General features: G+C 42.8%; 5 protein-coding genes across 14 annotated transcripts; 3 read left to right on the top strand and 2 right to left on the bottom strand.

Annotated features, from left to right (window-relative positions):
* Nucleotides 1-51097: 51097 nt before the first annotated feature.
* Nucleotides 51098-54741, bottom strand: LOC107077779 (uncharacterized). 7 transcript variants are annotated; one of them, XR_011190219.1, is made up of 5 exons: nt 54642-54741; nt 53335-54033; nt 52775-52934; nt 51883-52099; nt 51098-51555 (listed from the first exon to the last, which is right to left on the bottom strand). XR_011190219.1 is itself a non-coding variant. In XM_069193201.1 (5 exons), the coding sequence occupies exons 2-5, from the start codon at nt 53999-54001 to the stop codon at nt 51348-51350; spliced, it is 1185 nt and encodes a 394-aa protein (XP_069049302.1). In that variant the 5' UTR covers nt 54002-54033; nt 54642-54741; the 3' UTR covers nt 51098-51347. The 7 variants fall into 7 exon arrangements, 6 of the variants coding, with proteins under 6 accessions (XP_069049302.1, XP_015206061.2, XP_069049301.1 ...); XM_069193201.1 differs by having other exon boundaries at nt 51883-52032; XM_015350575.2 differs by having other exon boundaries at nt 52731-52934; nt 54642-54740.
* Nucleotides 54624-68054, top strand: mis18bp1 (MIS18 binding protein 1). Of its 3 annotated transcripts, none has more exons than XM_015350574.2 (17): nt 54624-54787; nt 55233-56086; nt 57082-57252; nt 58313-58656; nt 59276-59349; nt 59749-59879; nt 60058-60148; nt 60318-60469; nt 60701-60873; nt 61401-61479; nt 61971-63255; nt 63998-64167; nt 64647-64786; nt 64937-65079; nt 65391-65478; nt 66212-66266; nt 66404-68054. In XM_015350574.2, the coding sequence occupies exons 2-17, from the start codon at nt 55315-55317 to the stop codon at nt 66505-66507; spliced, it is 3972 nt and encodes a 1323-aa protein (XP_015206060.2). In that variant the 5' UTR covers nt 54624-54787; nt 55233-55314; the 3' UTR covers nt 66508-68054. The 3 variants fall into 3 exon arrangements, with proteins under 3 accessions (XP_015206060.2, XP_015206059.2, XP_015206058.2); XM_015350573.2 differs by having other exon boundaries at nt 61698-63255; XM_015350572.2 differs by lacking the exon at nt 54624-54787 and having other exon boundaries at nt 54892-56086; nt 61698-63255.
* Nucleotides 68055-68739: 685 nt separating this feature from the next.
* On the top strand, nt 68740-79303 carry tpp1 (tripeptidyl peptidase I). Its single transcript, XM_069193199.1, has 13 exons — nt 68740-68880; nt 69616-69687; nt 70240-70379; nt 71337-71487; nt 71699-71820; nt 72162-72340; nt 72680-72878; nt 73369-73557; nt 74437-74509; nt 74833-74953; nt 76044-76202; nt 76299-76424; nt 77257-79303. The coding sequence occupies exons 1-13, from the start codon at nt 68870-68872 to the stop codon at nt 77395-77397; spliced, it is 1683 nt and encodes a 560-aa protein (XP_069049300.1). The 5' UTR covers nt 68740-68869; the 3' UTR covers nt 77398-79303.
* On the bottom strand, nt 79230-142115 carry fancm (FA complementation group M). Of its 2 annotated transcripts, none has more exons than XM_069193198.1 (23): nt 141031-142115; nt 140488-140660; nt 140306-140383; nt 139463-139621; nt 105703-105834; nt 105350-105482; nt 104593-104697; nt 103875-103967; nt 103058-103251; nt 100353-100559; nt 99340-99580; nt 97984-98135; nt 97361-97519; nt 88096-90091; nt 85785-85870; nt 85357-85416; nt 84738-84851; nt 83996-84158; nt 83471-83577; nt 82753-83259; nt 82073-82388; nt 80631-80922; nt 79230-80138 (listed from the first exon to the last, which is right to left on the bottom strand). In XM_069193198.1, the coding sequence occupies exons 1-23, from the start codon at nt 141689-141691 to the stop codon at nt 79820-79822; spliced, it is 6447 nt and encodes a 2148-aa protein (XP_069049299.1). In that variant the 5' UTR covers nt 141692-142115; the 3' UTR covers nt 79230-79819. The 2 variants fall into 2 exon arrangements, with proteins under 2 accessions (XP_069049299.1, XP_015205749.2); XM_015350263.2 differs by having other exon boundaries at nt 79860-80092.
* soul3 (heme-binding protein soul3) lies at nt 122776-135490 on the top strand. The gene is made up of 5 exons (XM_015350265.2): nt 122776-123427; nt 130165-130259; nt 132073-132214; nt 132782-132965; nt 133717-135490. Exons 1-5 carry the CDS (start codon nt 123163-123165, stop codon nt 133886-133888), a joined length of 858 nt encoding a protein of 285 aa, XP_015205751.1. The 5' UTR covers nt 122776-123162; the 3' UTR covers nt 133889-135490.
* Nucleotides 142116-144179: the final 2064 nt, after the last annotated feature.

Genomic DNA, 144179 nt, shown 5'->3' with positions numbered 1-144179 from the left:
GCCTTGCTGTAATAAATGTATGTGTATTAGTTATCACCCCAGGGAAAGGCACCGCTTTTGCCAGCTTGTTGGAAGAACAGACCTCCTGTCAAATTAAAACACACCTGCTCTAAGCTGGCTGATATCTGGGCTTTCAGACTTGTTCGTGAGTAATAACAATATGGTGATGGATACTTTGTATTTGTGTTTTATATTTCCTCACAGTTGGAAATTAAGGTGACAATCTTCCAGCACAGGGTCGCTGCCCAAAGCTTATTCTCTTACCTCTATATTATTAACCAAGATTCTATCTGCTTCCTGTGTGGCTTCAGCAGGGGCTTGCAGAGTAAGGATTGTAATATAATCCTCTACTAGCATCACCAGTTAAGACCGCCAGCTCAGTCAGGATGTCTTCTGAACCTTGTTGAGATGCTCACCACAGCCTGGGGTGGCACACTGAGGAAGTGGTATAAAATTGTTTCTTGCTGAGGAATAATACATGTTATGAAAGCACTTTAGTGGTTTGGCTACAGAGAGAAAGGGCTCTATTACTTTGTCTTTGCTGTTCTTTGCGTATAAGAGTTTGTGTATTTGTTGTTTTATTTTACCTTCCCTGAGGGGGTTAACCTTTCAATCGACACTTCAGCTTTGACTTGCATAAAAATGTATGTTTTAGTGGCATTCTGGCTCAGCAGAGCTAAGGAAGACCCACAGTTTAATTTTTCAGTTTGCTCCTAACGAGTATACCCCAAGCCAGAGAAAAGCAAACAAGATCTATGAATATTTATCGTTAATAATATGCACTTGCTCTCTATCTGTAGCATTCATACAAATAGCCCTGACGATAATATGGTTAACACTGACATGCTTTGTGGTTTAACTCAAGTCGCAATGGATACAAATCTAAAGACACTTTACAGTATATCATAATATTGGTTCAGTAAAACTTAAAGAGCACATTTTAAAGTCTATTTATTTTGTATTCTGACAATGCTATACAGTATGTGTTGACTCAAGGTCTGTGCTCCTAATAGGATCTGGATTCACTTGGCTCTGTGTTTTGCATTTTTCTTCTTTTTCTTTTTCTGTTGATTGCCTTTTTATAGCCCATTAGTTCAGTCCATCCAATTGAAATGGATTAATAGTTTGATAGTCGATGAGACTATATTGTGAAATAAACCAGCAATAACAGTGAAAAACTTTAGCATAATCTTTTCCATGCGACAGATTAATCCAACATGATGCACGCAGAAAATAAAGGCACCCTTTATTAATTTAATTAATTTCATGAATTATTTCAAACAATCTCTTGTTTAATTTAGTCTCTAATATGCTGTTTTTTGAAGTAGTCATGTTCGGGAGCTCTAATAGATACATCATTTCCACACTCTTTCCAAGCATGCCCCATTTCAGCAAAGAAATCCATCCTTTTCCCATGCCAGAAGATGCTTATCTGGTTCGTGTGTACATCACCTGATAACAGCAGCTGAGCCTGAGGCAAATCAGTCTCTATCACCTCGAGTTCATCTGCATTCACTGCACCAAGCAATGAATCCACTGACTAGATTTCATATTCTGTCAAATCAGTTCATCGCCCATTTCTTATTTAATAATTGGATTTTCTTCAAAGGTGTTGTGTTGCAATACAGCTTGCTATACTTTATCACATTTTAAAAGCAGTTCAGCACAATCACAATAGACACTGTCTTTTCTTATATGCATTAGTGCGCCATTTTCTTGCATTTTGTTACGGGCTTGGTAGTAGAAGGAGCAGAATGGTGTACGAGATTATTACTCTTGCAGTCTGCACTTGGAGGAACTAGCAAGGCAAAGTGTTAATGAAGGCAAATGATGAAATACTGAACTCTGACATGCATAAACCTGTGCACAAATTGTTTGTCCAAGATGTCACGTATACAACTAGTGTGACCGCACATCAGCATGAGACTTATGTGGGTGGCGTTCGTGACTGAGCACTGGATGTTTCCGAGTGCTGCAAACATACAGTACCTACTTCACCCACCCAGAGGTCTCCTGTAGCTTCTAAAGCACAGCACCTGACTCCTGGAGGGAACACATCAGCTCCCAACAAGAGAAGTGAAAAGCTAGGGCTTTGAAATCCGAAATGACTGTCTTTTTGTAAAAGCTTCCTTTTAATAAAGAAAGAATCCCCATCTAAATAGGGTAACATTCATTTAAAAAGAGCGAGCGTACATCTCATGGACAGTTCAAGTAACGGCACAAGGATATATTGTATGCAGATACAACAAGGTTTCATATTTTGGTCCTTGTTTATTTTAACTAAAGAATTGCTTGTTTAACAGCTTTAGCATGCTGTACTTATATATTTTTTCTGCTTTTTTTGAAAAGTAAGAGACAGTAATAAGGAAGAGTGGAGGTCTTATTTAGGGGCCAAAGTAGATAGAGATCTATTCAATTCGATTGGCAGACCACACTAGGGCTTATTTGTAGATGCAGTTTGTACGCAAATGAAGAGAAAGCAGCCTGATGGAGTGCTTCATTAGCACAAAGTGTCAGCTCTACATTATCTAAATTACACCCAGCTCCATGCTCTCTGACAGAGGGTGAGCTCCACGCACTTTCAGACTCAAAATTAACGAGTTACTTCCTAAAAAACAGGAGACGACACTTCTCATGCTGCACTCATTAGTGAAGTGCAGGTTGCCGTGATGCCTGGGGAATGAACATTTTGTTCTAAGAGCAGGGAGATGAGGGTCAGCGATGGAGCCTCACCTTTCTCATGCTCTCTGATGTAGAGCCCACGGAATCCTACTTTCCAAAGAGCAGTGAGGGAGACAATCCTGCCATCTGAGAAAACCTCTATCTGTCTAATACAGCAATCGAACACAAACCTGTGTACCAATTCCAACTCCAGATGTAGGGTGGCTAATAGCTTCTTAAATCTTCTGAGACAAGTTAGTTAAGTGTAGGAAATAATTTAACTTTCCCCCAATTTACAGCCACCAGATACTGGACAGTTAAGGTCCATTGATCTTAATTGTCTTGAGAAGTCGCTCAATAGAGCATTGCCCTTTTCCCTTCAGTCAAATTACTCCAATTGCTTTAATTAAAAAACACGTTAGGAGTCATGCAACTTGAATTAGCAAAAGACCTGCTAATAATTATAGTTCAGCTTGGATTCCTTAATAAATGATTTTTTCATGTAGAGGTTAGAGCAATTAAAGTTAGCTGTGTAGGCATCACTAGAAGATGATCTTTTATGGCAACACCTCTGTTACCATTTCAGCAAAGTTTTTTCATTATCACAAAAGTTTCACATGAGCTTCTGCAGAGGGGCAGGGGGCTACCCACCAGTGGTGTTCACGATACAGCACCTTCAACTGTTATAAGTGTTACTTGATGTTATGGCGATTACTGGTCACATGCCAAAAAGTCACGGCACTTGTCACATGGCAAAAAGTATTACCTTGTGTGCACAATTGAGTCCAAGCAAGAGGTCAGGTGGTTCTTGAGCAGGAGCAGCAAGTTGGATTCTTGAGTTGTCCTCATAGTGACTCCTCTTGCTGCAGTAAACTGATTGAAAAGGAACGGGACAAGGTGAGCTAAAGGGTTGGATAACCCTCATTATATCACCCCCTGAGCTGTCAACAAATTAGCTTCTCAGATAGACCCCGATTGTGTTGAACTGAGTTGAGTCATGACTGCACTATTCCCCAATCTACAGATCAATATCATATCCTAACACACAGGGAAATCACAAAGGGATTTGCGTTTTTTATGTACCTGCAGAGCTATCCAGTTGAAAAAATAAATTTAACATATAAAATATCAAATTCTTTACCTTGTCCACAGAAAACTAAAGGGCATCACCTACATATCTCCCTCCAATATGTTATTCCCGCTACCTTTTTAAAGTGCATGAAAAGGCATGAAACAGAAGTCAAAGACATACATTTGATGTACACTTCACAACTAACTGACGAAATACAGAGGCAGGCACAGAAAGCAGACTGAGAGAGTTAGAATGCAGACATGTCTAATAATGTAGAGCTTCCTCTGTGACATCCATTCTGCTGAATTTTCCTGTTCTGAAACGGTATCGGGATCCTTATATTAGTCTTGTAAATCACTTAAGTATATTTAGCCTTCTGTCATTTAATGTAGCAAAGAAAAGACATGGAACTTAAATGTCATTCAAAAATCTAAAATACAACTGTTCATCAACCCTCTCTTGGGCTTTTCAGCGAGCTGTGGATTCAATGGAAATGTGAAAACAGCTTGTTAACAAAATTAAACACAATGTAGTCATAAAACAGAAAAGAAACATCTAACAATTTCGAATTTCTTTTTAAAACACATCCATCCGATGTACGGCCTTTTGGTTCATCTGTTCATCAAGGAGACCTGGTTGCAGAATGAGACAGAAGAGAAAATACTGATCATCTTCCCCTTGTCATTTCTGTGTGAGCAGCAGAATTCACAGGATTCAGGATATTTGAACTGCGCAGTCCTAATTGGCTAGAAAGACGAGGACGATATAAAATGGCGTATGAACGAAAGCAGTCTGACAAGCATCAAACATGCTGTAGTAGCTTCTCACAATGAAACGGATTGAAATACTTATTTTTGACACTGACCTGAGCAAGGAATATGAGAAACTATCATTTCTTTGTAAATTATTTGTGTCTTGTCTATTCCCTACCTAAGCGTTACCACAGATGGCTGCAGTGTTTCCTGTATAACTTAAATTATGTGATTATGTTGATGTTGTGAGATTGTGACTTAAAGAGGGGTCTTGTTTATTTATTTATTTTACAGGAACAGCATTTCACGTGTTTCATCACTTCAGGAAATAATGAACTCATACATACAGTACAGATCTGTAATGACAATGAGTTCTTTGTGTATTCATCACAACCATTACCACGCAGGTCAGAAGAATCCAGATGGAATGCAGCATATGGAAAATGTTAGTTGTCAGTCTTTCAGAGCCATCAATATATATCTTAATTGCTGTCAGACTGTGACAAAAATAATTTCTGAGAACCTTCTAACAAAATGATGAATTTTCAAAAATCCACAATGCAACAAGTCCCAAACAAAATAAATTAAAAGCTCCTTGTTACATCTAAATTCTTTATTGCCAAAGTGATAGTTAAAATAAAACTTTGTTGAATGGAATAGTGATAACCAGCTATTACAATTAACAGCTGTTTTGCAGTGCAGACATTAAATACATAGTTTTTAACTCGGGTCATCATCTCTTTTTTGTGTCCTGCTGTATCATTATATCATTATATTACATTTCAACAACATGCTGCCTTTACTGAGAAACGGCTTGGGGAAATTATATTTTTAGTAGATAGTCTACATGAGAATAGATGTTTATATAAGCTCGCTTTGACTCATTTTTGCATTGCAAAAAATGAATACTGAAAGTGCTCTTTTAACGTAGTGCACAAATGCAAACTAGTAATTATGTTTAATGTAAAATTACTTTGCATGTCAAAACAATCTTGCACCAATACTCATGAATACCCTTTTAATTATGAAGTAAGGAGTTCATTTTTCTGCAAAACAACGCAAACTTTCCGAGATGTTTTCATCAAATGCAGACTCCCCAGTCCTCAAATTCCCTTTGTACCAGGTTTCGTTTCTCGAGACGAGACAGGTACAGTGAAGTTAACTAACAAGTACTGTTAACATTGTCCCTAGGGTTTCTTCTCTCCCTTTCACACGTCCTTTACTCTCCATTTCTTTGGCTTGATGGATGGCCCTATCAGTTAAAAATAATTAAGAAACGGTCAGGAACAGGCATGGGTGTAGATAGCATCTCCCTGGGTCACAGTTACAGTTTTAAGCAAAATCTTCTTAAGTTCTACAGGAGATGGAAACTGACCTCCATCGGCTTCTTTGCAGCACACAGCCATTACCACAGAGGGACATCTGAGCCCATCCTCTGAGTGCTTTGTCACACAGTGCATTCTACTGAAGGCTGCTGAAAGGGATACAGATTGTTACAGATTAAGCACTGTGATATTGTTTCTTATTTCTGTCCCTTTTATTGCTGCAGACCGTACTGATGACCATTTCAGGGCATCCTCAGAAGCATAACGTACCATTACGGTGCCTTGCGAAACATCCAGACCCTTCTTATGGCATTCTGTTCTGTGAAATTATAAAATTATGCCAAACCGTTTTGTAATGTTTAATTCAAAGCCGGAATGGTCAGGCTGAAGGCTTCTAAGGGTGAGATAAGGTACAGTAATTGTCAGCAGAAAATAAACAGAGAAGACTTAAATATGTTCATATCTGGTGGAAGCACTTTTGACACCAATTACAGCTGCATGTCCTCCACCAACTTTACATGCCTGCTTGATCCAATTTATGCCCATTTGTTTTGGCATATTTACTCAAGGTCTCATAATTTGCTTGGGGTCTGCCTATGGATAACAGTTGGACTATGGTCAACAAGTGTTCCCATTTTGACTGGGCCACTGAAGGACATTTACTTTGTTATTCTTAAGCCATTCCAGGATAGCTTCGGCTTCCTGAAAGTCCCGCTGAAAGTTGAATTTTTACCCTCATTTTAAAGACTTAAACAGGTTTGCCTCTTTCATCACCAAGGTATCGCCTGACTGCAGGGAAGGGTTTTGACTGAGAGGTGTAGTGTGTTGGGTCTCCACCAAACACAACACTTGGCATTTAGACCAAAAAGTTCCAATGTGCTTTCTTCTGTTGACAACACCTTTTGCCAGTGTTTTTGCAGGATCACTCAGGTGATTTGTTGCAAACTTCATGAAGGCTGCTACAGTAGATATCATATCTGTAGCAATGGCTTTTTTGTAATCAGCCTACCACACAGTTAATTTTTCTGAAGTGTTCTGTGTATTTTTTCCACATTGCCATTTTCTCCCATCTCCTCCACTGAATTGTGTTGCTTGTCAAAGTTGCTAGAAACTGGCATCACTAACCAGTTTCCTTCTTGCCCAGATGCTCGGTTTGGTGGGACATCCTGATCCACAGTAGTGCCAAAGTGGTGTGATGCACCTTTTATTATTATGAAAGCCCCATAGTCTTAATGGTAAAATCTCTGCTTGCACTTCATTACCTGACCAAGGAACGTCGCAGTGACAGATGTTTTTATTCTGAAATAAAAAATTCATTGAGGTGATGTTGTGCACCTAAATTAATTAAGGTTTGCAACAGTAAAGTGTTTGAATACATATGCAATCATGATTTTCCATTTTTCTTTCTGGTTAATTATGTGTTTACTTCTTTTATTTTTTGCTGTGAACATGTGTAAAACATCGTATACTGTATCTAAAAAGGTTTCTGAATACTTTTGTGAATTAATGTATGTGTACGCTGAGATAGCATTCTTATCTTTGTTAGTTCTAGAATGTGCATCTTAAAGGATCAAAGTAAGGTTAGGGACAAAGGACGCACCGCAGAATTAGACTCACACTTTAATATTGGCATGATTATAAGCATTGCTTAATGCTTCTTTGATGTTTTATGAAAGGATTGCAGAAATCTGTTACAAACTACCTAGCCATCTTGTTGATTCTGATATCTTGGTTTCTTTCATGAAATGGTTGAAATCCTTGGGATAACTAGCAATCAAACAAGCTAAATGGGATGAATGACCCCCTCTCATTTCTAACCTGTCTTGTGTTCTTATCTCGTAGCATTTCTTATGTTCTTTTCTTGGTAGTATTATAAGCTTCTAAGCAACAGCGACACATTTGCCTGTCAGCTGACCTACTGAAGAGTAAAAACATTTTCCCAGCCAAAATAATAACATGACTGTAACTTGAGAATATCTTTTCAAGTAGAACAGATCCACTTAAGGATGGCATCTTGAAAATATTAACTGACAAATCCAGTAACAATTCCCAAATAGACATATTGCTTGACAGGTTTTCATAGTCTTTGCAATTTAGCAGATCTGCTTTTAAATCCATTATTACACTAGGGGACTGGCTGGCAAATTGAGAAGATAAGGTACTGTTTAGATTTGCATAACAGAGTCCAATTCCTGCCCAGGGAAGAACCAGTCAGGATTCTGTTATGTAAACAGCTCTGCTTGTGTGCTCTTTGCACAGTTTTCATCCTCCTGGCAGGTGGAGTTGTCAGCTCTGAGGATAAAACATTTGTAAGATCAAAAGCCCTGTCCATCAAATGACCTGATGACATTTCAGAAATGATGCCAGCAAGACAAAGGAGAGGAAGTGTTTTGGATGAAGTGGAAATGCTTAGACAAGGTCACGAGTCCTTTCAAAAATAGTGCATTGAGGCAATAGTAGATATTATTTAGGTTCAGAGACTTTTCTGTCTTGGGGCTTTGCCTGACTACTGGGTTAGGCAGTTTTTAAAATGTAGCTGAGAAAATCCTAATTGGATTTTCTAGTATAACCGCACAACTCAAAATTAATTTTGCTTTTTTTATTAAAAAAGAGGACCTGAACTATTCATAAATTAGATCCCCTTAATTCTATTTATTTATTTCAACTTGGAATTATAAGAAATATACTATACATTAAATACTTTCCCATCAGATTAAATAGGTTCTTTATTCTTTATTTCCATGCACTATGTTTTCCAGGAATTAATTATCAAAGGCAAAAAGAAATCCTACTGCCCTTTTAGAAGGCAAAATAATATGCTTTAAAGTGTGCTTTGCTGTATTTCACAGTGCAGCATAAACTATTTTCAATTCAAGAAATCAAATTTGATCACGTTTTGTATAAAAAAAAATTTAAAACGGCTTGTTTGTGTTGAGTTCAGTAAGAAATTACCATATCTTGGAAAATCTAAAGGCAATGTTCTATTTGAAAGATTAAGCACCTTCATACAGTATAACAATGTTGGCCCTAAATACTATATTCTTCATACCACTTTCTAGTGTGTGTCCCTGTCATACTTTATAAGTTGCTAATTTAATACTTGAAGTCGAGAGTTTCCTTACATGCCTATGCTTAACAGCTAGCCTTTTGTCCTTATGACAAAATATCTTTACAGTCACACTGGCTGTAGGCAGGAGTGAATGATGAATGGTGTCCTGTTCCACTAGGTTTTATGTGGAGCCCAGCGATATCAAAACAAATTTTAATTCAGCAAATTGGCTAGAAATGTTTTCTAACATTTTTTTGCAAGAAGGAGAGTTGTTCCATTTCTTCCTGTAGAGGCTCTGTCATTTCAGCACCACGTCCTTGGTGGAGAGCTCCCATGAGCAGAAGAGCAGAGTCTTGGAAAACAAGGCATTAGAATTCTGTTTCGCATGATTCCCTTAAAGCCAAAGTTTTCACTGCAAGGCTGAAAACCCCACCACCAGCCCCACTGAGTGCTCCAGTGGTTCCAGGCATTCTTGGAAGCCTCCTGTTTCAGGTCCAGGAATCTCTCTGGCACCTCTGGGTGGTATTCCTTCCAGTCATACAAGGCTTTGTCCACTTCTTCTGAGTCAAAATAGACCTTGAGCATTTTATCTGGTCAGTGCAACAAAAGGGTGTCTTGTTCTTTCCTGAGGCACCTGAGATCTATAGAAAATGTCTTCCACAAGTATCGTGTATTTCGCAGTTGATAGGCTTTCCGATGTCATTTTTTTCTACGTTTTCTTAGAAGGCAGCTCCTTCTTCATTGCAGGATTAATTTGGAGCTAGGTGCACTCCTTTTCTGAGCCCCTGGTTCAACAGCATTCAGATTGCAGCAGCTACTGCACTGACCAGAAGGAAAATTTACAAATAAACTCTTCAGTGTTACTGCAGCATCTACTTTTATGCCATCTCTACACTTATGTGTTGGTGGTCCCATGGAGCATAAAAATATTGTTCTTACAGTGTGTAATAAATGAATTGAGGTTTAATAGACCCCTTCCACTGCTAATGCTAAGTTAGATCCATGTACCTTTAATAACTCAGGAATTGAGCTGTGAAATGTACATTGTCTCAGACTACTTTGAATGCGTAGCCATCTGGTAACCCTTCATCCTGGTATTTTATTTTAATGAATCGTGTGATTGTCAGCAAAGAGCAGTCAGTGAGTCAGCCAAATAAAACCATGACTGAATACAGAAGCAGCTCAGTGTCAGTCATTTTATGCCTTGCTTTCATATTCGAATGACATTAAGTTGAATAATTTGATTTCAAAGCTCACTGAGGTCACACTCTGTGCCTTTATTTCCTTTGGCTCAGTAGAAGTTTCTTTTTTGTTAGATATGATATTGAAATAAACCTATATATGTCTCTTCAAGCATTAAACATACTGTAATGTTACATCCATATTATATATGAACAATAAATAGATTTTCTTATACATATGCACAGACCTCTACTTTACAGAAATCGGATTGTGTTTCATTATTTCCTCTCTGACTGGGTAACCATAATCTCACTTATTCAATAATTCACACTGTGTCATTAGACTGTCAATATTAGCTTCTAACTCTGAATTTGAAAGGGTTATCAGCTCATTCAGGTTGACAGCCCTAAAGAAATCTTTAGAGTGGATCTTCTGAATCATGATGTAAAATGACATGTTTGTCAATAGTTCTTTTTTTTTTACAGAGGCACCAAACAAAATATGAGACCCAATGAATGAGAGAAAAAAGGACAATTTTTTACCTTGAAATAAGACGATTCTCTATCTTCAAGTGCACTATCTGATCCAAGAGTCCAGCAAATAGAAGATGAGTGTCAGTTCAACAAATGCATTGCTCTTCACTTCATCAACTGGATAGGCACCGTGCCAAAAACACAAGCAAACAGACAAATTGAAAAGAGTGCAGAACAAGATAATTAAGAGACAGGCATAACAAATACAGTTCCCTTCCCTTATGAAATGGTTTGTTAAATGCAAAGGGAAAGCATTTGACATTAGAGGTTGTCCACATTGTATTGTTAGCCCACTTTTAAAATAGACGTCCAGCTACTTAAACTACAGAAGGAGGAATTTGCCTGAAACAGCAAAATAATTCTTGTTCTAAAAGAATTTAGAAAAGAAAACATTATTCACTACACTTCTATTTTTTTATTCTGTTCTACAAATCCTAGGTTATTCTCTGATTGCAATGCCTACAAGAATGAGTATATATTTGTATGAGAAAAAATCTTTTGGGAGAATATTAATACATCCATCCATTTTCTAACAGCTCTTAACAATTCAAGGTCGAGGGAGAGCTGGAGCCTATCCCGGCAAGTATTATCAATAAATTATATTTGTAAATTCATAAAAAGAATTGAAAATAGGTTAGGCATGTTTGGACACCCATTGCAGTATCGTGTTTTCTTATTTTAAAGGCACATAAAGGTAGAAACGCTACAGAGAGACAATACTTCACCTGTTGACTGTTCATAGACTGTAATATCATACCTAGGTAATTCTTAAAGCATCTCAATGAACTCCAAGTCATGCCTTGACTTAGAAAGCTATTTCACAGAGTCAACAGCCTAGAAACAGTACTGTTAGCATATGTTCATTTCCTGAGTTTGTGAAAAAGTTCACAGTGAGAACCCCAGAAATGCGACCTTCAGAAGCGTAAATAAAACTCTTCTCTGTCCTGTAATGAGAAGCAAGTGTAGAGATGATGGAGTTTTACTAAGAAACCTGTGTGTGAATAAGAATAAGAATAAGAATTATAATTGCTTACACTTATATAGAGCTTCTCTGGACACTCCACTCAAAGCACTTTACAGGTAATGGGGACTCCCCCCCACCACCACCAGTGTGCAGCATCCACCTGGATGATGCAACGGCAGCCATAGTGCGCCAGAACGCTCACCACACACCAGCTCTCAGTGGGGAGGAGAGCAGAGTAATGATACCAATGCATAGATTCAAGAAGTACTGAAGTTCAGAATGAAGTCTCATCTTTGAATATTGTAGAGTCAGAAACCTCATTCTTGGGAGATCCATCAGCATTTACAAGAGGAACGAGACCCCTCAACAGACTTTCAATGGAGCTCGCCATTCTGTTTTTTGTTTCTTGTTAATATTCTCGTTAATATTAACGCATTGTCCTGTACTTATCTCTGTTGCTGCTATTGTTTCACCAGTAGCCAGGTCTGCCAGGCATCCAGTCAGCCAATGCCCATAAATCTTGCAAGAATTAATGCAAATGTAAGACATGGTCATTACAGCCCTGCACTTCGCTAAAGGATGGCTGGCAACAATGTTATTATAGAAACGCAATTTATTCTGATTGCCAGAAAAGATGAAATGCCCAGAAAGTGAGTAATATGTAGTGGGAGAAGAAATACATTTTGTTGACATTGCCCACACAGGCTTGGCGCACTGGGCTGTGCTTGCTGCTGACAGTCAGCTGCCTGAGTGGCAGCTCCTGATTGATGCACTGCTGCAGAAACACAGGAAGGTTCATTTGTTTTCCGTTTGATTCCGATCACGCATTTCCGAAGCCCAGGGATCCGGGAGCTCGTGGAAGCTGATTAATTCGCACTTCTGTAATTTGCGATGTTCCCCTGCTGGTATTGTGCACCAAAGGAGAAATTATTTTTTTAAAAATCCAGATATTGCTCATCCTGTAACTACTGTACAGGCGGAGTTATTGAGATGTACTGCAAAACTCTTAAACAAACTAAATGTGTGCATAACTCTTTTTTCGTACCACACTGCTGTTTGAACTTGAGGTAAACTCCTCTCTGTGACATGCAAACTATCAGTCATGCTACTAACAATTATCCCCCCGTAGCCTAGGGAGTAATAACTCCATTTAGAAAGCAGAATACCAGAAAGGAAGGGGTTTAGGGCCTTGTGCCTAGTAACACTTTAGTTCAATTTATGATATCAGGGCAGAGACATAATCCCTCTGTACGTACTCCATTCAAATGACATTTTGCCCTTGCACATTTTTGATTTATGTGTGGACTACTGAATATTTCATATCAAGATAAATCTCTTTTAAGACACTTCACAGTCTTATGATTAAGGTAACTTCTCAACTCACCTGTTGTTTGACCTACAGCACAGTAGATTCTTATTTCTGACTACTTTATTTAGCTATAATATATATTTCAAATGATGCAGTAAAATCTCACAGCTTTAAATAAATCCCAAGGACTTCTGTTTTGTTATAGCTGTCTGGAGCACAAGATGGTTATAACAGTAAGGATTTCACCAGTTCAAATCTAGGCTGTGACACTAAATGACTGCAAGAAGGTGTTCCGAGAGTCACATAATTAACCAAGAACCTAAAAGAGGGTTTGGGTGGATCAGGGTGATACTGTGTAACAGGAAACCACGTGGCTGTATTTTCAAGAGAAATATTTAACATGATCACTGAGATCTTTATTTATCCTTTGGCTGGAGCCACTGTGCATTGTGGGATTTGTATTCTGGAGAGAATCTTTTTAGTTTCACTAAAGTCTCAGGTTAAAGAAAACCAACTCCACACTGGAACACACGCAATGAAAAAAACAGAAGATGAAATATGAAATGCAGTTATATCCTTAAATAAAATAAAACCTGCCAAGCTCTGTTATGAAATTTTACAAATGTACATTTACACATTGCATTTAGCACCATTTTCTGTAACTTGTGAAATGTATTGTGCTTTATCTTTCACCACAATTTCACCCGTAAGAATATAAGGCATGTGTAATCCGCATTGCTATATTTCAACGGTGACTTTTGGTGACAAAAGTCATAAAAACTGCACAGGATATTCAAATGCGGTGCAAAACAAACATGCATTTATTACAGAGCTCCAAAACAGAAAAATACTTACAAAAGGAAGGGAACAAAAAGCAAAACCATGGAACTTACCACAAACCATTTGGATCAGGCTAATGTTCAGATCTCAACAAAGACCGACTGCTTCACCATGAGTGCCAGGGTAAATGCCCTGAGTTCCGCCCCCAGCTCCCCCTGATAGACAGGCAAGACTCCATTTGAACCAGAGGTGTGTCTGTAACTTGTGACAAAATGACTTAACAAAAAAGGAGACAAGAGACACTTTCTACATGTTAATATCTCTTGTTTTTTTGCACTTCAACCCAAATTAAATGATAAATTTAGCCAAATTTCAGTGTTTTTTTTTAATCCTAACCTGTCGACAGCACAAAACATGCTTATTTTCGATGCCATTTCAGCAGCAGGTTACAAAAGAAATAAATATTGGTCATTTACAGCAGATAAACTTAAGATACTTTTGAAATAAATAAAACTGTTACTTTAAATGTTTCTGCCTAATTTGGAGTCATTTGGGTCGCTTTTTGAATGCAGGTGTTTTAGGCAGGATTTTTTATGTATATGTTCTAGAAGAGCCCAAACTAGGGTTAGGTTTGAACACCACCTAAAATTTTGTGACTTGTTTGTTGTGTTTTAGGATGCATTTAAAATGCAGGAGAAATGTTTCTTTGGTGTTTCGTTGAGAAAAAAAATTTGGCCCAATTTTTTTTTGCTAAGACATGCACCTGTCAAAAATGGTCAAAAATCAAAAGTTTGAAAAGACACTTTCTACATGCTAATATCTCTTGTTATTTGCATTTAAACCCAAATTAAGCCAAACCTCAGTACTATTTTTAATCCTAACTTGTCAATGACACAAAACATGCTTATTTTCTGTGCCATTTCAGCAGCAGGATGCAAAAGAAATAAATACTAGAAATTTAATGTAGATGCACAGTACAATAAATAATACTGAGCACAAAGATACAATAACAAATAATATGTAACTAAGAACAACGCCAGTGTGAGTGCGCTAAAGAATGTCCTTACTTTTATTTACGTGTTCAAGGATACCAGTGGCAATGCTGATCTTTGACATCGGTAATATGGAACAGGTACAAAGTAAGTAAACAACATATGTGTGAATTTCTGTGTGTCTGGGTGAAAAAGACCTCACAGGAGGTGTTCATGTGGTAAAAAAAATGAAACAGCCAGAAAAACAACCTGAAAAAGAGACCGGACAAATGTGAGACGTTAGGTACGTCTATACTTTTTGCTTCCTAATAGTTAATTGAACCAATCTAATACAGCAGTTTTTTTTAAGAAAGCTGAACAAAGGCTTTCACTATATAACAGGGCAGCTCGTACCCTACCCCCACAACTCTTTGTGTAAAAATATGTCTCCTGTTTTTATGCGTTCCACTTAGCTTCCAGTTGTGTCCTCTGGTTCCTGTTTTTTGCTCATTCTGCAGACGTTCAATCAATTGGCTTTGTCAAGGACAAATGTAGTAGCACACCTCACTCTGTTTTTACCATGGGGGCTGTGTAAAGGGACTGCATGTGGCACTGATTCATACTCTATACATGTAGTCTGTGCTGATGGAGGCTGAAGCCGCAGTGCTTGTCTCAGTCTGTGCTGCTGCATGTCTCTGTATCCGAGACAGCAGGTGAGTGCACTCCTGCTGTTTGTGCTCTCAGCTCCGGGTGTGAAATCAGGGGGAAAAACAGTGGGATCCGCCTCCACTGAAGCATGGTGAAGAAAAACAGACTTCTGACGGGCAGCTGTAACTTAAACTGCCACCTTCCTCCTGCCTTTTGATGTCTGACAGAGAAATGCATGTGTTCAGGTTCAGATGGAATCAGTCTGAAAGCGGCACAGAGCTGCCCTGCCTCTTTGGAACAGAAAGGTTTTATAGGCTTTTAAATACAGGAAATGTGATGTTCACTGTTCAGAGCACTTGCTCTGAGCTCAGAGCACAAGAAGCACTTGTACATCCTACATCATTCACAATGGTGTGAAAACAAAAACGATTCCATCATCATAATATTCTTGTAAGCTGACTGCATGTTTTTTGCATTGCTCCTTTTCTGAAAAAAACACCTCAATACATTTAACTATTGGATCTCAGTGGATTACACTGGGTTATCTATGAAGAGAGTGGCATCTACTGTACGTCAAACAACTGTTCCCACAATTCTACTTCAATACCTCTCCAGCAGTGAGTTTGACAAACGTCAATCTGATGTATTTGTAGAAGAAACTTGCTAACAAGCCAGTAAATAAGGCTGGCATCTCTACTCTCTTCCTCTGTAATGCAATGGATTCTTTGAGGGGGGTGTTTTCAGTGCGGCAGCTGCTCTGTAATTGTAAGATGCTCCTGTGGAGCTCCTTAATACCTTGCAGCCAGGGCTTCAGCACAACTACAGAATAAATCGAACATCTATTAGTCTTACACTGCTCACAAACAATACACAACCACACGCATAGATACAGGTGTGTTTTCTTCTAAATCTTCCTTTGTCTGGGCTGGGAATACTGTTCTCCTTCTGGCACCAACTAGTATAGCAAATCCCTTCCCAACCAGACCTACTCTATTGAATATTTTGTTCACCAATTAGTATCTACGTGTATGTCAGGAGTATCTGTAAACTCTTAGGTACAGGTCAGATAAATTCTAGGTGAAATGCTTGCATGCCAGCATATGGAGAGGTATGTGTTTGTGTATGTATGGGAATAACTTTTATCTGTCTGTCGACTTAGCAAATACCCTTTTCCACAGCTGAATCGATCACTGCGGCCTGCTCGGTTCTGGTGTGTGGTCCCCTGTTGTGATCCCAGAGAACAGAGCCTTTAATAAGCTTAAAAATGTGCTTCATTAAATGGAAAAAAAACATTGAACATTGAAGAAAAAGCTGAAACATAGAAGACATTGCAAATAAAAACATAAACTCCGTGAAAAGAGGGAATGAAACAACATCAGTCCGTGTCTGGTCTGAAGATGTTAATGCTAAGCCTTAATATAAAATATGAAGAAAAAACTTTAATCTGGAGTTTTATTGCGAAACAGTAAACTAAAATAATTCCTTTAATGAGCTCCTGTTCCTTCCTAATGTGTCCAAAATATTTTATTTAGAATAATTAGCAATCTTTTGTTTTGCGTGGGGTTTGTATCCCAATGAGTATAACTTCTGTGACATATTTTATTGATTAACCATGAATTAATGCAGATGAGAATGTGATTACACTGCTACCTTTAGTTAATTACCTAAACCAAGGGTACCAAGGGTGACATCTCTGGTGTGCTGTGGCACTTTTAATGGAGACAGTAGAGCAAAAGCCCCATACAGATGATCCCTTCATGGACAGAGAGACACTTATAGCAAACAAAATATCTCAAAACCTCTAATGAGCCCCTGAATTACATTAAATCTCATGCCAACCAAAGAAGTCTGTGGGGAAGCCTATTGATTCAGCTTTTCAACTGAATCATTATACACATACATGATTGTTTTTCACTCCAAATTGGCCTCTGCATTACCTGCAAAACTGATGGGCATGAATTGATTATACCCAACTGATATCCTTTCTTATATGAAAAGAATACTAAAGACCTGGGAGAAAGAACACTCCTTATGTATTTGTAAATATTTTATGATGCTTAGTTGTAATCCTGTCTTTCCAGTAGCTTGGAAGACTTAGCATAAATGACAAAAAACAAAAATGCCAAAAATGAAAATAATGATAAAAGTTCCTTAGAAGTTATAGATCCTGCGTCATACAATGAAGATCTGATTTTTAATAGCAAGTGAGTTTGTTATATTAAAGATGTGGAAGCACTTCAAACCTCTCACAACACTTATCATTTTCTGAAGGTTTGATGTATCCGCTTTTGATTAGTGTAGTCTTAAAAACATGTTGCTCTGCTTCTTCACTGGTTATTCACATAGAGCTGCAGAAGGACAGTTGTTGGTGAAATTAAGGAGCATAAGATCCACCCCAATTGCACATCATCTGTTTATTTGTCCTGAGCAATTAGCATAAAGCCAGCAGAACGCAACAAGCCCCCTCTTCTGGGTCAAGAAATCATCTGAATTCTCTTCTAGGCCAAAGCAAATATCTTCACTCCTTCTACTATAGCTGGGGGCTTCTTATAATCCGTTATTTGTCTGAACTCTATTATATGGTAATGTTTTTCCCTGCCTAAACACAGCCCAGGATGCAGATATTACTGAAACTTTCCATTGTATTTTAAAATTGTTTACCACCGCAGCAAAGCTGAAACCTGTTATTGGAACGAGCACATGTCACACATGAATGATTAGCCCCTCTGAGACTACCAGAAAGAGCTGCAGAGCAGGGCTCTGTTTGACACTCCACCCAACCCACAGAATTGAAACTGTTCCTCTGGTTTATACTATTGGTTAGGCATAGAAGGGCCTGTTCATCAAGAGCGTATTTTTGATTTCGGGCTTGATTTCAAAAGGAGACAAAGCAGCATTACTGTATGTCTGTAGCAATACATACTGAGAAGCACATTATTGGTTCCTAACGGTTCCAGTGCTCACTTGTTGTGCTTTTATTTCCTCTCAGTATACATCTACTCTTGTACATGAAGCATTTATGTAGGATGCGTCACAGCAGTTGATATTTTAACTTTTCTAGCCTCTGGTGCAGCCTTTCATCAGATCATTCTTCACAAAAAGTATTTCTCCTGATGTTTTGCACGAAAAGCAACAATTAATATAGCCTGATCTCTATAATAAAGTAGTTGAAGTGACTAGCAGCCTAGTCCCTGCTAGTCACTGAGACAGATAGATCTCAGTGTTGCTGTTGCAGGCTTTATGACCCTCGGGGTAGCATTTGGCCTTCGAGCTTCAATCTGAGTATTTCAGTTATGCAGGAAATGTTGGCCTTAAGAAGCTCATCTTTTCCATCTTAAATGAAGCAATCTTTCACGCTTGGGAAGATCTGGCTAATTCTTAATACTGCTCTAGAGAGACCAGGCCTGATCTGATGAGCTGCAGTGACCAAACGGCTTGCACTGGCCATCACCAAAGAGAACGCTCTGACGATTTAAGAGGCATCCGAACAAACAAAGCTGTCATGAGGAGGCAAGTGCCCCAGAGGCTCGTTTGTCAGCTAATCCTCTCCTTTAGGGGACTTCACACACAGTATGCCTTGGGCTAGGGAAAGAGCCACGCAGAAAATTGGGTAGTACAACAGCATATCACCTGTCTATAATTCCTAACAAAATCACAATAACTCCTGTTAGTGACTATTAGCTTCTGCTTTACAGCAGGGTTTTAATACACACACTGATTCACGTCACATTGGCTTCTGCATTTCTGCATAAACGGATGGTCACGAATTATAGGGTATTTTTTAAAAAATAAGTTCATCATTTTTTATCACTGCATTACCTTTGTGGTATAAGACCTGGAGTACACCCCAAGCATTGGCTGGAAAGATGATGATGAAGTGGTAAAAAAAAACAATTTAAATAAGAGTACACATACAGTAATAGCACATCCACAAACTGCTTCTCTGTTGTCACTTGTCAGTCAATTGGAAAGACTGCACTGTTCGAACCTTCCCAATTTTCTCAGTTATTATAACTTTTCCTGAGACAGAAACACAAAACTACTGCCTGTACCTCTACCAATACTCTGTGAATTAACCCCAAATGTTTTTTTTTCTGCCTGCATGTTTCACCTGTCATATTGCAGATTCACAGAACTTTTAAAGCTGTTACAATTTGCCCAGTTTCCCAACATTTCTGTATTTTGCAGGCTTTGCTAATGAGCATTTCTTTGTTCCACATAATCTACTGTGCTCCTCAAAACACAAATTAATAACGGTCCTCTTCCAACTGCCTGATTAATTGAACTTACTATTGTGAACGCAATAAAGCTCTCGGCGCTGTAATATGAAGTGCATAATACATCTTTTTCCTTAAGTACCCAATTAAAAACAAACACTCAACACATAAATGTGTATGATTTTTTTTTTAGTTTCCATCTTGTTGTCCCTCCAAGAGATTAGAGAAAATGTAGTATTGGTGTTCTCTAAAAAATATAACGGTACCGTATGAGCTGTTCCACCAGTTGTTAATATGGACAAAGTGGATCCATATTTGGGCAAAGCCTGTGTAGGGTCTCACTCAGGTGTCCTCTGTTCCAAAGTGCTACTCTCAAGATAAAAGCTTGTTTCCCGGCCTAGTGTCTGCTGAATTCTGCATTGGCCTTATGATTTATGAAAGCGTTTCATATTTTATGTTACTCCCCTGGCGCTGTGTCAAAATTCATTATTGCCTGCTTAAGAAATTCATAAACTCTTAGGCAGCTTCCTTTTCTATTAGGCTAATATATACTGTATATATATGTATTCCATGTGGTTTCTGTGCTCTGCTTCCATGTATATATTTTTCCCTTGTAAATTTACTACAAGATGTGGTTTTGCTTTCCAGTTCACCTTGGCCTTGGTACTGTAACTGTTCAAATTACATTGAATTGTAGTTAAAACAAGCAATGAGTAATGCAAGAATAAACATCATTATCTTGGTCTTCATCGTCCTAGTAAAACTTCATCATTTGCGATGTCTACATCCCTTTGCGCATTTTATCCACTAAAGGGATTTTTCTCAATATTTTTTTACCAAGACTATGACTGGTTTAAACAAACCAGTGCCTTCAAAAACTGGCAATGGCAGTTACCCATGATGTTTTGGGTGGGATATGCAAGTAGGAGAGTGCAAGTTGACACAACGTTGTTGATATCTCTTTTATACTTTGTATCTGTGACTCTCTTTTCTGTTATCAGCTTTTAACAAAACACAAGACAATGTCTTATTAGTAACACAATTTTTTCTTCCTCAGACCCTGCAGGCTTCGAAAGGAGCTTGATGAGAAAGTCTTTTTTTATAAATTCAAATGCGACGCTTTTCAGTTCCATATCATAAAATAAAACTTTTCTTTATCCTCAAAATATGGACAGTCCTCAGTGGACTGAGATCTCTTTCATGTCTTTTGTAGTTAAATTTGGGGCCTACACATATAGTCTTAACAGGAAGAGTCTGAAAACAGACAAACAGAATGTAAAATGGGCTGGTTATCCAAGCCCAGAGGGTCTGTCTTAATCAGCCACTCACAAAATCATGGCCTCTCAAACTAGAAAACCTAATACAATTTTTATCTTTTGTTTCTTTAATATTAACAAAGGATGTGAAGATGTGGGACTCAGTGGCTCTGGGGTCTCTCTACCCTGCATCATGAACAAGTACTGGGATGCTTAAGACATTAATTGGTAAAGAAATCCCTAGATGCTCTATTAGCTCAATTCACAATCAATGGCGTATTTAATAGAGGCTATTAAAAATACATTCTTTTGCAAATCTTCATGAGTCCACAGTAAAATTCCACCATAGGCAATGAGCAAAAAGATTGATTGGAGACTTTTCAAAACATGAAGTTTTTTTATTTACTTTAAAAAAAAAACGTATTTGCTCTTCATATTCAATTGCGACAGTATTCTTCCTGTTTCAAAGCTTTTCTCTTCCTCTTCAAGCATGACTACTTTTTGATTGCTAAAATATGGACGTGAGTATTAAAATGCTAGAGAACATTCGCATTTCTAAATTGGAGAAGGTTTAATTAGACTGAAACATCTGTTCCCCTGTTTGTTTTCCTTGTAATTTAGCTTTGTTTAGCTTCCCAGTTCTTCTGTTGTTTTTGCTTTCTATCCTAGTGTCTCCTTTTTGCTCCCTATGTGCGCGTTACTTATTATTACCGTTACAGTGACACCCACTGGAAAGAATCTTTGCTTGGTGTAATACAACTATTATTAGTAAGAGAGAAAATATTTTAAAAAACACATTTCCATTTTGAGACCTGACAGTGCTCAGCAGACTTTATTTACTTTACATATTCACCAGCTGATCGTTTCTCCAAATATATTCTTATTGGTTTCTAAATCAAAACTGCTAAAAAACAATCTAGACAAAACAGTTAAATTTGTGACAGGTAGGAGAGCAATTGAGTAGCTATACAAAATCTGAGGTCTTTAAAATACTTACACAGCTGCAGATATTATGAGCACCGCCAGTCCCTTAGTGTTACAGCTATGCTTCTGATACACACATTCAGCAATATATAAAATATGTATGTATAACTTACATATCATATATAGTGCCTGATATCCTTTGGTATACAGTAGATTTTTATAGTTTGAATCATGCTTGATGTTGGAATCCTGTAAAGCAATAAAGACAAGCTGTATGCTACTACATCTGCTGAACTGTCCATGTTGATACTTCTATGGCAGCCTAAATTAAATATTTGTTTTTTAGCACAAAGAAAATCATATAGCTGTTAATGTTTAAAAACTGTTTTATTAGATTTTAAAGGGATTTGTTCATAAATAAAACATTTTGCCTACAAATCCACAAATTCACAACAGGTTGAAACAAATGTACTTCAAATATAATGCCTTCTGTGTGGAGTCAGCACGGTCTCTGCCTATACTTTCTGTTTGTGCCCTGGATACTGAATGAAAATAACTGTTGTAAAACATAAATATCACATTAAGGGAGAATTAAAATCATCATCATTAATTTTAGATGGATCTCTAATGGATGCTATCCCATTAAAAAAAAAAAGATACTGTACATGACAGGCTTTTTTGTTTAGCGCTACATTCCACTGCAATGTGTATTTGTAGCCTTTTGACTGCAGTGTGTGCTGGGACCCACCACTGCCAGACATTTTACCATCTGGGATGGGAAGGCATTGTGTTTAATTGATTAAAAGTTGTTGGTTTTTTTCCTTCATGTAATTATTACTTCATTACCCAGATCAATACAGTTTAGCCAAATACTTTGATCCAATTACTTAAAAGCAGAGGCAACCTGAACATTTCTAGGCTATTCCAGAACATTGTCTGCTTCAAACAGTGTAATCAAAGAAAGCCGTAAGCTTTGTAAAACTTGATGTCTTACTGTAGCATATTATAAGAGCCTTATCTTTACATGAAAAGCAAAGCCTGCATCTACAGTATGAATCCTGATGAAATGCCCTTAATGAACAGCGTAAAAAATTGCACACCGTGGGCGTTCTCTAGACATTTTCCACTCTTCTATCATAGACTCCCTGGTCTGTGAATAAAACACATTTATCCTTTCCTTTTCTGTGGAGGTGGGGAGGAGCATCTTCCATTATTTCCAGCAGCAGCATTTCAAATGATATGTTTCTTGCTCTTGTTTCTTTTGCTCAGTGCTCTAATGCAAAATGCAAAAAAAACAAGACTCAAGGGGGAGCAACGTCTTCCTGTTTCCTAGCACACTGAGAAGGGAGAAAGGGGGCGGCTTCCTAACGCGGGGATCAAGATAAAGTCAATAAAAAGGGCCACATTCTTCCATCCAATAAGCATTATTTCCAGAGGGTTCACTTTTGAAAAGCTGAAAGTCTAAGACTCTGATGTTTCATGGTTTTCGGTGGGAGTGAAATGTGTCAGGTCTGAGGCAGTGCTAAAATCCCACCTCCTGATTTTTTTTTTTCTGAAGGCCCTGGTCATTTGGATACTGTGTTAAGACAGATAGATGGTCAGAGACTAACTAGCCCTGTGGACCATGTAAGGATGACCTCTCCATGCCTGGACTGGGATGCCAAAGGAGTAATGTGCAAAATTCTCCGCTGTGGCCATCCTGTCCATTTCTGTTCAGAAGCTGCATCAGCTATTCCACATTGCGGCCCTTCCTCATCAGTTCCGTAGACAAACTACTTCGAAACCACGGGCACTTTTCATGCCGTTTGCTCTACAGAAGAGCTGACATCCCGCCACGGGTTGCCTTATTTAAAAAAAAAAACGTTGCTGTAAACACAGACCATGATTGAAAACGTCCCTCACATCCATCTTTTTTGTTTATCTTTCTTCAATTTATTATTCCCTCCAGATTTTCAGAAGCGATGCCGTTTCTGCTGAGTGGGTCGCAGCTCCAGAGCATTACCGTTCGGGCTGCCGTTAAGAAGATAAATTCTCCGTCAGGCTGGAGGGGGGGGGGTAAAATCGTGTGCTATTCCTCCAGTTCTGGGTTTTAGCAGAGGCACCCAAGAATGTTTCTAATGTAATCTCCTCTGTGGCAAATCATCTTAAATACAGCTCGGTTAAGTTGATCCGCTGCGCTGAAGAAAAAGATTAAATTTTGTGTCTTCTTGGCCGCCCAGGCAAAAACAAGAGGCTGTAGCTCCTAGAGAAAAATTGCTCACTGACTAGAAAGCAGATTTTTTTTTTACGATTTTTCGTTTCATACCCGTGCACCTTGTGGTAATCTCCGTCACAGCAACTAACCAACTAATAACAGCTCTGTAATAGATCCAAGGTGACGAAATGTGTAAAATACTGTTTGTAAATGCTACTCCTTTGAAGTCTCCCTGTATCTATCATTCCCTTTGAGAGAAGTGAGATCATTCTCAGTTTGAGAGAATGCTCTAAATAATATTATACTGTATATTCTGCACTATACTAGAGAACTAAGAACTTTGAAGTCCAAGAAAAAAATTAAGTCTGAAAACCCCCAAGAATAGGCAAGAACTCAAAGTGGATGCAAAAAAGCATCGCAAATAATTACACAAGGAGTTTGGTGAACTCAGTGGGATGCAGACTTCATGCAGTTATTGCCTCAGAGTGATATGCAACCAATTACTGACTTTTACTCTCTGAAATGTACTTAAGCTGTGTGTCTTTAAAACGTTTTTTGCCATCACTGAAAAAAGTGTGGTATTTTTCTAATATGGTCAAATGTATGCATGGAATTACCCCCAAAACATATGATATTTATCATTTATAATAATCTCATTATCACAAATATATATTACTTGACTGTAAGGTAAGATTACAATTTTGACTGCAGTCCCTGTACTTTTTGGAGAGCATTGAATGCACTGTGCATTAGAGTAAGTCTATTTGCTTTCTGTTTGTTAGTTTTAAGCAAATCTAACCTGACATTAAAAATCTAAACATAAGTCATTATGCATCCAACATGTTTTATTATAATAATAATAATAATAATAATAATAATAATAATAATAATGTTATTTTATATAGCACCATTATATAAAGGTGGCTTCTCAAAGTGCTTTACAGAATGTAAACAACAATAAATAAAAAATACACAAGATAAAACACAATTACAATACACAGAGGAGACCGTGGATGGTGGTACTTAGTATAGTAGGAGCAGAGGGGTAAAGATTAGAACCAGTTGAGTAAAGGCTCTTTAAAGAAGAAGGTTTTGAGTCTGGATTTGAAGGAGTTTAGAGTAGGTGACTCTCTGATATCCTTGGGCAGAGAGTTCCAATACTTGGGGGCATAACGGGGGAAGGGTGTGTCACCCATAGAATGTACACGGGCTTGGGAGGTTGAGAGGTGGGGAGTAGGGTGATTATAGTTCAGACAGGTACTGAGATGCCAAGCCATGCAGAGCCTTATAGGTGAGCATGAGGATTTTAAAGTCCACACGGAATATGACACAAAGCGATCACTTTCACTCGACCTGGTCAGGATTCTGGCTGCCGAATTGTGGACATACTGCAGTTTGTTCAATGTAGATTTAGATACCCCAGCGAGTAGAGCATTACAGTAGTCAATTTGGGAGAACACAAATGTGTTGATCTGCTTTTCAGCTACAGGTAGTGATAACATAGGGCTAGACTATTTCTGAGGTGAAAAAGAGATGTTTTGACAATATGCTGCACATGTGGGTCGACTATTAACCCAGAATCGAATATCACCCCAAGGTGTTTCAATTTAGACTGAAGCTCAAGTACAGAACCATCTACAGTTAGGGTTTCAGGACTGGGTATATGAATAGCATCTATTAGCAGCAAAATGAACTTTTAACAAGCTGGGATTTACTTTGTGTAACAATGTATTTTACAAACCAAAATGTCCAAAGATATCTATGTTTTAAAACAATTAATATAAATGAACAAAATGCACATGTGAAAACAGAGCATCTGGAAAAATCAGTCATTTGCAATAATGGTTTTATTTAAAGCAGACACAATTACCCTGTCAACTGGAAGCCATTTTTGTATCTGTCTCATTATGGGGAAAAAAAGTAGAGGTAAACACAGATTTCAGCACCAACTGTTTTTCATTCATTCCGAAAGTGCTCGAAAAATAAAAATAAAGTTCCCTATATACTGTAAACATCACTTAGAAGTTAGAAGGTAATTCCAGGATTTTACATTGGCCACCAGTTTCATGATTTAGGCCCTCTGTGAAGTGTCTCCGGTAATAACTTAATTTCACCTGAAACAAATACTTCACAGCTCCAGTACACTGTTCTATTAAACTGTCTGGCTGAAGCAGCTGTTTTGCAAAGGTATAAATTTACTCTAACATTAAAAGTAGTAGACATCCAAGGTAATGTATGTAGTGTACATACATATGTAATGTACAGTATACAGTATAGTGTATTTATTGAGAATTGGTGAATGAATATCAAACAGATTATATAGGTAGGTGATGAATACTCAGATTGGGATGATGTAAATAATGGAGGACTACAGGAATGTATTGGGATTACTGCACCTCCTATCTTAACTAAATTATATTGGTATTGTGAATAAACTGTAAACTGGTGACATTCGCATATTATTCCAAAAGAGGAGAACTGGAAAAAAATTAGAAACAGCAAGTGAATTGTGAAAAGATAATATTCCAGTCTAGCAAACACATGGCAGAATGTATCTAATGTAGAAAAGTTTGGAGTGTTACTTTAAGGTAGCAAATACTGTACATAAACGATTAATATAAGATCGCTGTAGAGTATATATAATAAATATATAAGTACTGATGAAAACATCTATGAAAAACACTCAAGTATTTATGTTGATACTTGATTTATTATGTTTATCATGATATTCTAGGCAACATTAGGGGGTAATCAAACTTCAAATTCTAGAATTTTATACTGTATACTGGATGTTATACAGTATTAAAATTGTGCAATGCACTGGGAAGACCTCATTTACAATATCGTGTACACATTTGGTCACCACGTATAAAAAAATCTATCACTGTGATCAATCTTGAGAAGAATGACCAGATACAATCCCTTAAACAATGTCCTACAATGACAAGCTAAAAGAATTTAATCTTTTTAGTCTTTATCAGAGAAACCCGCAAGGGGACCTGCTTCAAGTAAAGTACTTAAAATCCCAAAAGGCATTGACAGAATCAGCCTTATAGACTTCTTCAGAATCAACAATAAAACACAAACCACATAACACAAGAGGAAGCTAAAGGGGTGTTCATTTCAAAATAAGAGCAGGAATACTGAAAGAGTTGTGGAGTCCGCAACAAGCTACAAGTTTTCTGTCGTTGAACTCGATACTGTGATGTCTTTAAGAAACTTGCTGGTTGAGAGTGTTAGATCAAATAGCTGCTATTAGATATGCTCAATATAATTATATAGTTTCATATAATACAATTATTATGTATTTCTGTAGCTAAACTTGTTAATACTAAAATGGATTAAAATTCAGTGATTGATCCGCAGAGACCAATTGTCATATCAAACTAAGAAGTGTTTAATCTTAGCTGAAAAAGAAACAGACCCTTCCCAGGAATCAAAAATTTTAAATAGTGAGCACGATTCTTTGAGTTTCTTGGCACAACACATCACAAGAGAGTAGAACTGCACTTTAAGATAACACCCTGAAAAAAATCCAATTAAATATTTTTTAAAGATTAAACTATTTACTTTAAACCCTAAAACTAATTTAGATCTACAATTAAGAGATTCATTTCCAAAGATGTATTTCTATATAAGATTCTTTAGTCACAACTAATCGCATCCTAAATAGTTTCCTTCTGCTTAAAAAAATAGTAATTTAATTTCAGTTCATATTAATGGACACCCTTATAACCTCCAAACATTGTGTAGAAGTCTCTCTCTGAGAACAAGCAAGGGAGAAGACAGTGGGCTTATTAAATCCCGTATTAAGTCAAACCCTCTTTGCAGAGAGAGAATTACTGTAGAGCACTGCAGCGGGGGTCAATGGGGGAAGAGTGCATTTTATGTTATTGTTGATCTCTGGTAAAAGCGGCCATATTTCTGCAGCAGCCATTAGGCAGTCTTATCAACCACTGGCACTGCTGAAGCAATCGAACTGTCTGTAGGTCTGCCCAGCTGGGAACGAGAGATGAAACACGGGACAGGTAAAGGGCAGGCGAGCAAAGAAACAACACCAGAGGTGTGTTCAGAAACCTCTTCTGCTCAGTGGGAGTCTGAACACTCCTTTCTAATATGGTACGTGTGCAAAGTACAGTACGAGCTGGTTACCGAGCCACGGTAGGACACAGCAGAGTTAACCCTGGACTGCTGACCCAGAGAGGCACTGCCAGAGTCTTTGCTGAACCTTAAATTCATTTCTCAGGAAAGAAGGGGAACTGAAAAGAAACCACAAAATGTACATCAAATGCTATTCATTCAATTTATTCTTGAATTACAATAACTGCAGCGCAAACTTTTAAGTAGGTTTAGAAGGTTAAATACAGTAGGGACAGTGAAGTGAAATTGGACATTTTTGCAGTGTTCAAATCCAAAATATCAATATGAGGCAAAATAATAGTAATTCAGCCTTTTTCTGGGTTTCATTTTGCATACATTATTAAGCCATGTTGAGGAAACACACCATTCAGGGCTGATGTAGTTAATCACATTTTAATCATAAATAACAAGCAAAATCAGAGAATATGAAACATGATACAGTGTCAAAATGTAAAGATCATAGTTTGAGTATCAGGCTTGATGTCCATCAGCCTTGACACATTTACTCGTGCACAGGCAGGTAAGTCCTACAGACATACTGTTGAAAAAAATGGTGTTTGCCTGAAGTCATGCCACTGCAATCCTAGAACCAAGTGACTCTGCATTGTCCTGCTGGAAAATCAACAGATTGGTTTGCAGGAAGAGAAAAGATGTTGGCCCAAGGACTAGGTTATGTATTGTTGAGCAGTAAGGCTGCACCCTATCTGCACCAAAGGTATTCTGATGTTAGAGTGCATTCGTCCCTACATCATCAGACTTCCACTACCACACCTTTTGCTTTAAAGCAATGCAACACTCAGCGTTTTCCTCACTACATTGTCTCCACACATGTCTTCTGTCAGGTCTGTCCAGGACAAAATGGCCTTCCTCAGTGAATAAAGCTCTCCTTCATTCTCCAGCAATTTTATAACTCAGTTGTCAAGATATGACCCTGATACAGCATGTGTCTGAAGCATGCAGATCATTTTCATGCAGATGGTGAGCTACGGTCATGAGCTGGTTATTTCTACCTGCAATTTCTCAAGCTCCAACCACTGCTGTCTGAAAATGATTATGCTGATGGAGAAGATGGATGTGACAGTCCTGGTCTGGTGTGGTGACCCTTTTTCAAAACCCGCCTTTAAAAGACGTGTTTTGTCCCTCGGAGAGCCAGATGTTCCTGTGTGCTGTGTGCTGATTCGTGAAGCAGAGCATGTCCCTCTCCAAGCAGCCTCTCTCACGGAAGAGCAGCCTTCAATCATGCCAATAACAACCAGGAGGTTTTCATTATTTGAACATGGCAGAGGCCTATCTTTCACTGTTCTTGTGCTAATTAAAATCATCACCTTTTGAATAGCTGTTTATTCTGATTTACAATCATTTCATTTTGGCAGTTTTAACTTGAATCAAACATTGAACACTGAGCACCTGGTGTTTTCATGAAATCAAAGGACTTCCTTCCAAGAAACAAGCCTCTAAAATAATCAACACACCTGTCTACATACAATTTATAATGTAAATAATATTATATAGATGTCCAGTGAACTAGTTAATGGAAACCTTTGAGTCAGTGTTTTCAATGTGGATCAGTAGATTTTTAAAAAAGCAATTGCTAATTTACTTTAGAGCATTATTCCTTCTCTAAAAGACAGGCCTCTGTTTTAAAATTGATCCAAAGAAATGAGAAGTTGATGCGGGAAGATCTTTAATTCACTTTCAAATACCTTTAGAGGAGGCATTAGAATAATTCAAATTAGATGAAACTTAAATCAGCTTTGGGCTTTGGTTTCAGTGAGCTCAGTGTTTGAATCCACTCATTTAAAGAGCTGTGTGCTGCATGAGGGAAGTAATTTAGGATTGTCCTCATCTCCTTAAACTATGAAGCCTAGGGCAACAGACAGAAACTAGATACAAACTTGGCAGAAACTGCATCTAATTAAATGCTATACAGTGGAGAATTTTACAATAAGAAATGTCTTAACTAGTGAAGGTTTTTTGGAAGGGGAGGTCTGTAAGTGCTAACCCTTAGGGTGTGACAGTAAGACATAATGGATTTCATGGGGGAATTAAGAATTCTGAATTGCAGCTTTCAGCTTTATTGTCCTTGGTATGTACAGTAACTTTAGGGCAAAGCCTTCAAGGCCATCTTTGGGCCTGAAGGACTTCACTGCACTATGCAAGCAGCAACTGAAAGTGCAGCACACTGTGGCTCAGATATTTGTACTGTGCATGTACAACTGAGCACATCCCATTTAAAAGTCCTAAATAATTTGAATCTGACAGATGTTTTACTTCCACATAGCATCTGAAGTTTCAAGGTGCTCACATGTTAATGTTTTCGTCTTTTCCTAGGGGTTTAGAATGAAATTGTAGTGCTTGCACAAACGCATGAGTCCCTTTTGTTAGAAAGCTAGAACATTATGCTGGGACAAGTTCAAACTAGAACTCTGGTTGAAAAAACACCAACTTGGGAGCCCCCCCCCCCCAAAAAGGATTTCTATAAACATAAGGTCTTTGCTTGTATGCTTGAGATGATTGCTTTGAAAGCAACAATCTAAAATTAAATTTATCGTTCATTAACTTATGCGCTTGCTAATAAGGGGAGATATCGAACCAGTAAGTACTTAAAGAGGTTTGGTGTTTGCATCTCTGAGTGGTTTCTTTTCAGTGCTGGTAATTCAAGTGTGACCTACAGTATGTGTGCCTGCAGGCAGGAGGATAAGTGTTATTCTGCAGGCCCCATATATTATTCCCTGGGATTACTTACTACTGTAGCTCGCTGTTCAGAGATTTCCAAAGCATGAGGAGCAGAAACAGATTGCAGGGCAACGCTGCAGTTCCTTCCATCCACATATCTTTTAATTGTGACATGCCGCCAAGTTTCGCAAAGACACCCCCGCAGACGTATTTGACACTTTTTTTGCTTTTTGAGGCTTCTGTCTCTCAGGGTTGAAACAGAAAAAAAAGGGGGGAGAAGTTTGGAGAGGGTGGGGAGCTGATTTCAAATGCTCTTGATGTCTATGAACATAGTTCAGCTACTAAAAGACAGTGGCGTGTATCATCCCAGTCTGTGGAAAACCATCAGGTCAACCACCAAAGGAGATACTCATTCACCTCTGATATGCAAATCCAGGATTTGTACAGAGTAATGTCAACTGCAAAGGCGCTCCTCTTGTACTCTAAACACAGAGCAAACTGCAGCACTCTTTCCCACACCTACGCTATACAGGCTTCCTCAGCTCCTCTGGGCTTTTCTGTTCTGTGATTTACATTGTGCTCCATGTTCTAACAATAAGTTTTGCTCCAGCTATAATTTCTCTTACCGAGCTCTTTAAAGTGTGGGCGGTTGAGTAATTCAAAGTTTGTCCTGTTGCATGATTAGGCACTTCATAAAATTTAGTTTCCTCAGTCTGAAAACTTAGGGGAGAAAAAGGCTGCTACTGTGTGTTTGCCTTCCGACTGAGGTTTGCAAGTAACTTGTCCTAGTTTGCTTTTTTAATTTCAGTTTGATTAAATTATGCATCGTTTCAAAGTTCCAGTGTTAAATATTCATAAGTATTAAACATGACTAAACCATCTTTTGCACCTCATGTTCAGGCTGGTGGGTTTAAATTAAGCCAAATAAGGACAATTTGTTTTGAACTGCTTGATTTTTGTTTCTTGGGACTAGAATTTATTATGACTGTAGCCTTGCTGTTGTCAGGCTCCCCAAGCCCTAGTTGCAAGAAGGAACATATATTCTCCAGTCATTAACTTACATAATGGCTTGTTTACCTGAGTTTTCAACCATGGGCAAAGTGCCCGTCTAATTAATTTACTATGAAGTGGGCAGCTTGCCCACTGGAGGAAATAACAACCACATTTTTTAACTACTGCATTAGCTGTAACAAGAGAAAGTTGTGACCAATGCCATTGGAATCATGCAGTAGGTGTTATTTACACAAGATGTATAAATGCAACCCAGCAGGTAAAATGCATGAACTTTCCTGTCCTTTTACTGTAGATGGGTTAACCTACATTTAATCTCCTTTGGTTTCTGATAATATTTAGCCAGTGTTACATGGAAGTTTTTAAACTGAAGTTTGGGAGGGATAACAACAGCCTCTATAAATCAATCATCATTATGGAAATTAGCTCTGTAAAACAAACACAGACACCTCCCATCATGTTTGTTTCAAGCATCCCTCCTCCACCCCATCTCCACCTTGCAGCTGCCCCTTGGTTCACTCCTCTCGGAATGGGGTTCAAGCCTCCTCATCCTGTGGCTAATCAACCAAGTGGGTTAAGCCAGAAACTTCTCTCAGCCCAATCAAAACATACACAAGGCACCTAGTTCTTGGCTGTTGTTGTCCCTAGTGAACTCTCAGACTAACTGTCCTCGTTAGGAAGAGAGGCAACTTCTGCAACAGTGTTGTCCTGGAGGAAGGTGACCTGGAGATCAGTGGAAGGGAGACAGAGGCTCTGTGTGAGAAGTAGGGACATACTGTAAAGAGCCAGGAGTTCATGCAGTGCTGTAGCTTTCAGGGGAGTACAGAGAGCAGACCCTCAGAAGAGGAAGATGAAAGACCCCTTCAGATTATCCTGTAGGTCAGTGGTTCCCAGTGCTGGTCCTGGTGACCCACACACCTGTTGGTTTTTGTTCCAGCTGAGCCCTCAGATACACAACCAAACCCTCCGTCAGGCTTAAAATGAATCAGATTAATCTGAACTGTTTGTTCCCCGCTGTTAAACATGTTGGAGCTCTAACCATTGCATTTTGTAAATGAAATACAATCCCAAACTTGTGACTAGAAACAAAATGCAAATATTCATTTGAAACCACTTCTTATATCAAGTAAGTCTTTAATTGGCTGACGAAGGGATGGAGTGAAAACTAGAAGGTGTGGGTCACCAGTCCCAGGACTGGGAACCACTGCTGTAGGCCCAGGGCATCTGCTTTTTTGCAGACACACCTTTTATGAACTGCGATGTTCACACTGCAGGACTCTATTACCTATCAGGTCGCAAGGGTTCATACTCACCTATCAGTATAATACGAATTGCATTTAATTGCCTACCAGGATCATCGGATGATAAAATGTATCCTTTAACTGTAAACTGGTAATTTCAGAGGCCAAAGAATCTTGTTCTTCCTTTAAAGAACAAATTATGTCATCAAATGTGACCTTGTAGCCTCTAACTCAGAAGAAACCAATCTATTTTTAAAGCCATTTAGAAAAAATATGTCTGACCAATAAAGAAAAGCAAGCAAGAGTAACAGAATCCTAATCTTTACTTGCAACCAGAGGCAACTTTCTTTCTCTGATGTTTGTTCGCCCACTGAACAGACTGCCATGTCAAGGAGAAATTCTGTGACAGTTGAATCCTTTCAGGAAGAGCAAGTGATTATAGCCTCTGAAGTAAAAGGGATGTGTTTGCATTTATACATCATTTAAGATTGTCCTGTAGCAGGCAAAACTTTGGAAAATAATCGAATGGAGTTTGTAACAGAAGTCTGAAGTTCAGAAAGAAGATTAGACCATAATCGTTCACACAACTCCACACAGTTACATATGTAAATCTCATATCTAGGGTCCTGACAAGTATAAAGGTGTTTAATAGAAACCTTTAAAGCATTTTTACCACTTCTGCTCCATGGTGCACATAGGGTACATCAAGTGGAAGTGTTTATTACTTATTCTTGGTTATCTCTACAGTGAGTGTAAAATGTTTTGAACTGTTGTGGGATAGTACTGTATGACATTACCGTGTCATACATAGTGTGCAGATTCGGTTGTACATCTGGAGATAAACTTTTGACATTTTTTAATATGTTTGCTTTATCATTTACTGTTATTTTCTTAATGGCATCACTTTCCTGCAGAAGCTGACAGTCTGCAATATCTATACCGTTAATCGCTGTAAGTACTTTCACAGAACTTTTGAAAAACATTCAAGGATGTTCTGTCATCGCTTTGTTGCCATGTTTCAATTTGTGCAATCCCGTTAATAGGAATAACAGCAGAGGTGACAGACAACTTCGTTCATTTTACAGAGCATATGAACGTAAGCCTTCATTAAGTAAATTGAGGTTAGGTTCTGTAGATCACACACACACGACGTTTGAAGTCTAATGAAGTGTTAATGGCAGCAGGTGCTTTGCTGGATCCTAATTTTAACGTGTTGCCCTTGCCTTTTCTGTGCATGCAAATCAGTCAAGTGGCAGGTGTAAGAGAATCATTGTGTGCAGTCTCAGTGTTTCTTACTTTGGGGAAAGGTTTTCATGTGACTGGGTATGATCTGAGGCCACAGCAGATGGGCTAAAGAATAGTGATGGCTTAATCGCTTATAGAAAATCCCTGACTCTGAGTTTCTCAGCCGCTCTCTGCACTGATCCAGTGACACATTTCTCTATGAGAGTTACAGCCAGCGTGCAGCTTCAGAGACTATAAGCATTCGCCCTGTGGGGAGGGTGGTATAACAGGGTATGTGTGTTTTTTCTGGAGGGGAGGGTTCCAGGGCTTGGATTTCAATGTTGTCTGCCCAGACTTTGTGACAGCATAGGCTTGTAATGACAGGTAATAAACGTAACTACCTTAATGCCCTATGACAGCGTCTCATGTCAAGCTGTTAAAGAGATGTAGAGGCACAGGCTATGCAATCAGCAGCCTTCTCAAAGCCATCTGCCTGAGCATCCAATTTCACAGACTAAATAGCTTATAATGAACATATGTGCACAGCTGACAAATGAGAAAAATTCAAATGACAAAATACGGAACGCATCAGCCAAGGTAGGGCTGCGGAAACTAATCCGTTAAATCCTAGCGAGCCGGGCAGGAAGAAACCCATATAAGAGAGATCAAAAATGCAGTGGGAGTCAGAATTAAATTTCCACGCATTTGTGGTCGAGATGATGGATTTCATTTTTTTAGTTATTTGTGTACTGGTCTCTGTTTGTTTCCAGCCTGTTTGTGCATACTGTGCTTTACGCCATTAAATTCGACTTTCTGCTCTCGGGTTTGAACTGCACTTTTAACAGATACAGATACAGAAGATGTCACGCATTTGTAGCAACCAATACAGATGTAAAGGGTACAAGCCTTTGATTCATGCTGTTCTCACTGTAACAGTGGAGCTCCTGTGATAAGGAATTGCCTTATGGTTCGATTGATTATAGCTGCCAGATTGAAGTGATTATCCATTTCATTAAATCTAGATTTTAGCATTAAGAATTGATATTTACCACATTGGAACACATTGCACTAACTTTTAAAAGAGTTGGTTTAGTTATAATTAGCATGTGTGTGTGGCAACTGGGTAAGCAATTTCCTTTTTAAGGTGCTTTCTGTTATAGATATTCAGAAATACATATCGTTTCAAACATAAAAGAAAAATACAAATTAATCACACAACTCATAAAAGGCTAATAAGATAGACAGTTTTACCTTCGATTGAAGCATGTGTGTATTTGCATTTAAGCTGAATTCCTGTTCTGACTCATGCCATGGATGTTTTCCTCTCAAATAGCAGTGATTTTCTGTGTAGCCCTTCACACATGGCACTGCCTTTTATTTCAGTTGATGCGAACAACCTGAGTAATAAAAACAGGAAATACTGCAAAAAGAAAATGATTGTATGCTTACAAGTATCCCGTAGCACTTAAATCCTTTCCTTAGCAGTAAAGTAATTTTTTTGGGCCAGTAATTCTCAAATCACAAATCTTGCTGGCCTAAAAGCTCTGGAAGTTAAAACCCTTGAAACAGTCATTCTGGCTCCCTGCTCTTCCTTGAAGGGCTATGGCTTCACCTGTGCCACCAGTTTAAATGTGACCTCTGACTGAAGTCCAATGGACTGAAAGATTTTTCATCTCTCGTGCTGAATCACTGAAGCATTGAGTACTACAATTGCTGCGTGCATTGTTAATGTCCGTCAGCTTCCCTTATGGACACGGTTCAGACATCCCTGCATTTCAGGATGCTGCACCTCTGTGGTTTTCTTAGTGCTGATTGAAAGAGCACTCCAGTGTCATTTTTGTACTGCAAAAACAGAACTCAACCTAAAAATCGAAACTTATCTTTAGTATGAACATTGGCAATTTATCCCCTTAAAAAGTGACTGGAAAATAAAAAGGTAGTGACTGAGAGGAGACCAATCGGCCCTCCTTGCTTATTTCGTTGCCAGAAGCTCATTGATCTCAAAATGTGTTCATGCCATTTCTTGAGGGATACCTGGGAATATGCTTGAACAGCATGGCTGGGTTCCAGACACACACAGTCCTTTGCTGTTACAGGTGTCTCCTGTTATCGATCCAGAATGCACATCCTCTTAATTTCCTTATATATCCATGGGTCTGCACTAATTGTCCTAAATAAATCTTCTCCACTGACTGTGTCGGTACTGAACATATTCTTCATGTGGCATTCCTTTATATCTAGGAATTATCCTGGCCACTCTTCTTTCAAGGGACTCTGGAATTGCAGAATCATTTTTCAAAACGATAACCAACAGTGTATCCATATTCCAGAAGAGGTCTTGGTATAAGCTTGGCACATTTTATTTTGATTTGAATTATACATTTTGTCACTACTGTATATACAGTATATCAGAATATGTTGCTAACGTTTTGTTAACAATGTCTAAATGAAGTTCCTGAAAGTCTGGTATCTGGGTTTTTATTAAGGCTTGGAAAAGGGAAAGGATTCTCGTTAGTGCCAGGATTGATGTTATAGGCTGAGGCAGTATAAAGACAAAGTCCTGGAGACACAAAGGCTTCTGTGAAGCTTTTAAGTGTGAATGATGTGCCTCAATTAGTGTTTAATAAAATACTGTAGCTTGAAACTTTATTACTTTTAGTCCTACTTATACAATTCCTATCACTTAATTTTGCTTTTTATCTCACTTTTTTGGAAGAGCTATGTAAACTTTTACCAAAGTATCAAGAAATATCAAAGACATTTGTCTTTATTCAGTACTATCCCTTTTGCCTTCATGAAACAGCTTAGAATTGTGTTTCAAGCTGGACTATACTGTACATATCCACAGCCCAAAAAAATCCATTTGAATGGTATATTGTACATTCCCCAAATATTATGTTGCTATGTGTTAAATGTTCTAGCAAATATTATTTCTTTCACTAACTTCTCTGGCCTATCATAGATTTTCGCAATAAAAAAGAACTGTCACCCCCCATACTACTGCTAAGAAAAAACGGCTGAAGGTAAAACTGCATGAGTGTGTTATGAAATGATAACACTAGCCCCTCTGGTTGTCTTCTGTCAAGAGAGCAAATCTAAGCTGTACCAAATTGCTATGGATAGAATCTGCAGAAATAGCTTCTTCTTTTTACAAGCATATCTACAGCTCTAACTAATTCCAAGTGAATGTAACTAATATGACTGAAACAACACAATTCACAAAACACATTTTTCAATCTGTTCAGTTTTTTGGCACTGAGATATTTCTTTTGAACCTTATTCTTTGGAACCTTTTAACAGACAACCTGGACCTGATATTTACCAAAGCACTAAAGAACTAAACACGAAAGCGTTAGTGTTACATATGGAATGCAAATGCAATCCCCAACAGAATAAAACTTATTTTTCAAAAGCTTGCAAGCTTCCTGCTCTGAGAAGTGACACATAAGACTCAAAGAACAGCGAACCTCGGGTGCCAAGGGGAATCTCTGAACCTCCTCCAATCACTGAGGATTATTGAAGAAACTGGAAGGTGTACAGAGACCAGATGAAAGCCTTTAAGAATGAAGGAGGATGAATCGAAGCCACTGATACCATGTGGGCAATACACAATTCTGGCAGAACGTGCACTGGGGCTGCCAAAAGACCTGTTAAAACACTCTTTTGGAAAATTGAAGGCTGCTTCCTTAATTTTGTAACTTTGAAGTAAGCCCGGGACAAGAAGCTGTGCAGTAGCCTACAATGCTAACTTTAGGGACTGCATCTTTGCTGATTTTCTTAGAGCTGCATACTGTAGCACCTACTGTATACAGAAGCAACTCCAATGTATCCATTACCTGGACCAATGGAATCCACAGCCAATGGTAAATGAAGACTTGTTCTCCAACAAGCCATGCAAAACAACATACTTTAATATTTTTGTTTTTAATTTAAAAAAACTCACATTCAACAGGGCTGAATGATTTTTAACATTGACACTAAACAGTGAATATTTGCTGTGAAATGTATAAATGGGTTTCAGAGTTTCTAGCTGAGGAAATAGTTTATTTGGGAATAAGATTGTTGTAGCCTAGGTAGAAATACAATGCCTTAATCAGATCATAGCCTTTGTGTTTTGCTGTTTGTTGCAGGACAGAATTTCACAGTTTGTGTGTTTAGCATCTAAACTTCTAGGAGCATTGCTAAGCTTTTCAACATGAATGATTTTTCAGTAATTTTTTTAAGATAGACTTTAAGCTTTGACAGTTTACAGTATGTCCCAGGTGGAAATTGACGAACTGTTGTGTTAACTGCTGGATTTTGATTGAGCACTAATTATTTTTAGAGTATTCTTCACCAAAGAACAACGTTTCAGCTCAACGTCTATGCTTGTTATAGATAGATACTTTATTGATCCCCTGAGGGAAATTGTGGAAGAGGTAGAAGATTGTAGAAGATGCTTCAGTACAATTTCGCCAACACTGTTTAGTCACAATTGCAAGTCTTATGTCTGTTATTGTGTACAAAACCTAGTTGGCCTTGTTACTAAATACAGTATATGTTTCCAAAAGAAGCCGTATTTAGTATGTTAGGTTTAATCTCAGACATCATCCCTAACGTGTTGTTAGACTTTGTATATGTCTTAATATATCATCCTTTGTATACTATTTCACACTTAACATATCCATGCTATAAAACCATCATCAAAACCTCTTTATGTGAATTGCATCTCCACAAGATGGAGACTGAAGCTTGGTAGGGGAGCACATCATTGTAAACTACCCTAGGGCTTTAAATATATGGCACGTCTCTATTTCTTTCTTCTTTAACAAGATCTAGGTTTATTTGCATTTGAGGGTACCTCTGAGCAAAGCCTACAATGATCTAACAAACAACCTTCATTTGACAGAAGAGGGGCTTATGTGTTTTAGATGCGATATTAAAACCTGCCAAGCATTTGATGCTAATGGCTGAGGACTTACGGTTTCTGCTAGGAGCAAGTCTATGACATTGTTTCTGCCGGGTGTCTACCGGCAGAGCTGGGGAAATAAATCAGTAATTGCCAATGTCATTCCACAAGATTAAAATATTCGCCTTTTATGAGCAAATGGCATTTCATTTACTGCTATGCTCTGATGGGCATAATCGGCTCATGATATGCTGCAAAGGGGGATTGTAAGCCCTTCCAGGGATGAGAGGAGTGCAACGATAATAAATGTGTTTTTATTCTGCTTCTTCTCCTTCCTTAGATATATTATCATATTTCATACCTATAATCCCAGGAATTCATTTCCTGTCAGCCAAAGAGGTTTTTTTATCAGACTAACCAGTGGCTGAAAAAGTTGTCTATCACAATGTTGTGGAACGGAGGCGAGCTGGCTAACATTGTAAAAACGGGAATAGAACAACTGTTGCTGGCTGAGAGATTCACCCAGATTCACACACATAATGCCCCTGTACTGCCCGCTGGCTTTTGCTCAACTGCATACGTGGGAGCGACTGGGAGAAAGAGGAAAATGTCAAGAGAGTCTGAGCACACCTGAGAATGCCCCCCAGCTGGTTTTTCGAGGTGTAGTTTGCGAGAATGCCACAAGAGGAGTTGCATTTACAAGAGGAGTTACAGTATTTGTGATGCAGCTCAGCTGAAGATACAAGGGGTCCAAAGCAAAAGTGCTGCTAAAATACCGTTCACTGTCATTCCATTCATTCAGGGCAACTAAAATGCAATCACCAGCTAGGTCCCACAGCTCGTTTCTGCACCTCTCTGTGAGTGCGAGGCACCAATGGGCGGAAAGGTCGATGATTTGACTGAGAGATCGGGAGGTCAGAACCAGGAGCACCTACAGTCCAGCGTGTAAACATCTGCTGTAAAGCTGTAGCATTTGTTGCATCCACAGCCTTGGCTTGCTTTAAGGGCTTGTCTCCTCTTCGTGACCCAGAGTGAAAGAAAGCCATGCATACACTTACAGTATCTACCAACACATCACCTGACAGGTTGTAATTTGGGATCTTGACCAAATAGATTTCAAAGACGATTAGCTTTTAATCACTGTGGCAATTTAATGTTTCCTAGGGAATACTTTCCACTTGGTTTTACAGTCCTTATGCCATTCTCTTATTATGCTTTGCCATTTTTATCTCTGTATTCTTTATTCTACCGCCTTTAATTCTGTTTTAATAGACTTTACAGAGCTTTTACTATGGTAAAGCACAGTTATCCTTTATAAGGAGTCATCTTCATTGACAGTACAGTCATTTTCTGAAAGAACAGAGAATTATTTCACACATGTTGAGTGGTAAGCACTTTAAAAGTAGTAAAATTGAAGAGAGAATAGAGGACCAGTAGGGGAGGGATTTGTGAAGGAAGAAATGTAGGTAAAAACATGTATTTCTTCCTTGCAAGAAGCAAGGAATTTCCATTCATATCACAGTGCTATACATCATACATTTGAATTGCTTCATACCCTGTACTGTGAGCTATAAATCTAAACCTGCACAGGCTTTCTCAATCACACGCTGTATTATATGAAATATAATTCAATTACTAGGACTCGTTTCAAGGTGATCTGCATATCTTAAAGAAAAAAACCAAAGTGTTATCTTCAAATTACAGATCACATTTTTTTACTGTTTTGTAGCAGGAGCATTTTGTTTTCAGCAACCAGAAAGAGAAAAGAATAAATAAATATGACTATTACTGTAGGAGATTGAAAGATGGAGTGTGCTATAACAAGCTCTCTCACACACAGTCATGTAATCATCTTCTATCTGTCAGATGAGATCAATAAAATCTAATAGACAGGTACTACCTTTTGGAGAAATAAAATAAATCAGAGAAAGATGTAGCAAGCAAGGTTCTGTGTTTAGCTGACTTTATTTTGTCCCAAAACTGACACAAACCTTCATAGTCAGGGTACAGTAGCTTCTCACTGGCTCAGTGACACTCAGAGCCAGGAAATGACCATCACTGCCATGGAATCACTACCCAGGCAATTTAAAACCTGGAAGAGTGCAAGGACTCTACCTTTCATTTATTACCCAGGAAGGTGCATTTCTTTATGGCTTATAGTAATGACATTTTAATTAGGATAATGCTTCTTGAGAATGAAAAAGCCAAATCTTTCGCACATCCTTCATTCTGCATGAAACTGGCTGATTTAATATTCTGCTTCGGTAGGATTTTTAACATTATTATGAATTTATTATTACTCATTTATTTAGCCACTGTTCTTGTCCAAAACGACGTATATTTCAGTCTTGTGGGCACCCTACTGAAGTTGTTTGAGTGAGGTACCATGCTCAAGGGTACAAAAGCCAGGTCTCACCACCTTGTCTCACATCCAGAGCCTTAACCACCACTCCACGCTGCTGCCCATGGTGAGATTAATAATAATAATAATAATAATAATAATTGCTTACACTTATATAGTGCTTTTCTGGACACTCCACTCAAAGCACTTTACAGGTAATGGGGACTCCCTTCCACCACCACCAGTGTGCAGCCCCACCTGGATGATGCGACGGCAGCCATAGTGCGCCAGAACGCTCACCACACATCAGCTATCAGTGGGGAGGAGAGCAGAGTTTTCTTTTTTATTTATTTTTTTTAGAGATTATTCTGTTTTCACTTGTGTTCGTTTGATTAAACATCGCTTTGACTACTGATTTAAAATGCATTAAAACAATCAAGTACAGGAAGGTAGGGATGGCTTATGAGAAAGAACAGTTGTTTCATTTGAGCCTCTATGTGGGTGCAAAACCTAATCTTCCTCCGTGTTCCTTGAAAGCCCGGAGATGGAGAGGAGGAAGTGCGATGTGCACATTAGAAGATACACTCACTGTGCTTTACTGATGAAGGTTTTCCTACTTGCTCAAGCTGAGAGTTAATGACCTCATTATAACAATTGTTCCCAGGCCATCAATACACTTCGTCCATCATTCACTTACATTTCCTGGAAGCAATGGTTTGAAAGGTCTTTAGAAGAAATTTGAATGTTAAGAACACAACCAAAAGTATGCTTAGTTATCCTGTATGAGCATAATAAATATCCTAACATTAACATACCATTAATAGATAATTACAAATACATTACCACATGAGCCAGCAGCCATATAACCCTCCAACTCACAACTGGCAGCCCACTGAAGCTAAGCAGGTGTGAGCCTGGTCAGTACCTGGATGGGAGACCTCCTGGGAAAAACTAAGGTTGCTGCTGGAAGAGGTGGTAGTGGAGCCAGCAGGGGGCGCTCACCCTGCGGTCCATGTGGGTCCTAATATACTGTAAACAGGCGCCGTCTTTCGGATGAGATGTAAAACCGAGGTCCTGACTCTCTGTGGTCATTAAAAATCCCAGGGCATTTCTCATACAGAGTAGGGATGTAACCCCGGTGTGCTGGCCAAATTTCCCATTGGCCCTTACCAATCATGGCCTCCTAATAATCCCCCTCTATGAATTGGTTTCATTACTCTGCTCTCCTCCCCACTGATAGCTGATGTGTGGTGAGCGTTCTGGCGCACTATGGCTGTAAAGCGCTTTGAGTGAAGTGTCCAGAAAAGCACTATATAAATGTAAGTAATTATTATTCTTACACACTTTTTTGTGGGTGAATGTGACCTAACGTGAAATGTTTTTGTTTTACTTGTGTGTTTGTGTTTTATCCTGTTGTTGTAATATATATTGTTGGCTCTGCTGCCGTGGTTGGGGCCTTTGGGTCATCTGAGGATTTGTTTTGTTTGCTTATGTGACTAAGATTTTGCTTGATGGAGCGAGTGGCTGGTTCAGTAAAATATATGCAAAAGTCCATTCTTTTGATGATTATGACCTTCACCTGAAACATTTTTCTCTCACATGTTTAGATGGTAAGAAGATTTTTTAATTATTTTGTAATACATTTAAAATGGTATTTTTGCAAAAAAACATCCTCCTAAAGACTCACTTTATCTGATATGGAAGTAGAAAGATATAGAGCTAGCTCAGATATAGATGTAGATATCAATACATAGATAAGCTGTAGATGACAGAGATAGAAACAGAGACTGAGATTACAGAGATAATAGAGACAATGAAAGAGGTAGGTGAATACGTGCTTAAACTAATCTGTGCTGGTTTCAGTGACACCAATAAGAGTTTCAGAGTGTAGCCTGGAGAGAAACTTCATCAGCTAAACCTGAGACACTCACAATGACCTTGAGTTCCCTCTGCTGACATGGAGTATGCCCACAGATGTAGACAAGAGTAAATGTCTAACTATCTTTATTTAAAGTTATTCAAGTAAAAAGAACCTTTGGGACAAACAGAATTATATTGCTAAACCCAGATTAGCTGTCTTCCTTTATTAGGAACTGGGGGCATAAATGTGTAACATCTCTAATAATGCATTCTAAAGATGTTTGATTTCAATGTATTTTTTTCATGAAGTTATTGAAATAATCTGTGCTCATTCCTGACAGCTTACTAATGCATTTTATTACCCAAAGGTGACATTTTTTTGCCTTTATAGGAGAGCACTAGGTACAACATTAGTTTGTGTATTTATATGCTACAGTATACAGTATATAATATATACTGTACATCATAATCTATTGCTGGTTTTTGAAGCAATTGTCAGGTGTCAATATAAAGTCATGTAGCAGGATAACATAGGGAGCATGTTAACTATATTAATCTGAATTTCCATTTGAAGACTTAGCTACTAGTAAATCAGTAGCATACACGATCTACACATATTTAATTAATCAATGTTGTACAATCATATGAATGGATTTCTATTTTACCTGTAAAACAATTGCACACAACTTTTTTTAAACTGAACATGTTATTAACAACCTGAAACTGAACACCTTTTAGGTTGGGTTACAATAAATGCCAGCAAAAGCTAAAGAGAAAAAAGGAAATATTTTGATTGCATAATTACTTAGACCCATTAACTTAATATTTGGTGTTAGCTCCTTTGGGAGCAATTATAGCTGCAAATGTTTTTGGGTCTCTTCCAACTTTACATGCTGGCATGGTATAATTATTGGCTATTTTTCTTGGCAGACTTCCCCAAGATCTCTCAGGTAGACAGCAGATGTCAAGACTTTTCATGGATTCTCAATAGGATGCAAGTCAGGACTTTGACTGGGCCACCCAAAGACATTCACTTTCTTATTCCTAAGCCACTCCAGTGTAGCCTTATCTTTGTGCTTTAGATCATTGTCCTCCTGAACTTTTATCCTAGTTTTAGGACTGAAGCAGGTTTTCGTCTAAAATGAACCAGTATTTTGAAGAGAAGCAGAACTATTTCATAATGCTGCTACCATGATGCTCAACAGTAGTGATGGTGGTGTCAAAGTGATGCACTATGTTGTGTGTGCACATGTAATTCTTTGCGTTTCCAATTTTATAATTTTGTCTCGTCTAACTACAAAACCCATTGCCACATAACTGCATACATATTCACTTGGGTGGGCAGTATGAAAGATACAGTATTTTACTTCCCTTTGAGGAGTGACTGGAATATTGTTGACACCTGGGCATTTTCTGTCATCTCAGCCACTGAACTCTGTAAACCAATGTTGACCTCAAGGAGGGCCAACATTGTTTAATATAGTGTATCTGTATTTATTCTGTGAGATAATGGAATGTTTTCCTATATTCAAAATAAACAGCAGTTGTTAATACCCTTCTTGCAGCAGTCACTCTTGTGCTGCAGTCAAAGACCAATCTCTGTTGTACACAAAGACTTCCACTTTCATGTTTGGCAACACTTGTGACTGTGAGGTGACACACTGGATGAACTGGGAGAGTATGGTCTTTGCTCACTCCAGGTACACATCATGTCAGAGGTGCAATGTTTTGGACTGTTTTAGTCCCAGATGTTAGTGAACTTTTTTGAACATTTATTTCTGTGAAAATAGTATAGGGATAGAGCCATCTTGATCTTCAGAATTGAGCTCCAGTCTCTAATGGTACAAACAAGGTGGAGTGATTTTTTTCTTTAGAATTCTTTAGAATTTTTTTTAGAACACAGAAACTGTTTTCATAGTAAAACCATTCTCTTATCAAGGCGTCACCTTTAATGTTTAGCACTTTCATGAATGGTATCACCTGCATCAGTGAAGATTTTAGTTTTCAGCAATAAGTGTGAATTTTTTACAGGGCTTCAAGGCTAGAAATAAACACTATAAATAAACTGATAAAGCAACAAAAGAAAGAGTAAAAATACAGGTGCTGATCCCATAGAAACATCATGAAGTATGAAAACAGGCTTCTGAAAGATCCAATCTATTCCCAGCTGGATGCCTCACTCGCTTCAAAGCTTTTCCCAGTATAGAAAGTGTAAAGGTTTGTGAAACGCTGTAGCTGAGGAATAGAGGCCTGATTGTCCTGCAGTTTCCCGGCTGTGTCTTTCATCCCCAGAAGCACCTTTCTCATCCCCAAATATGGAATTAACAGCCAGTGTAGCCGCTTAGTCCAGTGAGCAGGTTGGGCCCTTTCTCCAGAGGATCAGAGTTACTGTACTGTCAAAGGTTGCTTACCCTTCTTCACAAGTGTCAGCCTGCCCCAGCTGACAGCCTGACAAGTAAAACCCTTTAAGTTATGCAGAGCCTGCACCCAGGAGTGACTCCACACTAAACAGGCCTCCAGAAAGCTGTGCTGATGTGAGGATTAAGGATTATGCTGGATCCTGTTGTAAATTCCTCCCCATCTGAGCTCAAGCACTTCAACTAATCTGAGCCTGAACCGAGATGCACCAGGAATTTGATAGCTCAGCTGGGGGCTTTCATCACCCCACAAGAAAGAGAATGCAGACATGTGTTTTCCATTAACGTGGCTTCCATTAACATTAACTGATATTGCAAAACGTTGCTGGAAAGTGTTAAAGTGGCCTCGTCCTCTTTCTCATATTGCCTACCAAGATCTCGCTGTTATGATTAGACATTAAGTGCGATGGTATAGACAAAATGTACTTCTTCTCAGGCAACCTGTTCTCCACGAATGACTGTTTTAAAGAATTCAAAGGAACAAGCTTTATTCCAGGCTGAGAAGAGAAGAAAAGAAACACAATGATTCGGCTGTGGAGCCTTCTTCAGTTGTGAGAGAGAGAGGAAAATCTGCATTTGATAAACCATGGGAGAACAAAAGCCAGGAGTGGAGAGGAGGTGCTGCATGTAACCCCAAACAGCGCTGAGCGTTGATTGGCATCTTTATTGCCAAGACAGTCTATCGTCTCTTCAGAGTGACTATGGTGGGACTGAGTAGTTGACTCCTCCAACTGAGCCAATTTTATTAAGCAGCCCCTAGGGACCCAGCAAGCCTGCCTTCAGATTAATTACTGTAGACACACATCTAAACTAAGCCGGCCCATGATCAAACAAAGCAATGACATTTACATTACCAATTCAAAGGTGCCTTTGCTCTCCGCTAATCTGATTGCCTGGTAGGTTAGCTAAATACACTGAGCACGGGGGGGTCTTGAACCTCCCTCATGGTCTGTAGGATAAACCTTTAATCTCTTTCAGTTTCATCTGATTTATTTTTCAATCTGAAAATATTTTCTTTTCAACTGCTATCTTGCAGTACATTGCCACTTGTATCGTATCAACCCAAAAATGTTGCTTCCGTATTAAATTTGCATTGTTAGTTACACTACAACCATTTCAAACTTTATTTTGCTGATATCCTCATTTTTACATTGGATGTCAGATTACTATTATAATCGGTAGAATCGGTAATGTTAGTATAAATAGTAATCAATTGTTAAGTCTATTATTTTTATTGTAAGAACATACGAAAGATGAACATATGAAAAACACAAAGAGGTCTCTTGGCTCACCTTGACAGTTGGGTAATTAGTAGCTGATTGATCTGAGGATGAACCCTCATGTAGTCGTTTCTCGGAAGAAGCCAACTTTGACAACGTGCCTGGGTGACTTGTTCCAGACACCCACAGCCCTTTGTATAAAGAAGTTGCTCCCCTTTCTGGTTTTAAATGCACTTCCACTTTCTGCCAGCAGCCATATCACCCTGAAACTCACAACTGATAATCTACTGAAGCTCAGCAGGAATGAGCCTGGTCAGTACCTGGTTGAGAGACTTCCTGGGAAAGCTAAGGTTGATGCTGGAAGAGGTGTTAGTGGGGCCAGTAGGGGGTACTTATCTTGCAGTCTGTGCAGGTCCTAATGATTCAGTGCAGTGACGGGACAATATACTGTAAAAGGGCACCCTCCCTAGGATGAGATATAAAACTTAGGTCCTTATCCTCTGTGGTCATTAAAAATCCCAAGATGTTCCTGGGAAAAGAGTAGGGGTGTTACCCCAACATCCTGGCCAAATTGGCCTTTGCCAATCATGGCCTCCTAATAATCCCCATCTATGAACTGGCTTCATTACTCTGTTCTCCTGCTCACTGATACTTGATGTGTGGTAAGCGTGCTGGCAAACTATGACACCTTCGAATCATGCAGGTGGGGGCTGCACACTGGTGGTGGTGGAGGGGAGTCCCCATTACCTGTAAAGCACTTTGGGTGGAGTGTATAGAAAAGTGGTATATAAGTGTAAGGAATTATTATTATTATTATTATTATGATTATTATGATTATTATTATTGTCATTACACTCACTTACATCCCTTGATTTGTGTCTGTTTCTGATGATTTATATCTGACTGCTTTTGATGACATCATACTACACACACTCATGATAGAGTACACACCCTTTGTGCTAATGCTGAACAGCCAGTCAAACTGGATTCCAAACAGAACTCCTTCAACAGCAAGTGAAATCTGTGCAGATCACACACCTCCCAGTTCTCTGTTACATTCCTGTATAGGTAGATGTACTGTAGTTAATCACTGCACCCTCCACCTCACTGTGAAAATGCTTTTCTTTGCAGCTGTGACATACCCAGATGCCCGTCACCAAATTCAGATTTTGATTTTGATTTTTGTGCTTTGTGAAACAAGGCTGCCCTGTGGGATAAAAGCTAACACACTCAGCACGTAAGCAACTGAGTGTTCAAACAACTGCTAAATCACTGTAACAAACCAGGCATACAGCAAGATGTCATGACATTTCCAGGTCCCCAGCTGAAAGGCAAAATATTTTGTTTTTAATGTGATGTGTGACGATTTTAAAAAGTTTGCAAGTCATTTAATTGAATTCAATGTTTTTGGGTTCTTGTGTTTAACCATCCTGCAACTGTTTTGCCAATAGTGTTTTTTTTTTCCTGTGAAAAAAAGTAGCATTCAGCTCTAAATAGACATCTTCATTCCTAACAAATTGCCTTGTCTAAGTAGTCTCCAGCTTACATATTTCTGCCAGCATGCCCTCAAAAGCTTGAAATTATAGTACATGCTGCAAAACATTCGCTGCTGTTAACTAAACAGAATTCAAGTGCAGAAAATGCCTAACACAATTTTCTCTCTAAATGTTTCATTCCAACTAGAAAAATCACTGCAAATTGGACCATAAAAATATGACAACACAGTGCACTCTTCCTGCAAACCTTTAACTTAGTCCACACCCTCCCACTCCTGCATGGGTGGATTTTACAAGGAGTTGACGCACAATAACCCTGTAGTATGGATAGGTGCACAGAGACAGACAGGTTTACCCTAAAATACAAAACAGGCATTGCCATTCTCCATCAGAGCTGGCAGAACACTTTACTCTGCATCTGTGGAACCTATTATTGCTATTTTTCCAAACATGAGGTCAACACTTAATAGCCAGGACAAATGTGGGACATAAAGGTTAATACTGGAAGAAAAAAAAAAGCAAACCCAGCACGGAGAGTGTGCAGGACCTCAGATAGTCCCTTCCATGAACTACACGTCCTCTGAGGGTTGAGCCAGTGATTGTCCAGTCAGATTGTCCATCTCCACTAAGGCACAAACTTAAAAACAACTATGTGAACAATGATGCTCAGTTTGTCTATATGCATACAGAATATACAAAGGAAAGGTGTCTCTTGCTGGTATAACAAGCTTGTTCTAGATTGACAACCCTGTTTCATTTTGTACAGTACACTGTTGTAAGTGTCAGAATCTAGTTTTATTGAACAGTACATCAAGTGTTGCGGTTTCATTCCTGGTGTGCTTTCGTTGCATTAAAAGTGGTGCCGTTGTGTGGAAGTCCCCTGCTGCTGGTTACTGTTCTTCTACAAACCATGGCGTTCCACTGAGTTCTCGCCAGATGCAGCTTATTACCACACCTAACCTAAATAATTTTCTGAGCTATGCCCGTCTTGGTCAAATGATGTCTTCCATTTATTATTTCCATATTTTCTATGATATACTTGGCACATAATGGATTTTAAGAGCCTAAAACACCCTCACAAATGCCTTAGTCACACTCGCATGAAGCACTTTCTGTCAGTGTTTCCTTCTCTTCCTAAAAGTTGGTTCATTCATCGCTCTTTAGAAGAGCTTGGCAAAATGTTTCAACCCCAGGCTGAGCAAGTGCTAAGAACTCATCAAAGGAAAGTGTGTCAATGTGCGTGTAAAGAATTCTGAGAACGGAACCTGCTAGAAAATGTTTACCTCTCTCTACCTTACCTGTGTCCGGAAATACCCAAGTGCTCCTGTCACCAAACTCGAAATCCTGGCGTCTTTCAAGAAATACAGTAGGTGGATGCGATCCTTGTGTTGACTGCTACCAAATGGGTTAGACAGTCCCAATAGCCACCTCGCATTTTTCATCTTTCTTCTAATAATTTGAGCTGACCTATGAGTTTAATTTAACGGCTAGTTTTGGAATAATTCTGTATTTGAATGCTGGTAAAATCACACCCAAGACCAAGATAAAATGTATCCACAGATATTGCTTAACTATAAAAAAATGCTTTTATTAAAAAATACTCTTCATACCCATAGTGGCCCAAAAGATTGTAGCAAAAGAAATATGCAGAAGTTTAATGATTCATATGAAAACTGCAATGGTAAACAGAATGCAGGTTATTTTGAGCAGGAGGGAAGAATATGAGATTTAAAACAAATTGCCTCTTTAATATTAAAATCAGAAAGCAACAAATATGCTTAAAACCCACCTAGGGGAGCAAAATGCAGTGAAACTCATTTGGCAGCAATCTCATGGTAGAAGATCAAATATTTGAAGCATATGTAGCTGTGTACCCTTTTGACATTTATTCAAGTAATTTTAAGAGAGGAGCTTGCTTCCCTGTGTGTCTATTGCCCCCGTGTGGCTGCAAAGAACTTCTGATTATGTCCCACGATGCAAAGGCCAGACACACCACCAGTTAGCAAGGGACACAAAATAATGGCTGAGACAAAAGTAGATATTGAAAATAATATCAGAATCCTTTGGATTCTTAGCATAGCAGCATTGTCACATTGTAATCTGACCAGAGAAGCTAAGCAAGGGCTGGCTCTGGTCAGAACTGGGATAGGAGAGCCCTAAGAAAAATCAGGTTGCTGCTTGAAGAAGTGTTGGTGGACCAGCAGATAACACTTCCCTTTCTATACCATGCTTTTTACACCAACACCCCAGTATGGTGACTGGGGCCACTATACTGTATGAAATGTCATCCAACAGATTAGTACAATTAAGGTCTTCACTGTTTGATCATTAAAGATATCAAGGCAGTGACCTTTAGAGGAGAACTGTTGACCCCAGTGTCCTTGGTCATGTTTACTCTGGACTTGCACAATCTGACCTCCTTGAATTATCGTCTTAACACAATCTGGGAACTCATTCCCACCTCCCTACTTCTCTACCCGAACTGCTGTGTAGTGGGGCTACTGGCACAGAATGGCTACCTTGCACAAACCAGATGAGTGCCGCACTTAAGTGGGAGATAAAGTGGGTCTTCCTCTATGTGAAGCCCTTTAGGAGGCCTTGGGACGAAAAGCACTATACATGCAAAATATATGTTATTATTATGTAGTGCACATGATTTAATCATCTGTGTTCTGCGCTCGTCATCTTTCTAAAAAGCATAACATTTTTCAAATATCACTTAAGAAAAAGCCCATTAGAATTTGAATAGTAAAGACAACTTTTTAATTAAGGTAAAGTACAGTATGGAAATGTAGGCTGTTAGTTTTTGCTCTTTATTTGAAGAAGGAACTGAACCTTTCACAGTCAACCAATGCACAGCAGGTTATACTTATGTTTTTAGTAATAACAGTAAAACAAAATCAAACCTTGCGAAGGATCTTGATGTGGATGTTGAAAATTGTCCGTGCTCGCTGCGCAGCGCTTTTTATCGAAAGGCAGACCTTGTCAGCGTGGTGTCAGAGTCGAGCGCATGAGCACGTCATGGGGTCCGGTGGGAGGAGAGAATGCAGAATCTGCAGCCGGTTGTCGGTGAGGCTCTTGAGCTTCTGGAACGTCCTCTGCAGAGTGCCTCCATCACAGAGGTGGGCATCCAGCACCGCCACCTTCTCCAGGTGGCGCAGCTTAGCCAGGCCCACGAGCTCCTCCACAGCCACATTACAGTGTCTGGAACCACACCCAACACAGGACTGTCATCATCTGTGCAAGTAAATGTTCAGTCTTGTGAATTATAGAGGGGTAATGTTTACACGTCCAATTTGCGCCATTTTATTTTTTGGCTAAATCGGTGGAATGTTGGACGTTCATTTTTACCCATCATTCCGCTCTTCCTAGCATTACCTACATCATTACTACAACACAATGCTCCTTAACAGGTTTCACCAGTACTGCACAAGAAACAACCCACTTTCTAGGTACAATACATGCATGTAACTGAGAACAAAAGCACAGAATGTGAAATGTGGCATTCTTAAGCTTCGAAGAAAGCTCTACCGAAGCTGGAGAGTCCGTAGCTGTGGGAAGAACTGGGGGAAGTCCAGCACACTCCACTGCCTGTCACTGGTACACATGTCCATCTGAAGGTGCCTCAGGCCTGCTGTCCGGCTGCCCAGAGTCTTCATGTCCTTTGCGCTGACAGCTACTCTGGACAAGGACAGGCTTTTCAGACTGGGTGGTATTGACCGTACATACACACTGAAGGGATATCCACCTAGGAATACAAATTCTGTAAGCAACTTGGAAAGCATTAATTAACATATAATGACAATATACGACAAATAAATATAATTTACACTGTTGCTGAACTGTATATATTAACCACAGTTAAATGGTTATTTCCCTTTCTCATATTGGAAAGCTGTAGAATCCCTCAAAATTCCAAATTAATGCAGGCAAGAACTGTGCACATGATGGCATTTTAGTTTTGCCATTGTTCACTTTAAATGAACGACATACAGAAGTGGATTAATTTTTCTCAAGTCTGACAGAGGCAGAATTTATTTAGGTCCCAACGCCAATGGGAGCCGCAGGAGAACAAAACAGTTCTACAGTTCAAAACGGGTTTTAATGCTTTATCGAATTTCTGGTTTTCTACCACCAATACAGGAGCACAGGGATTCATATATAGGAGACAAGATGGCTTGACTGATAATATCTTTTTTCCTAGCTCTTTAGATTCTGGAGATATAAAGCCCTGTTGCATTCTGTTTCTCCAAGACTGGGGTCACTATTCTCAAACCTGGTACTTAAATGGCCTAACATTGAAAACAGATTTACCATTGAACCCAACCACTGTGTGCTCTACAGGTATTATGATGGACAAGTGAGAGTGAAACATTTACGTGCAACTGTGAGTTCCGTCAGACATGGGAGTTCACGCACTAACGTTTCCAAGTGACAACTCCCTGAGGCCACTGCTTCAGGGTGGAAGTAAATGGCCAGACTCTGGAGACTGGACAGCTGCTCTATGGACGTCTGGGACAGAACAGAATCCCTGTAGTTCAGGAGCTCCAGCCTTGTCAACCCGAGGCTAGTAGCATGTGGTTCTGTTGCAATCGAAAGCAGAAATGAATCTCTTTTGCAGACAGGTAAAATAAGACTTCTGTTCAACTCAAGATGTCAAAAATGCTATTGTAATAACACATGCTATTGTAGTCACCAGCCAACAAACAACCTGAGAGGAGGTAAACCGAAGCTTAAAAAAAAAGGAACTGCTGGTGATTTTTATGGACAACGTGATCTACAGGCTACCCCTGCTGATGAAGCTCATTGGCTACACGGAATTTTCACATGAATTATCTGTGCAGAAACCAGAAATAATTAAGGGTTAATTCATCCATTCACAGCTATCTTTCTATATACTTAGACACATGATGTGATAAAGAAAATACTTCTACTGATCTAACTTTACAATGCTGCAGTTCTAGGGAAGCAGTACGACCTGACCTGTCTTTTCAGGGGCCACCCTGGGCAGAGCAAAATAGTCAGCTGGCAGGGGGAAAGGTGAGGTTTCAACTTTGAGAGACAGCTCCTTCAGGTGAGGCAGGCGCCCCAACATGTCCTGGAATGACTGCTTAGGAATGGGTTTCAAACCTTCATGGAAAACTAGTGATCTGAGGTTAGTTAGCTGAGAGACGCCGGCTATCAGCTCCACTGTTTGGGAGCAGTGTGGTTCACACAAGGTGAGGTGAGTGAGTTGTTGCAGGGGGGCGAGGAGACTGGGCAGTGTGGAAGTGCAGTGGAAACCCCTCATAACAAGCCTCTTGAGCTTCCTGAATCTCTGAAGTGTCTGGAGCACGCTGTCATTCCGGCACTGCTCTATAGCCAGGGCCGTGAGCCAAGGCAATGAGGTGGCCAGCTGTTCCCACTGGGTCACGCCCGCCTTCACCAGCACAGAACCCGTCCTCCTTCTGCGCAGCGTCGTCCAGAACCCCGAGCTGCCGGCGCTGATTCTCTTCACCACAGCCGGGCTGCTCTTCCACAGGGATGGGAGGTCTATCAGCCGCCTGAAGTACCGGCAGGTTGCCCGAATATCCCCTTTCTCTTTGTCCGTCAGGAAACTGAAGACATGAACCCAGACTTCCTGGGGGAGCTGGAGAGCTGACACAGGCATCGCTGGGCTGCATCTACAAACCAGGTCTCCTCCTGGAAAACATCGTCAGTTTACTCGTTTTTTGGAGGGGGCTAAGCGTTTTGCATTTGAAGTTATTATTCCAAAAAATGCAATATTACATATTACAAAGACAAAAATAAAGTCAAATAAAAAACCCAAATGAAATTAAATGTAATAAGACAGAAGTTACAATAACACGATTAGAATACGTTTTTAAGACGGTAAAATAAAAAAGACCCGAGATTTGACATGGAGGGAGATGCTACAATGTTGAGTTGCTTTTGAATGAATCCAAATGAATGAAACGTGAGGACTGATGACTACAACTACCAGATTCCTAAGAGAAACCTACCATGTGACACAGCAATAGTATCCTCTCTAAAATTCCCACTTGTCTTCAAACTGACAAAAACGTTTTTTTACAAGAACTCCTACAACATCTAATTGAAAAAATACTTTTACAGCGACAATTTAGTCAGGACATGAAAAGACTGGCGACGCCGAATGATAATACATTGTAGTAAACTTTATTTTCGATTATTGAGTGTATGAAATTTGTCAACATTAACTATCTAATATAATGCGTATGAATGTATAAACCATCCATTTAGTGTAACCGCAAAAGTCAATACTCACATACATTTACAATACGAAGAAAGCTTCTGCATTTCGTCGCTCTCCGCGGCGTCATCAACACACGCCACAACTTCTCACTAACCGGAAGTGATGTACTAGTAAATCGGTAGCCAATCCACTGTCCGTGTGTAATATTCAAAATTTGATGTGGTAAGTATAGACTATCAATTTTATTTGGAGATTACACATGGCTTTGTTTTGTTTTTTTTGTACAGCGTAATGTTCTTTTTAAATCCAGTTATTATTTTAGAGCGATGTTTCTTGCTGTCTACAAATGAATAAATGAATGTGGTAGATGTTTTATAAAAGAGAATAATGGGCGGTTATTGCTGTTTGCTAATTCCGGTGTAAAATGATGTCGTCGGTTTTAACCTTTGTTTTTATTTATTTTTTAAACATCCTACTGCAAATTTCACATATGTCTTTGTTGTTCCCCCAAACAAGAATTTTGAACACTGGTAAACAGATGCGGTTGGAAGTGTCGGAGTTTATCTACTTTACGTTTTAACGTAATTGGTTAACTGACGAGTCATCTGACAGCTTTTCGTTCCTGCAAAAATACTTTATTTTCATTTACGTTTTTTTCTGCATCTAGAACGCGTGACTTGATTCCTGGAAAAACTGGATTCCTTTAGGAAAAGCCATAGGAAATAAAACGTCTTAACATCTTTTATAAAATGTTTAAAACGCCATCGAGAACACCGGATAAAACGGGGAAAAGGTCGACTTTCAAATCCATCCCACTGAGCAAAATCCCACCCAATGCTCTCACTCCGGTGAAGGAGTTACTGAAACTGGTGGAGAGCGACCACTCGGATGAAGAGAATGTTTTGCTTCCGAACGTTCTGCCCGTTTTTGTAGGACCAACAAGCAATCGGACGCCGACACAAGCCAGGAGCTCCACTGTGATGTGTGGAGCCCACGACTACAACACGCAGCCCTGCCAACCCCGCAGTATCAACAACATGCGCGTAGATAAGGGCAACCCATCCCTTGTGGAGAGTTTGAAGGAAAATAAAACGCCTGTAAAAAAGTTTTATATAGGAATAAAAAACCACTTGGAGCAGAGAACGCCGTCAGCGGGGAAAAGTGCCGGCCAGTCACGGGAGGCCGACAAGGATAGAAAAAGTAGTTTCCCCGTCGCGAGGGAATGGGAACAGCCTGAGACCTTTCGGACGACGGCAGAGACGGAGGACCAGGCGATTATCCTGACCCCTTCCCAAAGACGTCACCCCTGCCAAACACCCCGCAAGGGTGGCCAGCGTGAGGCCGAGCGGACGCCAGTCCAGGCCTTCGGACTGGTGCCGGACCGAGTCACCCGGAGTCCCCTTAGAACAGCTACTGCGTCCAATCCGGTGCCGCTCCGTGCTGCAGACGCTCATTGTGGCGAGCAGGAAGTCAGTCAAGCACCCACGAAGAAGGACAATGAGAAGAACGTGGTCTTTATTGGTAAGTTTTACTTTTACCTTTTAAAATATTTTTCTCAAATCGTTTCTTTATTAGGACTTCTTTTTGTGATTGATGTGCTCGCTGGGAAGTTTTTTTTTTATTTCCTCACAGACATCTTGAAGACTCTTCCTCTGGTGTGGCTTGTTATGATTGCTTGAACGTATGTAAGGGTTACTTGTATAGGTTGTGGGCCTGAATACACCCTGTAATTAAAGTTGCAGCCAGGCACAGACTTTCTGGAGTGTGAGCCAGTTTTCCAGTTTCACTTTCACAGTACTTTAAAGGACACTCTACGTAAAGCACTTTACTGGTAATCTGGACTCCCCTCCACCACCAGCAGTGTGCAGCCTCACTTGGATGATGCGACCACAGCCATAGTGCACCAGTACACTCCCCACACACCAGCTCTCAGTGGGGTGGAGAACAGAGTGATGAAGCCAGTTCAGAGATGGGGATTATTAGGAGGCCGTGAATAAAGTAAAGATAAAGCTTTGTAAAGGAGACATGGATATTTTGCCAGGATGTCTGGGTTAAACCGCTACTCTTTGAGAAACAACCTGGGATTTTTAATGACCAGCAGAGAGTCAGGACCACAGTTTTATGTCTCACCCGAAGGACTGCCCCTTTTTACCGTATAGTGTCCCCATCACTATACTGGGGCATTAGGGCCCACATAGGCTGCAGGGTGAGCGCCCCCTGCTGGCCCCACTAACACCTCTTCCAGCAGCAACCTTGGTTTTCCCAGGAGGTCTCCCTCCAGGTACTGACCAGGCTCACACCTGCTTGAGCGTCAGTGGGCTGCCAGCTGTGAGATGCAGGGTGATATGGCTGCTGGCCAAATAAATAAATATGGAATCAATTAATTTGAAATTGGAGAGGGAGGCTCTCTGATGTTTAACTTGGACGAAAAGATCAATCGATGAATTGCAAGTGTAATGCTGTTTGATAGACCTTGAATTTTTTAAGTGATTTCATCTTCACTTTTAACTTTACAGTACCAACAGTTCCTATTAAGAAGCCAGCTTTCTCTTGTACAAAAAAAGATGATTTCCCAAAGGAGTCTCCGGCTAAGATTTTTGCCCAGATGAAGCGGAAAATTGAATTGCGAAAGCAGAAACAACAAGAGGAAAATCAAATCAAGGCCACAGCAGACTTGACGCATGGAGGTCAGTTTCCAATTGTTCCTAAAACAATTTCCTCCCAGGTGTAGTTCATTTATATAATTGAATCCTTATATTATAGGAATTATATTCATTTGAGGTTTTTCATTTTTAGTTTCTAATCATGTTAGCTATTGCCTTTTAATTACTATTTCATGACTAACCTGCACTCAACTTTAATATTGGGGCATAAAGGATTATATTAATGGCCAGTGTAGCTATTGTCTGTAAGAAAAATAATTTTTAATGTTAGATTTTGCTCTTCACGGTACAGAACAAAATAATTCACAAACCACCTACATTGTGGGCTTTTGGTGCCTCTTAAGAGTGGGGATGCTCTACCTCAAACCCTACAGCCCAGTTCTTGCTGGTTCGAACCCGTTACATCGCAAGCCAGCTGCAGCTGGGATCTTCTCCTGCACTGGTATAAAACTGGGTGTTTGGTTTGCTTTAGTCATCTGTGATTCCCTTGCTTTTCCACTGGGAGTGTATGCTGTCCTAAATCTTACGCTGGGGTAGAGGGGTTGTGGTAGGTTTTTGGTATACAGTCTCCAATTTTTTTTTTCAATTGTGTTAACTACACCTTACAACCCTCAATTCCACATCCTTTCTCAGGTAATGCACACATTCATTACGAACGGTAAAGCATAAAAACTTTTCGGTCCAAAATGTTGGGTCTTTTTTGTGAACTGCCATTGTGTTATTTGTGGATGAATGCATTTTCCAGGAGTGAATACATTAGTCATCCAATTGTATGGAACCTCAACTTTGCCCATGAAAGGTTTTGGAAAGTGTAAGCAGATAAAAATTGTCATGAGCTCCTGGACTGCCAAATGTTCTTTTTTATTAAATCTATTTCTGTTGTTTTTTTCCCTGAGCAGGTCTGGTAATTGTATCTGGAGTTCTAGGTATATGGTAGAAAAATAGATGATTCCAAGGAGCAATAAAAGGATGGTGGCTTGTGTAGTTCTACATAAAGCAGAAGTACAAACGTACTGATATTACTGAGGTGATATTACTATTACCTTTAACTGAGGGTATGAAGGGTTTGTGATTTGTCTTGCAGGACTTCAGGAATCTAGTATAAACCCAGTGCAGATGAGTGGGGAAGATGGAGATGATGAGATGTCCCAGATATCAGACTCCATTGGGCAGGGGACCGACGATGCCAGCACAGAAGGAGAAACCATCGCAGAAAGCACCACTGTGTCAACAGGCGCTGGGCCAAGTCACAGTTCGTCTTCATGTACTGAATCTACCAATGACTGTGATGTCAATGTCCAGAACTTCGAGGTGAACCAGATCCTCCTCCAGTCACCAAGGATCTTCCTTCCTAGGAAACGGAAAGCCACATTTCAGCCTCGGAGCGAACAGGAGATCTTCGAGCCACAGGATGGCCCACACTTTCCTGTTAGTAACTTATTTTGTCTTCTCAGAATCACTCGACAAATCTAGTTGCTAGTCTGAACCTTCTTTGAGTTTTTATCAATATTTTATTTCGGGGGAGCGAGGGTGGTGCCACTTGCAAAGCCGAAATCATGTTGGGAATGACCTCTGCTTATTCTGGTTTTATGTGTGCTGATGGTATAACTGTTTTCAAAGAGTCTGATGTGAACGCATACTCTCTGCACCAAAACCGGGACTGCAACCGCAGCAGAAAATTTCCAAGTCTTATGATGGGGGGAGATTTTCAAAGAGTGTTTGCTTTTTGTGTATTCATTGGACACGTGCATCTGTGGCATGTATATATATATATTTCGGGTGGGTAGCTGCATCAGCATGCGTAGGCTGCAAAAGAACAAGTAATAGGTTTATTCCCTGCTGAAAAGAGAAGAAAGAAAACACAATGTTTCAGCCGTGGAGCCTTAAGAGGGAATAAACCTATTACGTGTGTGTGTGTATATATGTGTTAACTGAGGAATAGATTTGTGATTCTGGCGTTTCCCATTTTGGCTGTGTATTCATTAGCACTTAAAAGCGGCATCACAATCAAGACTTTCAACAGCTTCTTCTTGTTTGCTTTTTTCAGGATACGCATATAAGGCTGCGCAAGTGGGGCATCAGAATCCTAAGCGATGGAGTGTGTGTGGAAGGCCAGAGGGTGTAAGTATTAAGTATGTGTGGTTGAGTGTGGAGAATCGGATTGCTTTAGATTGTAAAGATTTTGTGTGGCTTGCTGTGTAGCAGGGTGCCCACCTCTGCCCCTCTTGGGGGCTGCAGTTCAGCAGATGTTTCAGGAGGTGCTGTCATCCTCTGGATTAAGACTTTACAGCTGTTTAATCTTTTACGGTTGTAAGTAATGAAATTCAGTGACATAGCTGGGAGCAAGGGTGGAAGCAAACCTGAGCTGTCTGCAGCTCTCAAGGGCTAAATCCAAATCCTCTCATGAGGTGTTGTATTAAATTAAATCTGACTTGTGCTTTGTGGTCTCATACTCTGTTTGTTGCCCTTTCCATAGGGTATTGACCAAGACTAACCTTAAGCTCCTTCTGTATTGTTTAGGGACATGAATGGGATTATTTGGCACAGCAACTTGGTTGCAGAACGGATCAAATACAACATTCTGAGGACCATCAGTGGCAGCATTTATGTGTTAATAGGAAAAATGTGCATGGATACCCGACTTTCTAAAGGTAAGGGAATGTTTAAATAATTTAAGATCTTGAATTCAACCAAAATCAGGTGATGGCGTCATCCCCTACTTGTTCCACTATGAAATAGTTTAATTTTTCAAAATACAGCTGCTATTTGAAACTGAGCTATTTTTCTTTGATTCATCTCTTGGTTTGTCTTTGCTTTTGTGTGTTTCAGCTCTGCCGAGATCATTCCTGAAAAAGTTTTTATTTGGTTTTCCAGAAAAGTGGAAAGATTACATTGAGGACTTTATTCTTAGATTGAAAAGGTAAGCTAGAGATCTGAGATTTGGTTTGTGTAAATAGATGAGAAGGAGATTCTCCCTAGCCACACCATAATATACAGATTTAGTGCAAAGTGCGACACTCTTCGGGCATTTTGATGCCGAGATGGGCACCTTTGGACTGAAATTCATAAGGCCTCTGTTTGAAATCCAGTGCAGAGGCTGAGACACAAAACATACAGGATCCAAAGGAAGGAGAAAGAAAGAATGAGGAGAAATCCTTGGCGTCTCGGAAAAAGGCTCCACCTAAAAAACAGGAGCAGCTGGTTAAGGCTAAGTCCACCACACCAAAGACCGAGGACACCAGTAAGTTATTGGTCTCGTTTGAAGCAGTCGCCAGTTGTCAGATTTTGCATTTCAATACTTGCCCTGTCCAGCTGACCACCTTCTCTTGCAGCCATGTAATACCAGGGACCACACCAATGTCCACAAAATCCCCCTTTTAAGTCATTTTTTAAAGTGTAACAATTAGCTTCTAGGTTCAGAACTTCTAACTCAAATAAATTCATTTTCTGTTTCCCCCACCCCCCACTAAAGATGCTTCCATCAGCAGCCTGCTGCAGAGTGACTTGCGCACGACTCGCAGTGGCAGACTGGTCAAACCCCCAATGGAGTTCTGGAGGGGCGAGAGGGTGTTTGTGGATTCACAAATGAATCTGGTCTTTAACGAAGGAGGTGTCGATTATTTGGAATGCCATCTCCGTCAGAGTGTACGTGCTCCTTTTTTTCATCCTGGTTTCGTTCTTCTGTAAAGGGGCGATGGACTTGCAAATGCATGAAAGTGGTTTCAAGGTTTGCTTTTTAGGTTTTGCGAATGTGAGCTTGCTATACAGTAGTCCTCGTATCTGAATCTTGGGTTTCCAATCTAAAGCAATAAATTAGTAGAGCAATGCTGTTTAGCAAAACAGGGTGCAGAATTAAACCTTGAATCCATTTTCATAGTTTAGTAGTGAGAGCTATTGTATGCTGAAAAATATTTATTTTAATTTATGTATGTATAAAATAAAAAAGTTGTTTATAGGATGATTCTATAAGCATTTATTTTCTTTGATAGTATTAAGACACCGATCATATTTGTCATTTGCTCAGGATCAGTGAGGTATTTGATATTCTTTGCTGTTTCTTGATTGTGATGCTGGTCTTCACTGGACTTGATTTCTGATGCTGTTATCGTTTGAGTGATTGATGAGTTTTGGAAGTAAACATGTAGAGTATAGCTTTGACCTTGCTTATGCAGATTGCAAAGGGAATCCAAAAGAAATTATCGACCAGTAAGAGCACAGAGAAACCTCAGACGAACTCAGAGGAGAGTGAAGGTAAGGTTTCTGGTTTCTGACTTCACATATTAATGACATTTGCATTTTCTAAGTGTCTGTAAGCATTTGTGCATAGAGAAGAACAGAACTGCAGAAACTGGTTGATCTTTCGTTAGTTCACTTTTTGTACTAAATGATTCTTCATCTTTTTAAGGGTTTCCACAACTGTATGCAGTGCAGCTCTTATACTGAAGTTTGTGATTCTTTTTTTTATATAGTGCATGGTGCCAACGAGAGAAAGACTGTTGCATCCCACAGCCAAAAGCACAACACTAGGAGAGGAAAATTGGACTGTGTCAAATCTATGCAGCCACAAACTGTGATTCTGACACCAATCAGAACCATTGAACAGATAAAAGAGAGATGCTCAAAAAACAATGTAAAGTTTGTAAAGAGGGGTGGTTCAGAAAGCTCTTCTCCCAGTACCAGCAAAAAGCCAGAGGGAACAGACAGTGCGCTATCAGGTAGTGAAACTAATGTGTCTTTCACAGTAGCCAAGCAGACAGAGTCCAGTGCTGATGAAAGGGAGAATGTGGTCCTTCAAAGGAAAGTGAAACTGCACCACAGAAGGGGCAGATCCAGGAAAAGAGACTTGAGGGAACATGCCCCTCACAGTACAAATAAGAACCCTGAACAGGGATCATCTGCTTGCAGCCTCACCAGTGTTGCAGACCCAGTCGAGCTTCCCTTACAAGCATTGTCCAGCAAAAAGGAAAAGTCTAACTCTAAGAGCACATGCCATAGCTCAAACGGTGTGCCAAGATCCAGGTCTGTGTCTCAAAATCAGGTTACAAAGGACTTCCATTCAGCCCAGGAGCTTAAAAGAGACAAGCAAAGCAAGAAATGCTCGCAAGAATCAGAGACTGAAATGAGCAGCTCCAACATGCATCGTTCCTTACGGTCCAGGTCTTCCTCACAACGTAGGAATTTAGATTATATGTCCCAAGAGCAGATGAAAAAGAACCAAATTCAGAAACGCTTAAAGGAATCGGAGACTGAAACAAGCAATTCAGACACAGACAGTACCTGGAGATTGAGGTCTTCCTCACGTAAAAAAAGAGGTTCAGAACACATTAGTGAGCCTCAGCGGATTTTGAGGTCTAAAAGTAGGGACCAGCTACAGGAACTGGAGGCTGAAACAAGTTGTTCAATTGGATTACGCAGCTTGAGATCACGATCTGCCTCTCACAGAAGAAGACATTTGCCTGACATTGAGAGAATTCAACCTGGACAACAGTGGAATATGCAGGAAACAGAGTCTGAAGAGTGTGCATCAGGCGCAGAAGGTATCAAACAATATGGAGCAGCCTCAAGGGACCACTCAGAGGTGGTAAACGTACCGAAAAAGAGAGAGAGCTGCGTACGAAATCTGGACAAAAAGGTCACGCTGACTCCAAAAAAAAAGTCAACCCCAAATAAATGCAGTTCTTCTAAGAACCGCACAAGAAGGCATGAGAAAGCTTCACATGACCCTGAGCTGGACATCTTTGTTTCTGATCAGCATGATGTTTTAAATCTGCAGCCCCGTTCACATGGCAGCAGAGCTTCAGAGACTGCAGATCCCCTGGATTTTAATAATGGCAACCAGTCAAGGGACACGCACAATAACATGGGGAAAGTACATGGGAAGTTGCCAACACCTTCGTCAGATAAAAAAAAGCACAGACCTACTAAAGGGAAAACCTTAGAAGTGCTCAAGGCAGCAAAGGAGAGAGAGGAGGATGGCGAGGAGGAAGGTGATGCATGGTCTGAGACAGAGCTGGGAAAGCTGCACAAGTAAGAGCTTGCAAAATGCTTCTGAAACCTTTGACCTATTTCCACTGAATGTATATAAGGACATAAGTTTTTTTTTTTATTTAGGTTCTTCGATTAGTTTTATTTTACCCAAATGATTTGGGAAAAAAAAAATGTATGTCTCCGCTGATAGCATTAAAACCTGCAACCACACAGGGGGGAGTGAGAAAGTGTACACTGGCTCACCTCTGGACCCTTCCTCTTTTAGCAGGTCACAGGTTGCCCAGCTCCGCAAAGTGAAGTGCTGATTGTTTTCAATCAGTGAATAGAGGTACATTCCTCTCCTTTCAGGAAACTGGGGAAGGCATAGTACCTATATTCAAATCTTAAATTAGCTCCCTGATAGTTATCTACCCCATTGAGAATGTCAGTGAGAAGGGAGAATGCAGGAGAGATTGAATTACACAGTAAGTGCATTCAGAGGCATTTCTCATACAGGATTTTTAGGCTTGTGATAACAAATGAGATACGTTTTACACCACTCTGTAGATTTAAGATTTAAATCTGTGAATATTTTAGTTAAAACAGTGCTGATTGTCTAAAACAAACAGTCCACTGAATATAAAGGAAGCAGCTGTCCTCCAGTTTATCAACACCTACATTTTCTCTGCTGTTTTTCAGTCAGGTGTTCCTGTATCAGTAGCTTTAAATCAATACATAATAACAGCTTCTCATGAATTGCAAATGACTGTAACTGTAAGTGCTTTCCACACTCCTCTGACAGAGCAGTATCGTCTCTACCGAAGCACAAGAGAGGCTTCTGGCTGGATGTGGCCATGTGTGTGGGAACACGTTCTGCTGAGGAGTGCCAGCAGCAGTACACCGACGACTGCACAAGCCACAGGAAGAGCAGAGCAACAAAGCAGAAGCCCTCTTCCAAAAAGGAGAAACCAGGTAAATTTGTATGAGCTAGATTAACCTGTACAGGATATGGTATATCACCCATGAAGCAATATACATGGAACTGTAGTTTAAGTTGTACATTGCTACCTGAAATTCAAACATTTTACCGTGTCATGCTATAGTTTAAAATCATGCATCAAAGAGTTACGAGTCAGGTTTACTGATGCAGATACTGATAGATCCTATTTTTAGATAATAGAATTAAAAGTTGCACATATATCTTAGAATGCTGTCTTTTTAGCAAACCTCCGCATTTTCCTATCAAGGTATTGCAGTTTATTAATTAACACAATTACCTGTGTTAGCTTGATTTTATGCTTGGAACTAATAGGAAATAGGTACAACAAACATTGCTGGAGCAGAAATGTGAAACAATCGTGTATTTTGTGTAAATCGTGAGCTTTCTCCCTCATCGTCTTGTTCTCCGCGTTGTTCTGATCTCCTTTTGTGCTTCTCCGTTGCTGCAAAAGGACAAGAACCGGTCCGGATCGATGCGAAGGTGGGGACACTGAAGAGGAAGCAGCAGCTGCGGAATTTCATGGACCAGATGGCCAAAGACGATCACGACGACATCTTCTCCGCCTCCCCGATGCAGAGTAAAAGAGTGAAGGTATGTGATGGTTCTGCCGCGGCCGATGAATGGTTTTGATCCAGAGCGCCTCAGTTCTAAACGGCGGTGTAATACTTTTGGGAATATCCTCCGCATCCTAGTCTCAGTCTTAAAAACCCTGGATTCCGTTTTTTTCATTTTCTTTTCCAGCTGCCTACCCTCTCTGGAAATGAAGACAATGCATTCCAGCTTTCAGACTACAACCCACAGACTCCTAGCACTGCAGGTTCGTCCTCGGTGAAGACCCCCAAGTGCCTGCACATCACCCCAGGCATGCTGGGCACCATAGATCGGTGAGAGGATATCTGTATTATACAGAGAGCTTCTCGGATGTCTGACATACCGGGGGATGTTTTAGAAAGTGAATTCAATAGCCAGGCAGCCAGAAGTATTACGGTTATGCTATCTGTCTGACTAAGGGTCTGCCTCAAGTAATAAGTCATTTCACTAAAGATTAGTTCAAGAAGTGTGTAATAGTTATGATCTCTGCCTTGACACAAACCTATGCAATATCCCCCCGGAAAACTGTGATTCATATACTAAAAAGAGCCTTACTCAGCTAGGGGGAAAAAAGTTTCTAATTCTGTTTCTCTGCTTTTACCAGAAAAAACAGTGACAAGTATGTGTATCAGCTGCAGAAAAAGCAGAAAAGGGGAAAGCAGAAGGCGTGGGCTAACATCAGGCCACAAGAGGTATGTATAACGGCACCAGCACACATGTGGACAGTGATGGATGTGTTAATATGAACTGGCTATTAATAACACTCAATATTCTGACATGGCAAAGAATCATTTATACCTCATGGAGGCCAATTTCAAGTTATGGACAGAGTAGGAGAACAGGGCAATTGATAAGGGAGGAGATATAATGACCTTCATCTTTCAGCAGCGCTATTTTGCGTGATCAATGTAAAAACAAAAGCAAGTATCCGTCTGAAAGAAAGGATGAGAAGAATTCTCAAAACAATGCAGTGAGACACTAGGATAGTGGTGCACAACCAGCACCGGAGGGCTGCTGTGGCAGCAGTTTCCGTTCCTGCTCAGCTCTTAATGACATCATTGAGTTAAACATTGGCTTCACTGGAGGGGTTAAACACGTCTCGCAGGTCATCAGCATTGACTATAACAGTCCTAGAACACCTGCTAGATTCTGCCACTTAGTGACTTGGAGTTATGAATCTGTGCAATAGGATACATTCTTCCTTCATCTTGCATGCAGCTGAAACATTCCTGGTCCTGCAGGGCTGTCCTGTCTGCAAGCTTTCTAGGTCTTCAAAACTGCTCCTGAAAACCTAGGTAAAAGGACCAAATTGGCACCTTTAAACCGATAATGAGGTGATTTAAGTCGTTAAGACCTGAGGATGGAGTGAGTGCTTCCAGGATTGCCCACCCTTGGTCACTGAACGTATTGTTTTCCTCTTCGCAGGACTTTAAGCACATCCCCACACCCTCAATCAAACGTGCGGCCAGACGATTCGATGGTACGTATATCTCGGAGTGTGTAGATCATCAAGCTGGATTTGGGGGATTTTTTTCCCTTCTTGCATGTTAGTGTCTTGTTTTCTCAGTGATGTTTCTGAGGCGTGACACTGCCTTAATGTTTCCGTTTGCATTCCAGGTGAAAAGGAGGCGTCTGTGGTCGGAAAGCTGTTCACAGCAGAGCAGCCGCCCGGCAGCGACGAGAGTACAGAGGACGACTATTATTTCCTGATGGATGACTAATGTGTGCATTCTATTCTTGTATTTTAACCCGATTCATTTTACCTGGTCTAATGTGTAAATAGCTTGTACGTTTTTGTCTGCAGCACCAAAAAAAAAAGCAAAAACACAAGTGGAATATTTTCATACTTAAAAGCAAAGATGTGGATTTTCATGATTCTGACTGTTCTCTTAAATATATACCACTTTTTTAATTCTTAGGACAGTGTTCTTTTTTGTAGAATATAAGTAGATAAATAGAACACCGTTTATTTTTTAATGTGATCTTAGCTGCAGTTCACTCTTAAGCCTTTTGAGTGCAGCATTTGTGCGCTGGAGGTGCTTTGCTTCAGTGCTTGAGCAGTCAGGCCGTCGGCTTTGTCCACTCCCAGCGGCCAGCGGCAGGCAGCAACTACAGTAGGTGCATCACAGTGGAGAGCAGCTGGCATCCCGAGGTAAAATAACAGCTGGACCAGGCAGTGCATAGCCACATGGTGAGATCACAGCTGGCCAGGGCCAACAAGTGCCCAGCTGCAGCTCATGATGTGTGGTCTGTAGTGCCCAGGCTCCCCTCTGCAGCCCCAGCTCAGTGCAGAAGACCTCTACCATCGCAGATTCGTTCGTCTCTCGGCACACGAGCAGATCTCTTTCTGCCCTGTATATTGTGTATATATTCAATAAATGCATTTGAATTCCAGTCTTGATCTCCAGTAACCCAGAGTGGAAGAAAATATAGCTATTGCATCTCTCAAAAGGCCCACCCAGTAGAACCATTTTTTTTAGAGCAAAATAAGGTTTTAAACTTCAACACGTTTCTTAAAATGACGCCCAACATGGACCTGTGAAAATGGGGACTTTTATCAATAAATCACGTGATATTTCCTGTCTTCTTCTTCCTGTCCTGTTCAGACTTTTATTTGGCTGTTGTATATACGTTATGGTCTATGCATTATTGTATGGTTTTCTAAATCTTTACCCTTGTTTGTAAAATGGTGTATTTTATTAGTAATTATAGAAGACTTTTTTTAACTTGTATTAAAATGCCCTTTTTATAATGGAAACTTTGATTTAAAGAAAAGGTTTTTATGACAAATCTGTTTATAAAAAAGCTTACCTATATAAATCCACGAAGAGAAAATTTGAGTCTTAAGTGCTTCTATGCCTTTTCCAAGAGAACATCCATCTAGCTGAAGTCTGCTCCAGCTCGGTTGTATCAGAAGGTGCTTTGAATACCGTGGAAATTAAAATTGGTTAAAGGATTGCGGGATGTTTGATATAAAACTAAGAACATTTTAATTGTTTAAATCTATTTTACCGTGTATCAGTGAAATTAAGTATTCGGAGGTTAGTAATTAGTTTTAAATGCTAACCTAGATTTCAAGTTTGTCACTTTTTGCAATTCTACAAACTGCCACCTGGTGATGTTGTCAATAAATAGATTGAGACCTACAAGAAAAAAAACATTCATATTATATATTTTGAAAAAAGCTCGTCGTTTCGTCTTTTTGCATGTTTCGTCTACCACAAATATCTGTAAACAATCTACTTAAAAATAAATGGTTTAAATAGGATTGTCTTCGAAATGGTACGTTAAAAAAAGTCTCTTCAAGTCACTTCTGCCGTAAATGAATAAGGTTGTTTTTTATACAATTTCATAGCAACGCTTTAAAAAATCATTTATCAAAATAAGGTTCTTGTTTCAGTGCTTTTTTATAAAATAAGTTTGGACCTCAGAGGTTTTGCTAATTGACCTTGAGGAGGTGTCTGTCGTTGTTTACGTGCATGTTAACTTCCTGTATGTTCTCATTTGAACAACGGCTTCGTTTCCCACTTCAGTTTCCCTTCTCTGACAAAGCGCCGAAAACGCCCCCTTTTTTTGTATTTGGAACTATTTTATCATAACAATGAACAACAAACAAAAAGTTGTCTCAGTAGAAAATCTGTCTTCAGCCTCAGGAACTCTTGGTTAATAATGTCGTTCACAGCCAGCCTTTTGCGGTTCATTACAAGCAGCAGAGGCTGTTCGGATCAGAACAGCAGATCCCATAGCTGGGCTGTCTCTGTATCTGTCCAGGTATCTAAGGGGTCGCCCATGTGGGTACTCTTTCCGTGGAGGATGATACGCAGGTGGTCTGTCGGATTTAAACACCGGTTCCTTCACAATGACCACTTCGTGGGTTAAATATATATATATAGTCCCCCCTGGAAAACAACTTTCTGGCCACTTCCTCCTCGAGGGCCGTGTGCCGTCAGCTGATCGGCACGTGACCAGCGGCGGGTGGAAGAGCTGCCGCCGCGCGCCGCGGTTCTGACCCTGACATTGCGAGGCTGAGGAGGTCCTCTCTGGAGCCCGCTAGCACCCACTTCACCCAGTCCTGACAGCAAAATGCGGATTCTGTAAGTGTGCCGATCTTGAAAGCTATTGTTACTGCCTGTTTGCGATCTACAGGGAATGCTTTCCATTGCTTTAGCAGAACATTAACCTCCCGTCGCTGGTTGTAACGCGCAGGCAACAAGCTAGTCAGTGCTCTTCGTTATTTGTTAAACAAAAGTATTAGCCAGTATAGGTTCATTTAATAGGAATTAAAGGAAGGATTTTTTCTACCATATTTTCATGAGTCTTGCATTGTAATGTAACGCAGTCATCGGTCGCGATCGCTGTGTGCCGTCTAAACTTCCCTTTGCGCTTAATTATTTATCTGAAGGTTTTTGTTGGTAAGTTTTATTCAGTGTCACAGTTGTTGCCAATTGTTGCTTCGGGTTTTCCGCCGGTTGAGATACGTGCAGTGCTTGTAATGACAGATGTCATTCTTGATCCGCAAAACTTCATCGCTTTTAAGATTCCGGTTTCCAAGACAACGAAGCTTTAATTTTTAAATGCAGGATTTACTGTACAAGAATCCGTACGTTTCAGTGGGTTGCGCCATTCTGAAACACTCCTCTAAGGAATGCCAAAATAAAATTATTTGAACAGTCAAGTAAAAGCTCATATAAACAAGACAGGACTTAGTGGCCTTTTAAATTTGAAAGCACGAAAACGTCAGGAGTAAACACAAGTCAGGTTGTGTCAAGAATTATGTTGTCTGTATAGTGCTGTTCAGTTAACCTTTGTTCGTGTTATTTCCGGTTCAGATTTCCCATTCTCGCTTTGCTGAGCAGCTGTCCGGTGTGGAGTGTGTACCTGGAGTCTGATCAGGACACTTCGTAAGGAGCTCTTTTTTCAACTTTCTAGTTAGGTTTTGAAGGAAATGTAAACCCCCTACTAAGCGTATGAAAGCTTCTGCTATTTTGATTTGTGAAAAGTGTAAAATTCTTGGAGTGCTCACTGCAAGAGTTGTTTTCCCAATTAACAAACCGTAATGGAGCAGAACTCCAATTTGACTCTTGATCAAAAAAAATGTGCCCTTAAGTCAAGTCCCCATAATCACGAGCATGCCTGGAACAGGCTCTAGGATTGTTTCATAGCAGATGGGAAAACCACAGAGAAAACTGCTGCCCTCAGACCATTTGGCTCCAGGGTTCTTGCACAAAGGGAAATGAAAGGGGAAGCATGAAGAAATGCTCCCGTCTCTCGTTCATCCGAGAATCTGTGAGCGTTGCCAGAAACAGAGGCTAGCGTCCGCTGTCCGGACGGGAACGCAGAGGCAGGTTTGGAGAGGATGCAGGAGCCCTCGTGCACACCCGCGCGCGTGTCCTCCCTGTACCTGATGCACATCTGCTCAGCCGCCCTGTCCTGTCCCCCCCCCCCCCGGCCAGTATTCCCACAGGCTGGGCTCACGCCGGCCGCGCCGCTGCGTCCGACGGCCTCCAGCTGACCTTCGCCCTGCGCCAGCAGAATGTGGGCCGGCTGAGGAAGGTGCTGGAGGAGGTGTCGGACCCCGACTCGCCTCAGTACGGTAAGGGAACCCCCCCTTTCCCCCCTCGAGTTCTCAAGAGCAGGATGGGTCTGGATCTGGCCTGGTTTTGCATGGGGGCACGCAGAGACCCTGACGGCGGAGACATGAGGTCTGTGTCTTGCGTGCCGATGTCCAACCTTCCCAGCAGGGCAATGGAAGGACAGGGATTTTCAGAGCTGATTTTTGTTGCTCCTGACCACAGAGGATCTGAAGATTGACAAGTCAGTGTGCAGTGTCCCCGTTGTTACCGTTGAAGCCCTGCTTGTGTTTCACATGAGTGTGGTCACTACTGTACCTCTTCCTCTTACTGGTTTTGGTGCTGCAATGAAGCCTCCTTGTTGCCTACAGCCCTGTTTCTAAAGAGTGTCACTCACCAGCAGGAGGATTTGAGAAACTAGATTGAAGTTCATCCACTTTTTAACATCTTGCTGCAGTTCCCGACTTCATATTTCACAATCTGTGAAAAGCATGTGATCTTTTCTTTCCTCGTGCAATACAATGGGCTTCTCTTGGCAGCTCTTTAAAGGTCAGGAAGTAACAGATTTAAGTCGCAAGGTCTCTCGCCACACTGCAGGTTTAGAAGTGAAGCGTGCGCTTGCAGCTCTTCTGTCAGAGCCTTCTTTGTAGTTATACCATCCTCTTCCTAGACCTGCCCGTGGTTTGGCTGGTGCCATCTTCGATAAAATAAAGATAGGCATGCGTTCTCCAGATTCGTCACTGAATAGGTAAAGTAGTCCACAGGCAATAGTTCAGCCTCTAAAAGTGAGAGGTTTTGAAATAGCTTGGAGAGTTGGAGAAGGAGAAATGTCTTTAAACCTGTTTTGTCTTTGTTGAATTCATATATTTTTGTGCCCTATATGAGTCAGGAGTCTGTTCTGACACCTTCATTTCTTGCAAGCAGGTGATCATGGGAAGGCACATCTGTCTCTGAGCCCCGGCTCTGTTTGTCTTCCACAGGAAAGTACCTGTCCCTGGAGGAGCTGTCTTCTCTAGTGCGCCCTTCGGAGCAGACCCAGAAGTTAGTTAGGAGCTGGTTGCAGAGTCATGGGATCAAGGCCTGCAGGACTGTGTACACACAAGATTTCCTACAGTGTGACATGTCAGTGCGGTAAGAGCAGTACCCATTCAGCTCAAGCTGCAGCTGTGTGCCTGACACGATTGTACAGGGCTGTATTTTCCTGCTGGGTCTCTTTCTATCACCGGTGTGTGTTTCAGATATCAAAGTCAGTCTTCTCACACCAGCGGTGAGAGAGTTTACCATCTCTGTGGCGTGCTACGGACATGCCCTCTTTGTGACGGAGTTCCTTTTGCCCCTGCAGGGTGGCGGAGACCCTGCTGCCTGGGAGCGAGTTTCACCGCTACCTGAAGGGCCATCTCTCCCTGGTGAGGTCACCGGCTCTGTACCAAGTTCACGAGGAGCTGGCGGAGCACTTAGACTTCGGTGAGCTATCCCTCCGCACCACAGAGGTCAGAGATCAGATTGGGAATGGGGTTCACCAGGGCCCACAGGAAACTGGTTTATACTGAGGTGCACAGAAGTTTAGATCTGCTCTTCCTTTGAGTTTGCAGTCCCTCCTTGAATACTTAAGCATTTTAATTGGGCATCTTTGGAGTGCCATAGAAATGCCAGTGCCCACTTAGAAATAAAAGCAGTGGCTTGAGGGAGTGACTTTTTTCAGATCAGGGAGAAACTGACATTCACGAGCACCGCGAGGTTTCTAGCTGGGCTTTTCCTCGGACGACTTGGTGGGTCCTCACGGCTGCTCTGTTCTCCCCTGCCAGTGGGGGGGCTGCACCGCTTCCCCGCGGCGACGGAGGCCCTCAGCCGGGCCTGGGCCAATCAGGAGCGGCGAGAGGCGGGGTTTCACCTGGGGGTGACGCCGGCGGTTCTCAGGAAGCGCTATAACCTCACGCGCAGCGACGTCGGATCTGGCCAGAACAACAGCCAGGCCGTAGCTCAGGTACGGAGGACCGTGCGCCTGTCTACCCGAGCCAGGAGGTCTGGAGAGGGGCACGCGGCAGCCTGAGTGCCTAAGCTATTCGTTATAAAATTGCATGAAAAGAAACTTACGACACTTTTGAAAAAAAAGTAACTTTAAATTTCAGGTACATAGCATTCTTCGTCGCTGCTGCTTTGTTAAATTTGAGGGGTATTTTCTCGCTTTGTTTTTAGTGGGGATGACTAACTGGTTTTGAGTTTGATAGCTTTCTGGTTGCACAGCCCTGTTATTCCCAGAGTGTAGAGATCCTGCTTGCTGGCAGTGATGCCCGTGTCAGCCTGTCCCCTTGTGTCTGGGCAGTTCCTGGAACAGTACTTCCACCCTGCGGACCTGGCAGAGTTCATGATGCTGTTCGGCAGGGAGTTCCAGCACCTCTCCGAGGTGGACAGGGTGGTTGGCAAGCAGGAAGGTGGCAAGGCTGGGCTGGAGGCCAGTCTGGACATCGAGTACATCATGAGCACAGGAGCCAACATCTCCACCTGGGTCTTCACCAATCCAGGTGCGTGTCTGGGCATGTGCCTCGTGGAGCTGGGCGCTCCACCACAGTCTTTCTGGGTGCTGTAGTCAAACCTGTCCTGCATGCGGGTGCTGCAATTCAAGACTTGCAGCAGAGAGAGTTGTGGGACGTCCCAGTCAAGCCAGTGGCCTCTGATTAAACGTGAGCCCGGGCTGTTCCATCCATATCCAGCAGACAGGACAGTACTGCAGTGCTGTGGGGGGGGGACGACATTTTGAGAAAATGGCCTCAGTGATCATGCCTCCTGGCGAATATGAAGTGAGAACATCCCACCAACGTAAATGACATGTTTTATGAGCCCGGATTTTCAAAACCGAAGTGCCAAAAAACCCCAATTCTTTCAGATTCGTTTGTCCCCCCCATGTGGAGTTTCTTACCAGAGCAGTTTAGAGGGGTACAGTAACTGAAAAGAGAAGGAGAGCGAACAGGAGGCCTCCAGCAAGATAGGAAAGCTCGTGTGCGTGTGTTTCAGGGCGGCACGAGTCCCAGGAGCCTTTTCTGCAGTGGATGCTCCTCCTCAGTAACCTGACGTCTGTGCCTTGGGTCCACACCATCAGCTACGGAGACGACGAGGACAGCCTGGCCACGGCCTACATGGAGCGCATCAACGTGGAGTTCATGAAGGCGGGCGCCAGGGGTATCACCCTGCTCTTCGCCTCCGGTACGCTGGCACGGCGCGGCGCGGGGTGGGATCCAGGGCAAAGGTTCCCACAAGGGGGAGAAGCTGGGTCTCGCTGTTTCAGTAATTTCTGTATCTAGTGGCGATCTTCACAGCCAGCGGAGCCACTTTGTGCAGTAAAAGGTAGTGTTCTGGCCACTTGATTGGAAACTGCTAAGCATCTGTGTGACCCTGTTGAATCACTCTGTACTGACGTTCAAGACCTTAAAAAAGGGTTTGAACACCGGGAGCAGTAGAGAAGAACATGAGCAGTGCAGGTAAAATCTTTTACCTTGTGACCTTGTCTCAGGTCTGTCCAGAGCAATTATAACCTAGTACATCTCTCGGAGAGCCCCATTCTGAAGCCTGTGCAACAGAGGGGCTCCTACAAAATCTCATTGCCCATATTCGAGAGCAGAATTGCATCCTTCCAGAAATCCCACTTGTGCCTGGCATGAATGGGGATCTCGCTAGGTCATACGCATGTTGCAAGTCTTAAAAACAAAAGGTGCACATGTTGGCCTTCGGTGGGAGCTGAAGTGACCAGCTAAACAAGGTAATAAATAATGAATCACTGGCCTTCATCTCCATGGAAACTGAGGTGCCGTTACCATGGAAACATACACCTAAAGGCAGTTATGATTTTTTTTTTTAAAGAGGCTCCTGTATAATGCAGCAATACTGCAGTTGTTTTTAAAAGTCATGAAGCTATAAAGGAGAAAACGAGTGAAATATAATTGATGTGCTTCGTAGCCTTCCAAAGGTGTTATAGTCTTTAAACAGGGGGAGCCCTTTGACAGTTTCCTGTTCTCTGTGGTGCCCCATGTTGAGCTCTGAGGTCAGTGTGTGTGTGTGTACAGTAACAGCTGTTCTCTTGTCCAGGGGACAGTGGAGCTGGCTGTAAGGAGGTCACCAAAGGAAACAATGTATTTAGACCCAGTTTTCCTGCATCAAGGTAAATAAACCTTTTTATTACTGCAATAGTGAATTCCAGACCTTAGATCGACAAAGATTTTTTTTTGTGATTCTGTAGGTTAAGCATCTCCCTTGGCTTAAGGCTAACGTATGCTGAATGCTGTAAAGTAGTTCAAAGCTCTTCCGGACCCCTTACAGGGTTCCATGTGAAATGCATCAATAACAGCTGTTGTAACAGCTGTAACATCAATGCCCTTCATTTGTCTCTCTAGCAACTTCCAATAGAACTTGTGGGTGATTCATATTTGTCTTTGGCCCGTTTTTATCTCAAACCTAAAGCCCTGTCTGGCTCTTCATTTCCAGCCCCTATGTGACCACAGTTGGCGGCACATCTTTCAAAAATCCCTTCGCGATCACGTACGAGGTGACTGATTATATCAGTGGTGGTGGATTCAGCAACGTGTTCAAGATTCCTGACTACCAGGTAAAGTCATTTACAGAATTCAGTTACAGTGATACAATAATGTGAATGTATGACAGTGTTATACAGCTGCATTGAGAAATGTATCAGTTCTGGTCCTGGAGGACCACACACCTGCTGGTTCTTACTCTGCCACACCTCTCTTACACATTGACTAAATAACAGGATTAACTTGAAGCGTCTGACTTTGTTCAGCTCTTACTTGCGTTGGACATTGCTTTTCAACCATGGCATTTCACCAATGAAACAAAATCTCCAACTTTTGAGTAGAAACAAAAAATCAGATTGCCAATATTCCCATCAAGTGGCTTATTTGCTCAGTTAATGCGGTACTGTAATGTTATTTTTATATTTCAGAGTTAGAAAGAATCAGCATTGATACAAGTAACTTGTAAAACATCCAACTTAGATTGCAAAATAGGCGAGATTTCAAGGTATGCGCAGTGCTGTGTTCTGCGTTTCTTACCGAGGCAACCGTCCAGTGAAGTGTGCGGCCCTATGACACTGTAAACAAGCAGGCTTCTGCACACATCTCTTTCAGTCCAATAGAAATATTGCTTTCAATTTTGAGAGCGTTTTGCCGACAAATGCTGCTTGTTAACTCTGCATGCGCATCACATGTCTGCGGTGATTACAGACTTCTATGGCTACTAGTGAGTAGGAAGGGCTGCTTCACATCACAATTCGTGGGAACTCAAATGCAAGTTTGGAACGATGTGGCGACTTACAGTACTTCCACAAAGTTCACGATTCCGTGCTTAATTCGAAATGTGTCATTTTTTTCTAGAACGTCAATGATTTTATTTGGTTACCCAAATTTAACAACCAGTTTCAGAAATTGCGAAGGCAGTTGCCCTTTAAGGTTTCACTTAGGTAATTAAGTTCGGCTGGAATGAAAGCCAGGAGAGGTGTGGGCACCCTCGTACTGGACCAGGGCGGGGAACCCCTGTTCTAGGGTGCAGCAGCAGTATCCCCACCTGGGATTTGGAGCTCTGCTGTCCGAAGAGCTTGTGGCTTGAAGATGACATGCTACTTTTTAGAGACAGGAGCAGGCTGGGGTGTATGATGTACTGACAAACCCACCCGTGTTCAGGTGAATGCAGTGAACTCCTACCTAAAAGCCACGAAGGCACTTCCTCCCAAGACCTACTACAACACCAGCGGGCGCGCCTACCCTGACGTGGCTGCTCTGTCCGACAACTACTGGGTGGTCAGCAACAGAGTGCCCATCCCCTGGGTCTCCGGCACCTCGGTCAGTACTAATCTTCCTGTGGTTTTCTGTACAGTGTCTGTGGTTCCTTCTTGACTGAACGGGGCGGGGAAAACAAAAACTTCCTCTGTCTTCCAGGCCTCCACGCCGGTGTTCGGCGGGATTCTGTCACTGATAAACGACCAGCGCTTCCTCAAAGGCCTGCCGTCCTTGGGCTTCCTCAACCCTCGCCTCTACAAGCTGCAGGGCAGCGCCCTCTTCGATGTGAGTCGCACTTCTCAACGCTGGCTGGGTGGTGGAGATAGTAGAGCAGTTTATTGCCATATGGACATATGTATATTGGAATTCTTATTCGGGCCGAGCTCTCGGGAGACGCATAGTACAGAAGACAATACGATATAATGTAGATGGTACATTACAAAACAGTACGTGGTGAATAGTTAAAACCAGAACAATTAATACATTGTAGAGAACGATAAATATGTGGTAGTGAAAAAAAACAAGATAGACCAAGTGAAAAGTGCATAGTGCAGTGGTGTAATGGGTTCTGAGGCATTGCACAGTTAGCTGTTTGTGATGTGCACTGCTGTAGGGTTTAAGCTGTTCTTAAGCCTAGCGATCTGTACATTTACTGGTGCAGTAGTGCTTGCCAGAGTGCAGGGGGAGAACACTTTCTGGCCAGGTTGGTGGGGCCATAGTTAACGATAAAATACCTCCCAGTCTGATACTTGTCGGCTTGTTTTAAATCCTGACCCGTTTGTTCTAGTACCCATCTAGCTGATTGGAAAAGCTAACTGTATATTTAAGCATTCCTAATGAACGGATGTATTAACATGCAATAAGAGACTTACTGCGAGACAACACTAGGTGGCACTCAAGAAATGAAAATGAACAGAAGTCCTCTCTGGGCCAAGCTGTTGACTTTTATTAGTCCCACAGTGGAGCTTTAATATATGGAAGAAGGAAATTGTGTTTTGGATTTTTTTGTTCTCATGCGAGGGAAAGATCAGTTTTGTTTGGTGTGTCATTTGAACCTATTCCTTCACGTGCTCATCAGACATTGCTCTCCTCTCGCGTCTCGGATGTCTTTATCCAGGTGACGGAGGGGTGCCACCTCGGCTGCCTGGACGAGCAGGTGCAAGGGAAGGGCTTCTGCGCTGCCCCCTCCTGGGACCCCGTCACGGGCTGGGGCACGCCCAACTACCCCGCCCTGCTGGCGGCGCTGAGGGACAAGTAACCCCAGCAGCTCGCCGTCAAGAACGGGCACCGCTGGAGCCTCACGGGGTTTTACGGGTTTTAGTTCGGTTTCTAACTGCGAGGACATCTTAACGTGATTGCGACGCCCTGGTAGAGGTTTACCAAAGACCTGTCTTGCCACGGGCTTTACTGTTTTATTGTTCTGTTTGTTTTTAAGAATTGCCCATTAATGTCAACAGCCGGTTGCCTTCATGGGCTGTTCCACCCATCGCCTGCGGGCAGGTTGGTCCCGACGGTAATCGGGGCAGAAGGGGGAAGCGAAACGAGGGTTGGGTCTCCAGAGGGAAGTCAGGGTGTGGTGAGGATGGCTGGTTTAAAAATATCTTGGAGGCATAAACCATCCTCTCGCCATTTGTAATGAGAGGTAGATAACTGGATTTGATTTTAACGAAAATCAATATTCCTCTGGTTTTTTTTTAATGCGCATTTTTCTGCTGTAGGTAATGAGGGTTTCCTTATATTTTTGATAAAATTTGTAATGGGGTACTAGCATTTGTTTTGTTTTGTTTTTTATTACACGGATGAGCCTTAAGAAGGGCATTCTGCTCGTATGATCTAATTGGGGAGCTAATGAGCAAGCTGGGCTGCCCCTTTAAGGACTCGGATCTGTCTGCAAGACTGCAGTGCCGGGTCTTACAAATGGGGAAAAAGACTCAGTGTAATGGACTCCAAAGAGGTTGACTAGGACAAATTATCCTACAACCTGGACATGAAGTTATTAGAAAAATAGTGACTAGTGTGTTGTCTTAATTAGTTTAGTTTTAAAAGGTGGTACATTTACAATGAGGTATTTACAGACAGTTGGAATCTGCTTTCCAGTCTGAATGTAGGAAAGTGGTTTACTGATCTTTTTTTTTTGCAATTTAATATTGCAGCTACATTGATAGCTGACAGGATGTCAGGGCGTAGCCTTAGGGAGAGAATTGTTCTGTTTGGATTAGGGAAGTGGTGAGTAAAAAAAAAAAAGCTGTTTGATCAGTGTGTCATTAATCTAAAAACAATGGCTGGCAATCACCTGTTGTAGACATCACAATATGAAATTGTATAATGTTTTAAAAAATGCTTAGGCAATGATTACTTGATAACCATGTCATCTTGCAAATGGTTGGTAAAGGCACATAAAAGTGTAATAATTATGATACTGCAGTAAAATTAAATCTAACGACATATGTTGGGGGTGGTGGTGATAAGCTTTCAGCACCAATGCTACTGTATGTTAATAAGCTTTATAAGAAATTCCGCTTCACTTCATATCCTGTTGTGGTTAACCTATCAAACTACATGATAAGTATAAGTTCACATAGAATGGGGAAGGTCACCTAGTTTGAAAGACCGTTGCTCACTGCTGAAACACGAAGTATTTGGTGTTTTCTGGGATTAAACTGGCTACTATTTAAATGGGAGCTTTTTAGTTTTGCCATCATTCAAGAACTACAGCTCATGGGGCTGAGAGCAGGTGAGCCTTCTTAAATGCCACATTAACATGTATGGTTACAAATTGTCATTTTAACCTAACACATACCAGAAATCTAGTCGGCAATTCTACAGTATGTCAGTCACAGGGTACAAAGACAATTCAGGGAGGTTTCCGAGGCCTGGTTACAAAGATGCTGGGCCTCACTGCTAAAGGAGGGCTTTCGACAGCGGTGCAGTGTCACCAGCACCGCAGGGTGAGTGAAGGTGAAGAGGGTACATGAGGGTTCAGGTCTGCTCCTCAGTCATGCCGCCTGGGTGTACCGTGGTACAGGAACTGCAGCAAAGGGCACACCTACCTCACACTCATCACCAACTAAAAAGCCCTCCAAGCAGGAAGAGTGTTTGTGGTGACTACTTTATTTACATATTTGTACATTATGAGACAAAATAAAGTGCTTTTTCTGAATGTTTCCAGTCTTCGAGTGTGGCTGGATTGGAGTTTCCTCAGTCAACACCCTCTCAGATTTGTGCAAACGTATTTCCTATACCAGAACGAAAACAGTCTAAAACGTTGATTTTTCTAGAAAGGATATTAATTATCCGTACAACTAAGTGCAATTCATGGTCCACTGAAAACATGTTTTAGATGTATAAAAAATATTGCAGCTGAATTGGATGTACATTAGAGGTAGCAGCCTCTATGACTTTGGTTACAGTGAAAATGTTATTTCAGATTAAGAAAAGATCCTGGGAATCACTTACTGGCTGCTCTAGACAGACCAGGCTGTATTTTGAGCTACTCTATCAGTCCAGCTGGCCAGTAACATATTCCAAGCCCTCACACTGACTTTTTCTACAAATTACAAATTCATCATTTGGTTGTTTTTTAACAAACTATCTTCCATAAGTGTCTTGCACCAACCAGTGGTTCTCGTCACAACAACCATCCTTCAATCAGGATTTTGCCGTTAACTGTCGAGGCTTTTTCAAGCTCTCGCTACAAGCTTTCCCAGAGTGGGCCGTGACCCTGTCGGTACCAGCCAGCACAGCCGGAGGGGTGATCGGACTGCTGCCAGGGTGGCTGCGTCATCGAGGGTCTGGAGCTGCTCCCAGCCTGGCGTCAGAGGCCGCTGCTCTTGGCGCCCCCTGCCGGCCTGTGGGGCAGCAGGTCGGGGTGGAAGGCGTAGCGCAGGCAGCGGAAGATCTCCTCGGCCCGCGGTCTGCTCACACAGGCGCCGGCTGCCAGCTCTTCCACAGCACTGCCGGCGAGGGGGAGAGGCGTTAGGGCGCTGCTTGCACGGGCCACTTGCCAGAAACAAATTCAAAATTCGGCCAAGGCAAGGCGCGTCACTGAAGGGGGAAAAGCTTAGAGCTGGGTTACCGTCAAACCCCTGGAATAAGTTAACTTTGATCAATTGGACTTGCGTTTAAATTGATTCATTTGGGGATGAAAAATCAGAATACCCTTAAGCCTACAAGGGGCAGGCCTCCTTTGAACAGATTGCTTACTTAATTGATCGGGACCTTCTAAATGGTCCTAATCTTTACAAAACAGTTTAGAGTGTCCTGGGGACACTCTAGTGTATAGGACCGCTGGCTTAAAGGTTTAGGAAACACACTAAGCAAGGCAACTTTTGCAGCCTGTTCATTAAACTGATCAGATTAAGGTGTTAGGTGCTTTAGGCACTGCTGCATCAATACTTTGTTACATATACAAATATCCTATTTTGATAGTACCTTTTTAAATCAGTTACATTTGGAGTACAGAAATCTAGCTGGTACTCTCTGGAGAGTTACCTGTTGACCAGGTGCCAAACGGAGCTGAAGCGATGGCACATGTTGAGGGCGGCGATGTAGCTGACCCCTGGCAGGGTGAGGTAGAACTGCAGGGCTTGATGCCGCTGACCCTTGACCTCTGTGGGGACGGCAATGGCGTTGCTCTTCCTCTGCTCGACTCGGGCGAGCTCGGCCAGAAGGGCAGCCGTGTCCTCAGGCCCGCTGCTGAACAGGAGCCGCGTGCCGGCCCGGATCAGCGCCGCCAGCGTGCTGTCATAGTAACGAGAACGCTGGAATACCCTGGACACCTCACCTGCGGTCAGACAGAAGGTGATGTTACTGATTCGTACCTACATGTTTCAAATAATATGAGGGAGCTATCCATGTACAGTATTATCTATTAATCATCCACTATACCCTCTCTAAAAAAAAGCACTGCTTAATTATGTTTTCTACAGTCTAAAATATAAAGGAATCTCTAACACATCTGTATTTTTAGGACATACTACAGGGAATCTTTGCATGCCATAAAGTAGTTGATATAATTTTTTTTTTGTGTACAAAACTGTATGTTAAGCAACTGAAAATTGTTTTGCAAGTGTTTTTTGTCATTTGTCAGTGAAAACCTAGAAAACACACATCACTTTGGTTCCACGGACCGCTGGTATTAACACATCAGACAATCGTGTTATTGTGGAAAAATAAAACATTTTTTCACCAATTTCGTAAAATTTGATCCTAATTTACAGGGTGGTGTTTGGGGGAAAACACAGCTGTAGGTGCTGTAAGAGCGGAGTTCCCAGTCATTCAGCGTGTTTGTGGTGGTCTAAGAACATGAACCCATGTGTGGACAACACGTGTTCAGATCCTCAAAACTATACTGTCGCTCAGCTGGGTTCTCAGGATGGCCTTCCACACCTGTGGATCGAACCTCTCCTCACAATCCAGCATGACATTCAGGAAAAGACACGGCTGCTCTGTGATCCTAATCTACTATACTTTCCCCGTCCACAGGCTGTACAAGCTATCACTAAAGATGGAGAACTGCACCTGTCCATAGTCAGGACTCTCCACAATACCCTCAAATTTAGAAACTACAATATCTTACATCTGTAGTTGTTAAATGTTGCAAAGTCCGAAAGGAGGAAAAGCAACTCTAAACTGAATTATCTGCTACTGGGCAAGCATTTTGTTTCCTTTCCAAACATTTCTGCCTCCGAAAAACAAGGAATACTGTGTTGCAAAGTGTTGATATGGCTTACTGATGTGTTGGTATGTCTTTTCTCAGTTGCTGAGTTTGAGGAGTGGTCATTTCGCCCCTGAACAGTGCAGTTTAAACTTCTATAAACTCATGACCTTGCCCCTTGCCATGATCTTGCCCCCCTGGATACGAGAATGTGCATCATTCGGTGCTACACGTCTGCTCCCGAGGCGCCAACGTGTGCCCCCCCCAGCACACTGACCAGGCTTGGTGCGGTCCTTCTCCACGATGAGGCACACCCTGTCGAAAGAGCCCTGCAGGGCGCGGACCCTCTCCGCCAGACGCCCGCGGTTCACGCTGCTGGAGATCTCGGACAGCGTCTGCCTCTCCACTGCCATCCTGTTGCTGACGATAAAGTCGCACGCGCCCAGCGAGCAGACCTGGGCGGTCACCCCGTGGCGCAGCCGCAGGCAGGACAGCACCTCGGGGCCCCCAGCGATCCCCCGGCTGTCGGCCAGGACGGACACAGGCTGGGACAGCGGCGGTCGCGACCCCTCACCGACGCCAGAGCATCCAGGCTGCAGGGGGAAGCAAGCAAAGCGTGGTTACAGGACGCTCGGGCACCGCCAAGACAGAGCGCCCAGATCTTCAAGACTGAAGGGCTTCTCTCTTCCGTTCCTCGGCCGAAGGACAGTTTTACCATCATTACATCAAGATTACATGTTATTTATGTTATGTTATTACATGTTACTGTTATTACTATTGTGTTACTGTCTATTGTCTTATCTTCTGTCCTATTTATATACTGCACCTGAGTGACTAATGAGAAACACTTCTCATTCTACTATGCACCTGTGTAAATTTAATGACAATAAAGTCGAATTGAATTGAATCTGTTACATAAAGTTGGAGTGTTTTGGCGGTACTGTAAACAGTGTGTACCTGCTGCTGCGCTGCACTGAGCTCTTTGGAGGAGGCGGGCTGGAAGTCGAGAGCCTCAGAGACGGAAGCCTGAAGGCTGAGCTGCTGACGCCTCCTCTCCTCCTGTATGGCCGACCCCTGTTCTTCAGGGTGGGGGGTCTTGAAGACAGGCAGCCGCGTCAGTGGGGGCTCTCCAGGCCTGGGTAGGGCTTTAGCATCTCCGCCTGCATCCTCCATCTTCCCCTCCTCCTCCTCTTCGCTGGTGTCTTCTGGGACAATGATGCGGGAGGCTTTGGGCTTCTTCACCTCCCTGGCAAAGAGCTCCAGCCCACTCTCCAGGCCCTGGGCCCGTCTGAGCCGGACCCTGCGTCGTGTGGGATACAGCTTCCTCCCTCCGATGCAGGTATCATCAGGGAGCAGCTCCACTGCACACACCTCTTCTTCGTCGCTGTCCCCCGGCTCCTCCTCCTCCTCACCGCCCTGCACCACAAAGCTGTCTTCCATGTACGACTCGTCCTGCTCTGTAACCTGAGGACAAACGGAAACACACTAAACCCTTAGAGAGGAGAGACCGCACCTTTTCCCACTGCTATTAGTAAATGCTTCTCTTTCAATGGGAGAGCCGATGAAAAAATCACCGCCCCCCGTCTGAAGACGTGCCTCCCACCATCACCACAGTTCCGGAACTGAGGCTCTTCCTCTCTCTCACTGAAACCCTTCAGCTGTTCGGACTTCTTACCTGCGAGCAGACCTCCAGGTCATAGCTGGGTTTATAAACCATCTTGTACTTGTTATGTACAGCTGGGCTTCTCACCGACTTCAGGTAAACACCATGCATGGCTGAATCTGGAGGCAAAAAAAAAACAGGTGGTTCTTGGCCATCAGTTTTATTTTTCACTATTAAGAATATCAAGCGAAACAGGAAAATCGATATACATCCAGGGGCTCAACTGTCTGACACGCTTTAAACTTCTCAAACACAGTTTTTCTGGAGCAGCTCAGCAGATCAGTACACTGACGTCCCCTCCTTCACAGTCGCACGCATGCAATCGCAAAACACGGACTTAGACAGGCGAGCTATAGCTCTAGAATACATCAATTTATGATAAAATGTTAAAAATGCAAGGTTCAGCCATCACTTGCAGTTTTTGTGTACATCCAATATATTATGGTAATCAGAAGTTTTAAATAATATTTTGTTTCATCCAGCCAGCGAATGAGTGTTATGCATAGACAGCTATTTTTGCAGCTTTCAGTCAGGTACCATTCAAGCCCTGCGAGGGCTGGATGTTGTCAACAACAAAACCCGCCAAGGAATGGTCCAGCTCCTCTGACGAATCACAGGCCTCATCTGAGGACACAGCCCCGCCTTCTTCTGAGAGCTCCGCCTCTTCATCGAGGAACTCCCGAGCAGCTCTGATCGCCACCTGCAGGGTGGGAGGAAGAAAGACAGACAGGGGGCCATACAATCAAGATTCACCTCAACAAAATAAGATCGTTGAGCTCAATGTGATTAGGAAATCAGCCTGAATGTGTGGAGTGTGCATCATCTCCCAAAACCTCCACATTAGTTTTCACTGGGTGCTCTGTTTTTATGCCTCCCAGGGTAACTTGTCTGTAAATTCTCAGTGGAAGTGTTTGTCCTGTGATAGACTGTGTCCTAACTTCCACTATAAGCTCCACAATGCTGAAGCCCTTACCAGACAGGAGACTTTCTCATATACCTATCACAACCGATCCATGATTACAATGGGAATATTGATCCAATATTGCCATGATAGGAGCAATAATGTCATTGGTTGTGAAAGGGCAGAAGGCATATATTGTTTGTATCAATGTCTCCATCAATAAATGTATCTAGTCAATTCATATAAGATGTAAAGGATCCCTTTTGGAGAAATTTGTTGGCTCATGATTTTTGATCTCAGTGAAATAGTTCCACACTTCACTGTCCTGAGGAAGCGGAGACAGATGCCGTGCAAGCAGGCTGCGGAACGAGGGGTCACCTTTGCCCCGTGTGGTGGGGTGCTGTTTCTGTGGGGCCTGGGTCTCCGGGGGCGACGCAGGAGGCTGTCCTTGAAGTCCTGGTCAGACAGCTGCTCGTCCCCACTCTCCTCCAGCTGAAGGGACACCAGAATCAAAACTACATCCGGTACACCACACCAGGACCAGCATCATGGACAAGCTCCTCCAGCTCTCAGCGCTTCCTGAGGACCCTGAGCTTCCTGCACTCTCGCCTTTGACTCCAGGTGTCAAGCACATGCTTTTGGAACACAATGTTTCAAAACGTTACCTACTGGAGGAGAGCAGTGACCTCCTTGCTGGAGCTTTTACAGGTTCTCTTCTTGAATAAAACTACGTTGAGCTCACATTTTTTTAAAGGAAAATTAAAATGCTGCAGCCACATCTGCTTTTAGTGCTGTTTCCTTTGTTTTATCCTATGGTGCTATGTTTATTTTGTGAAACAAAACCAGACAAAACATGTTTTAAATGTAAATGCTAATATTACTTCTGAAAATTGCATGATGACTATAAGGCTACTAATAAACTAAACATGTCAAAAACCCAGTTTGTAATTCTATTTTTCCCAATTAATCAATTTCTTCTTTTCAAACACTGTCTTACTGAAATGAAGGGTGCTCTGCGTCTCTGTGCCACTTGAATGGGTGAGTCCACATCGCTAACCTTAATAAAAGAAACGTAAATATTCAACAAAAGATATTTTCCATTTCAAATACCAAACAATATTTCAGAGTACAATACAGGCCAGAATATGCCTGGTCTTGAGTGCACATTATTCTGCAGGAGCAAAACACAAAAGCAGTTGAAGCGTTTCCATGACTACAGCTCATCCTTTAAAGGCCTTCAACAACTTATTGTGAGAAAGAACAGAGGATTTGTTCATCTTGGATAGCAGAGGCAATCAGCCTTGTATAAAAAAGTACCATAAGTTTGAAAAAGAAAAAAGTAATCTGAAAATGTCCAGGTGTTTTAATTCGTGTTGTGGTAGAAGAATTAAGAGCAGCAGTGTTTTTAAAAGTACACAGGCTTACGTCTGGAGAGTCCAGGGGGTTGGCTTTGGTTCTCTTCCTGTGCCCTCTGAACACAGCCTCCTCGTCACTGTCACCACTGCTGCCTCCTGGGAAACAACACCACGCCTGTCAGACTGGGACACACTGGCTAGCCGGCCAGCCCTACACTTGTGTGTTGTGGTGTCTTGCAGTATTAAGACAAAGCTGCTGCAGGTAAAATCCAACATCACATTTAAGCTAAACTGGCCTTCTAAAGTAATTGACCCTTCTGGCTTTGGGGAGTTTTAAGCAAGGGGTGTCAGAAACGTTACCACAGGAATAAGTAGCTCATGGCTCGTTCATAGTGAATTTGCTTCCTCTCACTGTGAAGCAGAATTCATCAAGCACTGGATTGTTCCCCCACTAATAGGGAACATAGTAATGCTGTTCAGCACACAAGTGACCACAGCTTCAGACAGGCAGTGTCTGTGCCTGGCTGAGGAGCCAGTGGTGTGGAACTGTCATCTGTGGGGTCATGGCTGGACACCCCTAAATTAGCATCCCCTCTAAAACATAAATCCACCAACAGGAGTTGCAGCCAACCAATGATCTCTCAGGTCTGGTCCTGCCAACAGTGGAGCAGTGGAAGACAAAAGCATGAAAAGCTATCTTCCCAGTCTCCACTAGGTGGCCGATACAATATTCATGTGGTTTAGGGAAGAGCAGATTAAAGACTTTATTGAAAAAGGTCAGCCCGATATTTTTCTGCCCATGGTGGCTCTTTTCAGTGAAATGTTGTTTTTATATTTCCTGCGTCAAAGACAGTTCTGTTCTCAATGGAAAAAAAATTCGAAACATGACGCAGATTCTTTCAGTGAACTGATGAAGGAATGCATCCCAGAGCAAGACTACTAAATTAAGAGGATGTAACTCATTTTTATATAAAGTAGCAATTAGGTAAAACTTACGTAACTTCTTTAAAATGGAAAAATATAGATCTAGAAGCACACACGCTTTATTTTACGAAAAGGATAAAAAAATGTATTGAAAACGTTTTTTGTTACATTAATTTCTAAATTTTATTTGCCACTTCAGTCTAAACAGAACACTACAAACCACTGCTACACAGTTAACTACTTCTTTCCAGGTGGAGAGTCTCTTCCCAGTAGGTGACAGCACTCTCAGACCCTGTGCTGTAGGAAGTCAGCTCGCAGGTAAGGTAAAATAACAACTTTATCACCCTGCAGCTCACACCTTGCAGCCCACTGAAGCTCAGCATGTGTGAGCCTAGTCAGTACCTGGATAGGAGACCTGTGAAAAACTAAAGGTTGCTGCTGGAAGAGGTGTAAGTGGGGCCAGCAGTGGGTATTCACCCTGTGGTCTATGTGGGTCCAAAAGCCCCAGTATAGTGACAGGGACACTATACAGTAAAAAGGCGCAGTCCTTTGTGGTCATTAAAAATCCCATGGCATTTACCAATTTCTGATTGCCCCTTAAACCAATTACGGCCTCCTAATAATCCCCATCTATGAACTGGCTTTATTACTCTGCCCTCCTCCCCACTGATAGCTGATGTGTGGTGAGTGTTCTGGTGCTCTATGGCTGCCGTCGCATCATCCAGATGGATGCTGCACATTGGTGGTGGTGGTGGAGGGGAGTCCCCATTACCCTTAAAGCTCTTTGAGTGGAGTGTTCAGAAAAAGGCTATACAAGTGTAAGCATTTATTATTATTATTATTATTATTATTATTATTATTATTATTAACTTACTATTTTCCCATCATTGCTGTTCCATACTTTCCCCACAGCTGCATGATGCCTTACCTACAGTTATTCAGCTTTAACTGTGGTATACCTCTGTAAGTTTTAAGAGAGAACAGTCTGGAGAAACTTTGGTGGAAAAGGCCTAACTATTCCAGAAACCAAAATTCAACCAGACAGACAACCAGGCTATTGAGTTAAACACGTTAAACAAGTAAAGAACAGCAGATGGCTTAGGCAAATTCAGAATGGCAAGCTTAACAGTGTGACTGGGGGTCTAAGTCGTTTTCATGTGCCTAACCTTTTCCATGGGGACAAAAGGTATGATTCTATTAAATTAGCATGACTACGAAGAACAGGGAATAAGAGGCTGTGCAGCATTGCTCCCACACAGTGTAAAATGTGAAGCTCAAAAAGTCAAGTTAGACTGTAGAAGGCAGGGCTCATGCTAGGGCAAAGAGTGTTAGTTCAAAGGTGGGGCTGTGGAACATCAAGGAATATACAATAACTACAGTGAAGGGTGAAATACAGTGGAACAAAATCATGATTTTCATGGGAAGTCACAGTAACTATAAAACAAAAAAGCCCTCACCTTTATGAAGAGGATCCGATGGTCGGTTTTCACTGGTAGGCCCTGCTGCCTTCAGCAGAGCTCTTTTCAGATGTCCCTGCGTATGGCCCTTCAGAGGTGACCACAGCTTGCTTCCCAGAAAGGAGGGGTCTGGCCGTGATGTCTGGGTTCTCTTTAACAACTTGCCTGAACCCCGTGGAGATGTCAAAGTGGCAAAGGGAGTGGGAGTGGAAGCAGCTGTGGGAGCTAGGAGATTCCGGTCTTGATTGGTGATGCCTGGGGGACCAAGGAGACTCTGGTCTTGATCAGTAATGTCTGGGGGAGCAAGGAGACTCTGGTCTTGATTAGTGATGACTGGGGACAACACAGACACCCCCTTTGAAACCGAGAATGGAGCGGTCTCTCTCTCAGTGTGATGTATCAAAGGTGTTACACAATTCATGCCTCGAGGATCCATCCAACACCATGAGGATGATCCATGTTTTTCTTCGTTTGGGATCAGCCACGTTTCTGCAGCCCTTTCCGAGGTGGGAGTGGCAGAGCTGCTTGCTGATTCCTTTGCTTCATGTGGAGAGGCATTTCCCTTTTCCGGGAGCTCATCCTCGCTCTCTTCCATTGAAAAGCCCAGGTCAAAGTTAACAGAGAAGAGCTCCTGTGAGCAATTGTACTGTCCTTCATCCTGTGGTAACTGCTGCTGATCTGCAACAGAACTCGGGTAGGGAGCTGTTGGCCCTTCAGCTACAAAAGCCGTTTTTTCTTGGACAGTAAGATCTCTGCAAGCCAATCCATCCCTCTCGAATCCATCTGTCTCCCCAACAGGTCCTGCAGGAGCGTTTGGCCTTGGAGACTTGTCATCACTGACAACAGGATCTGGGACACTTACCTGGAGGAAGAGATCATCATCTTCAAACAGGTCCATGCTTTCATCTTTGGGGTCAGCTTTGAAGCTGTGGCTCTGGCAGTACTGTTTGCCAGTAGCCTTGTCATTACCATCGCCTGGTGTGCCAGCCTGGAGCTGCAGTTTACTGTTTCTGCAACCCATGTCTTGTTCATCATGTGTGGGGTTTTCCTCTGGGACTTCATCAAAGATTACATCCCAACTGGGACTGCAGGCTTTTAGAACAGCATGGCCTGTGGGACGTTTATTTACTTCAGCTGCTTCCTTAGTCATCACTCCATGAGAAGCCACACCGTTAAGTTTCAAATCACTACCAGACAAGACAATATCGCTTGATTCCTTTTCTCCACAAGGAACTTCTAGCTCACCTGTCAAGGAAAAGGTGATCTGGAAAGTGTTGATTGGCTGAGATTTAGAATCAAGTGGGGGTTCCACGTTTATCAAGTCAAAGTGTAAGTCAGGTTCAGGAGGAGGAGACCTTTCCAGGAGCTCTTTCACATTTGCTAAAATAACCTTCACATTGTGTGGTATTTCTTTATCAGGACATTTTTCAAAAGAAAAAGTAGTGCACTTTGGCAAATAAAACATGGCTTCAATGTCTGAGCAGCTTTCATCTGTTTTATTGGCGTAGCCAATGTGGGGACTTAATTTTGCAGATTGATGCAAAGCTTCAAGTTCAGGGGAACTACAATGGTCTGCAGAACCTGCACCTGGATCTTTTCTTTTATCAGGGATGATAATACATTCAGATTCAATATCTCCGGCTTGGAATGTTTCACTTGGCTCTGACTCCATTCCACAGCCTTTAGGCTCATTTATGGCTTGGGCATCCTCAGATGACAGGGACTTCTCTGTTGACTCAGGCATGCACACAGAAGACGTCTGCTTTGATACGCTCACCCCAGGAGTCCTAAAATCCCTGTCTACTTCCTCCATGTCGATAGACGAGCTTGAAGAACGTTTTTTCTTGGAGTGGACAGGGTGCAGATTCGATCCCAATCTTCTGGGTCTCTTTCCCTTGACGGCTGTTTCACCACATGAAGCTTTATTACCTTTACAGCCAATCACATCCTCCTTCTTAAGATATGGCATCAGCTCTAACTCATAATTGCATTCCCCCTGCCAAAGAAAAAAATCAAACAGTTTTTGTGATCACTAAAGGTCAGATAAAATACCAAAGGCAAAGTTAAACAGTGAATCTCAGAGAAAGTACAGTGCAGAGGAAAAGGCAGATGCCAAATCTATACATCTTTACAGACGGGCTAAAACCATATTAATAGATCTTTGTGGGCTCTCACACTGATGCTGTTCTGGCCAGCCATCTTTCATTCAAATAACAACAAAGTACCTCTCTTGGAAAATGATCATTACGTGGTGGGTGATTAAGCAATTAATAAAAAATGTGAAGCTGGCATTCATCTTCCAATTTTGGAATGCACATTGTGTAAAGCACACAATGAGATCGCTTTTGCATTTAATTGAAAAATCACCCTTTTCAGACTTTTGTGTTGCAAGTTCAGTGCAGGCTCAGAGACAGGTCTGGTTTCAGGTATGTTTCTGCTAAAATGCCCCGAGCTGTACTGAATGATCACTTGGTAATGTTTTTCACAAAAACAAAAACTAAGCTGAAAAAAAAAGGCTCTTGAAGCATAGCACAAAACTGTTGAATACTGCTGAACTGTAATAGAAAGTTACATCGCCCACCGAAGTCAGGAAAGCGTGCAAATGCCACCCCACAGCATCACATCAATATCTCAGACTGCTTTGATCTAATGCATCAGATCACTAGTGTAGGAGGATGATGTGATCACAGCAGGGGCAGGTTGCAGGGCAGCTGTACAAGGTAAATTAGGTGTCCCATGCTGGCTTTCAGGAGGAGGTCTCCTCAACAGCTATCTGGCCCCATCCAGAAACACTGGGGAGAACCTGTTGAGCAACAAGGGGAGGCACAGAACTGCAGCTTCTTAATGCACTCCCATAACAGCTCCCTGGGAATCTGCAGCCCACACATTTGATATGCGTTACAGTAATGGGATTAGCCTCCACAGCAAACAACAGGAACCATGACTCAGATAATGACAAGAGAAGACACAGTAGCTGATAAGAAGGACAGAATTCCAGCTGAAACGAGATTTTCATTGTTATCACATAACGGAAAACTGAATATAGTCCACGGGTTTGATGAGAAGCTAAGTTTAAGGATTTTACGATGGAGTGTGTGATGCTCATTTGATGCTGCAGTCATAAGCGAAGTAAGAGAACTGTGGAGTGTTAGCCATTGCAATGCTTGAGAAGATGATGGAAGACAGACAAGAATGCCGACAGGTTTTATTAACCAGCAGGACAGAAACCCTTCCGAACTGTGATAACATTGAGCAAGACTCCAATTCTCCTAGGTCTTTAAAGCTATACAGGGCTAGTGACATCAAGAACATCCAGATTAGTGTTTTACTATCAAGACCAATGTGGTTTAAGACATTTCTCTTAAGGGACAAGAATGCACACCTACCAGCTCTGCCTCTATGTAGCCAAGGAAGTGATTCTGAAAAAGTAGTTTAAGATCCATGCTTTAAAACCCCCAGAGCACGATTAGCTATGTTTTTTATGTATAAATCAAATCGGCAATCTCACAGATATGGACAGAACATTTCCTCACCGCAGGACTTAAAGAGCTTCACAAGACTAAGACAAATGGCAATCCTTTTTTCAGCTACAAATAAACCAAAGCTCAAGGTATGGAGAATCTTCCATCAGCAGCTGAAGGACAAGTTGCCATGAGTTTAACAATGTTGCATGTTCTTTTCAAACTTTATCGCAGGCCGTTCTTTTTCTTTCTTTGCATTCTTATGAACAGATCAAGCCTGCAAACTGGTGCATGTCTAGACCAGAAGCATTTTAGACCAAATATGTATTTTGGTCTAAAATGCTTTTAGATTTTTTTTTATAACCAAATGCTTAGATGAATAAATGAGTGCTCTACAATACCCATTACTGTTAAACATTTCTAGCTTAACAAGTAATATTTAACACACTTAATTACTGCCTCAAACATATCCAACTCTTTTTCTGCATCAACTACTACAAACTAGCTTGTTTTCTGACAACCTGAATATGTGACAAACACAAACGCACATTCACAAAATTTTTGTTTAAGCAACCCAATATTTTTCCCAACACATGGATTTGATGGCTTAAGATGAAGCATTACAACTTATATAATAAGTAGGATCCAAAGAGAATCACAGCTCAGAAACCATGATGCTTATCAATATAAGACATGGTGCCAAACCGCAGCGTTAGGTCACCAAATACTAGGCGTCATTGTCTCCATGATAGACTGCCTTAATCTCATCACTTGTTGGTCATATGAGAGTACCTTCATCTTAATTACAAAGCACAAATTATTATTTTTTCAGTTCCAGAATTTTCATTGTTCTAGTGTTTACTTCGTAAGAAACATATCTGAGAAAGCAGTCATTCCATGACTGAAGTCTTGCTCAGAATATTTTCGCTTTGTTTTGTTATCTTTGACCTTGCCATACATCAACTGAGACCTTCCTAAAAAAGATCAAAGCAACAGAGACAAAATGAGTGGAAGTGATCCTAGAAAGAATGAATGCAGTCAGGTGGCGTTTCTCAGGAGAATCTCGGATTAAAATGGTCACAGTCCCACAGAACAACACTTTCACTATTCCAATGATGGAGAAGCAAATGAAAGGGGGCACCCAAGGAGACACAAGGCAAACTGGAAACTTTTCACTGGGGGCTCATGGCAGTTTGGTACATATTCATTATCTCCTTCCTGAAAATCACCAGCAGGTTGTATTTGGGATGAAGGGAAGTAGGTAGTGCACATTTCCAACAGACAGGAGTGTTACTGTCCAATGGTCAATGGTCTCTCTGTCATTTATAACCCTCCACAAACGTCTTCACTGTGCACTTCTTCCACAACGCCACACGAACAGCAGTGGACAATACAGAGGCAACTGGAGAGGCTGTCCGCTACCCATCTGATCAACGTGCAAGACGACTAAAAGCGCACTCAGAATACCCCTCCCATTGATTTCTTCCGAGATCAAATTTGGATTACAAAATCTTCATCAAATCAAATGCTGGACAAAAAGGGACTAAAAGGGTACGAAAAACCTTCCGAAAGTCACTTTGAAGCTGATCTTCTTTTGTAAAAAAAAATCAAACAAAGGACTAATTAGAGTGCACTTCTTGTAATACATTTTCCTTTAAGGGCCAGGAAAGTATTTGAAGAGCAATGCATTTTGAACTGCTTGGCTATCTAATCAACTTAAAAGATTAAACGAGACTGGTCGAAACAGGGCTTTAATGAGAACTTCTGTGATAGTTTTCAGGACTAATTATAAATCCTTAATCTGAAAGAGAAGAGCCAGCTGTGAAGTATACTACCAAAAGCAATGAGGATCTTTTTCTCATACGGGCGTCATTATCAGAAATTTGACACAAGAGAACTCAGCCTCCCGTTTTCCCCAAATTAAATCTAAATGCTCTATTTACCTTCTTTAAAAAATACAAACATGGATCTGCGCATTTGATGGAAAGCAAAACAGATCTGCATCACTTCTAAGAAAGTCATCCTTCACAGTCACTCTAGCTCTCCTCGTCAGTGGCAGCTTATCTAGGTCAGCAAAGCCTGGCCTACTTGGTACTTCCTGTGGTTATATAATTGTTCCTCTGATGAGTTACGTAACCAGAGTGCAGACTGCCTGCCTTGTGCTTTTTTCCTCATAAAATACGAACTATGAAACATATACAGTATTTTGCTTCCACAGTTTTATATCATGTGGGCTTCAAATAAAATGTGCCTTAATAAACAAGAGTTTGACTGCAGGTCTTTTTTAATGTCTTTCTTACACCTCTTTATGAGATGCGCTCCTACAATGCTGGCCATGGAAACTGCGAGCCTGCTGTAACTCCATTATCCATGTCTGAATTAAAAAGAGAAAAAACAGGGGGTAACAAAATCAATCTAAATGATATTCTGTTGATTTGCAGTAGGCCGTCAGAAACCTGTATGCAGATGATGTGGATGAGGGGGCTTTGGGGGCTTCAACCTGAGACTAATTTAACGAGCAAGAACATAAGAGAAGCAAGGAAATGCATTTGCGGAGTTCTGTGACTGAAACAGGTCACAGATCCAAGCAAACTTCTGAGGAGCTGACATTTAAGAAGTCAGGGTGCAGGTGTGTCAGAAATTCAGTGGCTCTAGAATTCTAGGAGTGATGTACCGCTCTGAATTCTAGAAGTCTTTTCTGATGGACCACTAACATCCTAATTTTCTGATCCAGTTACATTTTTTTTAATCTGCCATGGTTTTGAGCTGCACATAGATCATCAATGTCCATCACTTAATAATAAAAGTCACATATAAATCCCCAATGTCCTAAAATGAAAAAATGTGTTTAATGTGTAAAGTAAAGCAGCATGCTGACCTTTAAAAGAAAACATCGGGTGTTCACTGAAGCCTGAGCTGGTAATGATCCCTCAGATACGGATTGGAAACAGTTCTAGAACACTACAACCCATCCAAGACCATGCCAAAGACAAATCTAAAAGTTCCCCTCTCTTCCTTTCAGTGGAAACTAAGAGATACTTAAAACTGAGACACACCTGACAGGTCCGAGACACACTGATCAAACTCAATCACCTGGCTTACCTTAGTTAATTACATTCTCGGTAAATCATTAAAAGTCATCAACAGCCCAGGACCACATGATAAAAGACAGGGAGGCAGAAACAGAGAGGGACACCAAGAGGAACACGCAGAGAGAGAGATATAAAGGGATGCTAAAATGGAAAGCGTGAAAAGGCCATGTTTCTCTTTTTGGTAGAGCGGATGACGGCTGCATAAAGCTTAACACCTTTCCAAAAGAGTTACATCTGACCACAGGTGCCCCTGATTCGTGTGGTGCTCAGATTTAAAAAAAAAGCTGCATGCTCCGAGGTTTAGTAGAACATTTCCCAATTAAAAGCAACAGGTATTCAAATCACAGGAAAGTCAGACCCGGAGGGAGGATTCTGCGACCTGCAGTGCCATGGCCCTACTTCCACAGAGCTTCAGCACTCAAGAATTTGAACTGCAACGGTGGCGTTGTAATATTCAGACTGGCACAGCCATCGCCAAGAGCCAAAATCCCCACAAATCCTGATCGGTCTCGATGAAACCCTTCAGCAGCCCTTAATCAGCGTGGTAATGTTGGCTCCACCTGTCAAAGCACAGATTTGCCCAGTTAAGGGAGCCTCTTGGTTGTTTTTTTTTTTTCTACAAATGAGGCTGTTTATTTCCTGGTGCATTGCAATTTCAGAGGAATACCCATCCCAGCAGACCCTGATTCACAGGCTGCTCATGGAGTGAACCGAGCTCTTCCAATCCATAAAGCTGGAAAAGGAATGCTTTTGGTGGGAAGGATTGGAGAAGGTCATGTGTATCAGAACAAAGAAACAAAACACCTTGAAATGTTCTCTAAAACTGAATTAGGGAAATGGTAACTGTCAGATTTAAACTCAGTAATACATTCCTAAAATATCAATAACTCCAGTAACAGAATAAGATAGATTTGTCATCCCTCTCACACCACCATCTTCTGATCTCTGGTTGTTAATCACATCATTAAAGTTACAAACGAGCGGAGGCTACACACCCCATCTAGCCCCTCTGTAAAGCTCTTTTCCTCTGATGTCCAGCCCAGCAGAACAGAACAGCTGTCTCATCTGTGAGTTTTCCAAACAGACCAGTACAGTGGAGATCCAGTACCTGAGGCTCACAATGCCTCTCCATTTGGATTTCCACGCGTGACCACGATCGCTGTCCTCAAGGCAAGCAACACCAGCAAAATGTTATTTTAAACATCTAATTCAGACCCAACAGAAAAAAAAGCCACCCAAGTTAAAACAGTCAATATACTGGCACATACACTGCTGAAGGTCAAGCAGGTAGCTGTGTCAGCATACATAGGCTGCAGAGGAACAAGTACAGGTTTACTCCATGCTGAAAAGCCTTAAAGCATTAAACTGCTTTTGTATATCTCCATGACAGCAGGATCTGATCTGAAGATAGCAATTTCCTAATTACTTGGGTGAAGAGGAACTGATTTAAGTATCAATAATCAACAGAAATTATTCCCAACGATCCTTTAAGCTAATAAGTGATTGCTCTGCTTACTCTGGCATGGCAGTGCACTGGTACAGGCAGTGCTGTTACATGTGCAGCTTGAGACAGCTCTAGGAACAAGATGGATGGCAACTGTCCACTAAGACAAAAAGAAAGGGATAATAAATGTTTTGAAGCTACACAGCCATGACAGTTTATGAGAAGCCCTGAACAGCAGCACCCTGGGCCTACCCTTTGCACACAGCGTACAGAGCCTATGTGTGGGAACAGCTGCAGGAAATATCATTAAATGTCATGTTCCAAGCAATTAAATAAACATGCCTTTATCTTAGATTTCTCCTTACTGGTCTCCACCCAAGATGGAACCTTTGAATGAACAAGGTCAGTCATTTACAACTTGAGCTGAATTCATAATGTGGAACAGTTGGGTTCCATAGGTTTTTAGTCATAGATAAAAATACATCTTTGGTAGGCCAAATAGTATTCAGTGACATACTCAGTAGAAGTAGAAGACAACTGCTGATGTAACTAAGGGAAACAAATCTTGAAAATGTGATGCAATGTATTTAAGGAACACCAGAAGCAGCAAACAGGTTGCTAATTATGTTGCAATTACCTCCTTCATGTTGCCACAACAGAAACTTAATTAACCTAAAAAAGAGAATTTCTTCACCGCATCCATAGTAGTATTGCTAGCGGTGGCATAACAGCTTTGCAACAGATAGAAAATGAACAGCTCTGAGTGTAATGCCCAAAAGCAATTAGAACAAAAAAGTCATAAAATTAGACAGCACACATCTACAGACTGGTCATTAGGAAATTAGATGAGATTCACAGAGAACAGAGATCTGCCTTCCAGCAGGAAAACAAATTCTTTATGCACCCTGAGGAAAGTCAAATGCACTGCTTCATAGGCAAAAAATGCCTTTCGGGTTAGTTAACACAAACGCAAAACAGTGAAGAGAAAGCTTGAAACGAATTGTCCAAGCTCTCCTGTTTGGTGTGCTCCAGTTGGCCCGGGAGCCAATCACCAGGTTTGAACTCCAGTTTCCAAGCTACCAATAAATATACACAGATTAAAACCCATTCAGGCGGGACTGGCTGTTCAGAAAGGCACAGTAAAAAAACAAAAGCAAGCATGATTGGCTGGCTGAAAAGGCACAGCGAACTTGATTGGCTGGCTGAAAAGGCACAGCCAGCATGATTGGCTGGCTGGAACGATATGGTGGCCGTAATGAGGTTCTCACCTTCTCCTCCTGCCTCATGCAGTCTATAAGCTCCATGATTTGGGAGAAGTGCCGACATCGGTCGGAGTGATCCACCATAGCTGTTGGAAAGAGCCTGTTCTGCCAGCACCTCCATTCCCACAGGGACAGTTCCCGAGAGCTGGAAGTGGGCACACACTCCTGCCGATAGAGAAAGATGGGCGTCACCGTGATCGTTAGGATTAAATGCAGCGACCATCAAACTCCTTCCAGAAAATAGACAGTTAAAACATTATAGGTGGGTGCAGTTGTGCCAAGCTACAACTATATTTTTGCTTTTCAAAGTTAAAGCTAAATCAAACTTACGGTATAACAATATAGAAACAGAAGTTACAAATGAGTTACACATGTTACAAATGAGAGTCCATTCGTGGCAACAGGTTTGCATGTTTGCTAGCAGCTAACTGACAATGAGGACTAATGAGGATATCGTAGAGGTATTTCTTGAGTTAAGCTGACAGGATTCAACACAAGAGCCAGGTTGCTTTTTCAAGACAAAAACTCCTCTAAAAAAAAAAAAGGCTTAAGTGAATTTTATTAAGAGCTGCTGGGTTCCCCCCGGAGGAAGGCGGCGGGAAACGGGGGGCGCCCAGCTGCATGCTCACAGGGGACGGAGGCTCGCTCTTGAGGGAGAGGAAGTGCGACCGTGGCAGTGTGGGCTGGGGCTCCTCCTCCTCCAGGCGCAGGCTGGAATTCCACAGAGAGAGCTCCTCCGGGCTCAGCAGCCCGCCGTCCTTCGCTCTGCTTGCAGGACACCCTACCAAACAGAGCATAAGGCCCAGCTCAGCCATCATTCACACATCTGGGAAACAAACAAGTCCAATTAACACACACACTGACTTTTCACTACTCATTCTGTAAATTATGCAGCATGTGGGGACAGACAGCTAGACGCAGACAGGAGTCCCTTTGGGAGAACCTGACGGTATCAGCCAGGAACTACTGCTTCTAAATGTGCCAGAAATGTTGATGCAATCCTTCCAGTGATGCAAACAAATATCCCACACCAATCGCAGTGAGGTTATCAGAGTCCTTAAAGCTCTGTCATGGCCTTACCAGCCATTGGAAAGGCAAACTGATTGTGCAGCTGGGTTGTTCTGAACCGATATCTGCAAAGATACTGTATTATTGTAAACACCTTTTCTAGGTGTAGAATCAGCACTGATTATATATTGCAAGTGCCTTGAGACATAGGAAAAAAATGATGTTCTGAAGCATGTACTGACTTTAGTTTGAGTTAAAAAAACATTCCATTCTGCAAAGTCAGCAACAGAAATTGTAGCTACTTAACCCTGTCACTAAGAAGCTTTATACATTGTGACAGCCGAATGAGCACAAGAGGAACTAATGGAGCATTTTAATGCTTTCACCAAACAGGGCAGACAAGGAATCACACAAACCTCAGCCTCTTCTTTTTTTGGGGTCAGATATCAACCAAGTGCTAAGCCAGGTGGAACCCACCAGCCTGGGTGAGAACAGCTCCCCATCGCTCACCATCCAACAGCATTGCAACCCCGATTTCTGCAGCAGTGGCTGAGGCAGAAAACCCCAAGACACCATGGAGAGACCCTTCCCAGAAACCTTGGGCATGTTGAATCTCAACTGCAAGGTATCTAGAGTCTTGATGAACAGGACTCTTCCAGATAAACACCCCATCTGGATCAGCAACCATGTCCAGACTGCTTCGGTGTGATGAAGGAACACAACGCTTAAGACTCTTTCATTCGCTTCTTGGACTTAGAATGGACAAGCAGGTTTAAATATTTATATGACCTTCAATAACTGCTTTAGGAATGTTAATGTGGTTGTAAATTGTTATATGTACCAGGTTACAAGAACACAAAGAACACCACAGCACAAGAGATCTGGAGCTGCACACATAGGAGAGCCACAGCCTGCGCAGTGTCAGACAGCGCCAGCGGGGCACAGAGCTCGGCCACCCCTGCCCACACGCGTCTGACCTGGCCCGCGGGGGTGCGTGAAGGACTCCTGGATCAGGGCGTCGGACCTTCTGCCCCTGGAGGCACGGCAGGACGTCTGCCGGTGCTGGAACTGCCCGCTGGTGATGAACATCTTGTGCAGGGAGGGGCGGACCCCCTCGGGCAGCAAGCGGGGGCTCTGGGTGTACATGCGGAAGCTCTGCTTGCTCCCCATGATCGACTTGTAAATGCTCCTTTTATTGCTCTGACTCTGGTTGTATGTCTGGAGAGAAAACCAGAGAAATGCACTGGATCTCTTTCCACCAGCAGCAATGCGCAGCTACAACAGTATTAATGAACCTTATTCATAACATCTTAACTCCCAAGAGTTCTGAGACATAGGGAACACAGACATCGGAGCTGAGGAGCTCAAAAGATGGGTTATTTTCTCTCAACACTTATAGTATTAAGTGACGGAATAAGATCTGATCAACTTATCCATCTCTGAAAACATTTCTGCTTAGTGTAAAAGCTTTGTTTTGTTTTTAAGGCAATGCAAGTCACATGCCTAGTCATCGACACTGCAGCAGAGAGACATTTTCTAGGATTTAGAGCTGTATATAGCACTCATTAATACAAAGCTGAAAATCAGTTTTGATTTTCTGGCACAACCGCTTATTTCTGGATTCTGCTTTATAAATGGAATTTGTGATCTAAATACACTGCGTGCAGCTCAACTTTTAGGATAGGTGGGTATCTGCGTCAGCATGCATAAGCTGCAAAGGAACAAGTAATAGGTTTATTCCATGCTGAAAAGAGAAGAAAGAAAATGCAACGTTTTGGCCGTGGAGCCTTCTTCAGGTGTGAGCTACCTGAAGGCTCTATGGCCGAAACGTTGTGTTTTCTGTCTTCTTTTTTTCAGCATGGAATAAACCTTTTACTTGTTCCTCAACTTCTAGGGTGCCTTGTACAGCGGTTACAGCTAAATGCGTGTGCCCCAGTCTGAAGCTCTGGACAGCACAGGCATGCCGGGAGCCACAGGCTGCAGGACCTACCCTCTCCTCGCGGCCTTCCGCCAGAATGACGACAATCCGGCCCTGCCGCCGGCGCCCGGTCCGGCCCATGCGCTGCACCAGCCGGATCGGGCTCTTCTGAGCGTCGAAGCACACGATGAGATCCACCTCGCCGATGTCCAGCCCCTCCTCCCCCACGCACGTCGATACCAGCGTGTTGAACCCGCCTCCCCGGAATCGCCGCACCACCTGGACAGAGGGGGACCCCGCAGAGTCAAGACGCTGCCCACTGACGCGAGTGACCAGGTATCTAAATACCCCCGGCTCCCGCAGTCTCAAAAAACACCACCTGCAGGGGACCAGGATTGGGCCTGGGATAGTGTGGATACTCCAGGAGCATGGAAAACAGAGGGGTTTTTAACAGGCACATCAAGAAATACATTGCCTTCGATCATGATTCACTGTGGGATGTCCTCACAGAGCTGGAAGGGGAAAGCGAACAAACAGTCGTACGAGTTTAAAGATAATTAAAGTGTAACACACAGGCTTTTTTTGATAACCTGTGCCGACAATAATGAATCGGCACTGAAAACAAAAACCAAACGCGCACAGGCTTCAGAACAAGTACTTGGGAGTCACGCTTCTGTGCAGAAGGGCAATAGTGTAACTGATGGGTCAGAGATATTCTCTCTGAATTTTAACAAGACTGAAAGCCCAGTAGGAGCCACACTTGTTTAAAAATGTGTCACTTAAAAATAAAAGGGCAGTACATAAGTGTAGATTCAAGAATTAAATTGAATTCAAGAATTAAAAGAACGACCATGCTACTCCAATCTCAATATCTAGCACACACATTCTCAAGCTGAAAGCTGTTTTTTTTTTAGAGGGAACGCACTGTTGTGTTGTGTAAAGAAATGCTGCCGTTTTACTTAACGTTTTATTGACTAGGTATGGTTTCCCCAATCTTTGCCTTCTGCTCCAGATACCAAACTTGTAAGGTTTGATATCGCTAGGGAATTCCTTGAAAAGGGAAATCTCCTGCCATAATTACAGTACATCTCCCCAGCTCCCCCAGTTCAACCCTGAATTAGAAGGAGCGGATTAGAAAATGAATGGAAGGACATCACTCCTACGGATAGAAAAAGTGCACATTTTCAGCACAAAGAACATTTTCTTGAATGCGTTTTTGTTCTTGTTAAAAGACATGCGGTGTCATTACACAAATCGAACAGTTTGCCAATTGCCAACGTTTTATTTAGGCCTTTGTTGATTTATCGGTTTCAAACACCAGCTCGTCTCCAAACTGGAGCCGGACTGCAAACCCCACACTCGTTTCCAGCAGGCGTGACTTCCTAAGGGGGACACAGGTCCCTGTCTCGCAGTGATCTGCTCACTTCCCCGCCATCCTGGCCCATCAGTCAGCACGACCCTCCCTTTCATTTAACAGCAGAAACTGACCCTGAATCAAACATCAAGCACCAGGGTTTCTGGAAACAAGTGAGGAAAAACTAAACATTATTAATTGCTGAAAAACACTTTGCAACCGAGAAACCAGACCAGAGTTTCTCGACAGGCCCCCATTTCAATTTCTTTCATCACATGACTTTGCTCCAGCCAGATCCTTTAATCATATGCTTGCTGGTGGAGTGGATCTAATGCTTATCAAGGAGCTAATGGAAACAATGTTTGCAATATAAAGGACTATTGTGAGTTTTATTTCATAGACCTCGAACTTTTAGTTTGGGTTTCATCGAGGAAAAAAAATGTTTTTGCTAAAAATGTTTATAGTGGAAAAAAACTGTCAATCTCACTAAGGGATTTCAAAACACATACTGTACTGTACAAGCCATTTGTTGTGGCGTAAATAAAGCTATGTGTGTGCAAGAGGCACACTTGTGTCACTAGCAACCTCTCTTTCTGTGGCCAGCTGTGGGGCCACAACTTTCAGACTGGATTTAGAGTCAGCCTTGGAATGCAGGAGATGCCTTCATTAGCATGAGCACGGAAAAAGCTCAGAAAAGCAGGGATTGCCCACAGTTAACATAACATAATAAGATGCTTGTTGTTGACGTAGCTTTTTTAAAATACTCCATTGTATCCATTTCTGCTGCACATCTCTCCTGTTTCCATAATCATATGATGCTTTTGATCCACTGTGCTTTTAAGATGTTTTTTTTCCCAAGCACTTACTAAATAAAGAGGTTTCACAAACAGCAGTAGTTTCAACAAACAAGAGCACATTGCCCTTAGAATTATAACATTGGTTATAATTCTAAGGGCACACAGTAATATATCTCAGCTTGATCCCAAAGAGAATACAGGTCATGTACAGGCACACGAGATAACGCTCCGCTTCTTGGACTGCCAGTAAACTTGGCAGTTTTCTGCGCTCAATAAGAAAGCTTTCTGACAAATCTTCCCTGAAGCAAAACTGTCATCTCACATTGATGGATTCTGAATCTCCAGATAGTCTTTGGATGTTTATAGAGAGGTTTTCCTAAATATTATTAATATCCAAATATTTTTAAATGAGTTAAATTACAAAGAAAATACATTTACAACGTCTTCCAAGAACACTGACTAAAATAATGCTCCAAATATAGGTTTAATTAGACAATTCTTGTAAATAAAAAAAAATAACAATTAAATTAAAGCTCTTCAGGAGTGTGCCATAAAAGCTCCTGCTGTAGACTGGTTAAGAGTAAAACCAGGCATTCACAATCTCTCACAACCACGTAAGCAGGTACCTCAAGCTGCTCCTTCTGTGTGAAGCCCCGGACCCCCTTTCCTGCCGACGACTGGCCCATGAAGGTCATGACCCGCACCAGGGGCTGGTGTCGGCTCAGCATCGCGGCGATCTCCTGCACGCTCTCTCTGAAGGACGAGAAGATCATCACGCGGGTGCAGACGCGATCGGCCGCCCCCTCCGCATCGCCCGGCCCTGCAGGAGGCAGGGAGAGAAGAGATGGCTCATCGAGACCACAAAGGACACAAAGACGCAGCCAGCGCTCAACTTGGAATTTACTCCTATGTGTACAAAGACTGGAAATCATGTTCCAAACTTTCCAGTCTGTCGCACTTCGAAATATGGAGTTTAAAGTTGGTTCCAAATGACATGATAGGCTGTTGTAGGCAGACCAATAATAATAATAATAATAATAATAATAATAATAATTCCTTACACTTATAGATACTTTTCTGGACACTCCACTAAAAGCGCTTTACAGGTAATGGGGAATCCCACCACCACCACCAATGTGCAGCCCCACCTGGATGATGCAACGGCAGCCATAGTGCACCGATATTCTCACCACACACCAGCTCTCAGTGGGGAAAAATCTAACTACAGAAGACGAGGCCTGGCCAGACTCCGGCTCAGAATAGAGTCTCAGAGGCACTACATAGCCAATTAATACCAAATCAATCGCATCCTCTTCAGTCATCTGTGGACAGGGAGGCTGACCAGGAGGAAACCTCAGCAGCTAAAGAGCGTTGGCCGAGTTCATTTGACCTGGCGTCTCTTTCAGGGTTTCTGATTTGTAACGGTGTTGCTGCTGCTGTTACCTGTGTGCTCCGACCAGGACCGGAAATGCTCCAGCACCACCTCCTCCAGCTTCCTCAGTTTGGGGTGGCTGTACAAGAATAGCTCTTCAGGCCCTGACAAACAGCAGCACAGAGGCAACTGAGGAATTCTCCAAGACCGATGCACTTCAGGATCCAGTTATAAAGGCAAAGGCGGGGTTTCATCGCATTTATGTCTGTTTGTTTTAATAAAAAAAGAATCTACTGTCCTCCAACTGACAGAGCAAGAACAAAAGGTTAAGTTACAGAGAAATGGCTCCTAAATCAAGGCTTTATCCATTCATTTTCTAAGTGTTTCACCCAGTTCAGGGCTGCGGGGGAGCCAGAGCCTATCCCAGCAAGCAACAGGCCCAAGGCTGGCTACACCCTGGACAGGCTGCCAGTGCACTGCAGGGCACATGCAGACACACCAGAGCCAATTTTCCCAGAAGCCAATTAACCTACCAGTATGTTTTTGGACTGCACCCAGAGGAAACCCATGCCAACAGGGGGAGAACATACAAACTCCACGCAGACAGTGCCCCAGGAAATGAACCCAGGGTCCCCAAAAAGCTAACCACTGTGTCACCACCCAGGGCTTTAACTCCATCGTTAATAAGTCAACTTACAAACAGACCGATACGAGATTAGGAGGTTGTTGCTTTTCATAGATTTTCAACATGCAAGCAGAGAGGAACATATGCAATGTGGAATGGGGTACCTGCAGGTGGAGCCATGCTGGGCTTCAAAAACTTGGCCTCCATCTCCTGATAGAGCTCCATGAAGTCCTGGTTACGCAGCAGCTCGTTCCTCGCTCTTGGCATCTCTGAAGACACAGACAGAATGAACTATGACATCTGGACACAAGTCTGGCAAGACTCCCCAGGCAGAGGTGTAATGAGGGGGCTGTAGTTTATATGCTGCACCAATATTACAAGGTTCCAAACAGGACGAGGCCATTAGGAATGCTAACTGACCCGAATAACCTCCTTTCTTGGAAGAAGCCAGGGTATCGGCTTCAACAATATGGCTGGAGAGCAAGATCCCTACTCCCACCACCCTTTGTGTACAGACGTGCCTCCTTCGTGGCATTTTTCTACAGTCCCAGCAGAATGAGACCAAAGGCTCAGCACAGCAGCATTTAAACAGAGCAGCAGTGATGGGGAAACAACAAGTGAGAAGAGCTACAGCAACTCTGTACTTCTTGCAGCTCACACCTGCAAGAGGAACTGAGACAGCCCTCAAGGATATCACGAGAGGGCACACTGCACACAGGTTAATATCAGGCAAAGGCACTCCTGCACAAAATGCGACTTTTAATTAATTAGGCCATAGGATATTCTGAGCTATAATGCAAATCGTGATGTTTATGTTTTTAAAATTCATCAAGACTAGAACAAGACTGAAAGATAAACCAGTGCTGTGACTATTTCAGAGCTGATATCTTTTCCGCATCGAAACGAGACTGTGGAACCTACCCTTGCTGCCATCCATGATGCCTTGCACGAAGAGGAACAAGGACCGCAGCCCCATCTGCAGCAGGAGCTCATAGCCGTGGTACAGACTGATGCACAGGGCAAAGTCCCCCTCCAGCACCCCCTGCTGGGCAACCTGAAGATAACGCAATCCACTCTCAAACACTGAGATCGGAACCACAGCTCAGTCTGTTTGTAAATAACAAATTTCTTACAGGGGGGGAAAAAAAAACCTGCATCAAGTACAGGTGAGAGAAGTAAAGACAATCCACTGAAATTTAAAAATGCGGAAATTTAAAAATAAAAGACATGCATCAATCAGAGCATCAGTGGGAGAATAAGCCCCAGTAATTTACCCCGATGTGAGACGGGGGGATGTTCCTGAACTGGTCTCGGGCCAGGATGAGCTGGTACTTGGTGAGGTTGCGAATGTCCCGCTGAGAGAGAACGTTCAGCTGGGTCAGACGGCTTGTGAACTTCTCCAGCACCTGGACAGCAGAGAGAGAGAGAGCAGCCGAGTCAGAAAGGCAAAGCAAATTAAAAGCCTCCCAGAAAGAAAGGAAAAAAAAAACAACTAAAAATTATCCAAGGTACAAAAAAACAGGAAGGGTCTTGTTAGAAATGGTCATCTTATCTTTCAAAAAGTAATTGCCTCTCCAAATAGGTTTCTACATAAACCTGTAACAAGCCATTATGCTTTATGAGTAAATGGAGCACCACAGTTCATTGTATTCAAGAATAATAATCTGTACTACATCTTTGTGTTAAAAAAGATAATAATGTACAAGATTACCTAGACACAAACGCTCCAACAGAGCCCGCCGCTTCAAAAAGCAGATGTCATTTGGAACACAATAAAAGGAACCATTACAGTCCAGAAAAAAAAAGAAATGTGCTCTGCTCGCATGCCCTTTATGTTTCAAACACAATTGGTAAGGCAATTAGACACTTCACCATCTTATCTTCATATACTGCAGGTCGCAAAAAACATTGTCCTGCTGGGTTGACAGTTCAGGATTACGCCAAGATGTGTTTCATTGTGTAACGTGTAATTGTAAGTTCAAGACATTTAAGCATAAAATACATTCAGTAATAATACAAACAGAATCAGCTGGAGTGAGTCACCAGTGCTACAGATGCCAGGTAAAATCAAGTACAGTCCCAGCCCTAGCTGAAGCTGTTAATTCCTGTGACCTTTAGCGACTCGTTTGCAGCGAACTGTTGAATGAGCAGGATGACAGGTACTGTGGATAAAGGCTGTCACTGGAGTTTTTGGAGTCGCCATTCTGTTGTCTGCTGTCTCTCAATCAGTTCGACTCACTGAAATTGGTGGGCTACTGTGCTATTGCTATCCTATTGCTTCAACACATCATGATGTGTAACAGCACTTTACACCTTAAATAGTGGCAGAATCATATACGCTACACTTAATGTGTTTAAATTCACACAAAAAAAGACCAGAAGCAAACATAATCCACCATCTGAAACCATACTTTTACTTCATTGTTAAAATACAAATGAAGTTACATACCGCATCAGTTTTAAAGAAGCAGAAAAGCAGACTAGCTGTTGACAGGCAAGGTAATAACTGTATCTCAGTGCAGTTCTACTTTCATTGTAGTCACCAGCTCTGCTGAAAGACGCACTCCCTGGACTCTGGACGGGCTGCCAGTAGATCACAGGGCGGACACAGACGGACGGACAGACAGACGCACACGCACCAGGGCCAAATTTCCCAGAAGCCAATTATCCTACTAGTATGTCTTTGGACTGTGGAAAGAAACCAGATCACCTGGCGAAAACCCACGCAAACCAGGGTAGAGCATACCAACTCCACCCAGATAGCGCCCCTGAGCCAGAACTGAACCCAGGGCCCCAGTGCTGCAGGGAAGCAATGCCCACCACTGCGCCACCGTGCCACCCTGTCTTTTCATTTCTCAGTACACAGATCCATTTGACCAGACAGTCACACACAGAGCATATGCTTCTTGCTTTTTCATTCTGGGGAACTTTAACCTGGCACGTGCTGAAAACACTTGTGCCAGGACCATAGCACTTTCTACTCCCAGCTCATTGCCATAAAATGGCTGGAGCATTTAACAGAAGGAAGAATCGTGTAAAAAGATGTACTGCCAACCGCTTCAGCACATTAAAGAAAACCTACGGGCCTCATCTCTCGTGCTCCTCTCCCTCACAGCGACTGAATACCTTGTCCTCCTCGTATGAGCAGATCTCCCTCAGTGTGTAAGTTACCAAGGTCCTTGTTTTAGATAGAAAGCCTTTGTTCTACTGCCACTGCAAATAAACTGCTATGCCCTTATTCTGTTACAAGTTTTACTTGCAAATTATAAGAGGACCCTCAGGGCCTTAAACAAAATTGCAGATTAATGTGCCTCTTCAAAGTTTTTTTTGGCACCCTCCTGATCCCCTCATTTACTATACCCTCCCTGGAATGCAAGCACATAATCTCCCCCAACATTTTCTGTCAAAACCGTGTGTGTGCCTACACGTGAAGGGGCCGGGAGGGGGGTTGCTTGTCTGCCTGGGCCTGGCTTTGTCTGCGTCCGGAGGTCTGTGTGTGCGAGCTTGTTTGCCACTCTGACTCCAGTGTCAGTGTGGGACCGCTGCCTGCTCAGTCCCCGAGCAGCAAGGCGCGAGTAACACAGCAGGTGTCGGGACAGAAAACAGCTCTAGCTTGTAATTAGGGACCGGAGGACCAGCGGAGCACTGCCAGGAAACACTGAGCATTCAGCAGTCACACCAGAGGAAGCCTGCAAACACGGGCAGAGGAATGGCACGCAACGTCCTTCTGAACGCTGACTTTGTATTTCAGGAGTAGACCCTACCATCAGGCTGCCCTTTCGCCTGCGGTTAAGAGATGGAAAAACACACATTTGCAGATTTCTAGAGAACCTACAACATTGAAACCTTTCGCTCATCTCCAGCCCTGCATTCAGGCCCCTATATAATGATCAATGCAGGCGATGAGATTAGTGCCCTGGCTTGACAGGCTCATAGACTTACAAATGACAGGAGGAGTCTGGGGCTGGTTTATTAACCACAACAGCAAGACAAAGTCACCAGCTCACTGTGTGTGGTCTTTTGTGGGAGTCTGCAAGCAAGTCTGCCTCCCTGCCCTGCCCATCAACAGCTATGCCAGAGGATGGGCAGCTTGACCTGAAGTGAATCAGTACACGTTCGCAACGTCAGTACTCAGCAGATTCAATACTGGGCACTACTGACTGAGTGCAGCCGCTGACTGATTGTGGGATAATCAAAAACACTAGGGGACCCAAATTCCTGTGCCAATAGAGTAACAACTTACAGTACAGTACATACTTGTCTCTTGTGCAAGGATATGTCCTCATCCTTCACACAACAGAGACCGTTTTTAATCAATGCCTTTGGGCAACAGAAAAGGGAAAGCATAAAGTACCTAACTGCAAAGGTTACAAACCCACTCAAGGCTGTTACCCACCATGAAGGAGAGGGTATGCAGCGAGTTTAATGCCATCTACTTCCTACCCCTTGAGAGACATGCCTACAAATAACCATCGCAAAATAATATCTTGTACTTGTGATTTTGCCCAGAGAATGTGCTTGGGTTCTTCAGTCCTTGTGGTGCTGGTACTTCATTTGTACCCTGAGCAGTGACTCTGGCTGAACTTCCAAAAGCCACTATGCATCTGTGGTTTCAACGTTCTACAAGAAACTAATCACGCCACTGAACCAGGAAAGTTCGGTTCCGGGCTGATCCCTGGATGTCACACAAATCATACATCTTGCCTTGGCTCAAAGCAAATGGAAAGCAATGAGAAAGCTTTCTATTTACTAGCCACTAGGCAGCTCCTTGACACACAGTCCCATAAATTAAAAAATAAGGTGTTTTATGCATGATTCTTCGGATATGAGCAGTACCAAATGAAAAAAAAAATGAAGCGTGGCTGGAAAACGCAAAGCTTACGAATGAAATGAGTGAAAGGCGGACTGATGTAGTCGTCAGCGCTGTTTTACTTGGACCTTGTGGGCTTCAGGAACTAAGAGGCGACACTGCGAGATGAACTGCTTTCAGAGCCATGGCTCGGCAGGGCTCTGGGACACAGGCTGCCCCTCACAGTCTCAGGTAAACTGAACTTTTGCCGGCTGCTCTCAGAGTAAATCACTCAAGCTTCCTATCGCTCATCTACAATTCTGAAAACCTCTTGCGCAACCCCCATTACACTTCTATTGTCCATTCCAAAAAGCCAAATTAATTTTAACTGCGATTTTGTGGCTTTAAATGCAGCAATCAAAACCTTCCTGTTTACAGCAATTTCCGAAGAAGGGTAAACTTCTAGGTCCAGCAGCACAATGCTCTTCCATTGAACTACAGGATTCAGGACACAATGTACTTATCCCACCTTTGTGAAGAAAGGAGGACAAAGATTAAATCCACTTTCTGCAGCTGTACTCAGAAACTGACAAAAACACATTTTTTCTGATCATTTTGTTGTGTGAATTCATACTTCCAATCCAAGCGTTGAAAGCACCTTACCCTAACCACTTTCATTTCAGCTGAAAAGGTAACTCAGAAATGCATTTATTGAATCGAAATGCATTTCTCCTACCAAGAGAGAGAAGGTCTTTATCATCTAATGACTAATGGAGATGAGGAACTTTTATGTTGTTTTTGTCCTATAAAGACACTCCCGTAAAATGGCTAGCAGGGTTTTACAGAGTCTTCCAAGCAATGAAGCGATTTATTTCTCCTCAAGTTTTCTGGGAATAAAAAAATTACAGAAACCAGTATGCAATCAGAGATCACAATATCCAAGTCACACAGGAGAGAAAAAAAGCAAAAGCTGAAGAATTTATTAAACCAGATGCGTGCCTGCACATCTCTTAATCCGCTCTGAAGCGAGCTGACTCAGTGGCATTAATTACTAAATTTGAAGTCTTCTCCTAAAAGCCTAGCCTGGTAAAACAGCTTTTTAGATCTGTACTAAAAGGACAAATGGATGTGCTGTACGTAGAACTGCTGTCTTAAATTTGAGCTGTTGAAACTTCACTAGTGTTGTGTGCTTCAGGCAGCTCCTTTCTTGCCTCTGGTACTACTCCACCCCGATCAGTTACACTAATGAAGTCATGCATCGTGTTCCTTTGCGGTCATTTTCCTGCAGTCACCTTGGACACCACTGAAGTGAAATAACATGTTCTGGCTCTGTGCATAATGTAGTTTGGTGCCTCTATGGTCAGGACATCACATGATTTAAGACTCACATCTGCTGTGAGACATGCACAAGCTTCGGGACTACCAAAATGAGATTTTGCAACATGTAGCCTAGTGAAAGCTTTGATAGCTGCCCAGAAGTTTCAAGCCCACCTTAGGGGTTCTAGTGGAAGAGAGGACCCTGTGTGAATGACTGAAATAAAACGCGCTCTGACAGGGCTGCTCGGAGCCCTGAGAGTTGAGTTCTCAGCAGGGACACACAGGTCAGCTCCTGTCCCCCGCCTCCTCCAGATGCACGACTCCATCACACTCTCAGACACAACACATTCTCCTTTTCTTGAATGTGATGTGAACGTCAAATCATTTGAATTTTCCCACACTGCACAAACGCTGAAGACACTCGTTTCCAAGAGCTGCCAATCTGCAGACGAGGACATTGAAATTTCGTGCCTCCTCTGCGATTGTAGTCCCTGCTATTCTTTCTTTTCTGCTTCACCCCAAAACGTTTTCATTGCCAGAGAGAGTCACTGCAAATGAGGTTGGGTAAAGGTTATTCCAAAACATTACTTTTTTTTTCTCTGCCAAAACACTTTCTATCGCATGGGTTGGAAATGACAGCAAAAGCACATATTATTTTAAACCTGCAAGGCTTTTGTAAATGGGAAGCATATTCATCAGCGCCTACAGAAGAGCACACAGATAGCAATTTGTGAATCAACAGCACAGAGCCAGGAGCCAGAGGAGCATGTCCGCCTGCCCACAGCCTTGTGGCTATTAATAACCTGTCAGATAGGAGCAGAGCCCAGAGATATCTGTATGAGAGGGATTGACAATAATCCTGCCATATGCCCACTTGGATATACAGTACTCTGCTAAAGTACATCAATGCCCAGAATTAATACGCGATCCACCCGGATACAGGTGTCCGGAATTAGGAGCCTTCAGGCCTGGCAGATTAACATAGGAGTGTTAATGATACTGTGACTGATAATGTTACCAGCACAAAAAACATCAGGCAATATGCAACAAACTAGACCAGCAGAAAGAGTTGACAAAATGGCCAGAAAAGAAGTAACGAATGCATCAGTTCAATGGAACAAAATGTGCTTTTTAGCTCATTTTAATCGTTTTGTTACACACCTTGGGCTCCCAATCCAGGTCCTGACTTCCCCCACTCCTGCTGGCGTTCATTGCTGATGAGGTCTTTACTGAAATTATTCCTGAACTGAACCAACACACTCCATGGTTAGAACTTTTGCAGGTCTTGTTTTTCTACTCAGAGGTTGTGGTTTTTCAGTTGCTTAAGAGACGCAATGAGAGATGCCCAGGAGGTCACGGGGTCACTGTGTCCCCAAGTCCAGTGAGCTCTGGCTGACTCCCTCAGCGGTCATACTAATCTTTTCAAATCTCTGCACTTCTTAACATGGATGTCTAAAAATGCACAACACACCATTTTTCTCACTGACGGTCAGGTCTTCTTATTTTTTTCCTGCACGCACAGTTCTCGCTACGGAAAACACCCCCCTTGCTATCACAGAGTCAGGCAGTTTTTTTTTTCAGAACCGCACATTCTGAGCTACAATCTCTTTCATTACAAAGAAAAAGGTGGCGCAGGCACCAGCAGGAATTCCTGAAATAAGCGAAAGGCACCCCACACCGTCCAGCGGGTGAACCAGGGGACAGAGGGTGCGACCCAGTACTGAAGCACGCTCTGTCTGGAAACACCTGCTGAAGGAGTCTTGCTGTGGCCTGTGACCGTTGTTCCTCCCCAGTGAGACACTGGTCAACCCCCACTCGGCCCAGACAGCATGCACACCCCCCTCTCGTCACCCGGCCTTTGGGTTTTGGCTACATCGCATCACATGACCTTCGCTGTTGAAGCAGGATTCGCCAAGTGCTGGATTCTTCCCCCACTAGCAGGGAGCTGGGATTGACGTCGCGAGACAGGTGAGTTTGACCCTGCTGACAGTGTGTTGTTGCCATCGCAATGCTGCTCAGCACCAGAGGGACCGCAGGTTCAGGCAGGTGGTGTCTGTGCTCGACTGAGGCGTCAGTTGGTGCTGAGCTACTGCCTGTGGGGTCACCACTGGGCACCCCTAAATCAGCATCCCCTTCATCAGTACAGCCTTGCTGGAACCCCCTCTCGATGTGTTTATCTACTCTAGATGGCGCTGCTGTCCGTCACCTGGGGGCCAGCCTCACACACGGCACACTGGGAGAGCTGGATCTGTACAGGCAGGTGCCCACACCAAGGCAGTGCCATTCAGAACGGGGAAAAAATGTGACCTGTAGACGATTAATCTTTTGCCCGCTGATTTACTTCATTTCAAAAAGTGGGGAAATAAAATAGAACAGTAGAACAATGGCTGAAAAGTAAAGAGATGACATCACATCTCTAATCTAATCCTAATTATGGTAAACCAAATCACTGCATCTTTCTGTGAATGATCTTTATATATCTTTTTCAGCTGACCTTTAGAAAACTTGGGCTAAAACACTGACCTTCGAGCCAGACGTCAGACTTTCACATGAACATTACTCATCACCACCCAGCGAATGGCGAGAAAGAACTCAGCTCTTTCATCAAGAAAAGAAGAAAATGTCCCACTATAAACCTTATAGAATGGAGGGAGCGAAGAAGACCACTTTAATTTCGTCCAATAAAAACGCTCATCCTAAATTGAAAATACTTTTACAGTAGTAGGCAGCTAAATATATGTGGTGTTTTTATGCATGATTTATATTTGTACATAAAAACAGATGACGTACAGGAACCCATCCCATTCCTCTTTTGGAATCCATGAGATGAGCTGAAATCAGCTGGGCGGCGGCTCTCTCTCTGTACCGTCAGCTCCCGGTACAGCACAGTGCTTCCCAGTGAATCCTACAAGAGCCTGGGGAGGATGGGCAGTGACCCCGCTCAACTCGCACGCTCCTCTGCTCGGATTAGCGAGGGAGAGCCAATTGCATTACCATCGCCTCCTCCTCCTCCTCCTGGGTCCCCCCTGCCTCCCTAACGCCAGCACGCTCCAGTTCCTGTACGTGACAGGCTGCTCCTGCAGCATGGAGGCCAGCGGAGCACATGCAGGCAGCGCCGCCCTGGCTCTCCCTGCGCCCCGCACTTCCCTCTCTGGCCAGCAGAGGGCCTGCTTGCCGCTCACGCTTCCCCCTGCCTTTCCTCAGATTCGCTCGGTGCTTGGGGCCCTTCCCTGCACAAACTGGTCATTATTTCATAAATACTAGCTTGCCTTAATAGTATTTTATCCCTCTCCGCTTGCAACACCTCATTTCTTCGTCCTCTCCCCAGAGTATGAAGCAGATCAATCTTTTCCCGGGCTAATTACATTATTGATGCTGCAGCACGGACAGTGGTAGTTTTTTCTCCGCAGAGCTGGGGGAGTGCGGAAGGTAAAAGACCAAGAGAGAAATGTCAGATGTTCTTGCAGTGTGAAGTAGTACTATTTAATGACTGATTAACCCATGTTCAATTTTAAAATCAATGCTTTTCAGCTCTGCGGTTTCTATGCCTTGACTTCATTTGATCAGGCATTTGCAGATGGCCACAAATGGTGCTCTCGAGACAAACAGTCAGGGAGTCATTCGAGTTTTCTTCGAAAACGCAGCTCACTTGGCTAGCCTGCCCCAAGCTAAAATACACCCTGGTTCTGCGCAATGTGTGGATTCCAGTGTGACCCTTGCACGTTTAAAATTAAAGGATTTCCACGTGTCTAAAGCAAGGTCAAAGAGTACAAATTGGAAATGGTGGTATGTCTGAAAATCAGCAGAAAACAAAACGCCTCGACAGCTCCATATAATATGCATGAAAAACGTATATTAATCAAAACTAAAAAGCAGATAAGATTGGGGAGACTCCGGGACTAAGGAAGATCCCTGAAAGGTAGCAAACTCCATATTTCTCCACAGACAACACATAAATCGCTGTTCTGATTAACAGAGGCACTCTACCCTGGTTACCAATCATGTTTTTCACCTCAGCTGATCGAGAACATCTCATCACCTCACCTCGCACTCCAACAGACAGCTGCTCCCAGTCACACACACAGAGACACACACACAGAGACACACACACACAGACACACACACACAGACACACACACAGAGACACACACACACAGACACACACACACAGACACACACACACAGACACACACACACAGACACACACACACAGACACACACACACAGACACACACACACAGACACACACACACAGACACACAGACACACAGACACACAGACACACAGACACACAGACACACAGACACACAGACACACAGACACACAGACACACAGACACACAGACACACAGACACACAGACACACACACAGACACACACACAGACTCCCGTCCTCTGCGTCTCTCACTCGGTCCGTATTTATTCAATTACAGTGCTGCGTTCAGCCCCAGACACTCAGGCCGGGCACACAGGGTCTCCCAGGGTCTTCCTGTGCTTGAGGGTTTGGCTTCCTTTACATTTTAGAAGCCCTTTCAACAGGAGGAGAGAAAGCAGCTTCACTGAGCCCCTGTGTGATCATGCGGAAATCGGGTTGCGAGAGGCCGAACTTTTAGAAACAGATGTGAGCTGTGCCGGGGACAACAGTGCAGGATTAAGTTGTTTTGTTTTGCCCTGCTGTTTTTTTCCCCGCCTGCGTACAGAAAATGGTTGCACTGTAACTAAAATCGAACCGCCGTCTCCAGGTCTCAATCCAGACAGGAGCGTTTCCGGAGCGCTTCCGGAACAAAAAGCCCCCCAACCCTTGTGGGCCTTTTTTCCCAGACCTGGAAACAAAACTTTTCCAAGAAAAACAGCACCATTCATCGTCGGCTCCATCACTCCCTGTGAGACCAGACTAGAGACAAGAAATGTACCTAAGGAGCTCCTGACTAGTTGGCTATCATCATTTAATTAAAAATAATTTTAAAAAACCCTCCAGTATTTGCAAAGCTTAGTTCTCTGGAGCCCAGTTTTCACTCAGTCTCCCAGCTAAAGCTGTAACTCAAGCCTCGTCACGGACTCTAGTCTTCTAGAGACCTTCTGCTCCGCAACACGAAGACCGACTTCAAAGAGGCCGAAAGAAAACTGCAGGACTGCAGCAATCCCGCACGTGTCCCATATGAGCTCGCCTGGCAACCTCGGGGCACAAAGGAATAAAGGAATGCAAACCTGCAGGTACGTTAAAGGGGAACTGCATTCTGGCGAGCTCGGAGGCTGCACACCTTGGCAAGCAAAAAAGAAGTGTTTAATAACTGAAGAAAGAGATTTGTCTGTGTTCTCCCTGGCCGCAGCCCCTGTATCTCCCCTGAAGCAGAATCTGGAAGGCTACTGACACTCTGGGGGGGGACAGAGCTCCTCCTGTGGGTGCCCCATCACGTGACGGACCTGATGGACCAACACGCTGGGTCTCCCCTGGGAGCCCCCAACAGCCCGGATCAGCCAGATCAGCACATGGGGCTTCCCTGTCACAGACTGTCGGTGGAGATGACGCCCCCCCAACCCCCCCAGATCTCACGGCCCTCTGGGTTCTTCGCTTCATCCGAAGAAACCGAAAAAAAAAAAAGACATCCAATTTCAAGACAAGAACAAGTAAAGCCCAAATCTGGCATGCCCAGGTCCAGGTCCAGTTACTGGTGAGCCAGCAGGAAGGCCGAGGATGACATTTACAATCTAATTTTGTTAACTGTTAACAAAGCTGGTGCAAGGAACTTCAGTGACCAGCACACCTCTCTGAGCTCTCCGGCAGGCAGGGTTTCAAAGTAAAGGACATCACTGCACTACAAGTGTTATAAATCAAGCTCTATTAGTTTTAATATCAGACTGGGATTACCTGCAAACTAACTACCTTTACACGTAATGACATACACAGATAATATTGTTGCCAAGACCTTAACAGTCTCTTTATTGAGGAACACTCAAAATATTTTCTGTACAGCAAAGAAATACAATACAATACAAAACAAAAAATAATCTGTCAGTGACACTTCTATAGACCAAACTCCAGAGAGAACTATGAGGCATACTACATATTGCCCCATCAATAAGCAAAAGTCATGAACAAAGACTAATAATTTTGAAATCGTTAAAAGTTGAGCATTTATTTAAAATTATAAAAAGATGAAAAATTCAAATTAATCCAACTGCGCCACACGTAAAACATTACATACCAGCCAATAAGATATATATATCTAAGTATTATATTTCTTATATATTACAAATTCTGGATAAGCAAAAAAATGCTTTAGTTCTAAATGAGGTTCTCTTTGCACAGCAGTTCCTGATTATCTTCACCAATCTAAGGGGTTAACCCCCTGCGTAAGAAGGATTAACAATGTCCTTTCAAAAGCCTCAGATGCAGCATCAGAGTGGGAGTCATCTGAGATTCTGCAATCAACTGAGATTGATTGCAAAACCTGTCCACCACAAGGCAGCAGCTTCAAAGGAGTCTTAACGAGCACAGCACTTCAAGACCCCTAACACGTAGGGTAATGATACCCCATTTAACGACGGGCCTGTTATCTTCTCCTGTTGATTGTTGCAATTTTTGTGGAGTACACTAGCATCTTCTAAAGTTCACCGTGCAAAAATAGTGTTACAGTACAACATCAAAGCATAAAAGGCTGCACAGGTTTCGATTGCAGATGCAACGATTAGGGACAATGAGTGAGGTCAATTTATCTAGTTTTTTAAGACAAAGAATGAAATTTAATTCATGCAGCTCAATTCAAGCCACGTGAGTCAGTAACAAAACAGCTGTGGCGTTATCAATGGGTTGCACAGGACAACAATGTTAAGACGCACACAAAACCTACTGGAAGCTGGTAAGAGAACAAAACATTTTTAGGTTCCTCTGTCCTGTCTGGAGATCAAGATCGCCTGTGACATTTAAAAAAAGGCAGACGAGATGCAGTTGTGCACAGGGGTTTGCTAAATCCACAGGGGGAGATTCTAGCACACCTACAGAGAGCTGGCCTGCTGTGGGACCGCACTCTCTGCAACCAGAAATCACCGCTGCAGAAAACGCAGAGCAGGCGGGCAAACTGAAAGGTCGGATTGTAAAAAATCAGCGATTACAGGCAGATTACAGGCTTGTCTGGAAGCATGAAGGACAAACAAAGACTGCTTTTCACATGCGGTGGAGAGTAGAGCAGGACATGAAGGGAAATTGTGGGTGAAAGGCTAAGCATTTAGACTGATTTTCTACACTGACCTGGAAATACTTTGTCATTTTAAGTATTTTGCACTAATGAGTGTGGCAAAACAAGGAATGACCAAGGAAGTTCAATTAAGTTGATTCTCACTTTCCTCTCTTAGAACCTAAATGCTATGTCATTTGCACTGCCGTATTACTGTAGGACTCGACAAAGTGTGAGAATGATTTATTTCTGTGAATTTCTGCATGTGGTGTTTTTACAACATTATTATTAACAAAAAAAGCTGAAGCTGCAGTCGTTTTGTGTGGCATGTATCTTGCAGCTGAATATCTGTAGGTGTTTTCCCAACACTCTCATCACCACTCTTTAATTTTGACTCTACCCTCTGCCAGCCCGCTTTCTGTTGTGTTTGGATTCAGCTGTCTGGACGGCATGTCAGCCTTCGCTTTCTTCAGACATCAGTTTACATTTTGGAGACAAGAAAAGAATTGCATGACTGTCAGTTCATCATCATAAGTATTCATTTCCATCTCATAAATGACACGATACACGTGTGCAGACAAGCTTACTTTCTTTCAGTGTGTCGAGGTTGGACATCCAACAGCATTTTAAACAGTAATTAAAATATTTTTAGGAAACACTAAACTAAAAAGGTTATTAAACACATTGGATAAGGAGTACAAATGTGTTGAAACTTGACAGAACAAATAACCGTGCTTTAAACGTTAGCCACCAGGTGACAGTCAATCCTAGCATCCAGCTACAATTAGCATTACTGGGAGAGTGATGAAACAAGGCCAAGATGAGGGCAAGATCTCATCTTGCCAACACGCCTCTCATTTCGCCTGTGGAAACTACCAGACTGAGTGAGATGAGACCGTGCTGAGACGCCAAAGAGCAGGGACAGACTACGAAACGAAGAACAGAGGGTGCCCAGACAGGAGTCGGGCCGCCGCAGAGAGAGAGCTTGCCGAAGCAGGACATCCGCAGCTGCAGGAGCAGAGAGGTAACGAGAGAGGAAACAGAATCTAACCACCATGACAGAAACGACTGCGGATTACAAGATCTACCAACAGCAACAGGCAAGGGCTGCATAGTAGCTGGACACCGTGGACAGCAGGGACAGCTTGGAGTAGATGACATCGCCTCGGGATCTCTACTGACACATACAGCAAAACCAGGCTCACCGTTTAAGGCCTGCGGTGCTAAAACTATACATGTTTAATGCAACTCCACGCTCGGATGACAGGCAAATTGGTTATGTCACTAACATACAACACAAAAATTACTTTAGCTGCTTGTCTTGCACGATCAACACAAACCTAATAAGACTTCACTGAAGCAAATCGTGGAATAGCCAAGGTGCAGTTCTGTGGTAAACGTTCACGAGTGACAGCGCAGGATGCTCTTCTTCACGAAAAGGGCTGTGGGAGTATGGAACAAGCTACCCAGCCATGTTGTCAAAGCTGATAACCTGGATTTATCCAGGAAACAGCCGGGTGAGATCTTTGGACTGCAGCATTTATTATGTTCTTATGAAGAAACAAAACTTCTAGATGGTTTCTTGGCCAGAGAGATTCTTAAATAATCCAGAAAAAAAAAACAGAGAAATAGCCTTCCGTGAAGTTTATGTTTGTTAAAAGTCTGCAAGCCTTCACGAGCATGGACATAGAATTAAGTCTGTGTAATGTAAAATTACATTTGGATTTTTAAGCTTTTTGCTTGTCCATCGTTAAGATCATTTTTTTTTTCGTAACAGATCCGTGGGACCTTTAATAAAAAAAAAAGAGTGTTAAAATAAAATGGCTGTTATATGACTTTGGCTTTGCTTTATTGCTCCCTTAAAACAAGTCAGATCATCACAAACTATACCATGCTGACTATGATGATTAATCTTTACAAGACCCCAGGACACCCCAGGGGAAAAAAAAGATGAATAAAAGACTGATGAAGACTATATCTGAAACCTTTCCTTTAGCACCGTATGGAGGGCCAGGCAGCCCACAATTCCACATTCCACAGGAAGGGGATGGAACCACATTCCAGAATCATACACTGCGGCTGACCGATATGACACCCCCCACACACCTCCAGTGTTACAGAAGTCAGTGATGGTCCCAACCTGCTTCTCCATAGCTGTGTAAAATGGTAAAAAGAATTTGGTAAACAGCTCAGGGAAACACCATCTGTGTGCTTCTGACTTTAGTCATTTGGGTCCAAAAGCAAGAGTCGTATCTGCCAGCGGGAGGTGACAAGTGCTTGAATCAAAGCCTGTTCTCATTACTGTATTGATCACGTTTGTACACTGGGAACAGATATCACACCTTTTCTCCCCTTCTCTGATCATAACGAGACTCTTCTCACTCTGAATGTCAATAGGAGGCTTTAACAAAAAGTAAAAGGATAAACTATACATCTTACGGACTCCAGTCTTTGTGAAGAACATTCAGACTGGCAATTAATGAACTGAGTGGGAACTAACAAACTTCATCCTTCTTCCAGAAAGCTATTAAATAAAAGAGATGTTACACTGTGCTTGGCCACGGTGAATAGGCCATTCAAAAGAGAAACATACATTTAATCTTTTTCTTCCATTCTTGAAAAACTTGATACTTGGGGTTATTTGGCAGCAGAGCCACTTCTGATGGGGGGGGGGATCAATAATTTGGGGTACCCAGCTGCAGTTCCCATGGAACAGACCTTATTCGGTTATTCAAGAACAGACTGTTATGGGTTATTTAGAATTAACAATTCAGAATAACCCACTAACCAAGCTCTTGATGTGCAAGAACAAATCTCTTAGATGCAATAAAGGCTAATTCAATTCAATTAATTCCATAACCAGCTTGTCTTTGGGAGGACCCTGGAGTAAGTGGATAAAACTGACAGAAATGTGCACACAGAAAGGTACCCAGGTCTGCACTCGAACCCGGGACCCTGGAGTTGAGAGGCAGCTGCGCTAACCAGCAAGCAACCATGCTATGTCCTTGCATTCATTAAAAAATGAACATTGAAAGGCAAAAGTAAAATGTGAATGTAAATATTGAAAACCAGTAAAGGAAGGTGTATTGTCCACTTAAGAGAAGCATTGTGGAGAAATAATTCGAAAAATATGGTTTATTGAAACAGAACTTATAAGAGAGACGAGCTCTGTCTCCTCTTCAGTCCCTCGAAAGAATTTCCAATCACATCATGTAGACGGTATAGAAAGAAGCTTACAAATACAGTAGTGTGCTTACACAGTATGTGACTGTCATTCACAGGCAGGTGAGCTTCGTTGCTGTGCTCGGAAAGGAAGGCTACACGTCTAGCTTGTCTCTGCATCCCTATTTCCCAGGCTTTGACAACCCTTCAAAGTGAACTCTTCCTGTTTCCAATTGCCTATGAGCCTTTTGCTCCGGCCTGTTAAAACCTAAATTACATGGGATGCATCTGTCCTTTCCCTTGTCTTGACCTTTATCCGTGCATTTCAATAACTGCATCCGAAACCTCACTTAAATATTGTTTTCTTAGGCATTCTAATGACCAATTACGGAGCACTGCACACAAGATGAAGACAGCACTAGCACCAGTGAGCAAAGATGCCGCTGGGATACACTACACTTCTCCGAGCAGCATCGTGAGAATAGACCGAGGGAGGAAAAACAAAAATCAATTTTGCATCCCAGGAATGAAATAATATTATGAAAAAAATCATATAATTAGGCCAGGTAAAAGGCAAGCAGAATAGAATGAAAGAAAGACAAAAGAAAGAGCCTTGAGCCCTGGCTGATCTGATGAGCATCGCCGGTGTCATCATATAAGAGGACACTGACATAACAAAAGGTTTTCCAACAATACCGACTCTTAGTTGGCTCTAACTGACCTATAATTAGGTCAGGTTTTGCAAACAGAAGCGCTGCTACTGCCGATTCAGTCAACATGGACCAGTTGCATACACCCTCAACGCAATACCGACTGCGCTCTGGGCAGTGAAACCCCCCCAGATTAGGACAGGGGTTCGGATGGGAAGCTGAATCAGTGGGCGCCGAAAAACAGAAAGAAGAAACAGCATTTTGGCTGCAGAGCCTTCTTCAGCCTTCACAACTGTAGGTTCTGCAGCCTGAACGTTGTGCTTTCTATTTCTTTCCGTTAATACTTTCACTAGTACAGGCGAGACGGAGCTCTTCTTGAGTCCAGAATATCCAGAGTTTGTTTCTGTGTATTTTAAGGTACCGGCCATGTTTCCTCATACCCTGTTGTAGGGGAAACCATAAAAACCGCATCTCATTGAACACACCAGAGGTACCATTCAAAAGAAATATCTACACTTCCATAACCTTCTCCCTTTGGACTTTCAACTTGAGAAGGAAAATAAACATGTTGCGGTGCCTTAAGGGAGACAATGAGATGATCAGGGAAGAGTCGCTGTGAGATTTGGGGTTTATTTGACGCCGCCGCCGCCGGCGGGAGGCCGACAGGTGTCCGCGTGCGAGCTCGGCGCGCGTCCTGCAGATGGCAGCCGCGCCGCGAGAACGAGAGCGGTCCGAGCGCCGCGCGCTGCGAGCTGCGGCTCTTCTCTGCTGGGTGCGCGAGCGAGTGCCGGAGTTTCTCGCGTTAAGAAAAAACAACAACAACAAAACAAGAGGCGTTAACCGCCCTGTAAGAAAATAAACATGCGTGCGCCATGAATAAAGTGCACAATCATCGAATGCAATTGTAGATCGATTCTTCTCGACAACTGCCTCAGTTTGACAGCCTTTCATGAACGCTCTTCCTCCTTCCTTTCCTGCCAATCCGCACCAGCAACTGATTAAACCGGATTTGTAGTGTCTGTTTTTTTCTTCCCCATTTAGAGGCAGCAACAAAATCGGCAATAAAAAAAATCATGCAACAAAAAACGCGTACAACTTTTTTTTTTACAAAATGAGACTAATCCCAGTTATACTGAAAAAACCATGAGCAAACACCCCCTGCTCTCTCCCCGTCTGGTTGAATACGCTGCGTTTTTACGGGGGGGTGGGGGCTGCCCCACGTGACCGCCCACAGCGCCTTATAAACATGAAGCTGGCGAGCCGGCAAGCAGGAATTCACTCCTGACAGTTGGGTTGGAGAGGAGGGCGGAGGGTAGCGGTCGGCACGGGGCTGGTACTTTTCCTCCTTTTCTACTGAGCAACTGTAGCCGTGCACAAAATAAAGCGAGCGACAAAGCGCGATGCAACAACGAGTGCTCTAAGGTAAAGCGATAAGCCAACCAAAGAGCCTCAACTTCCCTTCACGCTCGGTTCAGCGGGCTGGCCAACCGCCTTCCTGGTCGAAGGGGGCGAAAAAGTGCGAGAGAAGTTGCCGTCACCTTCGGTCCTGCCATCTGAACGCAGCCTGGCAGCCCGCTGGTCTCTACCTTGCGAGCCCCGCGTCTAAACCGCACAGAAATTGGTTTCTAGCGAAAACAGCAGCATGGATAGCGGGGGCTGCCGTTTGAACGGCGGGGGTGTCGGTGGCGGCGAAGTCGGAGGAGGAGGCGGGTCGGCAGCGGGATCCCGGCTCGGGATGATCACCCTGGAGGATCTGGAGACCTTTTCCGAAGAGCAGCCCGCGGACTCGGCGTACAACAGCAACGGCAGCCTGGAGGAGGAAGGCGAGTCCATGGAGGAGGAGCAGGACAGGCTCCTGCAGTACTGGCAGGACGTTGGCAGAGGACATCAAGTGGACGTGCCCAGGGGTAAGCGCGGTGTCCCCCGGGGAAACTCCCTGACACCCGGTCATGTGCGCCCGAGAGCGAGAAATACCTGTTCCTCACAACCCGAGCGGTGTCGGTTAAAAGCGGACAGCGGATTCGTGCGTTTCCTGGTATACAGAACCACAGTCCCGCTTGTTTGTCAACAAACTTTTTCAGCCATGTCCGATATTTCTAAAATGCAGTCGATTTGTTGGCTTTTTGTGTGATAAAAGTAACAGCAGTATTATCACTTGACTAAAAAGCGCGTAGTTTTACGTACTAAGACCCACTGTACATCTGCTCCAGTAGATTAATATCCTGCTTCTGTAGTGTGGGGTGTATAATTGTTTTAGACGGGGGGAAAAACAATCAGTGCAGGACTGGTTAGAAACGAAACAGTTGACCAAACCTATTTCTGTACGAATATTCCTGTCGTACTAAAGTGAACATCCTTCGTGTAGCTTCTGGTCAAGGCGCTGCCGATAACCTGAGCCCTTGTGACAACGCTGAGAATTTGGATTGCTGTGGGACGACAATAAAACTGGTTAGGAGAACTGTGATATGTATGCGACGGGACATCTTTACTTCACTTTAACAAACACCTTGCTATAGGCTTTGAAGCTCGGTATCGTTCACGAGAACTAAAATTAAGAGAAAAGGGATTTGGTTTAGGAAAAAGCAAGGCAAAACCATAATTGCCCGTGGTTTAGATCCCGGTCGTGTTGCGCGGCGTTAGACTGTGGAGGAGCGCCGCGCAGGACTGTGGCGGTCACGCACACGGAGGGCCATCCGTGCCCCAGCAGATGGCCCACACGTTCGCTGGCTCGGTCTGCTTTGTGCAGGGCCTTCTGAAAAGCCGGATCGCGCTCTCTCCGAGTCACGGCGTTTATTGTTCGGCTAGTTTTGTACAGTGAGGGAACTGTCCCACGTCCGACAGGGAGAACCGATCTCAGCCCGAACGCCTCACCTACAGGTTGTGTAGAAATGTGCATCCTTCCATCATGACACTGGTCCTGTTCAGTGCAATATCTTGCAATGCGGTTAAGTCGTGCGATAGGAGACTTTACGCTTTCATCCTCCAAAGACATATTTTGATGTCAACTGGACAGAACAAATTCATGTGTCATTTAAATGCCAATTGACCCGTGCACTGAAGCAATTTTATCAGTATGTGTCGAACACATTTTTAAAAAGCGCTCTTAAAAGCTTTGTGTTCTGAAGGAAGTCAGAAATCATGTATTGTACTGGATTTATGAGCTGAATGCTAGCAATCAAACACACCCTTATAAGAAAATGTACCAGCAAATAAGCAAGAGACTAAACATCATCACGTATATTTGACCAAAGGAATAGTACAGGAAAGGAGTTAAATCTCATCCCTTGAACATATAAGCCCTGTTATCCCCATTAAGGTGCAAAATAATTACTAGGCAGAATAATACTCTGTGAAACGTGCACCCATCAGGACATCCTGCGATGTCATTCAGTGCAGAACACGGGGACAGTTAGTGTGCTAGTTTCCAGTTGTTCTGCAGTTAGTATTTCAGCCACACAAGGATGAGTATGGTCAGCACTGAGCTGACAGTGCATATATAAAGTTTACTCACAAACTACCTCCAGCCATTCTGCAGCTCTGTAGAGAACCGGGGAAAAGCCAAGACCCTTCATAACCATCATAACAATATGTCCACAAGTCTTGAGTGGTTTCATGAATTTAGGTCAGAAATTTCAACTTTAAAAAATAATAAATGGAAATGGTGCTACCGTTGTTCCTTAAGTACTGTTCATGATTCCCAAGTGCTTTCTAGGATTCCTTATGGGGAAGAAGAACCACCCATAAGCACACCGATAATTAATAAATCTCAATGCCAATAAAGGGCCATGAGCAGAAAGTAATAAATTGATCAAAACATAGAATCTCCATACCCCCAAAACTGCAGTGCTCCCGAAGATCAGTAAGGAACTGATTGTGCCGAAATTAAGGAGTTTAATCCACTGTCGCAAAGACAGCCCAATGCATTTTAGTGTGTTGAAGAAGTACAGGACTGGATGCCAAAAGACATGGCTTTCTACGAGAAGGTGCCCTGTAAAGAGGCTTAAATTAAACCAAGGGAGTCAGGAGAGGACACCATCACTTAATATAATCCCTATAAACACAGCGGCCCCTCTTTCCTCTCCTGCTTGTGTCCGACTGGCCGCACGGATCCTCACGGTAAAAACCAGGAGCGTGCCGAACTTCATCGTGTGAGACCGCAAGGTTCTCTGCTTAGTCACTGTGACCTGTGCTTGCAACTGTTTGTCAGAGAATAAGTACTGAGGAAAAAAAGGCAGATACCATCCAGTCCCCGAAAAGGGCAACAGAACTGCCTTCCAAACAATTCCTAAAACTTTATTCCTTCTCTTCTGAAAGTTATCTATCATCTTGACGAATTCTACAGCACCCACTGGGTCTCTTGACGATTTGAAACAAGCTGGCTAAGAAACGCAAACTGCTTGTTTGTGTCTGTGGAGGAATCCGAAACTCCATTTGAACAAAAAGCCATCTGATCAGTACTTCGTTTCTGACAATCGCCTAACCGTTTTGAGTTGCCATCACTAGGTGGGGACGGAAGAGGAAAAGGTAGAGGTAACCACGGCGACAAGCTCGCAGAGAGTGCTGTTCTCATCGGAATATTTACAGGATCTAATGGAAACGGCTCACCTCCTTCCCACTATGTCGATCCGCTAATGTAGTTTGGAAAGAAATGCCAAAGGAAGGCCCCGCAAGAGGGAGAGACCAGCGAGGAGTGGACGTGTCCGTGTCCTAGCAATCCCGAGCCTTCATGGAGCATAATCCCATGTCCCATGTACAGCATGACCCAGGAGGCACTTCATCTACAGATGAGGTTTCGGGTGTAGACATTTAAAGTGCAGCCCTCTATTTTTAACATTCAAGAGCAAATAAATGGAAATCCTCGAGCCGTCATGAAATACAATGATTTCTTTGTGGTTTAAGGAGAAGTGGGGGGGGAGAAAAGTCCCACAAGCCAGACTGGCTGAAACTGACTATTGTCTGCAGAAACATCATTTTCTAATCGCGTTACTTTGGACAATTTAGTGTGAAACAACAACATCAGCAGCACAGGAGGAAAGACCCTTTAATTTCAAGAAACATTTGTTGCCTTATATATTAAACTATATGAGTCCTGGCAATTGTATACATCGATAACATACCATTCTGCGGTGATACAGAAGGAACTCTTGATTTAATATTCCCTGCAGCACCAGTATTGCTGTACAGATTAATGAAGAGCCCTGCAAGCAGAGACGCGCATAGCACGCTAGGACAGTAGCTGTTACATGTCCTTCTGCTATAATATACGCTACATGTAGTGATGCCTTTGCATATGCCACATTGCCTTTGGTGGGAATGCCATGGATTAAATATACAAGAAATTTGAGCCTTTCATATTGATCTATTATCTAAAACTCAGAGGTGGAATCGGGGGGGGGAAGATAACCATCATATTTTTACAATGAGAGGAAAAAATAGGGGTTAGAGGCACAGGCTAGACGTGTCCTTCACGTAATATTCCCCCGGAGATCGGTCTCACTCATGGATAAGAACTATTTCCCTTGAAAATGATCCGGTACATCGGTGACAGCCCCATGATCAGAAGGGGAAGGTCTGCGCTGGCGGACGCGCAGGCCAGGGCAGCAAGATGAGGTGAGCTATTGGGTTTCCCTCAAGCAGAAGTACAAGATAACTCTGTCCCGGTCGTACCAGCCTCCCCGTTCCAATCAAGAGCTACCTTCCGCTCCTGGACATTATGATGAGTCGTTTTGCCAAGGAACAGAGGTTAGACGAGCTGTGGTTTGGCCAAAAAGAGGTGACTTCAGCTCTCTGTGCCAGTATGTGGCAGTCTGCAGCTTGCAAACCGCGAGCCGGGTTATAAATAACACTCCTGCCGCCAGCAGTAGTAAAGCAGCCCATGTGACCCACTTCCTCAGCACACGGAATGCTGGCGGGAGGCGCTGTAGGCTGCCCCGCTGGAGAAGGTCCTCCAGATTCCCACCAGCTGTTCCCGGAGTCCAGCGGTTCGCAGCGTCACCGTACAGGAGTAATCACTACAGCCGGTCGTAAACATTCCTGCTGCTCCTTTTTACAGTGATATTCCAAAGCACTTGTTGCTTTCTTTATTGTTTTTAAAAAAAGGAAATGTTAATGAAGGGATTAGTTTTGTCTACCATCCCCTCTACAGGAGAGGGTCTTTTCCACCCAAATGCGCACAAAATGGGGTGGTGGGGGGGAATTCAAACTAAAAATTAGGAAGGATTCAAAGTGAGAGTCCCTCCCTACCCACTGAACAGGGTGAGTAAACTAAGGGGAAACTGGAAAGATACCCACCAAGCTTAGGGCTCACTGGCTCAACAGCTCTTGTAGAAGACGGCAGTTATGGAGCATCTTGCCAAGCCGGTGAGGCACAGGTCTGAAGTAGGTTTAAGTTTCTTGTACCTCTGCTGGTTTTGAGTTCACCAGTGCAGCCGGGCTCAAGACCGTGGTCGTTTGAATGTTTGGGAACTGAGTGGCAGGCAGGCTCTACCAACGTGGTTAAAGCAGGGATCTCCTTTTTCCATATTTTAACTGTACTGTCTCTACGATAACATCCACCATGTCCAGAGTCAGGAGTAAACAGCAGCCCTCCCAGGAGCTGCCACGGGGAAGGGCAAGTAGGGTTTGGAAGAGAAGAGTCTTGACAGTGCCCAAATCTGTGGAAACTATTCTAGAGCCCTTCACACTAACTACTGCATCACTATCTATTTCTTTAACTCATATAATGTTCATGTGTAAGGAAGGAGAAGACTTGGGCCCTCTTGTCTAACCCTTAAAAATGTAATGGCTTGAAATGTTCTGCGTGCCTCAGAAATTCAACTGTCCAAAACCAACCTGAGAGGACAGGTGGACATCCACCCAACTCCACGAAGCACACAGAAGGTATCGTTCGCATTCTTTGAGGCCGGTCAGAGAGCAGGCGTTCCTGCTCCGAGCGCCGGTGACAGGGGGGTGCAGGAGGTGCTGCTGCACACGAACCTGTCGCTCCAGGAGCCGCAGAGCCTGCCAGCGGGTGGGCTCCCCTGGCTGCCACGCCTCCAGGCGCAGCCGCGCCACTGATGAGCTCGGCTTTGTGGCTTAGAGGATTAGTAAATCGTCTCCAGGGGCCAAAAAGGTTGCACGATTAAATGCTTTCCTGAAATAACCGAAATTCAGCCTTCTCAACCCCCTCCCAGTAAGATGCAAGAGAGTCATGAGTTTGTCGACAAGTCTTGAGCCCTACACTCTCCAAAGCACGGCGAGTACTTGGCTGTAAGTGCCTTTACCTGCTGGTTCTTTTCCTAGATGCAGCACATCAAACTCCCCTTTTACAACAAAGAAGAATTTCTCATGTGGTGTAGTAAATACGATCACAAAAAAGTTGAGCCTTTCTGTCCATCTAGCCCAATTATTCATCACCCCCAATGGATGTAGCAACTCCTTGATTTCATTACAGGCCAGGTTTAAATTGTTTTGATGCAATTTACTTAATCCATCATTAAAACAAGTGTGTTCCAGGTCTTTATTACTGCATTTGTCTCAGCCAAAACACACAATAAAAAAATATTAAGCATCTGGTCACTGCCCATCACGGTGACAAGGTGCTTAAATATTATACTGTTCGTATGTCTGATGCTTCCCCACTCATAAAAACTCACGTGTACCAAATACGTAGGAGTCATTCTGCCCTTCAGTCTAACAGATTCAACTCTTTAATGCATAATACACACTTCTCTGCAAACTATCACTTGAACATAAAACAAAATTGTTCACTTGTGAAGTAGAGGAAATGGTTTAATATACTGTAGTTGATGGTTAATCAAACCACTGCAATACGGACACACAGAGAAAGCAGAGACTTCTAATAGAACAAGCTTAATCTGCCAAAAAATCCCCTCTTCTGACTGCACTTTAGTGGATCACTTTTAACAGCCATGAACTGTTATATAGGCCTGTTAGAAATGGGTTCTTCATTACACACAAAATTAAAATATCATGTTGTATGCTGGAAAGGCAGGGTCCCACAAGCAGGGGCAACAGAAAGTCCATCAGCTGACTCGGACACGGACACGGACACACGGACACACACCCGAAAAGTCAGCTGTCCAGTGAACCAGAAAATCCCAACACGTGTACTTCCTCTTTAAAATATCTAGCCTTCCTAAACGGTTCCCAAATAAATTGTCAAGGGCGTGTCGGTTCAAGTTTTAAAAAAAGCCTAGAATGATCCGTCAGTACCGAGACCAAGATATAAAATCCCACAGTCCCCGTTTCATTAGGAAAATAAATGCTTTTTTAAGGAAGCCAGTTAGAATCTTATTTTCTCATTGCTTTTTATTTCTCTCCATTAAGAATATAAATAGGACAAAAGCCTGATTTATGCACTTTAGCGGATCACTTTGAGAAAGCATGTTGTGCGATACAGGCCACATAAGCAATAGATTTTCTTCATTACACGCGGCATAAATACATCAAAAGCTTTGGAAAAACCTGAAGTCTAAACTTATACTCCAGAAATCTGGGATTCTGTCCTCTGTAGTGACAGTGATCTGTAAGAATGCCGTCTCTCTCTCTCGAGACGGAGAGATCTGGACTGTATTGCAGTGAGATTTCTACACCAGTGCTTCCTGAGCACCCATCCCTCAACACAACTCCTGCTTCTCCTCAGATATGGCCGTTCCTATCCAGCAGCTGACCAGCAACAACCAGGGCACACAGGACCGCGAGAGTGTGCCCTTCACTCTCATCACTCGCAAGGAAAAGGTGAGTCTGTGACTTACAGACTGGAGACGCAAAAAACATACAAGTGCCGGAGATCATCAGACTCAGTAACCATGGTCTTCTTAGGCCGGGTATTACTTTGTTATAAGCCAGATGTGTTTGAGAGGTTATACTTCTATAAATGCATAATAAACAGGGTCCAAACATTTATAGACTGCATATAGAAAAAAGTCCAACTTCAACCAGGTCCATAAATCTGTAAAACCCAAAAATGTCTTAATTTTTGAAGGAAAAAAAGCCAGTGATGAAAACAAAACTGTCTGCATGCACGTGAGTATAAAAGAGTACTACTAGTCATCATATTTTATTAAACCACAGCTGAATTCCTTTTGCCCTTCTCTTGTTCATGTGCTGTGGTCAGAGAGTGAGAATATTGACTGCACACAGTTTAGTGGCGTGCAGTTACTTGCCAGCAGTCTGTCTCTAATGATGGAAATACAACGATCCCAAACTACAGGACAGCTGTGCCAGGCAAGCGTGAAAATGAGCAAACCTGCCAACAGCCAGGAAACTCCTAAACCGATTCAAGTGCCCAGCAGATACAGCATCAGAAAAAACATTTTCAATCCAGCGTTTTAAAGAGAACATATGGCACGAAGCTTCTCAAAGGGGAACTGGACTTTAGGTCACCGACTTGAAAAGTCAGCCTATAGCTGAAGGTCTGCAGTCTCAATGCACATTAGCAGCTGACTAAGGGATAAATGAGATGCGGCCTGTCACGGGGACTGCTGGGAGGTTGGCTGATTGTTAAAGCAGTCATTTTGTGTTTGATCATTTTTTTTGCTTAAGAAGAAACATGTGGAACACATCTGGGTTGACTGGATAAGAGCATTTTAAGCCAATATTAGGCTAATGTTGGAGGCATGTGGCATGACCCTTCAGCACAGAGTGGCTGATCCTCTCCAACGAACAAACTTGAAACCTCACATGTATTCATGGAAGGAGCAGACCTTTTATTTTAACCACAGCAAAGGCTATTAGCTCCCTAGTCTCCTTAAACTAGTATAAATACCAGGGTGTAAGAGGCTTACCTCACTGGAAGGGATCTCATTAAAGGTGGGGTGGCTCAGGAGCAGGTGGAAACCTGAGAAAGAGACCATCTCCCCTGCTCCTCGGGGAGCTGACCTGTAGAAACTGCTCCTCTTGGAAGGGTTTTCTCTTGACCTTGATTGCCATGACCTCACCTCCTAACTCCCACGAGACTAATGGGTCTCTTTGTGGACAGACATTCTCCCGTTTTATACTGTAATAAGCTGAAGTCCTTCACATTTCCTCAGAGACTGAGTCAGACAGAAGACAGTTCTTGGACATAAGTGACCTATTGACCTAATTAATAAGCATCCCTTCTAGTGAGGAGACAATAATTGAAATGGATTCAAAAACTGTTCATTTAACTCGTGTTTAAAAGCATTGGCAAATCCACTCCACTCTCCATTATAATACAGTAATTCCAATAGAAATATCCCATACTGTGCACTGAGGCATGGAATCACTAGAGATCATGTTTAAAAAGTGCAGATCAGGAGCTTCAGGTAGGTCCCAGACTACAGCATCGGACAAAAAAAACAACCCAGCCCTGTTCACTGAAACAAGCTCCCATTTCATACCGCCATTCTAAGTCAAGGGTGCAAAGTCAAGTATTTCTCCTTAAAAGTACAAGTCTTCTCCAGGGGCCTCACGGATTTAAAACAAGCTCTCTTAGAAACGGCTGGGTGTGCCGGGAAAGGCTCGGGAGGTGTGGGAGGTGTGGGAGGTGCCCCCGGGGAGCCGCTGACCTGTGTGAACCTTTCCGCAGTGCGGGGACGTGCTGTACGAGAAGAGGCACTACGAGAAGGCCCACTGGGCGTGCGTCACCGTCCTGGAGGAGCAGTACGAGCAGAGCATCTGCCTCGGGTTCATGAAGCTCATGAGATACATCTGCCAGCAGAACGCCACAGGTGACCCCTCGGGCCTGCTGCCGAGTGCACTGTGACCGACGCGCCTGGCCTCAGAAGAGGGCACGGCTGCTTACAGGCTCCTGTCCACCCGTCAGTATACTCTATTCCTCAATACCTTTCTATACCCGTCAGGTCTTCCCCCCACCAAACATTTGCATTCTGGAGGACCTTCCATTACTGAGGCCATTAATACCTCCCCTTCTGAAAAGGCCAAACTGACATGCGAGACTCGAGTCATTTTTTAAGAATTTGGGGACCCTGACAAGTAAGAAAGGTGCTGAATATCACAGTGCTAGATACATATGAACCTATTAAGGCAGTAAGAAGGTACAGAGGCGACGTCGCACAAAAACGTCCAAGTCCTCTGCTTTCGGCTACAGTTGTGTTTATAGGATACCCGAAGCCCTTCCCATTGACTTGAAACTGTACAAGACGTCTCTAGCACCCAGAGCACTTGCACGTCTGATTTCCACTGTAACCATGAGAAGGGTAGAGACGGGCTCTGAAGAACGCAAGACGCTTTTAAGCGGAGCAGCTCTCCACAGACGCATCTCCTGTCCCGTTCAGGTGGTTTCCTGGGACTGACCATCCCGATAGTGACGGTGGTGCGCACGGAGAACTCCCGCTCGGTGCTGTCCCGCGAGGTCACCGTTGCCTACTACCTGCCCTCCCAGCACCAAGCCCGCCCTCCTCAGCCTTACGACCCCGACATTGTGATCGAGGAGTGGCCGGCCGCCATCATCTACACCAGGTGAGCGTCGCGAGCAGTGAAGACTCGCTGGCGGCAGAGGAACTTGCCGGCTATGCTTCGTTTCGTTAAACCGTTGAAACGTCAGGGCACGCAACTATAGAGAAAGCCCATTGCACCACTGAGATGCAGAGCAAAAGGGCACGTATAAGATGCAGTAGCTAAAGCTCGTCTGGTGTAAAGTAGTTGTTGCCCTTCTCAGAATGTTACTGAAAACTACAAATAAATACCCACTAGTCTCGCTACTGGTACACTGATTTCAAACTACGAAAATAATAATTCGTTACACTTATATAGCGCTTTTCAGGACACTCCATTCAAAGCGCTTTACAGGTAATAGGGAATCCCACTTACACCACCAATGTGCAGCCCCACCTGGATGACGCAACGGCAGCCAGAATACTCTTTTTCGAGAAACGTCATGGAATTTTTAATGACAGGATCTTGGTTTTACGTCTCATCCAAAGGACTCCGCCTTTTTTTACAGTATAGTGTCCCTGTCACTGTACTGGGGCATTAGGACCAGCCCAGACTGCAGGGTGAGCGCCCCCTACTGGCCCCCCCTAGCACCCCTTCAAGCAGAAACCTTCCTTTTACCCAGGAGGACTGCTCAGCTTCAGTGTGTCGTCATTTCCGAGTTGCAGGGTGATATGGCTGCTGGCGGCGAAAATCTACAGAATCTCCAGGCATTCAATTTTGATTTACTTTTACTAACAAACAGCCCATGTCTTGTCTTTCCCTCCCTCTCTCTCAGGACCTTCGGCGGGGCCACCAACGAGCACTCCATTCTGTACGAGATCAGCTTGCTGGCAGAGGTGCTGGAGTGCCCAGAAATCCGCCTGCAGGACACCTTCATCGTGGCCGGCTACACCAACCCCGCCGCCGCCAACCGGCACAATGAGATCTGGTTTCTCCAGCGGCCCTGACCAGCAGCGCCCCCCCCTGCTCCCCCAGTGTCCCCGACTTTCCACTGTCGCTCTCTCTGCGTCCCGCTTCTACACAGAGAGCCCCGAGAGCGGAGGGGGCTCTCTGGTTCAAGCTCCCGTTCTTATTTAGGCGGTAAAGGTACCGAACCCATGCACAAGTCATAACCAGTAGCTTTTCCATCATAATTTGCAAAAAAAAGGCCCATTTTTTTTGCAAACTGTGCTGAGGAAGCAAGGATTGTGGATTTCACTGAGGTTACTCAACATCTAAGAATTACGCATTAGCACACTCAGTCTACCGCTATCGATATACCGCTATATCTTTTTGGTATTTGAAACTGTAGCATTTTATTAGCACTAAATCAACAAGATTTGTTCAAGTGGGTCTTTAAAAAGATGGAAAGGACACGAGTTCTTGACTCTTGGTGCAAGACTGTCACTTATAGAATCATTCAACTAATCTGCTTCTGACATAAGGAAGCTAGCAGTTCTTTACTGTCCGCCTTTAAAAACCGCCTCCTGTAACTCAGTGTACTAGAACACGCAGGCGAACGTGACATGCGAAAATCGTGCAGCTTGGCAGAACTCATGATCAAGCCAACAGACTGAATGTATCGATCTTCAGGAAAGTGAAAATGTTCCAAATCACTGAAAGCTTTTGCAGTATGACAATCAAGTATGATTTGCATCCCGTACTGTCCTGTGTTCTTCATGTGATGAAAATGCATTCCTCATTATTGAAGCCGTATTACTCTCCAGTTAACTCTATACCTCTCTGGGCTCCTTGCTGTCCTGGACATTGCTTTGTGTCAGTGTAAGTGAGCGTGTACTACTACTAACCACTACTACTAGATGAAGAGTGAGAAATGTTATTAAAGAAATATGCACATATATATTACTGTTCTTTAAGTTTAGAGTATTGAGAGTCATATACACATTATATAACAAAAATGGTATCATTAATTTTTTATAACATCTTCTTTCTTAGCACTGCTGTCGATATATTCAGTAGATGGCAGGATTGCAAGAGAAAAGGTTATATTTTTTATTCATAAGAGGAAAAAGAATTTCAACATTGGTTGTAAGTTTTAAGTTAATAAAAGAATTGGGGAAAATGTTGTGATACATGTTTTAAGACAGAGGTCAAATTATTTTTATAATGAAATTAGTTTTTGAAAAAAAGATGGTGATATAGATCTAAATGTACATTTAAAAGAGAAAAGGTGTCCCTGGGTGATGATTAAGATGCTCCATTATTAACTATGAAGTAGGCACTGCAACTGCAATAAAAATATAACAATCCTAGCGAAACTCCTTGTGGCTGCCCATGCTGGGATCCAGCAGTTGATTCTGTAGCCTAATTAGTCCCAGGAGAGACAGGAAAATGTCAGTGACCAGTACAGGTGTGCTAAACATCTGAGGGAGACCGGATATTTGAGAAACTCCAGTTGATCTTTTATTTCATGTTCCACACTTTTGTAAGCCTTTTGTAATTGTGCTTTATGAGCTGTTTTGTTGAAGTGAAAAGAGCTACTGTGGATTCTTTGGTATATTTTTCTTTCTAAAAAATAAAATGTAATCTATGATCCTTTTCAAAAACTATCTTTTGTCTTGCCAGTCTTCTTTGTTGGGAGGATCCTATAGCATTAAAAGGTAAAAATTCAAAAGATGCACAGGAATTTTGAACAAGCATTTAGACAGCAAGTGACTGCTATATTATCAATATTATTATCATTAATAAAATTATATTATAATTATATCATAAAACTGATAATATAGCTATGTCTAGTGGGTATAACCTCATTCAACATTTCGTTGGTGGCATGCTTTAGTAAGACAACAGGAACTGACTTTCTGAGAGTTATTAAATAACAACAGAGTATTAAAGAGCGCAATTCACCAGAAATTCCTTCACAAAGAGGGGTTAAATTTAAACAGCACATGTGGGGGCTTTGGAGTAAGAATGCAGACTGCCAAAATCAGTGCCACTGTCCACAGGTAAATACTGACAATGACAGGACAAGACAGGGGTATTATTGCAGGCGACACAGTAACCCTGTGCCAGTACAGATGTCCGTGCAAAATTCACTAATCATGGCAATGATCATACACATTTGCTTCATAACTAATTGACTGAGGAGTCACTGATTTAATATATCCCAAGGCAGAGTAAGAGATCATGATTTAAGAAGTTAGCCACTACTCTGAGATTAACATCACCAACTCTTAGCTCCAGTGCCATGGAATCTTTAACAACAAAGACGTCAGGGCCTGGGTTTGAAGTCTCATGGAGAACTAAGTTTATAAATAGTTTTATAAAGGCACATGATCAGGAGGTCGAATCGAAATGAAGTCAAAAACAGCAAAAGAAAACAGTGCAGAGGAGCCCACAGAGTATGTCAAGTCTTTTGAACGAAGAAAAACAAAGTAGTCCCCACAGATGACAATGTCACTCAGCTATAATGTTTCATCTCCATTAGCAACTAAGAAAACCTTCATATCACCGTGAAGAAAATCAGCATTTCAAAATGTCTACAAAACGTAATTCTAGTGAGTCAAGAAACAAAATCTGATTTAATGGCCCAGGTACAACAGATACAGACGACTAAAATTAGGATGATTTTGAAAACCGATGGGTTCTGTATAAACACACCCAGACTTACCCTGCACCCTAATTTCAATCTCTTTATAGCTGTACCTCAGAGGAGCTGTGGGGGATAGCCACAGTTCCAGGCACTAGCATGATTGTGGACTGAGAACTATTTTTATTCCAGCATGTGAAAAGTCTGTATTTTGAGACAGCGTTGTGCGTGCCACAGGCATACAGCATGACTGTCTGTGCCTCACGGCAAGCCAGGAAACAGGATGGGATAATCAGTGTCTGGACTGGGGGAAGGACTGGGCTACATGCTCATGCTCTGCCTTTAAGCTGAGCCTGTCTGCTCCCTTCTTCAAGAAAGCAGAACTATAACACCATCATCTCTCTTCCACTGCACGCTATCTGCACTAGATGCTGAATAATCCGACGGCATTCTGTTCGGTCGGCCACAGATTTTGCAACAATACATGTATATGCTCTTTCTAAATTGAAAAGGACTTGCAATACCCAACATATCTAAAGAAAGAAACTAGATTATAAAATCAGACAAATATGCATGACGTTCCCAGGGTCTGCATTTTTCAAATGTCAGAATACAATGCTGATGTTTGTGTGCAGAAGGTTTCATGATATGGTTAACTTGCCAGAAGACATAATTCTCCATTTTAAAAATGGCAACGGCAATCTGAGTTATTCACAACTGAGGGGTGTCTGAAGAAGCCGGGGTAGAATCTCTGGACCTACAGGAGGACGGATCCATGCGTGTGTGTCACACCCACGAGCAGGCACAGTTTCGGGCCGTTTATCTAGCAATCAACAGGGCACTTTCCTCCAAAGTGCATGTGACGAGTTTATGGCCACAGCACCGAGCTCCATGAAATGACAAATTTCTGTATGAAAAGAGCTACTGTATGGTTCCTATTTTTTCACAACTTTCTGCATTACAACTTTCTCTCTCTCATCCTAGCGTTAATCCCGCATCAGCGGGGTCCGCTTGTCGGCGAAAACGGCGTCTCCATTTGGTGGTTTGAACCAAATCTTTGAGCTGATGTTGCCATTAAATGCGACCGAGAAATACTCCAACCGGCGCGTCGCCCGGGGGGGGGAACTTTCTGCATTACAACTATTATGTCGTTTTCCAACAGATTTGTGCTTGGCTGCTCAGAAGATGATGTGTGATCCTGCGACCTGCTCCTGGCTTTTTTTACACTGCCATGGTACTTAAGCGTAGACAATACCACAGCAGGAGGCACTTGTGTCATCCAGCTGGCGACGTTACACTTTTATAGTGCCCCACATGCCATGTATTAAATAATCAAAGTTACAGCAGCAGAAATGTCGCGATGGTCTGCCACTGCTCTCTTAATGAATCCCCTTACTATAGCCCTTATCCCATGCTGGCTCTGTCAGACTCATAGACTTTAATGGGTCCAAACTCATTTTTTCCCCCAATTTCACCAGCCGCTCGTAATGCCAGCTCCAGCAGATGAACCAAGACAACGCGGGCAGGAGCACAAAGGAGACTGCGCCCCACTGAACATCCTTGCAAAATCAGTTCTGAAACAACATGCGCCCGATTAGGCTACACACAGAGCCGTCGGACAACTAATGAGGACAAGTTCCCGGAACAAGGCCAAACTGCTTGTTCACCCTGGAAGTAACAAGACCAGCGTGACCGAAACTTGACCGACAAATGCAGAGACTCCAAAATGCTTAGATTTTACATGACCCACTTTTTATAACAAGATCCTATGAAATCTCCAAAAAAAACAAGCACAAATGCCAATTTAATTTCAACTGAAAATCCCCTCTCTGTTAAGAGGAATATGCAAGGAGGATTACATCGCCCTGTAATTTCCCATCAGTCCCAGAAGGCGGCAGCCATAAATCAGAACAGTGAAAGTAAATCACTGAGTTAGTGCATCCCCCTTCCACTATTCAAAACGCTCACCTGCTCACCCTGTCCGCATTTCACAGCATGCTCGTCTTCCTCCCAACACCTAGGAATTCAATCACACCGATTTTCTCTTCCTTTCAGAAAGAAAATAAAGCCCAATACATTCAAAATGCCCTGGAGCATTTTTTCCCTCGGCCCATAGATTAAAAAAAAAACGTTTCATTCTTTGGCAACGATGTTGAGAGAAACGGGTGAAGGGCCTGTCCTGCCCGCATGCAATCAGAATGTTTTTCATCCACAGTGACACACCATTAAGTTATGAAAAATTCTCTCTTTTCAGCACGCCCGATAATAAAAACAATTAAACACTAATCACAGCAGGACCAACTGCTGAAAGACGTATCCATTGACTCACCTCTCTGCCAAGAGAGCAGTATATATTAACCTGCACTGAGATAAAGAGCTTGTATGCAGCAGTGTGAAGTACTGGTTAGGGTTATGGACAAATATTGTGCAGGACGTTGTTGTTGTGCCCTTGGGCGAGGGACAAGCTCCAGTAAAAGTGGCTACTGTCCAGGGAAACGCATTTAAAACTGAGAACAGACAGCAGTTCTATACAGAGAGGGTTGTGGGAGTGTGGAACAGGCGACCCCGTCACATTGCTGAAGCTGACGCCAAGGCTTCAACAACCAGAAACAGCTGGTTGAGGCCCTTGGGTCAATGGGTAGTTTTGCCAACTTCCAAACAGGCTAAATGGCCCCCTCTCGTTTGTAACCTGCCTTATGATCAGTGACAGCATCCTCCCGAGCGTGACCCTTGTCCCCAAGTCCCCCCCCGTACAGCAGCAGGGGTCTCAATAAAACACATGGGAAAGGGAGGGTGCTTTAAACACAGCACACAGGTTGCTTTGCCTCATAAAAGTCCATCTGATAGAAAATGTTTTTCAAAACTTTCTGCAGCAAGCAGCCAAAAGCGGTTTGAAAATTAAAAAAACAAAACAAAACAGGCCGACCTCTGGCAGCGCAAACATCCAGACCAATCCTCCGAGCCGGAAAACCGCAGTGAGTCGTTCACCTACCAGGAGGTACCTGGCCTGGTACCGGGCAAGCTCCTCTCCCAGCGGCACCACCACCTTCTCCAGGCTGCGCTGGTGGGAATAGGGCTGGATGTCGGGGCTCTCCTCCGAGCGCAGCTCGATGTGCGAGATCAGGAGGTTAGAGATCACCTGCTGCACCGCCTGAGCAAAGCGACAAAGGCAAAGGCGTGCAGTTACGTTCACAGCCCTGTAACAAGACTCGCGGCAAACCTCTCCTTAGATGCGACACTGCAGCGCTGTCTTGAGGCTGTCTGCCTACGCTGCCGCCTTATCGATCCCCCAGACCCGTTTCGATATTTTGGACACACATTTGAATCGCCTGCCAACCCGCACGGATAACATTTTTCGGACCCACTTTGCATTCACACCCAGCGATTCTATAGTGGACCTGTATAAAGACGAGACCGTTTTTTTGGGGGGGTGGGAATGCCATCAGAATACGAGCCAGTTTCCTTTCACAGTCTAAAAACATGCTGGTAGGTTAACTGGCTTCTGGGAAAACTGGCCCTGTTGCGAGTGTGTGTGTCTGTGCCCTGTGATAGACTGGCATCCCGTCCAGAGTGTACCCTGCCTCGTGCCAACTGCGTACCAGGATAAGCTATGGCTCTCCTGCGACCCTGAATTGATTGAAACGGTTAGAAAACAGATGGAAGGTACAGCACCAGTATCTTTATTAACCGTTAGAGGATTAACTGTATGTAGCAGTATACCAGAAGAGCTTTCCTTTTATATTTCAACGATTACAAATGCACAAAAAAACAGCACCACAGTTAATTGGCCCTTGCATTTTAGAAGAACAAAGTTCTGCTCGCTGGCGTCACTCACCCTGGCGTCGCTGCCCGGAGTGGCACTCAGAGCCAGGACCCGGAACTGCTGCGTGTGGTTCCACAGCTCCCGTACCACCTGCACGGAAGACAAACACGCTGTCCAACGCCTCAGGCCGAATCCCGCGCTCTCACACGACGAGCCCGGGAGCCGGTGCGGGCAGCAGCCCCGCGGGGTGGTACCTGGCAGTAGGCGTGGTTGCCCAGGGCCTTGTGCGCCTCGTCGATCACCACACACTTCACCTGGGAGGCGGGGCACGCCTCTCGGGACAGGTCGTTCACCATCACCTGGGGCGTCAGGAAGAAGACCCGCCGGGACCTCCAGATCTCCTTGCGGGTCTGCGCCTGAGTGCTTCCTGCGGACAGGCAGGGGTGATCGGTGTTTAAACACACGAGTCAGTCTCCGCGGGGGTAGCTTTCTCCCTAAAACACCGCTCTCCAAAACTGACAACAGTCCATTCTGGTAGCTCACCCTTGGAAGAAATATCACAGGTCAAACTTTCTACGACAGTTCAACCATTTAATTTAGCATCCAATACAGAAAAACAATATATATGAGAAGAAGAATTATATAACACAGTCAAAAACTGGGATTTGCGCACAACTCGGGGCTCTGTTTCGACCGCGTAATTGAGAATGCGCAAGGATCGACTGAAAAACAGCACTAGGAGCCCAGGGGACCGACGAGCTGCACCGGTAAAGAGAAACAGTGCACTGCCATTGTACCTGTGAGCTCCGCCATGTGGTCCTGAGGGATGCCCATCACCTTGTAGCACGCCTCGATCTGCTGGGCCACCAAAGGCTTTGTCGGGGCCATGAATACAATTTTGCTGGACGGGTACCAGCGGTAGAAGTTGTACATCACCACCGCGGCAATGAACGTCTTGCCGAGCCCAGTCGGTAAGCACACCAGCGTGTTCTGGGAGAGCGCCGTTTCCGAGATCTTCAGCTGGTACTCCCTGACGGGGTAGTTGGTGGGGTAAATCCATATGTCCGCTGACGTGCGGTCAAACCCGGGAAGGTCTTCAGACCCGGCCGTGATCCCGGGCTCGGCCCCGCCGTCGTCTCGCTCCGAGGCGCTCTGCAAGCTCTCCAGGCTTTTTTCGGCCTCATAAACAGCCACCAGCATCAGATCGTCATCGTCTTCGTCCCCGTTCCAGCAGCCAGCAGCAGGAGCTGCCTGGCCGATCTGCCCCCACAGAGACCCGCGGGGCGCCGGGGGGTTCTGGCTGGTCTTCGGCTTGAGTTTCCCTGCCGCATTACTCGTGCCGGCCTTGCGACGCCCACTCGGCCGCTTCCCCCTGGCTGTCAAATCCGGATGGTCCGGGTTTTGCTGAACTGTCGAACCCCAAGTCTGAAACAAGGTCCTCTGCTTCCCGCTACTCATTTTTACATCGATTATAACCCAGTTATACCGCCGCGGGATTAAGACATTTTTATTTTCTATCCTACAGCCTATAGATACGTCAGAAAGCACCGTCCCTTCATATTCGTACGAACATATAGGAAACAAAACAGGTTTTCAGTGTCAAGATGTTATTTTCCGTCCGTAGCGCACTGTTGATAGGTACCATGGTCTCCACACTGCATTCGCCTGCAAACCCACTAATATCTCGTAATACCAGGGTCAACGCCAAGAGAGCACCGAGACTGTTTTTATATGAAAAATAAGATTTCTTGTCGCGAGAGGACAACTAACAGAAAAACATTCTTAGCTGTTATTTTCCGTTTACGCTAGAAAACCCCTCCGGTGCAGCCAACCAGTCTTGCACGTTATTGAAAGTGGCGCTGTGTGGCTGTGACTGCTGTGGGTTAAAGGTCACACAGAGCTTCTCGATTCCGGTTGGTGGAATTCCTCCCGTTTTCGTCCAATGAGAGCGTGTCGTCTCTCGCGCAGTGGGTTGTGGGATAACTGGAGTTCCGGAAAGTTTCTCCTCATGTCTACATCGTATTAGTTTCTGTTTTAGTGTTACCACGTTATGTACGACCTTAACAAAGCTTGCAAACAAGAGGGGGGACACTTGCCCCGTCTTGCTCGTCTGTCACCTATATGTACTACGGTTCTCATCCAGTCGTTTCTCGAAGGAAGCCAGTGATTGTGTACTCTGGTTTCACAAAGGTTCGCTATTGATTCTGAAGAAATCCGGTTGAAGTTGTCAATGCCTTTGAAGTTGTAATTCTAACTACGTGTACCGGGTGCCCTTCCACTCTTCTCTGTTCAAGACTAAAAAGGCTAAAGATCTCTTGTTCCTTAAGAGCAGGAGGTTCCACTGTGTCAGGGGAGCAGTTTGCTCTTCTCTAAATTGTTCCAGAGCAGCAGTATTTATTTATGGCACATGAAATACAATATTCCAAATCGGGCATTACTAGTGCGTCGTTTTCACATTTTCACATTTTAAGTCTGAGAAGATGAAAACGATGTGTCGATATAAACACCTACGTCTTTTAATAGGAAAAATCTCCACGTTCACTCTTCACCTTTTTCTATTTCTGATTTTGCTGAATGCAATACCCTGTCAAACTGTTTTTTTCAGTCTTTAAATCTTAATCTTTATTAATTGCATTTGCAGCTTCCACAGTGTCGAGTAATCCTCCTATTTTTATCAAATAATTTGTAAAAGTAACTAGTTTATTAAGTATATCAGAACCTAGGTTATTGATAGAAACGAGAAAGAGCTAATGCAACATTCACCCTGTATTCACATTGGTCATCCCGAATGTCTTAATACAATCGCTTCAATGTGCTGGCCAGACGGTGAGGTTTATTGTCAGTTTCTCTCTTGAAAGTTCTCACCGGATATTAAAAGCGCCCTGAGACAGCAGCCTGGAATAGTTTTTAGGACTCAGAACTGTGATGCTCTGGGTATCAGATCTTGGGTGCGACAACTGCTGCAGCATTGAACAAGGTAATACGGCAATCCAGCCCGTTGTTACCAGGGGGTTGATCTCAGGATCTCACCCAGCTGTTTCTTGAAAGAAGCCCGGGCATCAGCTTCAACAACAGGGCGGGGGTAGCTTGTTCCACACTCCTACATCCCTTTGCATAAGAACTACAAGAACAAGAACAACCTGCTACACTGAGATTGCTTCAGTCAAATACCCAGTGCGTCCAACTGTTCTCAGTAACTCCTTTATTGGATAAAAACGCCAACGGAATTAATTAACAATAACATGGGGCGACTAAAAGCGTATGAGAGACTCGAGTCAGGAATTGATTTATTCTCACACGCAAACCCATCTGTATCCGTCAGCGCTCAAGACTGTCCGGGTCAAGTGCAGCGTTCGAAAAGCAACGCAATAATCGGCTACGATCCAGGCTGAATCCCAATTAAAATTGACCAGGCTGCTATCGTTAGTCCCCAGCTCCGTACTAAAAAAGTTCTCAATTGCAAAGAACCCGACGTAGCAGCTGCTGCCCTCTAGAGGATAAATTATGAGACTACGTTACTACAAAACTTGCTACAGGCTAGGCAACTTATTTCAGTACTAAGCGGAACACTGGATCGCGTGAGAAAAGTTTAAAAGCAGTAACAACTTATTACCGAAATTATATCGTTAATACGTAACGACGGCAAAAATCAATTTATTGTAATATTCAACTAAAACTATTCTAACAATACAATGGACCTACTGTACTTGTTAGGATATTATCATAAAGAAAGGCGTCATCAGTGTTGCGGCTCCTAATAAACGTTGAGTCTGTAGTGTACGACAGACAGTTCTGAGATATATGTATCGAGATAAATATTCTGGGGAGGGACGTGAATCGAACTTTTGGCAAATGCAGATAACGAAATGGGACGCGCCTCTGCGTGTTCGGTCACATCTCGGTATCGCTTGAGTTTTTGTTCCGCTATTTACTGAGATGGAGCTGC

This window comes from Lepisosteus oculatus, chromosome 8 (genome assembly GCF_040954835.1).
Source record: "Lepisosteus oculatus isolate fLepOcu1 chromosome 8, fLepOcu1.hap2, whole genome shotgun sequence".
In the NCBI taxonomy this organism is placed as follows: domain Eukaryota; kingdom Metazoa; phylum Chordata; class Actinopteri; order Semionotiformes; family Lepisosteidae; genus Lepisosteus; species Lepisosteus oculatus.
The sequence above is the reverse complement of the archived record's forward strand: the minus strand, read 5'-3'. Positions and strand labels throughout refer to the sequence as shown.

Bases quoted from the DNA above. Each gene is read 5' to 3' on its own strand.
- fancm (XM_069193198.1), bottom strand. From the start codon at position 141,691: ATGAGTAGCGGGAAGCAGAGGACCTTGTTTCAGACTTGGGGTTCGACA. The intron at 140,384-140,487 runs GTACCACCCCGC...TCTTCCGTGCAG, and splicing joins GCAACCACGCCTACTGCCAG to GTGGTACGGGAGCTGTGGAA. The intron at 85,871-88,095 runs GTGAGGGCTTTT...GTTGTTTCCCAG, and splicing joins ATCGGATCCTCTTCATAAAG to GAGGCAGCAGTGGTGACAGT.
- tpp1 (XM_069193199.1), top strand. The intron at 72,879-73,368 runs GTGCGTGTCTGG...CGTGTGTTTCAG, and splicing joins CTGGGTCTTCACCAATCCAG to GGCGGCACGAGTCCCAGGAG. The intron at 74,510-74,832 runs GTAAATAAACCT...CTTCATTTCCAG, and splicing joins CCCAGTTTTCCTGCATCAAG to CCCCTATGTGACCACAGTTG.
- mis18bp1 (XM_015350573.2), top strand. From the start codon at position 55,315: ATGTTTAAAACGCCATCGAGAACACCGGATAAAACGGGGAAAAGGTCG. The intron at 60,149-60,317 runs GTAAGCTAGAGA...TTTGAAATCCAG, and splicing joins TTTATTCTTAGATTGAAAAG to TGCAGAGGCTGAGACACAAA. The intron at 64,787-64,936 runs GTATGTGATGGT...TTTCTTTTCCAG, and splicing joins TGCAGAGTAAAAGAGTGAAG to CTGCCTACCCTCTCTGGAAA.
- soul3 (XM_015350265.2), top strand. From the start codon at position 123,163: ATGGATAGCGGGGGCTGCCGTTTGAACGGCGGGGGTGTCGGTGGCGGC. The intron at 130,260-132,072 runs GTGAGTCTGTGA...ACCTTTCCGCAG, and splicing joins TCATCACTCGCAAGGAAAAG to TGCGGGGACGTGCTGTACGA. The intron at 132,215-132,781 runs GTGACCCCTCGG...TGTCCCGTTCAG, and splicing joins CTGCCAGCAGAACGCCACAG to GTGGTTTCCTGGGACTGACC.
- LOC107077779 (XM_015350575.2), bottom strand. From the start codon at position 54,001: ATGCCTGTGTCAGCTCTCCAGCTCCCCCAGGAAGTCTGGGTTCATGTC. The intron at 52,935-53,334 runs GTCAGGTCGTAC...CGATTGCAACAG, and splicing joins GGTGGCCCCTGAAAAGACAG to AACCACATGCTACTAGCCTC. The intron at 51,556-51,882 runs GTAGAGCTTTCT...GTGTGGTTCCAG, and splicing joins CTACGGACTCTCCAGCTTCG to ACACTGTAATGTGGCTGTGG.